Source organism: Thunnus maccoyii, chromosome 16 (assembly GCF_910596095.1).
Source record: "Thunnus maccoyii chromosome 16, fThuMac1.1, whole genome shotgun sequence".
Lineage (NCBI taxonomy): Eukaryota > Metazoa > Chordata > Actinopteri > Scombriformes > Scombridae > Thunnus > Thunnus maccoyii.
This window is the reverse complement of record NC_056548.1, coordinates 17,922,850-18,024,145: the sequence shown is the minus strand read 5'-3', so window position 1 is coordinate 18,024,145 and position 101,296 is coordinate 17,922,850. Positions and strand designations below refer to the sequence as shown.

The 101,296-nt window shown below is 40.9% G+C and overlaps 10 protein-coding genes and 1 pseudogene across 22 annotated transcripts; 8 read left to right on the top strand and 3 right to left on the bottom strand.

The window, feature by feature from the left end:
• Positions 1-15,878: 15,878 nt before the first annotated feature.
• On the bottom strand, positions 15,879-28,291 carry arel1 (apoptosis resistant E3 ubiquitin protein ligase 1). 4 transcript variants are annotated; one of them, XM_042388017.1, is made up of 22 exons: positions 28,210-28,291; positions 27,171-27,398; positions 26,534-26,702; positions 24,701-24,921; positions 24,018-24,089; positions 23,454-23,680; positions 23,016-23,253; positions 22,714-22,883; positions 22,336-22,516; positions 21,848-22,092; positions 21,674-21,751; positions 21,444-21,585; positions 21,215-21,336; positions 21,031-21,106; positions 20,698-20,807; positions 20,406-20,585; positions 19,941-20,066; positions 19,317-19,446; positions 19,153-19,211; positions 18,966-19,055; positions 18,699-18,874; positions 15,879-18,203 (listed from the first exon to the last, which is right to left on the bottom strand). In XM_042388017.1, exons 2-22 carry the CDS (start codon positions 27,316-27,318, stop codon positions 18,101-18,103), a joined length of 3,063 nt encoding a protein of 1,020 aa, XP_042243951.1. In that variant the 5' UTR covers positions 27,319-27,398; positions 28,210-28,291; the 3' UTR covers positions 15,879-18,100. The 4 variants fall into 4 exon arrangements, with proteins under 4 accessions (XP_042243951.1, XP_042243952.1, XP_042243953.1 ...); XM_042388018.1 differs by lacking the exon at positions 28,210-28,291 and adding an exon at positions 27,893-28,190; XM_042388019.1 differs by lacking the exon at positions 27,171-27,398 and having other exon boundaries at positions 28,210-28,283.
• fcf1 (FCF1 rRNA-processing protein) lies at positions 28,256-32,225 on the top strand. The gene is made up of 8 exons (XM_042388027.1): positions 28,256-28,350; positions 28,970-29,034; positions 29,230-29,301; positions 29,388-29,536; positions 29,680-29,752; positions 29,857-29,944; positions 31,699-31,793; positions 31,957-32,225. Exons 1-8 carry the CDS (start codon positions 28,348-28,350, stop codon positions 32,003-32,005), a joined length of 594 nt encoding a protein of 197 aa, XP_042243961.1. The 5' UTR covers positions 28,256-28,347; the 3' UTR covers positions 32,006-32,225.
• Positions 32,226-32,731: 506 nt separating this feature from the next.
• On the top strand, positions 32,732-38,296 carry vash1 (vasohibin 1). 5 transcript variants are annotated; one of them, XM_042388026.1, is made up of 8 exons: positions 32,732-33,008; positions 33,539-33,767; positions 34,286-34,374; positions 34,833-34,889; positions 35,375-35,449; positions 35,701-36,082; positions 36,635-36,744; positions 36,959-38,296. In XM_042388026.1, the coding sequence occupies exons 2-8, from the start codon at positions 33,546-33,548 to the stop codon at positions 37,029-37,031; spliced, it is 1,008 nt and encodes a 335-aa protein (XP_042243960.1). In that variant the 5' UTR covers positions 32,732-33,008; positions 33,539-33,545; the 3' UTR covers positions 37,032-38,296. The 5 variants fall into 5 exon arrangements, with proteins under 5 accessions (XP_042243960.1, XP_042243959.1, XP_042243958.1 ...); XM_042388025.1 differs by having other exon boundaries at positions 33,516-33,767; XM_042388024.1 differs by having other exon boundaries at positions 33,350-33,767.
• Positions 38,297-39,727: 1,431 nt separating this feature from the next.
• angel1 (angel homolog 1 (Drosophila)) lies at positions 39,728-44,617 on the bottom strand. 2 transcript variants are annotated; one of them, XM_042388701.1, is made up of 10 exons: positions 44,529-44,617; positions 42,742-43,962; positions 42,344-42,579; positions 42,175-42,244; positions 41,648-42,090; positions 41,323-41,464; positions 41,078-41,188; positions 40,938-40,971; positions 40,486-40,649; positions 39,728-40,385 (listed from the first exon to the last, which is right to left on the bottom strand). In XM_042388701.1, exons 1-10 carry the CDS (start codon positions 44,593-44,595, stop codon positions 40,225-40,227), a joined length of 2,649 nt encoding a protein of 882 aa, XP_042244635.1. In that variant the 5' UTR covers positions 44,596-44,617; the 3' UTR covers positions 39,728-40,224. The 2 variants fall into 2 exon arrangements, with proteins under 2 accessions (XP_042244635.1, XP_042244634.1); XM_042388700.1 differs by lacking the exon at positions 44,529-44,617 and adding an exon at positions 44,106-44,512.
• Positions 44,618-45,054: 437 nt separating this feature from the next.
• Positions 45,055-49,207, top strand: LOC121881054 (leucine-rich repeat-containing protein 74A). 2 transcript variants are annotated; one of them, XM_042388702.1, is made up of 13 exons: positions 45,055-45,163; positions 45,446-45,621; positions 45,713-45,820; positions 45,939-46,032; positions 46,312-46,361; positions 46,448-46,529; positions 46,627-46,712; positions 46,787-46,981; positions 47,068-47,163; positions 47,353-47,496; positions 47,715-47,819; positions 48,067-48,152; positions 48,504-49,207. In XM_042388702.1, the coding sequence occupies exons 1-13, from the start codon at positions 45,055-45,057 to the stop codon at positions 49,111-49,113; spliced, it is 1,941 nt and encodes a 646-aa protein (XP_042244636.1). In that variant the 3' UTR covers positions 49,114-49,207. The 2 variants fall into 2 exon arrangements, with proteins under 2 accessions (XP_042244636.1, XP_042244637.1); XM_042388703.1 differs by lacking the exons at positions 46,448-46,529; positions 46,627-46,712.
• A 102-nt stretch (positions 49,208-49,309) lies between these two features.
• On the top strand, positions 49,310-51,386 carry LOC121881055 (olfactomedin-4-like). Its single transcript, XM_042388704.1, has 5 exons — positions 49,310-49,639; positions 49,740-49,916; positions 49,993-50,205; positions 50,288-50,435; positions 50,511-51,386. The coding sequence occupies exons 1-5, from the start codon at positions 49,586-49,588 to the stop codon at positions 51,338-51,340; spliced, it is 1,422 nt and encodes a 473-aa protein (XP_042244638.1). The 5' UTR covers positions 49,310-49,585; the 3' UTR covers positions 51,341-51,386.
• A 1,316-nt stretch (positions 51,387-52,702) lies between these two features.
• LOC121881505 (olfactomedin-4-like) lies at positions 52,703-54,460 on the top strand. The gene is made up of 5 exons (XM_042389327.1): positions 52,703-52,759; positions 52,858-53,025; positions 53,129-53,341; positions 53,438-53,579; positions 53,667-54,460. The coding sequence occupies exons 1-5, from the start codon at positions 52,703-52,705 to the stop codon at positions 54,458-54,460; spliced, it is 1,374 nt and encodes a 457-aa protein (XP_042245261.1).
• A 1,425-nt stretch (positions 54,461-55,885) lies between these two features.
• Positions 55,886-58,146, top strand: LOC121913964 (annotated as a pseudogene).
• A 744-nt stretch (positions 58,147-58,890) lies between these two features.
• On the top strand, positions 58,891-65,234 carry rps6kl1 (ribosomal protein S6 kinase-like 1). Of its 3 annotated transcripts, XM_042388444.1 has the most exons (13): positions 58,891-58,987; positions 59,072-59,182; positions 59,736-59,852; positions 60,065-60,238; positions 60,599-60,723; positions 61,041-61,133; positions 61,229-61,276; positions 61,751-61,883; positions 62,059-63,459; positions 63,543-63,632; positions 63,826-63,908; positions 64,016-64,111; positions 64,262-65,234. In XM_042388444.1, exons 4-13 carry the CDS (start codon positions 60,103-60,105, stop codon positions 64,370-64,372), a joined length of 2,316 nt encoding a protein of 771 aa, XP_042244378.1. In that variant the 5' UTR covers positions 58,891-58,987; positions 59,072-59,182; positions 59,736-59,852; positions 60,065-60,102; the 3' UTR covers positions 64,373-65,234. The 3 variants fall into 3 exon arrangements, with proteins under 3 accessions (XP_042244378.1, XP_042244377.1, XP_042244379.1); XM_042388443.1 differs by lacking the exon at positions 59,072-59,182; XM_042388445.1 differs by lacking the exon at positions 59,072-59,182 and having other exon boundaries at positions 58,892-58,994.
• A 95-nt stretch (positions 65,235-65,329) lies between these two features.
• dlst (dihydrolipoamide S-succinyltransferase) lies at positions 65,330-73,092 on the bottom strand. The gene is made up of 15 exons (XM_042388448.1): positions 72,902-73,092; positions 71,952-71,985; positions 71,810-71,849; positions 71,358-71,419; positions 71,188-71,262; positions 71,004-71,059; positions 70,454-70,562; positions 70,168-70,350; positions 69,901-69,986; positions 69,669-69,766; positions 67,748-67,878; positions 67,287-67,360; positions 67,100-67,183; positions 66,824-66,991; positions 65,330-66,020 (listed from the first exon to the last, which is right to left on the bottom strand). The coding sequence occupies exons 1-15, from the start codon at positions 72,962-72,964 to the stop codon at positions 65,886-65,888; spliced, it is 1,398 nt and encodes a 465-aa protein (XP_042244382.1). The 5' UTR covers positions 72,965-73,092; the 3' UTR covers positions 65,330-65,885.
• Positions 73,012-82,922, top strand: prox2 (prospero homeobox 2). 2 transcript variants are annotated; one of them, XM_042388446.1, is made up of 6 exons: positions 73,012-73,088; positions 73,900-73,991; positions 75,418-77,032; positions 78,964-79,071; positions 80,560-80,754; positions 82,054-82,922. In XM_042388446.1, the coding sequence occupies exons 3-6, from the start codon at positions 75,488-75,490 to the stop codon at positions 82,219-82,221; spliced, it is 2,016 nt and encodes a 671-aa protein (XP_042244380.1). In that variant the 5' UTR covers positions 73,012-73,088; positions 73,900-73,991; positions 75,418-75,487; the 3' UTR covers positions 82,222-82,922. The 2 variants fall into 2 exon arrangements, with proteins under 2 accessions (XP_042244380.1, XP_042244381.1); XM_042388447.1 differs by lacking the exon at positions 73,012-73,088 and having other exon boundaries at positions 73,541-73,991.
• Positions 82,923-101,296: the final 18,374 nt, after the last annotated feature.

The window sequence follows — 101,296 nt, the reverse complement described above, 5'->3', positions numbered from 1 at the left end:
CTGCACCGCTCGGTTCATGTGCCCACACGCACTTTCACTGCCAAGTTACATCATATTACTGTGAGTCTTTTTCCTTTGAACAGGACTATTGGAATAATCATGAATGCAGCTGCGTTAATATGTACCTTCAATTTAAATTTAAATGGACAGGCTACTACAATATTATCAAAATTAAGAAACTACTTCCAGATGTTTATCTTAAAGACTCTATACAGCACTGATTGTTGATTATTTAAATCAATAGTACCTTTTATAATGATTTCAATTGAGTATATGCTTATTATTTCATTTAACTACGGCACCACAGCACACTGTGAAGCACTTTCAGTGTGTGAAACACTTTAAATTGAATTTAGTATGCTGCAGTTAAACTTTCATAGTATACAGCATTTAAAACATGCTTCCTGGCACTTGCACAGGAGGCTTACAGATGTGGTATGATCTTCAAACAGTAGAAAAAGATATGGGAAGCTCACAGTTCAAACTCACTCCGACACCTCGGAAAACTGGTCAGGTTATGTAACAGATCCCATTCATCTCCCTCCTCTCATCCATGCTGCATCATCACTTTCCCTCTGCTTGTCTGGAAACAACACATTTCTCTTCTCCCATAAGATCTTAAACAACCCAAAGAGAGTTGGCTCCCTCCTCTCATTCAACCCACAAAGATGCATGCCTGTCTCTCTCATGAGTGGTCCCTGAGCACCATTACCACTCACAGGACTGCCATCCAAAACACACAGCAGCCGAGAGGAAGACTAGTAGTCTTCCCATTCATTCTGTTTCCCACCAGAGCAGATATATACAAACCTCTGAAAAAGTCATGTTTAAAAAAGGCTGCTGTATGAATCAGAAGTGTATTTCCTCCTCTTTTCTGTTGGATCTCCAAGGAAACATATCATGTCTGTGTTGAGTCTAGGGCTGAGCGCCACAGCTGATTACAGCTCATCTTGCAACCCATGATAAATCTAATTAGAGAAGGAGGCTGCATTTGTCTTATGACTGTCCAACAGTCTCACCCCACCCCCAGGCATGTTGCCTACCCCGTGTCTCTGGCCCCTCTGAAACCGATCATGGCCAGTTGACCCCCAGCATCCTCAAGGGGGGCCAGGGCATGCACGGACAAATCTGAGAGGGGCTATCTGCTCTGTAACCATGCAGAGAGAAGTGAGAGGTTGGCTGCAACTCAAGAACTGCTGCACTATAGCCTCAATCTCTGTCTTAATCTATTTCTGTATCATGTTAAAAGCCCCACACTGCATGTGTGGAGAGAATCTGTGGAGCAGCTCTCGATGTTATGAAAGTAGGCCTTAACATGGCCCAATTTGATACAATTTGCAGCATCTGGAGGAGCTCTACAATAAATACCAGGAGGATGTCTCTGGCTATGACCGACACTTCTACACAAAGAGTCCTTTGAAAACTCTGGCATGACAACCAAGCCACTCCTATCATTTTTCAAACGCAGAGCAGAAACATAACTGCATTACACTGCACTGTTTCTTACAAAGCACAGGGTAGTAGTGACAATAACAATATCCAAGTCTTGTAATGACTTTGATGCAAACAAGCTGTATGTATGTGTATGTTTGATGAGGAAAGATCAAGATGGATTGGATTTGTCACCAGAACACTTAGTGGTTTTAATTGTGCCACTTTCTGGGTGGTTTTCAGAGTATGACTGTGGGTTTTGGAACTACTGAACATACATGTGATGCCTTCTAATCAAGTCTATCAGGGGAACTAATGCTTGATGTTTACCTGTCAGTATGACCGTCTCATTTGCATCCATTTAGTTGAGTGTGACTGCCTCGTCACCGCTGAGTGAGCGGAAGGTTAGAGTTCAAGTGTAGCCATTAGAAAGCCAAACAGTATCAGCACACCCAGAATGTGGGGCTTTCATTTTAAGCAAGTATCAAGTATTCTTAGCCTCGCCTCCTGAATTTTAAGTGATCCATGTGAATCAGTCTCTGTGATGACTTTCAATGGAGAGCACCAACAAGGAACGTCAATCTTTTCGTTAGCTACCTTTCGCCATTTGTATCAAAGCTCTCAGCTCTCCTTCCTCTTGCCCAGCAGCTAACATAATACTGACATTGTTCAGACTGGGCAGCATGCAGGACCTGGGGGAAAACGTGGAAAAAGAAGGTTCATTTGGCAGAGAACGACTTCGTAAAAAGCCAAAATTATGTGCTCTATTAATGTAATTTGTTTTTTTTTCATTGGGCATGACAGCTTTTCCTTGAAACAAATATTACAGAAGACCTCCATCATGCTTCGCAACAGATTGAGCAGCGTACATAAAACAGGCATTCACACAACAAGAGGAAACAGTTTAAGATAGAGCAGATAAATGTAATGTGCTTAGGCCAAGGTCTACAGGGTCTTTCCCAGATTGTATGAATGAAGTGCTGTCAGCTGGTTAATAGAAGTGGGTCACATGGGCGTTAAGACAGGCACTTCCAATTTGCCTTTCATGATATTCATACTTTTTTATATGGGTATTGCGAGTGCTGGCTTGAAAAAACTAAGAATTGTATGTATGTTTGTGCTTGAAAGCCATACACGGCCTTGCACAACATTGTTATACATTACTGGATACAAGGGGAAAATCTATCAACTCCATGACAGATTTCAGCAAAAGTCGAGTGATCCAGAAACATGTTGAAGTTAGACAGACTTTAGCGCCATTGGCAATGTTTCTCATGCATGTCATAGCGCTGGCAACACGTCCACCCTGCATTACTTCACGGCTGAATGATCGGCTCATTCATTTATGGGTGTGAGTTGTTAAGTTTACAAAGGCTTTAAGCTCCCTGCTCATGCAGGAGATGTCAGCGCACAAAGAAATCTGCAAGGAAACTCTTACAAAGATCAGATTAAGTACTTCCTTTTTTTTTTTTTTACAAATTACCCTTTGGGCCTCTTTGTGAAAAGCGTCACCAAAAGACAAGCTGTTTTGGCTTTGCTTCAGGAATCATTATACATCATCCAACCTGATGCCAAGTGCATCAGATGAAGTCAAGCCTCATGTCAGAGGTTAGTCTGGAAAAACAAAAGAGACTAAATTCATCTTTCTATATTTTAGGTTTCTGTTGATTTACTGCATGAGTCAGTGATATTATCAGCATGGTTCTGTGAGGTTTACAGCACAGTTGAACAGTTACTTTTCTTCCTGAGTTGATGGGAACTAAATGTTTTATGGGCAGAGCTCAGAAGCTTCCTTTTCTTGTTCCTGATGTTTAGGGTTAGTCAGTGAGTAATCAGAGAACAGATTTGTGTGCTGTTGCTGGTGTAGTAAACCGTGTAGTAGGCTGGGGCAAGGCAACCAACCCCGGTCATCCACTGGCACATGAACCTGCATAGAGCTGGTACCCTGAATAGCTCTGCTCCCTGAATATGTGAGGGAACTCTGGTTCCTGAGATAGGAATTTTAGAAAAAGATAGACAAGCAGATGTTCTCTCCCTGCTTCCATCTAGGGGCTAAATATGCAAAGAGTAAAACATTTTTCTCCTTGGTTTAGTTTCGTCAGGGTTGATTTGCTGACAGAACAATCTCAGCTATTTGAAATGTGATCAGGGAAGCTTCCTTTCACAATCCCCATGACAAGAAATCTGTCCATTTCTCTTCCCTGTTGACTGAAAGAGAAATCTGTTGGACCAAAGGAGTTAGTTCAGACATACATCAAACACACAGAGAAAGGAAGATTCCTTTGGATTTATCACAATTATTTACAGTTCTAGTTTATCACTTTATATAGTTTATACAGTTTATATAAAATTTGTTTTATCGATGTCAGCCTTGGTGGGCTGTTGAAATATGCACTGGCTAATGTTTCACTCTGGTCAGATAGAAAATCAACCGCTCAATTTTGTAGAGATTTTTTAAATTCTCCACTTTAGCCTTGAATTTTGTGGTGTAGTCCTTCTGTCTCTTGAAGTTTGATTTAAAAGTCTCTCCTGTGAACTACTCACAGAATTATGCCACACCAGCGTATGATAAATGCCACTGGAGCTGATTCAAAGGCTAGATCATGCTGGCAGCCAATTATGTCAAATAAGAGCGTGCCATAACTTTGCAGAAAACATACATTTTCCATAGATGTGGGGCCTTCTACTTATTAACCAGATGTAGACTAAAACTTTCTGATTCACATGAAATCGATTGCAGCCTAAATTAATACTGGCAATAAAGTATTAAAGTGAAGTAAGTAAGAGTGGGATAGAGGTTGTGCCATCTCCAACATGCATTCTTGTAAGGTCTGAGTATCTAGTCATCATGTTTTCTCTGGAAGAAATTCACAAAAGAAAGAGTGGAGGGAGGGGTTAATGTGTGTGATAGATCATCCTGGCTTTTCACCCGGAGCTTTCTTCCTACTTCTCCCCATTTTTTTCTTCCCTCCCTTTCAATTTTCCTAGCCCCTCACCCTCAGCTCGGCATGTTCCTCCAGCCTCTGGCTGGGCCTCACGGGCTCCCCTCCTTCTGGTCCTCCGGGCTGTGACCTGGCCACAGGGCCCGCTGGACTGGCTCAGCTGCTATTTGTCCTGAAGGGGTGATAGATTGCTGAGTGCCTCACAGTTCCAGTCCTCGTTCACGTTGTTTCACGGTGTCTCCACCAACCAACCATGGAAAATCAAGGTCAAGCATTTTCCACATTAGCAGCTTTAGCAGGAGGATAGAAATGGACACCGAATCTGCAATTACCCTATATCCCCTCACCCACCACCACAGGAGAAAAATGACTCCACACACTTATCTCCTGACAGCGTATACTAACTGATGGCTCTATTCAACACAGTTTCATATCAGACAACATGAATGATGCACAAGCAATATTAGATGGGATATTTTAGAAACTGGGACAAAGGTGAGACAGGCACCACTGAGTTCATGCCAACTGTCTGGCACCAAACTTCCAATGACTCCAGTAGTTAACCATCTAAATCCAGTGTGTGTTTTCAGACATGCAACTAGAGCAGTAAAGAGCAAAATGATTGACTGAGTATAAATTGTCTCTCTGGTGTCATATTGTAAAACATTATATCCATTTTTTTTTACCAAAGTTGGGAAGCTATTAGATATATTTCCTCTTTTTATATCTAAATTTAATGAATGTCATGCATATAAAAGTGGTTTTATTTTTCAACCAGGACCTGTAAAAATACTGTTCACACTCACACAGGAAGAAGTTATACTCTCCTCACTCAACTCCTCTACAGTAATTGCCTCCAGAGGGTCACATCAACACATTTTCAACCCGGTGATGACAAAATAGCATATCGTGTTGATAATGTTGAAAGCAAAGACTTCAAATGCCCCCGAAATATTTTGCCTCAAAATCTTAGTGTACTGTATATGCAACACTGTCTACTATAAAACACTCTTATGGTGCTTGTTCTGGACCCACAAAATTATTTTCAGGCTTCTAGAGCAAACGGTTGTGGCACAATGGTTACAAAACAGGAACAGCAACTGTGCTCATCTGACACTGAAAAATTGTTTGTTTATTTCACCTCTAGCCCTCCCACTCAACAGTCTGATTGCATGCGGGATAAAGGAAAGATTTACAAAATTGTCAGTTGTTTTGATATTAGACTGCAGCCTGTTGAGTAATACAGGTTAAGGTCTGTTTACCCTTACTGCTGGGGATGGATGATGCATAAACTCCCTTTTTAGTGGTTGACTCACTGATGACACGTGCCTTGCAGCTTCCAACAGCACATCACTTTGGTATGGTGCCGTACTATGGGCCAAACTAATTGCTAGCTGTGTTTTCAAGCAGCGTTCTTCCCATATGTAGTGCTCAGCTTCATGCAATGTTCATGTTTGATGACTGCTGGTCCCGCTGGACGGGCCTCATGCTTGGTTAGCTGTGAGCAGAGAGTCATGTGCTCTCTCTTCAGCAACAGTTAGGTGAATGAAAAATCTTCTTCGCTGCCCCCAATTAACAGTGAAGGTCGAGTGCCAGAAAGTTATGATGCGATTTAACCCCCCACATGAGGTCAATTTGACCTGAATAGCTTCCTATTAAGCATGATAAATTTGTTATTTTTCAAACCATTAAACCTTTTCCCCATAGTCCATTTAGTCAGAACAAACCACTGGCCTGCTATAACCTACGTTCTGTTTACTGCGAGCCGGCTTCGAGGAAAAAGGGGATGACACAACAATTAGCCGAGATAACTTCAAAGTGTTTTCTGCCACAGGCTTTTGCTAATTATCAGTCACTAGTGTTGGGTGGGGATCCCTCCAGCGTGAGGGTCAATAGGGTAACATCAACAGCAGCATATAACAAAGACTAAATTTCAGTCTAGCGTGTACGGCGGCCATCAATGAGACCTTGTTACGGCCATGGGATGCATTGAAGGGGGACCAAGGGGAAGAATAGGCTTGTGAGGCTCAGGGAGGAAGCCTCTCTGACTGCGCTGACCTGTCTGCAAGAGCCCCTCGGGCAGATAGACACCAAGGCCTCCAACAGATGTTTGAAAAAGCTGGCCCATTCATCATGGCACATTTGTGGAATCTCTTTGAACTGCATCAGAAGAATTCAATGAAACAGATAGATAAATAGATAGATAAATAGATAGATAGATAGATAGATAGATAGATAGATAGATAGATAGATAGATAGATAGATAGATAGATCCATGTTCGCTAAATAGCCCTTCGTTCTTGGACGTCTCTGTCATTGCCCAGCTCATAAATCACACTCCTGAGGGAGCTCTTGGGCTGGACATGTTGTTGTGCAATGCTGTCTACAAGCCCACACCACCACCGCCGCCTCAGTTACGTCCAGTGTTTTTATATACACACAAGCACAAACAACAGAGTGTGAAGTCATGGCATGGTTACAGGGTCTCAATGAGCCCATGTGGAACTGCCTTTTCCTCCCAGTCTCCCATACCGCAGCAGCAGGGTTTAAATCATCCACGGCAAAAGATGACAAGATGACAACGACCAATCCATAAACAAAACAGACGCTGAACCCATAAAACCGCTCTCCCCGTCAGCACGCAAAATCTTAGACCAACCACGGAATTTATTTTGTGTATTGCTGAACATTCCAGTTCACTGTAATGTAAAAGTATTCATATGACTCTACCCCAGCCTGCCGGTACAGCTGAGTTTTATACTCAAGCGCTCCATAGGGAGCAGGAAGAGGCCCCGTGCGTCCAGAGCCTCGTCTCCTGAGCAGCACTAAGCACTCAGCAGGCTTCAAGGGCGAATGTTCATTAGGGAGCCAAGTTTTAATAAGCCCGCAGACAGACATGCTGCTAAACAGCCTCAAGTGCCAGAAGAGGTGAGTTTCCTTATCTTGCTGATCCTCATGACTTCACATGGCAACATGAGCAGGGCATTGACATGACCCAACAGTCAACTACTGCACAGAATTTAACATCAGGTCAGGGAATAGGGTAAAGTATGTGAAAAGCTTTTGGACATTGAATTGTGATAGAAAGGTCATATTTCAGCCTTTATTTTTCCAGGGAAAGGTTAATATTATATATTTTCTCATCAGTGGTGGCATGTAAGATCTGTTACTTAATTAAATGTAGCGATACAAGAATTAAAAAAATCTATAAAAATCTTGCATTTAAAATTGTACTTGGGTAAAAGTACGAAAGTATTATCACCAAAATGTATTTGAATTGTCAATAGAAAAAGTAAATATTATATCACTGGATTATTAAGCAGAATTTTAATGTTGTGACTGAGCATAAGGGAGCTAATTTTAACCACTTTATATACAAGTGTACTACTTGTATACTTAGTATACTGTAGGCTATATATAGTATATATTAAAACTTAAAACAATAGTTTGACATTTTAGTAAATGTATTTTATGTTTATTCGCCTTCTTGCTGAGAGTTAGATGGAAGGATCAATACAATTCTATCTGCTCACCTAACACTGCAAGAAGTAAAGAAAGCATATTTCCCAAAATGTCTGACTATTCCTTTAATCTGCAAAGTAACTAGTAGCTACAGCTGTGAGATAAATGTAGAGGAGCAAAAAGTACAATATTACCCCAATAAATAGTGAAGTAGAATTAAGTAGCATAGAATGAAAGTACCGAAGTAGCTGCTTACTGTAAACACTTACAGTAAGTACAGCAGTGCAATTTAAATGTACTGCCAATGTACTCAGTTATATCCCAGGATTATCTCTCATACATTCATACCACATCTGTAACTGTATCATATCTTTCAACCTGCTGCAGGAACAGCTTTTTCATTCTAATGAATTATACCCTACAATTCAAAGATAAGAGCAGGTTTTCCACAGCGGAAGCATTTGTTTTCTATGACAAATGTTAAAATGCAAGACACCCACAGTATATAATGTAATGAAACATGAAAACACAAGAGCATATCAGGGGTTGCACTTTATCACTCTTTCATTATGGATTGATTGTATGATAACTGATCCAATGTTATTTCTTGCAATCTCAAAGTGCTCTCCATGCAGAGTGAGTACCCTGCCTCCTCTCGCTGTGCATAGTCTTGGCACAGTCCTAAACAGTGTTTATCTAAGGAAGAGGTAAATTACTAAAGGCATAAAAACAGGTTGACAGCTGAGTAAAAAAATATATGATGACAGACTCGACAAATATCGAGAGCTGTTAACAAAATGATAAGGTCATAAAATTGTCCTTCAACTGTTTCTACTTAACTGTGTCGGCCTCAAGATAAGATAACCGAAAGGAATCAATCACAGGGCTTGTATATTAAGACTTGCATGACAGACATTGATATCAGTCCATTCTGTGTGGGATGTTTAGATAGACTTCAGAGCAAAATTTGGCTTAAAACATTTTGTTCTGTCCCAGGTCTTGTGTTTGGAAATTGTCAAAGGCTACAGGGGATTTCATAATGGGCAAATGGAGAATGGAATGATATTGTGTAGTTGATATTCACAAACAACCCAGTCTTTGTTTGTTTGTAGATTGATCCAGAATATGTTAAGTCTCCCTCTGAAAATAAACAGATTTTGTGGTGTTCTAGCAAAACAAAAAAGGCAGACACAGTCTGTGATATTATCCGCAAAAGGTCTGGCTGATATTAAGGGATGTGATGCTTGCATTCGTATTAGTTCTACTACTGTTTCCAACCACCTTATTGTTTTCATCTCCCCAGCTGATAGTATGTGATGAGAAGTTTGGTAATCATTGGCTGTGATTGCTCACAGAGGGCCCAACCATCATTTAGCATAAAGAATGATTGCATATTTGCAGCGAGGAGTCTGATCTACTTATTAGATCACTGTGTCATCGCTTATGATGATGGATTTTGTCATGTGGGGTCACTCTTTTATTGGTGAATTGATCAAAACTTTTACTTAGCGTGTGTCTGAGGCCAAACCACATCTGGCAGCAACCTGGGACCCGTTTATCACAAACCTAAACAGAAAATAGCTCAATCTCCTTGTCACAAACACCCAGGAACTACTTTAGTTGCATAACAACGTTTATTATGTCATTTTCATACTTAGCAAAAGGCAGAAAATGGAACGTTTTCATGTTTATGTGGTAATAAATATAGGGTGTCTGTGAACAGCAACTGAAAACTTAAGTGATACTGTATATCTACTTGGAAGTTTATTTCCATGCAAAACCTTGGAGAAGTCTTTCTGGGTGAATTCTTTGCTGATGTAATGTTTATTTTGCCACAAAAATCTTGCTGTTGCATTCTCTAATGACTGCAACAAGATCACAGATCAATTCAGTGGATGGAAAATAAACCGCAGTCCACGGACGATTTTGCGTATCTGACGAAATTTGTGTGTCCTTGTGGAGTAGTTGGCTAGTTACGGCTTTGAAACGATGACAGCTGTCTGGAATGGACGGCTTCAAAAAGTTGGGGGATTCCATCAGTGTCTGTGAAAGATGTTGGCAAATTGGGAGGAATGATGCTGGGAAAGAAACAAAGAGAATGGGAAGTGCAATATCTTAACAGCCAATCTGATTGATTATGATGACAGTGTAATGGCAGAAGATGCAATGAATACCGAGTGTTTTTGTGTGTTCATTCACATGCCTCTCACTCAGATAGAGCGAGGGATTTCACAGTCTGGACAGTGTCACCAGCGTCACCTTCTTCCCTGTTTTCCAGCTTTATCCAGACGAAGAAAACAAATCAGAAGCATGTCAGCATGCCTCTCCTCTATCAGTCCAGCACATTAATATGTATTTTCTTTGACTGACCTCATGCAGGCATTTCAAGGCAACAAGCCTTTTTCCTTTTTGGAGAGTCTGTTGCATTCTGTTCTGTTCATTTTGCTTTGATGTCTCTGCTGAAAACTGTAAAGCATAAATGCATTCTTTGTTTTGTCAGCACCACATGACTCTTATCTTTGAGTAATTGCTCCAAAAGACCCCGGGTATATTTTGCTTGTAGCGTAAAAACACAACTGACTCTTCTCTTTGAAATTACTCAAAGAGAATGAGTCATATTTCCCATCATGTAAACAAATCTGTGAAGTCATGTGTTCAGAAGATGAAGAAAAGCAAAAGGTCTTTAAACTCACATGGTTGAAAGGTATGGTTAAAAATACAGATTTGTTTACATGTTTCTCCCTGATATTCTTGGTGCAGCGGTGTGGTGACCCTTCATGGGAGTTCCTCGTTTCAACCAGTCACCGTAAAAGAAAAATATGCAGGCAGATCTTCGCATAGCACACACCCAGAGCAAAGCAAACACTCTCTGCCATGTCCGTGGCCTCTCTCATGTCCTCACTTGTTTCTGGCTTTTAATGTCCTCCCTAGAGTGTCCTGGATGGTATCCTTATCATCCCATTTGGGTGGCTGACACCCTCAAACAGGAAGGGACTCCTGCCATGACCCACAATGCTAACACAGAAAGCAGAGAGGTACCTGGATGAGTTACATCATATCCTCTTCCACCTGGGCCTAGATGATAATTTTATGAGAAGGGGTGACCTGCAGTAGAAAAGATTTGTGAAAAAATATGTTGTGTAGCTTATACTCCATGACATTACAGAAACTAAATCTAACTGTTACATGCAGTAATGACTGTCTGCAGGAGTCTTGTGAATCTGCTCTTCATGAGAACATAGCTGAGTTGAAATCAGGCTGAATACATGGAGTCTCTTTTTGAAAGGGTTTAGGCAGCAGCATGCCATTATCTAAACTGTGAACTGGGCACGTTTGGAAGCAGCAGCTGATAGGATGCAGTCAATCTTTCTGTCAGTCTGAACAGAGCCTCACCCTGTTCCCCTCTCACATCAGGGTGGTCCCTACTGTGCCGACCATCTCGGTTCAGGATGTCTTGGCAGAGAGCGCCACAGCAGACAGGAACACGCTTCCTTTCAATCAGCAGTTTCCAGCAGGTGTGCCGCACCTCTCTTCTCTTTCATCCACATAACTCATTGGCTCCTGGCAGTTCCACTTGAGTAAATTTAACAGTATGTAGTGTGGTATGTGGTGCCAGCTAGCACTCATCTGCTGGCATCCCTGAGCCAAGCTAAACGTATGCAAATGCAAAATCCTTATTTGGCCTGTTTTTACCTCCTGTCTTTTTAATGGTTCTTCACAAATGTTTTTATCTTTCAACTCCCCTTCTGACAGATTCAACTTCACAGCACAGAGGTGAGGGTGATGTGTGGATCTGGACTGTAAACACATTGTAAGCTGGCCGTTGCTGTTCTGTACACAAAAAGAAATGGCACATGTGCCGGCCAGATGTGGCTACTATTGTTGTGGTTGTACGGTTGTGGTCACTGAAACCCATTTAAAACCTCATCCTCTTACTGGAGAAAGTATGAATGAATGAATTCCCCTCTGAGTTGACAAACTCCATGATGAGTTGTTGCTAAAACGATGACTAAAGCTCTACAACAACCGCAAACCACAGACCAACATGGTGGTTCATTCACAAATACTGAGCCTCAGGTAGTGTGGTGGGATAGTACAGGTCCTGCTAGTTTTGTTAGGATCAGGCACAGTGGGACGGTAATTCATCAGGCCGGATATGACATTCTGTGGGTTTGCTTGGAGACAGAGCCTGGCCTGGTGAGGAGTTACACTGGGATCAACCCAGAGGCCTGGATCGCTTTACTGGCCGCAGTGGCTGTGGTCGGAAAACAGGCCAATGCCAGACTCATTACTGGCCAGTGCCAACCAGGCTTTGGCAGATTTCAAAACCCTCAGGGTGGTAAGCATCCTTTCAAGTCTTGATTGTTTTTCTATCGGGATTAATGACAGTGACTTCGATGTTGACCTTATAAAGCAGAACTATACAGCTTGGTCACACATGGACAGAATATGCTGTAAACCACCAACGTCCCTCTCCATGGTTCAGTAACTGTATGAAGCATTTTACATGCATGTACAGTTAAAAGGACCATTTGACATGGTGAAGTTTATGAGCCGACATGCAGGCAGACACAACAATGTCTACATTTATGCTAGAGGCTCTGGGGGCACGGCTGTCCTTTAAGCTAAATGCTAACATGCTGATGTTAGCAGGTAATGTTTACTATGTTGGATGTTTTAGTTGAGCGTGTTAGCATGCTAACATTTGCCAATTAGCACTAAACACAAAGTACAGCTGGGAATGATGGGAATGTCAACAGTTGTGCATTTGATCATAAACCAAAGTATTGGACAAGCTGTATTTATGACCTGATGATGGTACTGTAGATTAAAAGTTAAGGGATCCTGAGGACAAAAAGAATGTTTACCAAAATGTCCACCAAATTTCTACCAAATTTCACTGCAGTCCATGGAGATATTTCTGTTTGGGCCAAAGTGGTGGACCAACTGACCACAGACTGTCCAAAGGACTGACCAACAGACCAACATTGCCATCCCTACAGCTGTGCTGCTAGCAGGTCTAAAAACATTTGTTCTGCACTGACTGTTGGCTGCACTTACACTGTACACGTACAGACAGACATCAAGATGAACCCCACTTTAGAGTCTGTTCATACCTGCTATGGCTGACAGTAAGGGTGGAGCGGCACGGGGGTGTTTGTCAAACAGTTGGACAGTCTACATTAGAGGCCCTGTCTTTACAGAGGAAATATAAGGACTGAAATGTTTCCCGACACACAGAATATAATACAGCTGCAGATCCCAGCAGGACAACTAAACCCATGAATCAAAAGCTTTGCTCCAACATCATATATAACACAGACAGCCATCAACTGGGGGACACTTAATCTCTGCATGAGCAGTTTTTCAAGACTGCTTGTGGCTGTAAGCTTCTGCTTGTGTCTGACCTCAGCTGTACACACGGACGTTTATATCATTTTCAAAACAAAACATGTGTTGGCGGTCCTGTTTCAGATAGAAAAATGTATTTTAATGAGGCCTTTTCATCTATGTGTGGCCGCCTGTACATGTTGTTCAGTGTGGACTCGCAGCATCTCAGTCGTGTTGAGAGGCAGGTCTCAGCACTTGAATCACTGAGGATTGATAGCAACAACAGAGAATCTGTGAAATATCAAGAGATGGGGGGAAAATTGCTTTAATCAGCAGCAGTATCCCATCCATACATTCCTTTGTTGTACTTAGTTGCCAGACCATTGTCATCACTGGGATGTGCATTTCTTACAGCCATTTTCCCCATAATCCTCAACAACGTCAATTGCAGAACCACACTGTCACCAGTCATAAAGGGAGCCAATTAAGACCCTGATAGGGCAACTGCAGAACACACAGCTGAGACAGAAATTCCAACAAAAAAAGCCAAAAAGTCAAAATCATTTTAGTCATCGGCCATTGCGTAGAGGAAGAGAACTCTCTCTGTACTCTCCTCACTTGGGAGCAAGACTTTGCATGCTCAAACAGAGAGTATTTGCCAGGGTTTTTACTGAGACCTGTGGGACCTTTCACATGTAACATGAAGTCAGCACACTATAGAGTGAAGAGTAAACTTCCTGGGGAGAACCTCTGTCCAGGCCTGCTGCTGCTGGAATGATGCTCTCCTGTCCTTCAACAACCCTGATTAAGATTGGCCTCTAAATCGGTCCAATCATCACAGATGATGAATACCTGCAGCCAATCCAGTTGGCAGTTAATCACTGGCGTCCAATCAGGTAATGAGAACCTGCATGTTGGAATGGGAAGCAGACAACCCCATGGCTGTTTAGCAGGAAGGAGGGAGAGCGGTCATGTTGTAAAGAGACTCAAGGCGTGCCCCACTTGTGTTTTCTGCCCAATGGAGATCACTGTCTGCGGACAATTATCTTTGATCACAGAGACAGCCGAACTGATGGACATCTCCTCAGAGGCAGGGTGTCTGACTCAGAGATGGGAAATGAGGCACTGCATTTTCGATCATGTAAATTCTTTGGTTGAGAAGAACCACCCATAAATTGACTCCCCTAGGAACTTGGCAACCCCGAACCCCAAAACCAAGCTGCAGTCAGGTCTGGACATGTTTATGGAATAGTACATGGAAAATTTGTCAGAGAAACATGTTTTCCCAGGGAATTAGTATCATCAGATGAATTTACAAATATGCACAGTATTGTTGTTGAGCGATCTCCCGCAGGTTCTCTGGGGAAGGAGAACCATTCCAACATGGTACATTACTCTTAGTGAACGCCAGAGGATGACTTTCTGATTTGTGGTCCCTCTTTAGCAAGCATTCCTGGGGGAAATTTGAGAGAGCCCATTATGCAAATCCACAGGTGCATGCCAAGACCAAATAACTGGACTCCTGCCTCCAAGTACTTCAAGATGCCTTTCTGACTGCTCCTGATAGTGTTCAGACCACAGTGTGAGGAGACACGCCAGGAACATGTGGGTGTAGCGTGGAGGGCCATGGGGCCTGCATGTCCACAGCCTTCGAGCAAAGCAATTACAAAATGATTTTTACTTGTGGAGTCCATTATGACACTGTATGACTCAGGAAAATAAACATTCACTCATTCAAGAGTGAGTTCCTATCACATCATGTGCTGATATGGCTGTCAGTTGTGCCACCATCTCCATGTGGTGAAAGAAGAGGGAGCCTTGTTTTCCATTTCACTTCTCAGCAGTTTGGTATGATCACATTCCACACACAGCAGAGCTTTTACAAGATCGATTTCATTAAGTCCTCAGCTGACGTGAAACCAGAAGGTTTGAATGAACTTTGTTTATTTTCCTATGTTCATGAGGTATGTATTGTATGTGTGTGTGGGGAAATGAGAAAAGTCTCTAATGGAGGGGATTCAATTTGGCCTGTTCTCTCTCTACGTCTGTGTTGACGACTTCAAGTGTGGAGGGTCAGCTGAAGACAGGAAAGCCCCTCATCATTTAGTGCTGCTAAACTGTCCCAAGGGATGACAGCAGAGAAGGCATGCATCCCCTGCTTATAGTGAGTTCATGTCCCATGTAGAGCCACTGCCCCCTTGTGTTGAAAATGTGTACTCTGCATGCACTCTGAAACTTCGTCTTCTACTCCTTTCTTGATGAAGCAATAAACAAAAGAATGTGTTAAAAAATGAGAATGTCATTTGAGGTTCTTAGATAACAGAATATTCTGCACTTTGGAGGGAAATGCAGTCAAAAACATCAGTTTCTGCCTACAACAACTACCACACATTCCCAATCTGTCAGACCACAATATATTTTTTTTAATGCTACGGGGCTCCTTTAGATTGAAGACTGTGTCCCATTAGAAAAGATTTTTGTCTGTTTGAATTAAGAAGATAGCAGTACTAGTGCCACAAGTGTTACAAGTCATACATCCTCTTCTGCTCAATCTAATTGAAATTATGTCGGGTACATCATATATGATCAGCACCACAGGCCACATCGCAGTCCAAAATCCAGGTCTTAAAAAAGGTGTGTAATCACTTTGAGCCACAGTGTGTAAAACAATACAAATATGCTGCACATAAACTTGAGATAAAATGCTAAGAATTGAGTCCATCATTTTTTATTCCCATAAACAAAGGACCTGCAGTGCAGAGAATCTTAAAACATTCATCAGCAGAGGCTTGCCATTTTAAAAAAAGAAAAACAAAAGCACCCCAGCTTCAAAGTCATAGGCAAATATTTCACAATATCTACATTGCTAAAAGTTCCAAGTCACACTCAGACCATCTAATCTAGAAACCATCCCCACATAAAACAGAGTAGTAGATGGTCATGAAAAGCAAAACACTAAACAATAGAAGAAGACCATAAAACTAAGAAAGATCCTTCATGTTTGTTTATGATGGCAGTCTCTAATGGGTTTCAACTAACACATATTTTGATTAAACTACCTTTACTTCTGATACATGTGATGTCAGTCATTGGTATTGGTGCTAAATTTTCATAAACACTTATATAACGTTTTCACTCTTTTTACCCTCAGTACATCAGGTTAGAACATTGCACAACCCAGACAAACACAGACCCATAAACCCACCAACAAACCCCTTAACACTTTATAAAGGCCAACTAAAGCACAAGCGAACGTTCATCACGTCCCATTAGCTTTGCTGAGCCAATGCAATAAATCCCAACCTGTGGCAAATAACACCTACATCTTTGCCTTCAACAGGAATAAAGTTCCTCTTTTACTGCCAACTGTGAGAATAACGTGAGGAATGGAACTGCATTCAAAGTGCTCTGTGGGTAAAATGAGCATATATTCAATTTTAAATACTACTGAGAAGATTCATAATCCATTAACGTTTCCTTCTTGCGTCTGCCTTGACATGACTTCTCCTAATGCTCTATAAACAGTAGACAGGCAGCACACACTATTACAAATGGCTAATGAACATGTAAACTCTGGAACAGTAAAGAGACTGCTACACAATTATGAACAGAAAAAAAAAGAAAAAAACCTCTGTTGGCTCAGGATATTGACAACACTAACATTAAAAATAAATAGTTTTACAATTATATAAAGAAACAAACAGGGTATATTCTCAAATGATATAATGCTTTCGTATACAGCAGATGCGAGACAATATGGCTACGGTTGTACAGTCAGAACTGGAAGGAGGCAACTATGAACTGTGTGTGTGTCAGAGGATGCATAGGTGGTTTAGGAGATTCTGAGGTAAACCCATAAAAGGCTGTGAACGAAAAGTAAAAAGTATACAACATATATAACAAAACTGCTTTTGTTATATATGAGCTCTCCTCAACATTTACATCCAACCAACGCACACATCCACAGTTTACCCGCATGTACTGGTGAGTAAAGAAATATTACTATTATCTATTGTTGTCAGCTACACTTCTCTCACCTACGCACCTCTCTGGATACAATCAGAGGCAAAGGGCATGAATAAGGCAGGTTAAAAAAATAATCATAACAAAAACATTTACCGCTCCAGACAAACATATTTCCAATAGTATGGGTCAACACAAATATTTTTTCCAAGACACAATAAGTTAAAAACATGTATAAACAATAGAAATTACTTGGCTTCTTTTAAAACCCATTCATCTCCGACAGAAAAAAAAAAAAGTTTATAGAAATTATATAAACTCTTCACCCAGTAAACGTGCAACAATAAAGAAATCAGATCCCTTCTCCTTAAATGTCAAATCAAAAAAAGGTAATAAGATGAAAACCTATGTATACACACTACTATGTACAAGTACTGAAATAAAAGAGTGATATTATATATTTACATACACACATCAGTCCCTGATCGATTAAGGCCAAAGTGCTGTATATGCACACGTCACCCACATCACATGTAGGCTGCTGTTGCACTTAAGTGTTCCTCAGTTTGCAAAATGCAAAAGAAGCAGTTTATACAGTAATACTCAAGGCCTTTGCTCTAACATCATTTGTCTTTCTAACATATAAAACTAAGCAAACTTCAGCATTAAGAAATAAAATTAGCCAAAACCTCACCTTTTTCAGTAGTTTGTGGTTTCCTTTTTTACAAAAAGCAAGATATTTTATATACATACAGTAGCACAAGAGTTCATATGATGAGTCCTGATTCCAGCACAGCTGTCGGGGACTTCCTGTAACGCCCTCTCATCCTGAGAGAGTATTCAGAGGGAGTCTGGGTATTTCTCTGCCAAGAAGCCCAACGGTTAAATGCAGATGAATGCAGGGAACCAGTGCACCGGAGTGGGCAGTGCTGGTCTGGACTAGTGGAAACACAGTGCCGGTGATGGAAGAGTCAGAGCATGCCGAAACCCTCACTGCCCTCGCTGATGGCCAGCTTCAGCATCTTGTGCAGCTCCTCATAGGAGTCATAGGTAGGGAGGCACAGCTGGTTAAAACTAGATAAGAGAAGAGGACCACAGAGTCAGACACAGGTAAAACATTTATCCAACATTTATACATATTCTGCATAACATTTATGCAGATGTTAATGACAAATGACATGAAACCTGAACAGTGAATTGATCCAACATATGGCGTCCTGCTGCCGTGATACTAAATGTGTATACATTCGCGTCTGAAAATAATCCTCAACAAATGCACTATTTTCTCCTGTTTGAGTATCATTTGTTCAAAACTACAGTGCCCAGCTGTTTTATGAAATATCTGGGCCTTTTTTAAAAAATGAAACTAAATATTTGTGAGCAGTTTTTTCCATTTACAATACAAACCAATGAGCTTGGGGCTGAGAGCCACAGACAGGGTTGGGACGAAGAGACGAACCAACGGTTTGTTGTTTTTGTTGTTTTCATGGGATTTGTCGACAAGAATAAAAATACAGCATGACGTAAGTCTTTTCCTTTACGTATATCTGCCTGTGTTTTCCTTCTCACCAGGTGTGTGCAGTGGGCAAGGTGCTGTGTGTGGGAGCAGCGATGATCTGGAACGAGGGGCAAAGGGTGTTGAAACCCCCGGGGGGGAGCTGGGAGGATCCGGTGGTGAACTGCAGCAGACGAGCCAACTCCTCCTGCGTGAAGCTGGACACCACCGCCCAGAACCACTTCATCACCTGTGGAAACAGAAAATCAACACAGCTCAGACATTTTCACTGGTGTCCCGCTGTTAAAAAACAGTTGAGGCAGAGAATTTCCATGACATACTTTCTCTCTGAAGTGCCACGATCCTCCAACAATCACAGCGTGGGCCTTGAAGTCTTGCACATTTATATCACCAGTGCCACACATCAACAGCTGAAAAGATTAAAAATAAAATTTGAAAAAAAAAAATCATTATCCGACCGAGTTTTAAAGGATTTCAACAAGATTTCATTTTAATCATCACACATACCTCCAACTCGTTCTCATCAAATATGGCCAGCAGGTTTTCTGGAACCAGTTCATTCAAACCTGCAATTGATCAGGAAATTACAATAATTATGAACAGATTACCGGAGATCTCGAATTAGAGGAATTGGCAAATATGGCAGAGTGCAGCTGTGCCGGTTTCCTTACCTTTCAGGAAGTGTTCCACCTCATCTCTCACCTGACTAGCCAGCCTATACTGGGCCAGCAGGTTGAGATAATGCATCTTGTTTTCATTGGTAACAGCGATCTGAGCTCCCCCTGATATCAGCTCCACCACCTGCAGAACAGAACACGTGTCAGGACATAAAATGTCAAAATATATAAAACAACAAAAAAACATAAAACAGACTAGTTGTTTTAAATTCTGTAATTGTGTTTGTCTCAAAGAAATTGTCTGACAAGCATGTGATTGGTTGGCACACACCTTTGAGTCTTATTATAAATACTGGGCAATTAATTTAACAGTAAAAAAAACAAACATCTGTGTGGCGCACAGCATATGTATCCAATTAAAAAGAAGTAGGCTGGAATCTGTTTCATCATGGGGTGTTATACAGCCAGTTATTGTGTGGGATTTTACAATGGAGCAACACAAAAAAAAGGGCCACAGATGCCAGACTCTACTCATCCACCACCACTCCCCCTCTTTAAGAACAACGAAGTGCTTGCCAAACAAGCAATATGGTTTCTTTTGTTTGGTTTATTGCTCCTATCTCTTGTGAAATTACATCAGGGATAAAAGGGGAGGTCCCTTCCAAAATGTTGCCTCACCTTCTCCAGCTGTCCTGACTTGCTGTACTTCTCCTCCGCAAACACCAGGTCCATTTCACTCACGTCATTGTTTAGGATGAAGCAGACTTTAGTTTTGTAGAACTCCTGGTCATCCGTCTCAAAGTACTGCGTGTGGAAAATATAATGAAAACACAGGAAAATGACGTTTTTTAAATAAACATGGCATTTCGTCTTCTCAGTGGAAGGATAAAAAGATGATTGGGGCCACTTTATTTCTGAGCTTTGAAATCATAATGAGTTGGATAAACAGCAAAACACACTGGCTAGTTCTCCATGAAACAAATAATGCCAAAATACAAATCAGGTTTCTTGGCTTTGTGAGGAATGTCAAAGTGATGACACAGACCAGCTGACACCACAAGGTAAACAATGAAAACATGACTTTCCAACTTCCATGGTATACGTCTTTTCTGCGGGAATGTACTGTGTTCCATTGTTCCATACCTTGTAGTTCATCCTGAGGCCAATGATTTGAGCCAAGAAGGAACGCGTAAAGCGAGCTCGCACCAGCTGTTTGTAGGACCCACCCAAAGCAGACTCATATAAGCACTTCCCTACGACGCGGCCCGCAAACTCATACATCTTCAGACGCAGGTGGGGTTGTCGGTCAGCATTTGGGTGTACCTGGAAAGTGAAGAGCGATGTTCTTTGATTTTTATAGAACTGCGTGTTTAAGAGGACACTAAGCATCCCAATGATGATTTGAAAGGGGAGACGGTTGTCGAGACTAACTTACGAGGCCCTGGTTGTTGTCGCTGAAGCGGGTGAACAGCTGGTTGGAGGTGTCAAAGAGGGTTTTGCAAATCAGTTCAAACCACTCCCTGCGGGGCCCTCCCCAGTCCAGAGCTGCAGAGCCATGTAAGAAGGTTACAGAAAGCAGTGTGATCACCTTAATGAATTACTGTGACAGAATGTCTGAAACATTTCATTAGGATGAAGATATTTTGGTCATTGGTACAAAAAAAGGTAAAATGTCTAAAATTTTCAATGTTGACTTAGAACTCATGAATGTGACACACACTGAAGACAGTCTAATGCTCACTCAGTTATACTCTGATGTTTTGCTTACCTTCCTCATCCTGAAACACCACCTCAAAGTTCTTACTCCAGTCTGACACAGAGAAGTTCCTTGTAGCCTTAAGAGACTGAGCAACAGCAGGAGGGACAGACAAAAAGAAGAATGAATTCTCAATGGGGTCACATGATAACTTATCATATGGAAAAGAAGAAAATATGTGACATAAAACACTCACTGAATCTAGAATTGAGTGTCGAGTGATTTTTAGGCAGGTCTTGGTGCGAGGTCTCTTGGAGTGGATGTGCCTGAGTTCACGTTGAAAGAAGTTCACCTTGTCTTGGAACGTTTCAGAGCCACCTGTGGACAATACCGTCACATTACAGTTACTGTCTACACAAAACAAAATCAGTATTCACTAAGCGCAGCTCAAGGCTAAAAAGTAATCACATTAGACTGAAACACACCAATGTTTTTGTGCAGGAAGCGGATGAAGGTGGCAGCCATGATGTTCCTGTCTTTGCAGCTGAGCTCCACAGGAGGCTGTATCCCATCATCCACCACTAGAGTTAGGTATTTGTGAATGGGGTCAGGACCATGATAGGTAAACTGAAAAGAGAGCAATAGAGCCAGTCATTCCCCACGCTACGGTAGATCTGTTCTAAAGGGTTTTTGACAGCTTAGCAATTCTACTTACCTTCGTTCCTGGACACACTCGAAAGGTAAAAAGGCGCCACGGAATAATTTTCAGGTAGAACTCCTTCACGGATAGTTGCTGTTTGACAAAAAAAAGTCCAAGTCAACATCCACTTTTTAGATGAACGCATGTTGCTACTTTCTTAAATCTAACCTTAACATGCTGGCCACTTACCTTTGGCGATATGTAACAGTAGACCTTTTTTGGTTTCTTGACCTTCTCAGGTTGTCCCTCCACAGGAGAGTCATGCTCATCCTCCTCGTCTCCCATGGAGGGCCTCCTCTGAGGAGCCAGTAAAGAGGAGGCTGGTAATTGCCACGAGGAACTGCTGTAGTTCCCATTGCTGTAAAGGTATGCTTCAAAGTAGATGCTGATGCCTGGAGTGGACACATTCTTCTCCACGCAGGTCTTCTCATTCTCTGCGAGCCAGGGAATATGAGAATTAGGCTTTAAAGACATAGGTTAGAAGGAAAACCACTCTAAATTCAGGGATATGAATATCACAGATTGGCAATTTATTACTCTTATAACCAAAGTAAAAACTCAAGATGATGGCCTTACTACTTACTAGAAAAATGTGGATATAAACATTAAATATCTAAATTTTATACCAATCCAATCAAAAGCTAATATATCAACTCTAGCATGTAAAAGCTGCTCACCATTGAGAACAATAATGTCAAATTCCCCATTACTGAGCGGCTGGTCCTTGTAGGAGATGCGGGCCCTGAAACAGCCGGTTTTCCTCAGGGTCAGCCTCAGCAGAACCTGGCACTGCTGCTTGTTGAGTGAAACTGACTTACTGTAACACCCTTCCAGACTGTCATCATCCACTGTGCCCAGCTGGAAAAACGGGAAAACAAAAATGAATCTAAGCTCAGAATTGAAAGATTACTGTTAAGAATCTGTTCTGCTATAAAGCAAAGTGACTGTGCAATTGCTAACAGAAGGGTGAAAATAAATGCTGGCTTTCATTATTTACAATCATAATCAGGAAATAAATCTTCACATTACGGTATAAAGGATAATTGTTCCCTTACAGAGTGCACATGGACGCTGTAGTTTGCCTCATCTGTGAGAGATGTGGAGTTGCTGGTGGGGTTTCCATATTCGTCCCTGGGCTCAATCTGCAAAGTATGCTGTTGGCCATTTGTTAGCACCAGGGTAGAGAAATGGTAGGCTATCTTGGTTTTGGATGGGACAACTGTACCTAAAGTAGGGGGGGGGGGGGGGGGGGGGGAAGAACAGAAAAATACTAATCAGCCAAAGTAAAGATTGACTTTTGTCAGTGGTAAGTGGCTGAAAATTGTAAATCAGCTACAAACTTATGTGTATATTATACCTGGCTGGAAAATCTTGTAGTAAGGGCTGTAGGCCACATTGAGGCCACCCAGCTTGACAGCAACTTCATAGCGTCCGGCTTTCCGCACTGTGAAGGCCACTTTGACTATGTTGGACTCTGGTTCTTGTAAAACTTCCTGTGTAACAGGGATGTCCAGAGCCAATTCAATGTGGGTGATGTTGACCCTCAATCCCACAGGCCGATGGGCTGGGAAAGGCTGCCCATTCTTATAGAACAGCTGAGAAGAGAGAGGTAATGAAGGATTAACACTACAGTATAATTTTATACTGAGGACACACAAGTCAACTTCATATCTCAGAACATTCAAATACTCTTGACATTGCTGCATGCTTAAGACATTTGTAAGCATTGTAACTAGACCAGAGACAAGTATTACATCTTTGGCTATGACACTTTAGAAAAAAAAAAAAATATTACTTGGACTCTGAAGCTCATAGTCTGCCCCACTTCCTGCGGTTCCTTCCAATCCCAAGACACCTTGCAGGAACGTGGGTCCAGGTAGTTGCCCCGGACATAGTCGTAGATGCTGCGGTCACCGCGTCGCCCTGGATCCTCATTCTGTAGGAAGCTGACCACCCTCGCAGCAAGCTCACAGAGGAACTTGATGGTGAAGACAAACGCTATGATGGAAACAGTAATTCCACCTGACGCGAGAAGGGAAGAAGTATAGTATAAAAATATTACTGGAGCATGTGTTTGCAACAAATGTATGCTCTTTATTTGGTTTTGAAATAAGTGGCTTCACTGGTTAGTTGAGAAAAATATTTAAATACAGCAAAGATTCAAGGTTGCAAACAACAGGTTTACAACAAACCCTTGGGCTATACAAATACTATAATGCAATTTGTGAAACCGGTAGTACCATGTCGCTGTTGTACAATATATGCTTGCAGAAAGAGTAAGGCTGAGACACAAAGTTGCACTCCCAGGACAAGCAATATGAGCCCAACCCCCAAGCCAAACAGTTACAACAGGACTCACCAATCACGTAAAACATGAGGTCCCTTATCAAGAAGCACAGTGCCACAGTACAGCCAAATATGAGAGCTCCCGCTGTAAAGACAGGTCATTTAAATTAATGATTGAAATAAAGACAATACACACTTTGTGCAATGAGCCTGCAGGGTACACTGTGATGGTTGAACTGTGATTCTTTTTATTAATTACAAAAAGCCAGAGCTGGACATTGTCACTAGTAAACTGATTTACTACCAAGAAATGGTGTAAATTAACTGGCCAGTTTTGAACATAGGTACACAAGTTGCACATGAAAATCCTTCTCTGTGCAAGAATACCGATCTAACCAGGTTATAGTTGTTTTCTGTGAATACTGTAATTTAACAACATTTATATATTATTCCACATTTATCCTAATTGTGAGGGTATGCTGTGTTTTTATCAGAGAGAAAAGACAGAAAAACAAACAGATGTTGGGTTATACAAAGAGATGATGCAACACTGAACTTCTCCATTACAACACTTTTAAGCTATTTTCAAATGATCTGTGACTCTTGTAGTAAAAAGATTTATAGAAACACATAATACCACTTAGCATCAGTAAAATCCACCTGAAGTCACACATTTTACATTTATATGAACCTTGACACTATGCAGCTGTGGTAAACAACCCAAGCTGAAACCCTTTCAGCGCAGAAATATCTTACCAATTGACCACTTCTCATTCAGACGCCTTTCAGCAAGGCTGTGCACCAGCCGGATCTCGTAGTCCTGGTCACGACTCCCTCTGGACGTCTGGAGGATCTTGATGCCTGTAGACAACTTTATGTAGTCTTCGTAATAATATCCCCAGGCAGCTAGAGAGAGCTGCAGTTGATAGTCAAACTGTGATAGGTCATCCAGATTCATACAACCCAAAGTCTTCAGTCTGCAGTGGAAAACAAAAGTGAAAGTATATGAAGTAGTTGATTGACGAGAACTGCCTACTTACTTCACAATTATAGTCTTTGGTCATACAACACTACCGTCACTACTATGTGTTACTTCTCGTCTATTGAGCAAGACTGACGCTTTAACTCCAGACAACAGACTTTCCCACACACAAAACAAACAATAGTTTTTGCTCAACTCTTTACAAGAGTGCCCTCGATCTTATCAGCTAAATTCCTTAGTTTCATCAACAAGGAGCAGAGAGAGGTGTGGCATGTTGCATTTGGCCATATCATAAAGATTTAAGATAAAAGTGGTGTTCATGAGGAAGATTTAATTACATGGATGAGTCTAGATGAGCATAGTAGAGAAAAAACTGCTTACTTGATAAATGGTAACCATTAAAACTACTTCCTTAACAGATGCAATTAAATTATTGTAGCACACAAAATTATCTCAATAATTACTGAAATAAGAGGAAAATCTTCTAGCAGTATTATCACTTATTTCAGTGACTAAAAATAACACTTTTTTTTAACATTTTCATTTTATCATGCATTTTAAATCCAACACTTAAAAATCTTAACTTTTTACATAAAAATAAATGTGTGATTTTTTCCATGGACACTGTCTCTGGCAACAAAGCTAAAGTATCTACCATCACTTTTTCCATCTTACGCTATGTTAAATGTGGATTTACTAGCATGCTGCTGAGTCCAGTTCACACTGTGCACTGTGGGATATTATCTACCTTGTATTTGCTGATGATTATTGTGATAATGATGGTAATTGAAAAATAAACTTCATCCTCATTTTATTTGGGTATATATATATATCTAAAGTCATGAGAGGCTTAGATGAGTCTGCAATTTTAACTTCCACATTTACAGTACAATATCTTGAGCCAGTTAATGAGTGCAAAAATCATCTTCAGTTACAACACAGTTAGTTGCTGAATTAAATACTCAACCATAGTTATGTGAGTAATTAGAATTTAAAGTCCAGTCAATCAAAATAGCAATCGAGGCAGTGATAGCATGCACCATGACCTTCAGAAATGTGAGACTGTATCACTTTAGAAACGTTGAACAATCTTCCATAAAAACAAGATACTATGTTTTTGTGACACATGAGTGACCTTTAGAAACATAACAATTGACTTTGTTCATATGGAGGTAGAGCACACAGGCAGAATTTTGATGAAGTGATAACTACTTGTCATAGCTGGTTCTGATTGCATCAATAGAGAGCATGTAACACACACGCACAAACATCTGCAGTGCAGCAGGGTCTCACACTAACAGTCTCTAAAGAATACTTTTTACTGCAGTGACTCTGAAACACTGCAGCCTCCACATCTCAGTGTCAGCAAACTCAGCTAGTCGTGAATGGAGAGGCTGCCCTCAAGTGGACATAAATAAACATGGTCTGTGTTAGCCAGCATTAAGCATGACAATAACCACTTAACTAATGTGAGGCATTAAAAAACTATGCCAGGCAAAATCTACATTTATGACATGCCAGCAAGTAATTGTTTCTGAAAAGAAAAGCTGCTCACGATTGCATGTGAGATTAATGTAAATGTAAAGTTAAGACCTGCCATTGCTTACGTATGGTAATAGTGCTCCAGGTTCTGGGAACAAAGCCACTCCTGGAAGGCAAAGTCTCGGAGCAGCTGGATGTGGGCCTCAGCAATTTCCCTCCAGCGCTGCTGTTCCTTTACCACCTCTTCGAGACGAGTCAGTACACTCAGACTCAGTTCCTCCAGTGTGTGTACATCTGGATGACACATGAACAGCGCATAAAAATCCCCATGCATAAACTAGCCAGCAAATCAGTAATGCCTCAGCACATGCTTAAATTGTCATTATAGTCTATTATAACGAGAATTTAAGTCTGTGCTGATTGTTCATGCATGCCACATGTATCTCATGAGTCTGAGTATTCTGTATTCAAAACCAAAATGATATGGGTCAGAGCAATAAGAAATACAATCTCACTGCATTAAACATAGCTAAAACCGAGTTAAACATGACTCTTATCCCTGGTATTTCTGCAGAAACTCTGTCAGGTGCTGGTTAAGCCATCTTAACCAGTAAATGTGTTTTTTTCCAGCAATAATAACCTGTCCAGCAGAAGTGTCCTTGTGCAGGTCACTGAGACTACACCTGCTTACTTCATCCTGGAGATGATCATCAACCAAGTTGTATTGGTAATGTAAATCTCAACTGAAGACAACCCACTGACCTTCAAATAAGTGTCTGTATTGAGAAAGGCTATGTCCTTGGAGCCATTCCTCAATCTGACTTTCTTTGCCTTTCTTCCAGCGCACTTCCCAGAAGAAGATCCACGACACAGAACAGAAGAGGAAGGTCAGGAAGAAGCGGCGGTCCATCAGACCATCTTTCAGCCTTCACTCAGACCCCTCTGTGCTCACAGGAAAACTGCCACTCACAAGGGGGCAAGTCAAATCTCCTACGGTGGAAGAAAAAAAACTGCTTCAGGCTCCACAGAAGGAAACAGCTAGACACAAGTATTGATTATTCTAGAGAGGAACACTAGTCAAAGAGATGGAAAACAACTAAAACCCTTTTTGGGAGCTTCAGCTGCTCTGCCAACTCAACAAAGCATCAATATTTAAGTATCATCTCGCAGAAGTGTTGGCTGATGGAAGAATAACATTATCAGTAATCCACAACACTGAAATATGCATGAACAACTTGGCTAAAGAATGTCTCACCAGCCTATGTTAACAGTTAACCCCGGAGACAATCTACCATCACAGAAAACCACGATACATTAACATTCAAATCCCAACAACAATGGTCTAGAGGATGCTGATAATTATGAGCTAGACGTGCTAACCACAGTCATAAACAACCACACAGCCAACTAACTAACCTATCCAAACAGTCAGCTTTAGTAATGTTCGCCGTGCTTGAATAACATTTCAAAACACCAGAGAATACCGTCAAGATGCGTAACTGCAATATCATCAATCCTCGCTTGTCTGTTTACACCTGGACCTGCTGTTAACAACCGTTAGCATCGTATATGACAAACTGCTACTAGCGAACGGAAGCACAACAGCTAACAGCTAGCAAAGTTAGCCAACAATGTCAGCGGGATTTCAGAAAAGCTCGTCGCTAAAACTCGGGCAGTTATCAAGATTCACGTCACAACATATTCACAAGACACGACTTGTAATAATACAGCCACACAGAGCAACACTCTGTTATTGCAAAAAAACACCCTTTAATCCCGTGATATTAAACACTGTATCTACCTTCGTCTCTAGGCATTAGCTTAGCAACCGGAACATGCGCAGAAAACGTGTCGATTTTTTGATGACGTCACGAGCAATCGACACACACGAGGGGAAAGCAAAGCGGCTAACGAGCTCTGTCTTCTTAACATTTAAAGCATGGTATGTAATTTCTAACTGTGTCATATCTACAGTAGGGTTGTCTTGATAATTGCTGTCCTTTAAAGTTTGATATTTTGTATATTATTAACGAGGCATTGAAGCTTTTTGGCAGTCAAGCCACCGAGCTAAGTTAGCTAGCAGTAAGTAAGCTGAATACCAGAGCACGTATACATACAAGCATCGGCAGCTAAACATGAGTGGTTATCTAAATATATTTTAGAGTCATCAGTCTAAATATCCTGGTCAGAATATTTGCTGTAGCACTTTCAGATTCACTACGAATGAAAAGTGCAATACAAATGAAATGCATTATTGATATTGATATATTGTTATTTTAAATAAATTAGTCAAATGTTGGCAATAGAACAACTTCAGTAAGTGCCAATTGATTAGATTAAAGCTACTTTTGTTTTTCTATATTCTATATTTCTATATCTTCTATTTTGTCTCGTCATCAATAAAGTGCTTGTGACAGCATTGTGTTGTGAGCTGGATTCTCCCTCTCACTATCCACTCACATAATTTGTAATTTATTCTCCTGCTATTGAACAACACAGTATAAACTGTTGGTTGTTATCTTTGTGTACCAAGCAATTTCTTTGTTATTTTGTCACTGTAGGGGAAGCAGAAAACCAAGAAGTTTGCTGCCATGAAGAGGATGATCAATTTGAAAGATAATAGACTGTGAGTTATAGTTTTTTTTCATTGTTTTGTTTTCCAGCTAAAGTCACTTACTGTTTAACCATCTTACTTCTTCTGTCCAACCTTTTGTCCCTGCTAATTCTCACATATAAATTCAACAGAACAAACTAGCATTTATTAGCTATGTTTTCATCTTAAAGATCTGTGCAAGAACTAACTCCTTGTTTGTTTTTGTAGCAAAGAGAAAGACCGCGCTAAAGCAAAAGAGAAAAGGAAGAAAGATCCCTCAGAGCTTAAGGAGAGAGAAGTGTAAGTTGGCCACACAAAAGCTTTAATTTTATCATGAATAGTGATTGATGGCTCTTTGACTTGATTTCTTTTAACTCTTTGTGCAGGCCAAAGTACCCGTCATGTCTGTTCTTCCAGTACAATACTCAGCTTGGTCCACCATACCACGTTCTAGTTGATACCAATTTCATCAACTTCTCTATCAAGGCCAAACTGGACATTGTTCAGTCTATGATGGATTGCCTGTATGCCAAATGTAAGCACCAATAAGCTGTCGTCCAATAATAAATATTAATGACAAATTTCAACATCATTATAATACATTACAATACAGTGATTCAGTACGATGATTTCATAATAACATAATTTCCAAATTTGTTTGTATTTTGTCCAATCCAGGTATCCCATATATAACAGACTGTGTGATGGCTGAAATTGAAAAACTTGGAATGAAATACAGAGTTGCACTCAGGTACAAGCAGCTTGGATTTCATGTTAGCTGTTCATTGTGAGCATGAACCTCTTTTTATTGCCTCTAGGTTCATCTTAAATTGACATTTTCCCTTGTTTTTGCAGGATAGCCAAGGATCCAAGGTTTGAGCGCCTGCCATGCACACACAAGGGAACATATGCTGATGACTGTTTGGTCCAAAGGGTAACGCAGGTAATATACTTAAATGTTTAGTTGTAGCTGTGTGGAATGTGTGATATTAAGTACAAAATACTTATATTTTGTATGGAAAAGTAGACAGATGACAGTGAAAGCTATTCATTATCAGAGAGGGCATAAGTAAATGTGTACAGGCCTGCATTGTAAAAACTGTCCATCTAATCAATATTATTAGAATTCATCTTACTCATAAATATCTTGTAAACAAGACATAGAAGTTTTCATACTTATATTATTATTATTTTTAGATCGTATGTGATGACCAAATGGCTGTACCACATTCAATTCAATTCATTTCATTTCACTACAACTTTATTTAGCCCTGTAAAGGCAATTGTATGCAGCAGCTCTCCATCCCAGATCAACAGATACACACTGACAGTTCATGAGAAAGAAAGAAAAAATAATGTTAATTACGAATCTACAAACAATGAAAGGCTATGAACTCAAAAAACAAAGATACAACAATGCACATGTTAATATGTGTTTACAGATTTAAGTCATCTGGGGTCATACTTGCAAAGTGTGTCCAGAAACATGTCTAAAATTGTATATGCAGAGAATGCACTACATGTCCAAACTGACACATTAGTCCAAGAGCATAATGCACAGACTGACCCTGGAGCACAGGTGGTCTGTATCACATCTTTTAAAATTTATCACATTGTCTTCTGTCACTAGTGAGCTAAACACACACTCAAAAAAGGTTGAAGACAGCAGTTGGTCTTTATAGTTTTTACTTAAAGCAACTGTGAAAACAGTATTGGACAATAAATTAAATGATGGTGCTCACAAATTAGAGAAAGATACTATAAACAAGAGTTACAAGGAAACTGGATTCATTAGACTTGCTGTAAAATTGGTCACAATGTCCCTCATGACAGTAAGAAACAAAAATACTGCCAGAGAAAGTTCCTATATAAAGTAATAATTCAGTAAACATGCTAATAGTCCACAAGAGTAAAAGCAAAAATACTCAATGCCTAGCTGTATTTTATTTATAATATTATTTATTTGGATCCCTGTTAGCCACTACCAAGGTAGCAACTACTCTTCTTAGGGTCCACACAAGTAAACATTACATCATAACGCAAAACAATAATGTGATCAAATCCAAGGCAAAGGGGAACAACAACAAAAAACAAACAAATTAACAGTTAGCTTTACTTAAAAAGCAACACATTAGCCTCCAACAGCTAACACTAGCTTAGTAATGCCAGCTATAAAGGCTAGCATGGTTAGCAGTAATTCAACTGATCCCATAATTATACAACAAGGACATTTAGGGGCAAGATAAAAGAAGCTTTTCAGTATTTGCTTGGTCTGGTTTGACAGAAGTCTGGATGTAACAATGTCAGTTAAACTGCTATGGAACTGTATAATAGACACTAAATAGTTCACTCAATAGTAATAATAACCATAGTTGCGTCATCACCATCAGCTTTAGAGTCGCAGACAGTTATTTTCACATCTTTTAAAATGTGGAGCTTTGCATTGTGGGATTGTTAGTAGAAAGTAGTATACATGCCATGGACACTACTTTTTTTCATTCCATTGTGGACTTTTTGAGGGCACTATATAGTGGTAATATTTACACAATCAGCATTCGGGCACTCAAATAAAATGGCAGAGGGTTAATATAGTGCACTATATAGTAAACGGAGAGGGACTTTGGACATAGCCGCTGTGATATTTTGGCACTGAGAGGGAGATGCACATTAAAAGAACATTAAAAAATATTTTCACAGCACAAGTGTTACATCCTGGCTACTGTGGACAGAGATCTAAAGAGGAGGGTCAGGAAGATCCCTGGAGTGCCCATCATGTACATCTCAAACCACAGGTAACAATATCCCAAACTGTGTTTTAAATATATATATTGTGTGTGTGTGTGTGTGTGTGTGTGTGTGTGTGTGCTTTTTTTGTATAAAATGTGAAATTTTACTCCTGAATCACCAAAAACTGTGTTATACTGACTGTTTCTTTTCTTCCTTTTTATAATAAAGGTACAATATTGAACGGATGCCTGATGACTATGGTGCTCCAAGATTTTAATTTTTCTCCCAACTGAGCTGGACCTGTAAATAGACTGAAGTTTCCTGTTAAATATTATTTTTTCTTTTTATGTATATTGAAGATACTGGGCGGTTTTGAAGTTTGATTTGGAGAGAAGGGGGGATTTCTGATATAACTGCTAATTACTTTAAGTTTTGTTCTTATAAAAATGTTGTAACCTTTGGTTATTGGAAGTGAATAAATGAATTGTTGCAGAGCACATTGTCTTCAGTTTCATTGTTTTTTTTTCAGCACCTCAAATGAGTAGAGGCATATCAGCAAAGGTGCTATTTTTCTATGGGAAAAGATAACCTAGGGTTATGTTAGTATTTTAACAGTTGTGTAGCGTTTACAAGCGTCTGTCTTTTTAAATATCCTATTTTTAGGTTCATTGTTCATATTACCGTGGAAGGGTGTTTTAGTGCTCAACAAAGTGGAAATGGGAGGGAAGAGGTTTATAAAGAGCTACACAACAGTCTAATGTGACGTTGAGATTAGAGCAACAATGAATATAAACTGATGGTAAGAATGTTTCTGCAAATTTAGGTTTTTTAATTTATTTGTTATTTTTTAAATAAAGATCTGAAGTGTTTTTTTCTTCATTCTCTCTGCACGTTATAAAACACTATACCGCTGCAATAGTAAATAAAAACAAAGACAAAAATGTGTATTTTGGCACAGTTTCTAACCTACAGTATTTCAACATATGATAAGCGTATTTGTAACGGAAAGCACCTGAATGCAGCATTTGTCACAGCTGAGATCATCCCTTAAGTAGAGAGCATGCGCAGTCGACGGAGGTCTGGGAGTGTCTGTCTGAGCGGCTCGTTGGACGTGAATCCAAGCCGCAGTCACTGAAGCCAAGAGCATCTTCCCGAACAATGAACCGGCTGACATGGAAGGAAATCATTTACTGAAACGGAGATGAACTGGACGTCTAAGGAGTGTCGGGAGATGCGATTGTACAGCAACACTGATTTGCTGGATTGAATGACCTCTAACGGTACTGGGAGTTAGTAATTTCTAATACTTTGTTGTCTGCAGAGTCAATCCTCTTATAGACTGCAATAGCAGTGATAGCGTTATATTAACGGGCTTGTGTTTGCTTGTTGAACACTAACAATATCGCCACTATAAGAGGCTACACATCCTATGGATATTTCACCTTATATATTTATTTTCCTGAATATGTGATTATTGAATGGCCTGTAGTCAAATAGATTCATCCCAAAGTGTTGAGGAGTTATATTGCAAAGTCATTGGATATTCGAAAAAAACAGTTAAAAATTAACTTGAAATCATTTCACCTGCTTCAACTATAGAGGCTCGTTTTATTCACAGCAGATCACCTTTACAGTAAAGACACCACCTTTGAAGCCTTTTTGAGACACTGGTGCCATAAGCTGCTGGATGTCATGAGTTGGCCATCTGTTGTGGGAACCTACTTAAACCTGCAAGCAGATTAACCAGTGAAAGGTCCAAGGCATCAGTCAGGACATTTCTGTGCCAGGAATCTGTCGACTTCCTTTGCAGAGGAGGGATGCTGAGGGCCACTGAGGGCTCAACGGAGGAGAGAGATGAGGAGCAGGAGGATGAAGGCGAAGAAGAGATGAGGGATGGAGGGGTGCCTTTCTATGTTAACAGAGGAGGCCTTCCGGTGGATGAGGAGACTTGGGAGAGGATGTGGCGCCATGTGGGTCGAATCCACCCTGATGGTGAAGCTTTGGGGAAGGGGATCCGGGGCGCCACTGACCTACCCAAGGTAAAGTTCTGAATATGTAGTTGCCGCTGATTTACATGTGACAGGAGTATCTGCTTCTGTACTGTGCACTTCACACTATCCACCTGCAGCTTACACATAGTTGAGAAACAATTTACACCCATGTGCTGTGGGGAAATATTGAGTTACAGTGCTACTATGCTGTCCCACATGACAAACATACTAAAAGCCACATGCCTCTAAATCCACTATAAATGATTACTATTGCTGATTTGTTTTTTTCCTCCAGTGTCATTCCAGTAGTAAAACACAATGCATGTTTTGTCCAGTCTGTCATGCAAAGTATGTTTGCACTCTACAGATGTTTAAATGAAGAAAAATGGTACCTTTTATTCTATTTTCATGAGCGTGGCTGAAGAGCAATTAGGATAATTTTGCCTTTAGTTGCACTGAATGGAGAAGAGCGCAGAGGTCAAGAAAAGAAAGAGTACTTTTCCAGCTGGAGTGAATATAGAGATTGTATAATGGTTAAGCAGTTGTTTGGATGCTCTGTCCCACAGATTCCAGTACCGAGTGTGCCTACATACCAACCTACCACCACTATCCCACAGCGCCTGGAAGCCATACAGAAATACATCAGGGAATTACAGTATCCTTTGGCTAAGTTGGTGAAAAAGTGGCCAATATTGAGTATATTTGAATGTTTGTTTTATAATTTACACCTTGTAGATTAGTGTGTCATTCACTAAAACATTCCGTATTGCCTTAAACTACTTTGATGATTCATGGAGTCAATAGTAGTACTAGAAAATAATGGAAGTATAATACTAACAGATTGCCTTTTCTCTCATCCCATTGACCCATTGTTTTGGCACAGTTTGACAAATATGGGCCATGCATTAGAAAGTAGGCAGCAGTAGATACTATATTCTATATTAAGCAAATGCATGATTTTCATCCATAATTAACCAACCAGCTATGAATATTATAAAGAACTCTACGTCGTTTTTTCACCTCTTCACTGCATGCAGCAGAGTCTTCTCCCAAGGCAGTTTCACATTACTTCATGTTGCTCTGTTATGCTATGACCTTAACTCTATCCTGCAGGTACAATCACACCGGGACACAGTTTTTTGAAATTAAGAAGAGCCGGCCTCTTACTGCGTGAGCAACCTTTATTTTTAACGAAGGACTGATTGTTTGTGCTTGGCTTGTGGTTTTATTTTACTGTTTCAAGATCTGAATGTCCAACAATGAGATGTTAGACTCGCAAAGCCTTATGGCAGTAGTCACAGGATGTCAGGAACAATGTTCGTTGATTTCTTATGGTTTAGCCTGATGCCTGATGCATGTGGATCCGCTGTATTCCTGCTTTACTTCAGGGCTTTGTGAGTAGGAACAGACGATAAAAAGCTAGACAAGATCTGCGTTGCCAGCGGAGGCCTGGAACGTACTGTACTTTTCCTGACCTCACTTTATTAGATTTAGTAGCACATAATTTATCTCCCTGGCTCATGGAAACTGTTTTTCATTTGACTAAGTGATCAATAACAGTGTGTTCATGTCATTTGTAGTGCATTCAGCGGTGTGCTTTTTTGTCACAGAAACAGAGTAACAGTGGTACGCTCTTGTTCAAATTTTCCGCACAGGTTGATGGACATCGCTAAGGAGATGACACGTGAAGCTCTGCCAATCAAATGCCTGGAGGCGGTGATCCTGGGGATGTATCTTTACAGCAGCATATTATGTTGCATGACATTTTAGGTGCTATGATGTCTTCATATTGAATTGTTGTAGGTTTGCATGATCATAAAACCTACAACAACGGCTATGTAGAGGCAGCTTTTTTTTAACATGTGCACCAAACAGAAGTGGTGATGAGAAATGTGTTCTTTTCGGCAGATTTACCACACATTGTATTCCCCAAATTTGCTCACGATTTTCTCTATTTGCTCCTTGACCGAGCTTGGTACAGTTACCTCACCAACAACATGCCAGGTGTGGAGCGCTTCCCCCTCAGCTTTAAGTCTCATTTCTCAGGAAACTTCTTCCACCACATCGTGCTGGGAGTTCACAGCGGGGGACGCTTCGGCGCGCTGGGCATGAGCCGGAGGGAGGATCTCATGTTCAAGCCCCTGGAGTTCCGTACACTGATGGACTTGGTGCAGGAATATGAAGGAGCCTACAAGGGTTACTGGCACACCCTGCGAAAGGTCAAGATCGGCCAGTACGTGTCCCACGACCCTCATAGCGTGGAGCAGATAGAATGGAAACACTCGATACTAGATGTGGACAAACTGACAAAGGAGGAGCTGCGGAAGGAGCTGGAGAGACACACTCGAGACATGAGGCTGAAGGTACAGTGCAGGGGTAGTTCGGACAAATAGTATTTAAGTATCTGAAGTCTCACTTAGCTGCTGACACCAGTACAAGCCAATGAATCTCTTGCAGGATGAAAAACAATCGCAAGAAATATAATTAGTCCTCAGCAGATGGACTACCCTTCCTGACTGCGTATTAGATTTCCTTTGACGTGCTGTTTCTTCAAGCATGGTGACACTGAGTTGACCTGCTATCTGAGGAGCTATTTCTCTCAAACGATCTCTCTCATCACCTCTCATGCTAACATAATGAAAGCAGCCTTGATGTCGAGCTCTGTGTGTAATAAAACTAATGTGATGGCTCGACTCTGCTCTGTCGTGCTTCATGCATGGCCGGCTCAATCCATCAATAGCCGATCGTTTACATTGAGTGCTCTGCGCAATCACATAGAAGACACAGACAAATTTTAGCCACTGACACCATACAGTGACGACATAAGCATAGTTCAGCTCACTCGTGTGATGTTTTAAAGTGATTGAAATCCTGATTAAGATTGTCTTTTTTGTGTTTTTTTTTTTTTTTTGCAGATAGGAAAACCTGCACCTCCCTCTCCCACCAAAGACAGGAGGAACAGCATGGGTTCACCCCTCAGAGGACCGAGCAGCCCCTTGCGCAGGATCAGCCGTGTTGAGAGACGGTATGATTCATCATGTGCTCTACATGATTTTGTTTTTCACCAAAAATACAGGCACCATAGCTGTTGATGGGAAATCTTTGTTGTCAGTGGAAAATATTTGGCCTACAGCTGTCTTGTGATCTAAGGCAAAGCAGAAGTAGTTTATGAATTAGTCACAGTTTCCTTCTTATGTGAATAAAACTGTTGTCTCGTATTTTTGTTTCTTTGGTTTCAGCCCCTCCGGAGAGAAGAAGGCTTTGGAACAGAAAGCATCTGGAGACATGAACGGTTATCAGATTCGAGTCTGAAAAAGAATTTTTAGATTGTGAAGTTACAACAAGGTACCACTCATGCTTTTCACAAGGCCACCACTGGCCTATTCACAGGATGCAATGTTGAATAGGTCACCAGCAACTTTTCGTCCCAAAACAAACGTTTGCATTCAGACTCCCACCGTCTGTGTTGTCAGAGGCTTTTTCTGGAGCAGTTACTGTGCGTAGTAATTGGTGCTGGCAATGTTCCCAAATGATAAAAAAAAGAGGGTCAAATGTGCAGTAATTTGTAAACATTTTTAACAACTCTACTCAACTTCCCCAAAAGCTGGGAAAGACTACCACTCAGTGTAAATGTGCTACAGGACATATCATAGATTTTTGTGGTGTTATTATGTTTAACAGAAGCTCTTAAGGCTCGTCAGCAATCTGTATCGTTATACTGTAAGTGTGCAAATACATGTAATGTAATTTTAAATCCACTTAGGCTCTTGCTGGGCAGCAATTGCTTGTGTAGTGACTAGTTTGCAAACTACCGTTGTGCCTTGTATGAAAACTCAAAGAAAAGAAAACACTTTTTTTATATCCAATCTATTATAGTCATTGCCTAACTGAACACAAAGCAGTGTAATCTCTGCTCTTCTTTAATTACTATGAAATAAACAGTTTGAGACGTCAATACTCAGAGGCGAGCATGTTTAGCATGCTGTTGACTGTGATAAGTTATCTGAATATGGGATTGAATAGACAATATAGCTAAGTGTAAGAATATGAAAGCATCTGTTGAGTGATAATATGAGGAACAGGAGTTATTCTGGCTGCTGAATATAAAAATAATTATCAACATGACTGATGACAACGCAGCTGACTGACCTCATCTGCATTTAATGTAGACGCAAAGTACTGAGTCAGTTTAATTGTACTGTATAACTGCTTTATATATACATTGTTTCTAACTTTTATTTGTAGCAACTTTATCCAATATTTCACTTGCCTTAAGTGGTATCCAAGCAACTGACTTCCATTTGAGCTAAGGTGTAAAGAAGTTTGTTTACAGCACTTTTATCTTTTTGTATTTTTTTTCTTTTTTATTGGGATTTGTGTCATTTTATACTTCGTCAATGTTGGTGATCACCAGTAGAGCACTTAATATTCAAAACACGCTGTTCTGAATACTTTGCCACAGCCAACATTTTTAAGTGTACAGTAGGTGTATGTTTTCATTCCAATATTCTGTAACACAAGTTGTTTCGTACCATAAGTTGATTTACAGGATCACAATAAAGGTTCACTATGATTGTGGCAACACAGTCTTGTTTTCTTGTTTCAAAAACCTTATTTGAGTATTGGTCATCCCAAGAAATATACAATTTAAGTATTAAACAGTTGGTAATGTGTAATCAGTTGTTTTGGGGTAAAGTGCCAGTTTTCTGTCAAACAAATGTTCAAACTGGGCACAGGGCGTCCAAAACTGAAGGGCAGTTTTTGACTGACACCGAGGTAAACGATAACGAGAGCAGAGTAAGGAGATCACCAAAAACTACCCAAGTTTACAAAAAGGAAACTTGACACCAACAACACTATAAAAGGGAAGCATAACCGTCTGAGTGCAGCTGAGACTTACAGCACAAGTCAGACCAAGTGGGACAGATTTAATATCCACCACGTTTCATTTAAAATTTGAATGTTGAAGCGTTACCAGGATTTGCCACAGCCATGTAAATAAAAGCGATAGTGTGCTGCTCTCATGATCAGTTTACTGTTTAATGGATTAAAGTCCACCAAAGTCCACTTCATCAGCAGCAATCAGCTAATAAAGCTTAATGGCTGCTGCATTCAATGATACCAGTCAGCAATGAGCCGAAGGTCACATATGGGCTGTATGTCAGGTACAGTAAGAATACTGTGATCTTAGTACTGCAATACAGCAGTTGAAGGAGATAGTGGTGTCATTTGTGCAAGTGAGCTCCTTAGAATAAGTGTTTGTTAATGTTATGGCAGTTACCTTGGTGAATTATGAAGATAGAAGAGTCATGAGAAAGATAAACAAACTCCCTATCCTCCCTTCCAGTGGATTCCAGATGTCAAACACTTTGTCTACTAGTGTTTGTAAGATAGAAACAGAAGGCATGTCCTATTTGGAGAGAAACCTACTGACCCACTTCCTTTACTTGCATACATTCGATGCCACAGGGGGAATAAATGCACACAACCTGATTCCTTGATATATTAAAAGTTTATAACTTGCATCTGACTGTATTATATTGAAAACACATTAAAACAACTCACTGAAGGGCCCACTGACAATGGGTGACAGACATCCTACTGTTGGGAATCACCTTCGCAGACATTCTATAGCCCACACATAACACAAAGCTCTCTTACTAAGCCCATCATGCATGAACACTCAACTATCTAAATGAATTATTCATTCATGCATCAACCAGACACACGCACACACCCACACGCACGCAGAGACATCTTCTCCCTGACTGAGTGCCTAAGTGCAGTGGGATGGGAGGGGCAGAGAGCCAACATTCAGGTCACAATCTCAGCACAGGAGCAGGCGGGATACACGCAGGGAACCAGACACAAACTGCAGGCTTTAATGCTAACAGATGCACTTAACTTGCTACATCATGAATCCAGGAAAGAACTATAAATTACTTTTCAAAGCCCAGAGATATGATTTGTTCTTTCTGTAAGTAGCAAAATCACAACAGAGTCACAAATTAATGCAAAATATTTATTCAGTATATTTTTGAAAAAATAGAACTGACTCATAATCGGAGAAATGCAATTCTCATTTCAAAATTAGGTTTAAAATAAAATTAAAATGTGACAGAAGCTGTCAACAGCAAAATAAACAAGTGAGTGCATTATCGCACCACTAAGAGTCAATCCTCGACTTTAATACCATTACATCATCAATTATAAGATTTGTCATATCGTAGTCATAGTTCTGCACCATTTATCCGATGCAAACCATGTGGAACAGGGTTGAACATTGGCGCTTGTTATTTTCCTGGCTCTTTTGAACAAAAATGTGAACGTCCCATTTAGTTAGAAAACTATTATCCTCTGTTGCCAGGATTGAACCGCAAATAATGGTATCCATACTAACCAAAACAAAAACCAAATGTGTACAGAGCAAGAACCGAATCATTTGAACAGAAACATGCTTATCCTCTCACGTCCATCTCGTTCAGTTCACCCGCAGTCTTTTCTCTCATGCAGCGTTCAGGTCCAGCTGGAATTTGGCCAGAAGACTGAGATGGTCAGATGGGAATATGTGGTTGGGAAGGCCTTTCATTGACCATAAGACATCCTCTGATAGGAGGGAGAGACAACTAATCAACTTCAGACCTTTATTCACTAAGTCGCCACCAGCTAAGGAAAAGAAAGAGAAAAATCCCCACATTAGTTATTTACAGAAGCAAATGATTAATTCAGAGCTGTAAAATGTTAAACATACTGTCCCGTTTTTTACCTCTTTGATCAGAGGGTGAGATGCGTTTTGGGGAATAGAAGATGTAGTCGACAGTAGCTCCTACTTCAGAGTGCAGAGTCGTGACTTCTGAGTTACCAGAGCCTGGGAGAGTGTGTTTATAGACCGACTCCAGGTCTAACCGGTGACTGATGGTGTGTCCGAACCTGTGACACACAAACTCAATCACTGCTATCACATCTGATTTCCACTAACCTGCTTTTTTTCTCCACCTTTCTATATGCATTCCTGTATTGTACATAATAAGGTGACATGAATGATTAGACTGAGATAATAAAGAATTCCTATTTGTTAATTATAGTGTCTTTAACATGTATTGTTTATGGTCTCTCAGTTTGCTGCTGTGACACTGAATTACCATCGGATTCTATTCATCTGTGCATGCAATGTCTGACAATAAGAAGCAGAAACCTTCAAATGACATATCAACTGACCTTCTAACAAAAGGCTGGTTTCTCATTGAAGCATCTGCACACAATAACAAAGAAAATTCAGAGATTCCAACCATTTCTGTGTAGAAATCTGGTTCCATAAATAGGAGAAAAGCTGATGACTGTGTTGTGCTTTCTGCTACCTGGTGTGTTGTCAGTCACGCCTGGGATCTGCTGCAAGTCAGGCGGACGGACATATGCATCTGGACAGTAGCGCAGCCACAGCATGAAGTCATGGCTGTACTGACGAGTCCCTACACGAGACGAACAAATATTAAGACAGGAAGTGTGAGAGAGGAACTGAAACACAAATCTGAAATTTACACCTTGGATCAAGATTACAAAAATGACAGTATGTACAAAACATGCTCCAACTTCAAACACTGACCTAATACCTGACTCTGACTCTCATTCATCTCCTCGACTGTAGTGTACTGGCAGTTGTCACTGATTCCCAGACAGCTGGGCCACAGAGGAGCAAACAGTCTGTGGCAATTGGCCTTGTATGACAAATCCTCTTGACCTGATATCTGTTGGATATTGATAAATACATACATGGTTACAGAGGTCACTGCATCATTGCAGAAATCCTGAGCCAAATGTATCTATTTCAAACAAGTCCACACACAATCATGTGGGAGCAGCTAGATATTTTCCAGCTAACATGCCAGGTATTGATTATAGTCAGTTATCCTTTGTAGTGTCAGTCTCACCATCCATGCTGGTAGACCCTGGTAGTAGAGCTCACCGGTGGTGATGAACTGGTACAGAGGCATGTGGGGGACAGAGTTAAAGTCCCCACACAGTATAACATTACAATGTTCGCCTTTAGCCTTGCAGGACTTGACCACACGGTGGACTTCTGCCAGCATCATAGCTAACTGAGCCAGCTTTACATCACCCCTCCTGGGGTTGAAGAGCAGGTGCGTGTTGGCCACACAGAGAAGTGGACCCGTCACCTTGACCTGTGACCCCTGGGGGACCACTGGCCGAAGCAGCAAAACAATGCCCACATTGTGTCGGTTCAGGAGCTCCACGTCAGGCCTGAAGAACTCCAGCGGGATGACTGATACCTCAGAAAAGAGACTGCTTCGATAGCAAGTAGCACAGCCATCTGTCTTGGTGCCTGTACGCCGCTTGTACACACAGGTGTAGCCTGGGGCAACAACAGGAAGACAATTTATTTGATGTCTTTGTCATAACATCCTCCAACAGGACTGTTTTGTCTCAGATGACCTACCCATCTGAGTCAGGACTGGATACAGTTGTTCATGATAGTGGTTTTCCTGAACCTCTTGGAGACACAGAATCTACACAAAGCACACAAACAACTCATTAGTGGAATCCTAAAGATTAGAATTAATTTCTACATTTATAGTTTACTTTGAATCAGTCGTCATTTGACTCACATCTGGTGCCCATCTCTCAATTTCCTTTAAGAGAAGGCTGCAGCGGTAGCTCCAGTCCAGCACCTCCAGGGGGCAGTGTGTGTACAGATCCTGGTTGGCCTCCAGCAGGTCTTGAGCCAGGATGTTGTAGGACATGACAGTGAAGTCCATCGAGGCCTTTGTGGATGGGAAGGGTATCAGGGCAGGCCTTGCTTCAGTGGCACTCTCATCCATCTCCTCCCATACTCTCCACATTACTGGTTGGAAGACAAGCACACACAAACAAGTCTGTGCAAATTAACCACTGGATACTAAGCTACTGAAGAGTGTGGACGAATCTAACTACAGCAGAATTACTACAGTTGAGAAAAACAAAAATGAGCATGTAATGAAAGTAAAGGGAGATATCAGACTCTCACCTTCAAAGGGCATTGTCAGCTCAGCTGGAGGATAATAGCTCACGGCAGGAAATTGCCACAGCGGGCACTGCACTTCGTCTGCTAGGCCTGGTCCTGCAGGAAAGTGCCAGCCAGTTTGTGTATCGTGTTGCCCGCTAAATGTAAGGTTTTCAGTGTTTGCAAGAAGGGAGGTAAACACCAGGTCAGAACTAGGTGCCCCATCATTGTCAGCTAAATATTCATCCCAGCATTCAGTTACTTTGACTACAGTTTCAGCTTCAGGCACAAACTCTTCAGCCCCTGGTATCTGTATTTGTTCCTGTACTAAAGGGGTTGTTTCTTGTACACTGGGCTCAGCTGGGGTTACTGATTCTTCCAAGCTTTGTATCTGTATTTGTTCCTCCACTGGATAGATGGTGTACTGAACACTCTCCTCAGCTGGAGTTACTGGATAGGTGGCATATTGAACACTCTCCACAACTGGAGTTACTGGATAGGTGATGTATTGAACACTGTCCACAGTTGGACTTACTGGATAGGTGGTGTACTGAACGCTCTCCTCAGCTGGAGTTACTGGATAGGTGGTGTATTGAACACTCTCCTCAACTGAAGTTACTGGATAGGTGATGTATTGAACACTCTCTTCAGCTGGAGTTACTGGATAGGTGATGTATTGAACACTCTCCTCAGCTGGAGTTACTGACTCTTCAGTGCTTTGTATCTCTGTTTTTTCCTGCACTGGACAAGTTGTTGCCTGTATGCTGTCTTCTGTTTGCAGGGACTCTAATTGTGCCCCAAGTGCTAGCTCTGGACTAATGTCCTCACTTGCAACATTAGTTCCATCCTCTGTGTTTTGCTTATTATAGAACCTATCATGGTCTATTTCTGTGTCCTCTTTCTTAAGAGTTTCCACTTTGTCCTGTCGCTGTGCCTCTTGTATCTCTGTTTCTTCCAACTTCACTGCAGATTGCACCTGACTCATCTTTGCCTCATTCTTTGTTTCTCCCTGCAGGACAGCCATCAACTGTTCTTTGTCTGTGTCAGGCCTCGTATCGTCTTGCTTTACTGGACTTTGCTCTTTCATCCTTTCTTTCGTTTCTCCCTTCGACCCACTGCTTGGGCCGAGCTGCTGGCCCAGTGGGGTAGTCTGAGACTGGGTGAACCTCCTGCTTGTGACAGCACCAGCATCCCACACTGCCGTGCCATTAACCACTGCAGGAGGGAGACCCTTCTTTGAGGCATCTGCAAGACAAGCTTAGTGTAAGAGAACAGCAATGCATTTGTTGAAGGTTCAAACATACAGAGCTTTGTAGTTTCTGTCATTAACATTGCCAAAATAATGACAATAAGTGTGTGAATGCCACATATAAAAATATCTGACTGACTTGAACTGCACAGCAAAACATTCACACATGGTGACGTTCTGACGTCACGGGGGGGGCGTCCGCTCAATAACAGGTGCAAGCCAACCGACACTGCCATGAGCTGTAACTAGCAAAACAGCTGAACAAAACATAATTTGCTCTGCGCTCCCGTTTTCACCACAGAGAAAATAGCAGAAGCTCATACCGGAAAACGTGTCACATTGAGCTTGTGATGGAAAAACAAGTTGAAGTCACCAACATATCGCTGGCGCCAACACGTTATTACAAACTGCTCAGTCAGCGGCAAACTAAACGTCACGTTAGCAACCATTAGCTCCGGACAGCCGCCCAGTCAGGGGAGATGCACACATAGTTTTTATTCAACGAAGCCGGCAACGATACTTTCAAATACGGACACCTTTGCAATGTTGCTGGAAGATTTACCTGAGGGTCGACTGGACAGATACCGTGATAATGGGTAGAGCCCATAAAACAACAGGATGCCAATCATGCTGCCCTACTCAGATAAGCGCATGCGCGTTCTGAAGTTGGTGGTGTTTTTTTGGACGGTCAGGGGACACTACTAAAGTGTCTCTGGTGTTGTCTCCTTTGTGCATGTGTTTTGGCTTTTGAATATGACAATACTAAAAAAATCAAGTTCTAAGAAATAAGAAAAATATTAAATGTACAGTACTTGCTTTCCTGGCATGGTGCAGGGAACCTGTACTCCAAATGTTACCATTTATCAATTCTATATAATATGCTTGGATGTACTAAACACTAGAATGTAACCACACTAATGAATAAATTATCCCCAGCACTACACATGACATGCTACCTGAAAGGTAGAATTACCTGCTGGGCAGTAGAGGCATTTCATTTCACAGCACTAAGCTCACACAAACCAGACGCTGAATGAACAAACTAAAGACGTTTTCAAACAGAACATAGGCTCTAACAGCAGACAGCCATGTCGACACTGTCTTTTGAGTCCCTCTGTTTAAAAGATGATGATTGTCCATCTCTGACACTGTATCGAGGCTCTGAGGATGAGTTTGACACAGACTTGGAGTTGGATGGTAAGTAAATGAAATCATTCTTGGATTAATTCCTGCAGTTCTCAGGTTAAAAAAACAATATAATAAGTCATTTTTTAAATCTGATTGTAAAGCTGTAATTCATGTACACATACATACATATACATACTGTTAATTCATGATATTGATATAAAACCTTTCCCAGTTTCCAAAAGCAATGCAATTAAATGGCTTGTTTTGAGTGTTCCTATAAAAAATATGTTCATTACTTTATCTACAGGTAAGGGCTGATATAGTAGGACTCACATTCTTACTCATTTCCAGAAAAAGACGAGAGCAACAAGGAAATGTCTATAGCTGAAGTGTACCTGCAAGCCTGCAAGTTGGTGGGTGTGGTGCCAATCTCCTACTTCATACGAAACCTTGACTCTCCCACCATGACACTCAGCCACCATGGGCTGGGACCTTTGGGGTGCAAGGCACTAGCTATTGCTTTGGTGGTGAGTTTTGAAATGCAAGTATGTTATTGAATGTGACTTTTTAAAATAGAACATTTCGGATGAGCTCTTTGTGTGTTTGTATTGTGTTTAGAGTGATATGCATATCAACACACTGGAACTGGCAGACAATTACATTCAAGCTGAGGGAGCCAAATACCTTGTGGAGATGTTGAGGGCTAATTTCACCATTCAGCATCTGGTATGTAGCACTGCTAATTTACCACTAGAGGTAGCAAAAGTGCTTTTTAGGAGACAGTTTACTTGACTTTTACTGTGGAGGATTCTGCATACCTGCATTTCTCTGTTTTTTCTTTCAGGACTTGTCCAACAACCACCTGCAGTCTGCAGGAGCTGAGCATGTTGCTAAAATGTTGCTTGACAGCATTTCAGTAAAATCTATGAAACTTTCAGGTAATGTGCATATATATATTACAAAGCTGTACTGGCTGTAAGGTGATGTACTGATACCGAGGTAGACGGATACAGTTTCAAGAACCCACAGTCCATAATCAAAACAGCGAATCTCATGGCTCACGGTGCTTTTCCTGTGCTCTGACAAGGGGGAGGGGGAAAGACAAAAAAGACAGATTTTTCAACAATCAGTAAATTTAACAGCAGCAATAATAGGATTGCTATTATTTATTATCAAGCTTATTTTGTATATTCAAACAAGTACTATTTCTCCAACAGGAAATGGATTTACTGATGATGATGCTAAATATTTTGCAGATGCTTTATCGGTAAGTTATTGTTATGTTTTATATAATTATGTAATGGTTATTTGGTTATTTTTGCTATTTTTTGTTGCTAATATTTTTACATTTAGACCAATTCCAGAATAAAACAACTAGACCTGAGCCATAATGAGTTTTGTGGAAGAGGAGGAGAGCATTTGGGACAGCTGTTGGGTACGGTAAAAGTGTGGTGCCATACTAAGAAAAATGGCCACAGTAGTGGACACAAGATCCATTTCTTTTTCACTAATTTTACCTTCCATTTGTACAGCCAACAATGAAGGTCTAGAGGTACTGGATCTTAGTTGGAATCATCTTAGAATGAAAGGGGCTGTTGCTTTTTGTGCTGGATTAAAGGTATGGCTGATCATTGATCAATGACTTGCTAAACAACATTTGATCACCATGATCAACATCTTCTCCATATTTAGGTGAATATGATGTTAAAGCACCTTGACTTATCATGGAATGGTTTTGGGAATGAGGGTGCTCTGGCTATGGGAGAGGCCCTAAAATTCAACAACTCTCTGGTGCACCTCAACCTCAACAACAACCGCGTGACCAACGAGGGCATCGGCATGCTGTGCAAGGGTCTTGAGGCCAATGACACTCTCCGAGTTCTACTGGTGGGTAAATGAGGTTGCATTCAGCCAACAACAGACACATTGTGAGGTGATGTGTGAAGTAATGTTTGTGTCATACGTGCCTGTAGCTTGCTTACAACTCTTTAACGGTAGAGGGAGCACTGGCCCTGGTTAATGTGGTGAAGAACACACCTAAAACTGCCCTTGAGGAGATCAACATATGTGTGAGTGTAACACCATCATCGTCATGCCATTTGATCACAGTTGAAACCACTCATATTAGCTGTTAATAATTTCAACTTTGTGTTCATATTGATCAAGAAAAGATAGTATTATTTCATTTTTCATCATATCTTAACTATGAAATGAAGAAGACTGAATGTATCATTTTTTTTACCTTTTTATCTGAACAGAATGTGCTTGTAAATGAAAACTTTGTGCATCTGCTGGAGGTGACATGTCTGGAGCATCCCAGTCTGGATGTACAGTATGGAGGGGTGGGAGGATTTATCGCTAAGAAGCCACCAAAACGCATTGATCCGATGAAAGTCATCCAGGTCTGTTTGGTCACCTAATAAAAATAAATAGTCCTAAAAATTTGTAATGAACAGTTACATTCCACCACTTTACAGTTAATGAAAAATATAATCTCATATTCATGTGTAATGTTTAACAAGTATTTTCCTCACATTTAAATCAAATTACTGTGCAATTTATAATCATTCATAGTCTGGTTCTGTATTTATTTCACTATTGTCTCACAATGTTTTTGAAGGATTATCTGGATCAACGTAAACTACGCCTGTGGGATTTCTTTCGAAACATTGACAAAGATGGCACCATGCGAGTCCCTGTTGCTGACTTCAGGAAGGCAGTGCAGGTTTCCTGATGAATGAATGTTGATTCATTGAAGTGTCAGTGACATTTATAGGAAGCACAGCACTTATAAATTTCAGTGACAGAACACTATGAAATCACCCACAATGAGCTCTCTTTGAGTTGAATACTGAATCATTTAAAGCAAACTGTAAGAGACCAGAGATTCAATGATGCATTACATGCAAATTAGAAACGTTGTAATCTGACTCTGGCTGTTTCCTTCCTTTTGTTGTGTGAAAACTTGACAGCAATCAAGCATTCCTTTGGATCGATACCACATTGAGGAGCTGATTCAGAGACTTGATCGCGACAGGACAGGAATGGTAGACTACAGGTGAGCATGTGTCATACTGTATTTGATTATACTCACAGATGGGTGCTTCACAACGTGAGCTTGTGATGTGTTTTTTGTTGGGAAACATTTAGTAATGACGTTACTGTGCACTTTACAATTGTGGCTTCATGGCCGTTTGACTGATGACCATTGGAGTTGAACCAAGTGTGTTTTAGCTGTGAATTTGTCCAGCTTCTCACCTTGAATGATGCTTTCAAAAACAACGTCGTAAAATAGTGATGTTTATGTTTGGCACAGAGAGAGGCGTGTAATAAATTGGATGCAGTCTTACATTTTGGCTCCATAAAGCAGTCTAAGAGGTTCATAGGGTTATCTGATGTTTCTGTGCAGGGGACTGGCAGATACGAGGAAACAGATGATGAGGGATCACCGCCGCCAACTGCGGAAGGTTGAGTCCCGACAGAAGAAAGAAAAGCAAAAGAGTGACCGTATCCTCAAGACTTTCCAGAGCGCTGTGGAGGCAGTCACACCACGCAGCTCTATGGTCATATCTCCAGGAGGTGCCAAAGAGGACTCAAGTGGCCCACAGCACTTCTCTGCCACCCCTCTCAGTTCTTGGCATCACATCGTCATGTCCAACAGCAGTCGCTATTCTGTCTCTAACCTGAGCAATGAGCATGTCCACCTGCCCATGATAGGAGGCACCACGCCTTACCGTCCCACCAGTTCCCCAGCTATGCGCTCCTACTCCCAACCCAACCTGCTGGATGACTCCCCTCGCTCGGCCCCAGGCAAGTCCATCTCTGCACAGGGTGTACGCTCTGATCCAGAGATGGGCCATAGCAAGCTCAGCCCCACTGCTAACCACCTGACCAGGTCCAGGCCTGCACTTAATGCCAAGCAGCCAGAGGTTAAAGCCAAAACCAAGAAAGTGAAGAAAAAGAAAACTAAGAAACGTGTGGCGAAAGACTCAAAGACTCCTACACAAACTGTCAAGTGAACTGAATAATGTTATATAATATTTATGATTCTTTTGGTCGTTTGGACACCTTTAGCTACTTTGTTACACAGTTAATAAATAATGATTGAAGAGAGACAGTATCATTTGTATTATCTTGTTTCTAATTTTAAATAACTGTGCACATTATATTCAGAAATTCATTAATTCAGCAGGACATTCGTCTTTCAGTCAGTCATCGTTCATTCAGTGATTATCCACAGAGAAAAAACATTTTATAACACTTGGGAACTCTGTCAGATGGTAGATCCACCCATCATTTATTCTTTGAATTTTGGTGCACACCCAAACACTAGAGTTGTAACTTCTGTTTGCTGAAGATAACAGTAACTGTTATTTCTTGACATGTGCCTTGGCTATCAAGGACAGGTGGAACATCCTGCAAGATGTTGAAACAGGCTATATAAGCCCTGAAGGTCCAGCTATCAATCATAACCAATCTGACTGCACCAGAATGATCAGTGCTCTGTATTTCTTAGCACTGCTGAGCTCCACAGTGGCCTGGGGGGTATGTATGGCATGACTTAGATCATCTTATTCATCTTTATTCTTGAGGCTTTACCTACATTAGAGGTAAGCTGATCTCTCTTCATGTCATCCTTTCTCAGCGTGTAGGCCTGTGGAGTGAAAGGAGCGTGAGGAATGGGACAGGAGGTGGAAGTGGGGGGGGCAGGTGTACCTGTGATGCCTTCCTGCCCAGTTCTACCTTTCCTATAAAAGATCTGGTGGTGGTAGAGCAGACAGCTGGGGAGATCTCCCACAAACTGGAGCTGGAGATGGGCAAGGTATTCATGTGATGTTAAGTTACTTCAGACAAACCAAAAAGAATGTAAACTGATTTTTTTCTGTACTTGATTTCAGCTGGAAGCTTATGAGACAAAGCTGACATCATATGCAGAAAAGATTATAAAATTGACAGTGGAAATTGAAAAAATGGAGAATAACACCAATGCCTACAATGACGCCGACATAAACGATATGAAGGTAGAGATTAAACAAGTGGAGGCCTTGATTAAAGAGCTGCAGCTTTCAATTGAAGGCTCTACCACTATCTTCGAGTCTCTACGTGTACAGGTAAGTCCTGCAGAACTGCAGACTTGATGGCTTGTTGACTTGTGTTGATCAATTGGCAAACCGTGTCTATGTTTACTTTCAGATCACAGCCATGGTGGGGACCCTGACCGAGCTGGAGAAGACCTATGACAAGAACAAGGTTCTGGTGACGCGCCGGGAGTACATCAAGGTGCAGCTGCAACTGGAGGAGTGCGAGAGGCGCCACCAGGAGCTCTTCAACCCCAACATCGGTAAGCTAATCCACACTAAGTTAGTTCTACACCGTCTTTGGACTCATTTAACTAATTTTTCCTCTCTTTCTGCAGGGTCTTGTGCACACACAGGTATCATCAAGGTCAGCAAGCCCATTGTGAGTCAACTAAATGCCCATCTGAATTCTGACTACAAATATGGAGGCTGGGGGAAAGATTCAAAGCCTATTCCTGACAGAGAGTCCATGTACTGGTACTCTGGGTATACTAGTGGCTCCATTGTTGACATTAGGTTTTACACTAACTACAAGAATCTAATTTTGAGAAACCACTTCCAGCATCACAACTTACATAGCAGTTGGAGGGGCACAGGGAACAATTTCATCATCCGTGACAACATTCTGTATTATCAGATCAACAATCCGTTTGGGTTGGCCAAATTGAATTTCACCAGCATGAATTATGAGTCCAGGGTGATTCCTAGGGCTAGCGCCAGATTCTCCTACAGTAACTCCCCGAATCAGAACTTTGACTTTTCTGCTGATGAATCCGGTCTATGGGTGACCTATGCTACAGATGAGTCCAGTGGCCGGATGGTCATAGCTAAAATAAATGAGCAGGCTTTTGGGGTTGAGGAGGAGTGGCAGACTAGTATCTATAAACCAGGAGTGAGCAATGCCTTCATGGTGTGTGGTGTTCTGTATGCAGTCAAGACAGTTGATATCCTAACTGAAGAAATATTTTACAAGTTTGACACCAAAACCAAACAAGAGAGCTACGTCAGTATTCCCTTTGAGAGGTTCCAGGATAAGTATTCCAACCTGGACTACAATCCTACTGATCAGAAGCTCTACATGTACAATGATGGCTACTATGTTAATTACCATCTGTGGTTTAATCACACAACTAAAGCTACCGTGACACCATCATTTCTTCTGTCCTAATTTGATCTGTGATTTACTAAAGTTTCACATGTTATGAATGAAGCAATGATTGTGCCTCACTGTAGGCAAAACATGTATCTTTGTTCTGCTTGATTTGCTAATAAATGATCTCATGCATTTAAAAAATCTCAGGTGTCGTCTTGTGCAAATTCTCATGAATAGAGTGTATTATTTTTTAATTATTGCAAATGAGAGTATTGACTCAGCTGTAGATTTAGAGGGAGATACAGGTGCAATATTTGGACAAAGTCAAAGACCACCTACAAAACACTAATTTTCACTACCTTTTGGTCACATAGAAATCAAATTCTTTTCATTTAAAGGAAACCATGGCAGGGTTTTTATTCTATGTTCAGTTTTTTACATATTTCAATAGTTTCCATATCAATAGTTCAGTTTAACATTTCTTTGTTTATAACTGCCACACTTGAAAACTTTTCTCTTAACATTTTTATCTTCTCATTCATTGCTGCTGCTGAGGTGAAATCAAAAATAGAGAGACATACACTGCTCACCCGTTATCAGACTAAGCAAAGGTGCTGGAGCTAAAAATATCACACTGAATGAAAAGAACATCCCCACTCTCAGACCTGTGTAAGAATCTTTTCAATTAGCGAGCTTTCAGTCAGAAACCTCCTTCAAGATGTGGTGCATGAACCAATGACCGAAAGCTTGCTAATTAAAAAGATTCTTGCACAGATTTGAGTGTGCAGATGCTTTATTCATTCAATTTGCTGCTGAAGTGAAAAAGTGGTCCTGCATAATGTGATTCCCTTGGTGTTGAGTCAGCATTTGATTTTAAAAGTTGTTCCCTTGTGGCCCAATATGTCCTCCTTATGAACCGCACTGTTAAAAAGCACTGGCACATGCACAAGCTTACACAATGAACCCTGTGCATCAGGAAGCAATATGAAGATGCAATTTGATTCCTTCACTCAAAACACAATGACTACACAAATAAGTATACTCTATTACGACTGATTAATAATAATTAAAATTGGTTTGTTTGACTGAAATGAAAAGAATGTCATACAATGTGCCTGCCAGATTGTCTTCCTCCTGTCATAAAACACTTGCTAGACTGAGTGAACAGGCCATAAACATAACAAGGTGGTGTCAGAAATCACCACATATGTCATTTTTCTCATCCACACCCTATGTTCAGATCAAACCTGACGTCGCGGTAGAGTCCTGTTTGTGAGCAAACAAGGACTACTTGTGAATGAACATCTGTTCTTGTGTTGAGCTCAGATAAAAACTTTGGGAAGAGAGAGGGTGTCTATGATGATCTGATAATACTTGTCTTTAAAACACCTCTGACTGAGCCATCTAGGAGACACTTGAGAGTTAAACTGAGACACGATGGTGCAGATTCTGCTGCTTCTCCTACCAGCCCTCAGTCCTGCTTTGGCCTGGATGGTAGGTGACTCTTAATTTCTATTATTAAAAACATGGAGACGGATTGCTCATTATCACAATCCCTTTATGGTAGTAAATATTTTTGAAACATTTTTCAGCCAGTGGACGACTGGGAATCTGGCAGTGTGACTGCATCAATGGATGAGTCAGGTCAGTGTGTTTGTCATGTGTACCTGCCTGACACCACCTTCCCTGCCGACCGGGTAGAGCACATGCAACAAGTGAGCAAGGATCTGATCCTGGAAGTGGAAATTCAAATGAACAAGGTACAATAAGACCTATCAAGACTAAACCGTTCCACGGCATTCATACACTGTGATAGAAGATCGTCACATTGATCTGTGTATTTGTTTCACCCAACTCTTGTAGATGGTGAGCTATGAGGCTAAGTTGGATGTGTATTTGGAAGAACTGAAGAAGCTGACTTTCAGAGTGGCCATGCTGGAGAGTAGTCCTGACAGTTACATCAAACTGGACTTTGAGCTGCTCAGGATTGAGCTCAGAGAGTTTGAGGTTCTGGTGTCTCAGCTCAAAGACTCCCTCAACTCCTCCTCGCCCATGTTTGACAGTCTGTACACTGAGGTGAAAGAGACATTTTCCAAAAGTACTCGCATATAGCACGGTTTCCCTCATTGTCAGAACATTACATCTCAATTTAATTTATGTTTTTGATCCTAGATCCGCAACATGACCCTCATTGTGAACCAACTGGAGACTTATGACAAGAGCAACCTGGAAGTGATCCGCATTGAATTTGCCAAACTGCAGAAGAAGCTGAAGGAGTGCCAGAAGGAACAAGAGTTCATCAAGCCAGATATTGGTAAGTCAACTTGGCAGAGGACTGTGGATAAAAGTTTAAAAATCAGAGATTGCCAACCAATGTGGAACATTTTTCCTTTCTTTCCAGGCAACTGCAATCACACAGGAATCATGAGCATCAGCAAACCCATGGTTGTCCAACTGAACGCTCATTTGAATGCAGGTTTTCAGTATGGGGGCTGGGGAAAAGACTCCAAACCTGTTCGAGGCTATGAATCAATGTACTTCTATGGTGCATACAGCAGCCCCTCAGTGCATAACTTCTATTTGTACTCTAACTATGAAAACCTGATTCAAAGGTCTGCATTCAAACAGCATGACATACCAGGAGGGTGGAGAGGTACTGGTAACAATTACATTGTTCATGGTAACACCATTTATTACCAGATCAACACACCTTTCAGTATGACCAAACTCAATCTGACCAGCTCCAAGTATGACTACAGAGTGATCCCGGCCGCAAGCCAAAAGTTCTCATACAGTTACTCAGACAATCAGAACTTGGACTTTGCAGCTGATGAAACTGGATTGTGGGTAATATATGCCTCAGAGGAGAGCAAGGGTAAAATTGTCCTTGCTAAGATAGATGAGAAATCTTTCGGCATTGAGGATGAGTGGAACACCGGTGCATATAAGCAGTTGGCTGGGAATGCTTTCATGGCCTGTGGAGTCATGTACCTCACCAGGTCCGTGGATGTGAACACAGAGGAGATCTACTATGCGTTCAACACCAAGACCAGGGAGGAGAAGCATCTCAGCATCCACTTTCAGAAGTTCCAGGATAAATACTCCAACCTGGACTACAATCCCACAGATCAGAAGCTCTACATGTACAACAATGGCTACTATGTGTCCTATAATGTGAGGTTTAACAAAGAATGATGCGTTCTCTTTGTGATCTACTGTATTGCAATTGATACGATTGATCTGTATTTACTTTCTTTGTCAGTGCAGCTCTATAAAGCAAAGTACTGTACTTTTCCTCAATAAAATCAAACTGAAGCATGAAGCTGGCCTTGACTTCTTATGTATAAGAATACAACCACAACAATACTGGTGCATACTGAGTGAAAAAATGTTTAGAAATCAGCTCCAGATAATAAAGGTATAAACTACTAAAAGTAAGATCCAGTATGTGTTAAAATTCAATATGGCAAGTTGTTACTATAAGAAATATGTAACTAAATAAATACAGAATTCAGCACTAGTCATTCTCTATTTCAAATTACTCTAAAGCAGCAATGTGCTATGAAAGTTTAGATAAATAGCATGATTAATTGTTGTATCTGCAGCCTTTAATAGTGAAAACAGACTAACATTTCTGCACTTCTGTTTCTTCATCGAAATAAAAAATGGACAAAGACATAAGGAAAATACACATATAGACTTTTACATCTATTGAATAATGGATCCAAGTATGTGAATTTCCACCATGGATGTATTAAAGTTGATAATTTTCACAGCCAGTGGCCACATCTATATACTATACACACGACAAAGGCAGACAGATATACTGTATGTTAAAGATACATTACATCAATTTTCTAAGGTGGAAGTACTGCACCAAAGCAGCATAATCAGTCCCTGAATCTTTCACTGATAACACAAGTGACAATCAATATGAACTCACTTTAAAGGTATTGCAGTCTGCTGCTTGTACTGCAGAGTTAAAAGGAAACTTGGACAGAAGAGGAAATTACTCATATTAATGTGTACAATTCTAATACTGAAGGACAGGATGATTTCAAAATAGGTTGCCCTCTTACAAATCATATTACATTTTCAGTCTTTCTCCACAGTGTAATGAAAGCTTAAGATTAATATTGAACCAGTTAGCCAATAGTCCAAGCTAACTGAAATTAAAAAAAAAAAATCGAGCCTGGAGAAAGTTGCTGGCACATCTGTATTTTTCTCTTGAGTTGATGTATGTTCATTTAGGAAACTCATAAAGTTTGGTTGTATTGTGTTCGGTCACTGTCAATAGTTTTTAAGATTGAAGTCATCTCAGGCCACATTTTGGCACTCAGCATAATAAAAGTGGGTGAGGCCCTCCTCCTAATGTTGTGCTGCATGAGAACTGTATATGAGATAAAGTAGGAGTACTTCTAGGAGAGAAAAACACAAGCATAAATCATGAAATTGCAATAATGCCAGAATAGTGTGTACAATATGCACACCTGCATTGATCTCAAGGATGCTAATAAAAATGCTACGACTTGGAGTGATGTAACATGCTAGATTGATACATGGTGTGAAACCCTGCAGACAAGAGTAGCAATCATATCAGACAAACTATTGGCAGACACAATGCCCTTGGCTGTACTGCTGCTCTTTAATATACTGAGCCCTGCATTGGCATGGCTTGTAAGTCTGAAAGATATTCATTATCTCTTATTGAAGTTAATCCTGTGTAATATCGAAATAAAATAACTGAGTTTGCTTACAGCCGATGGAGGACTGGGAGTCAGGAAATGTGACCACATCTGGTGGAGGACTGGAGTGTATTTGCAGTGTGTTCCTGCCCGACAGCACATTCCCTGCTGACCGAGTGCAACACATGCAGACCTGAGGCTGGAGGTGGAGATCCAGATAAACAAAGTAAATATGAAACACAGAATCCTCTATGGTTTGATTTTGTTTGGAATTTTGGAATAAGTGATGTAAAGCCACATTTAGAGGACAAGCTTCTAGTCATCAGAAAATAATCTACACACAGTACCAGTACCACTGGTTACCTTAATGAGGGGTTTATAAAAATGTATATATATATATATAGTTATACTATATTATCATATATATATATCATATGTATAACATAAGAACAACTTTTAGGTTGCCAAGTTTGTGAAATATTCTGCTGATTGATTAGATCATATGGCCATTTTTCTTGTAGGAGGGAGGATCTTGACCAACATATTTACAAGTAGGATATTTATGGATTACTAACATTTATAACTGCATCAACACCAGCCAAAATCCAAAATTTTCACAATCTGGCAACCTAAAACTTGTTCTTATTAATGGCTTGTGACTGATATATAAAGCATTAGTTCATGATTTATTAACCATTAATGAAGCCATTAGTAAAAACTTGTCTTATAAAATGTTACAAAAAAGTGAGCAGTAACTAGAGAGCCAGTAATAATGACTTAAGTAATAATTAATGAAATTATGTTATCTGTGCAATATTTATTTCAGCATCATTTTCACTGCCATGCTCTCCTGTATATACAACTAAAAATTGTACCTATATATAAATACTGTATATATATATTTGGCCAACAAAGTTACTCTGATTCTGTTTTATTATTTCCTGTTAAGCCAAATAATTATTAATTGTGTACTACTGTATACACCATGTAATTTATTGCTGTGGCCAGTTCTGTTCAAAGGAGTTTCAAAACATGCCTAAGAACCATTCACTACCACAGATCAAGAATACACTTGTGTTAATCTCGTTCTGTGGTTATGTTGTCAACGATAAGATAAATTGTTAAAATGCAACTGTGTGGTAATAATTGCCTCAAAGTATGTAAATTGATGAGTCTGTGTCTTGCAGCTTGTCCACTACGGAGGGAAACTGGATATTTTCCTGGGAGAACTGAAGGATCTGACTTTCAGAGTGGTCATGCTGGAGAGCAGTCCTGACAATTACATCAAACTGGACTTTGAGCTGCTCAGGATTGAGCTCAGAGAGTTTGAAGTTCTGGTGTCTCAGCTCAAAGATTCACTCAACTCATCCAAATCAGAGATTGACAGCCAATGTCAACATTTTTATTTTCTTCCAGTCAACTGCAACCACACAGGAATCATGAGCATCAGCAAGCCAAATGCTCATTTGAATCCAGCATACCCATATGGGGGTCGGGGAAAAGACTCCAAACCTACACGAGGCTCTGAATTATTGTACTGGTATGGTGCATACAGCAGCCCCTCAGTGTATGAATTCTTCCTGTACTCTAATTATGACAAGCTTATTCAGAGGTCCTCCTTCACACACCGTGCTCTACCACAGAGGGTATGAAGGCACTGGTAATAATTAAGTTGTTCATGGAAACGCCATATATTACCAGTCTGCAAACCCATTCAGAATGTCCAAAATGAATCTGACCTCCTCTGTTTAAAGTCACAGACAACTTGCAAAAGCTAGCGAAAGATTCACCTACACTTATTCACCAAACCAGTTCCTGGACTTTTCCACTGATGAGAAAGGATTGTGGGTAATGTATGCCACAGAGGAGGCCATGGGTAAAATCGCCATTGCTAAGATAGATGAGAAATCATTTGGTACTGAGGATGAATGGACCACTATTGCGTTCAAGCCTCTAGTAGGAAATGCTTTCATGGTGTGTGGAGTTATGTATGCGACCAGGCCAGCAGATGTGAACACAGAGGAGATCCACTACTCATATAACACTAAGACCTGGGAGGAGAAACACTTGAGTATTCCTCTTCAGAAATTCCAGGAAAACTTTGTGAACTTGCACTACAATCCCACTGATCAGAGACTGTACATGTACAACAATGGTTACTATGTGTCCTACAATGTGAGGTTTAACAAAGAATGACGCCTCTTGTTCTTGATCTGCTGTGTTGTGATTGATACAAAGGATCTTTACTTTCTTCACTCATTTATCTGACAGTCTGAAATCTATGCGTGGCATAGAAACACTAGAATACACTTTGAGAACATTTGAGAATGGGCATATATACAGTAATCCTGTGACTTGTGCATTTCTGTGATACATCAGACCCCCTCCATTTGGCTTTTTGGATAAGGTTGCAACATCTGATACATCTTAGCCCCCCCCCCCCTCTTTTCCTCTCTTGCTCTCCATGGACCAAGCTGGAGCTTGCACCCCCCTCTGTAAACTGGCCCTCCCTTGGGGGGGAGTGACTCTCCTTTGTGCTGTGGTAGGAGCCTGGCTCCATCTGGTACTGAGCAACCAGACCCAGCAGATTATGTATTCTGGGCAGGGTGATCCCTGCATTCATAGTGGATTGCAGTCATCAAAGAAATACAATCAATAGAGTAATTATACAAACACATGGGATTTGTCATACGCTTCATACAGTTAAAGCTAAAAGCACAAACACAATCCAATTTAGAAGTAAAAGTCAGGGTTGAAAATGGCTCTCAGTCTGCGCACAAAAACAGCACTGTCTCTTTAAATCAGCCAGCATCTGTTAGGCGTGGGGGGGTGGGGGGTGGGGGGGCTGTGTACAAATTGTGAAATGGTACCCTAAAGTGACATCACGTTCAGCCAATCGGCAGCCTCGCCTGAGCTCTCTCCTCCTCCGCTACTCTTGGGATGAGTGTGTCCAAGCTGCTGGAGACACGGGTTGCTGCTGCTGCTGATGCTGCTGCTGCTGGGGCGGAGGGTCCTGGAGATGCTCGCCTCACATCAGGTACAATGTGTGTGCACGTACGCCTGTTTTCTCTGCTGTGCATTTATTTTTCTATGGTGTCGTTAATCCATGTGGCTATGGCAGGGCGCACACTCGAGGAGATGAGGGATGATAATGGAGGAGACTGAAGATGGCTTTGTGTGTTTCATAACACTCCTTAGATGATGTCGCCTCCATGACTGTAACCAGGATGGGGTGTGTATGTGTGTGATGATTGTGTTTCAGTCTTTGGCTGAATTTGGAGAAAAAGATAACTATGTTTTACATGAATTGGAGGTTTCAGGTCAGCATTAGCATTCACTATTTGATTGATAATTAGTTTGCATAATGTCACAGCTTTATCGCATAATTCCAGTGATTTTAAATATTGACAGCAAATTTATTTATTTGACCCTTCATCCAATCCTTGTCATGTGATTTGTGTAAGTGTGTGGCAGGATGTCTGTGTGTACTGTAGGCTCGTGTAGCAAACATAGACACATGTTTTTGTAGTATAGATTATTGGAGTAATACAGTATGATTTGGGTCTACACCTTTCCCAGTGACATGATAGCTTTGCGTCATGCTGTATGCATAAATCATATAATTAAACAGAGACAATATGACGTCTCATTGCTCTGAGTCATCTCTATGTCATCTTAGACGTTTGCAGCTATGCTTCTTTCCATTCATCAGAAATAGTATGCAAGAGCTTGTACTCACTTCCTGTGCTGGTCTAAAGGTTAACTCTTTGTTTCCATTGGCTCAGACCATCATGTTCTTCCATAAAGACCTGAGCCTTGGAGTCACTGGGGGCAGACACACACCGAGCCCAGTGACAACACACAGAGATGTATACTGCTGTTGATAAGAAAAGGGAGCAAAGGTGAGTCCCAAGCTAAACAGCAACACTATATGGTTATGAACAGCCTTTTATAACGTAGAGCTGAACAGAAACAGAAACATTCACATAACAGTTTAAGATTTAGTTTCTGTTTCTAATTTAATGAAACAGGTTGTTCATACCGACTATCTGCCATGTCTGAATGTAGAAGTGCTGGATCAGCGTTCATTTCTAATTTTCTTATGCTGTATAAGGCCCATCTGGACCTTGACAGGTCCGAAACAAGGCAGCGATGGCAAAGAGAGATTACCTGGTGGAGGCAGCCAAGCAGATCCGTATGGCACTGGACAGTGAGGTCAATGAGGACTATGAGGCAGCTTTCAGTTACTACAAGAATGGGGTGGATTTACTGCTGAATGGGGTTCAGTGTAAGTAGACAACATTTGGTCTTGCATGTCATTATAGTATAAAACCAGGGTTATATGATACAGTGAACGGAGAGTTATTTAAAGAAGTGTGTCAGCAGCACACACGGCAAGACATGTGATAGGAACATGTGGAACAAAACAAAAAGAGGAAGTCACAAACCAAGAGTTAAACAGATTTCCTTGCTGGTCAGGCATTTCCTCCACTGTGTAAATAGTCAGTTGTGTTACCAATCTTTATCATAGATTAAAGGCCAGCAGGCTTAGTCAGGACTTTTAGATTTATTCTATTCACACAGCTATAGTGGTTACGAGTATTATCCTTTCTTTACTGGTATCTGAGAGAGTTTAACTGTCTGACAGTGGACCCAAACAAGGATCGCCGGGAGGCTGTGAAGAGGAAGACAACCCAGTATCTGAAGAGAGCTGAAGAAATCTTCATAACACATCTCCAGGACAACCTAGGGAAGGGGAGCTCTCACTTAGGGGTAAGACCACAATCCTTTAACACTTAGAAAAAGCTCATCTCATTGACTACTTTAAAGGGTCTCTCATTTGCTCTAAATGTATGGCAAGAATAATTGAAGTCAAGGGTTGAGGCATTTTTAGAGTCAGTGGGTGAGTCACAATAAAATTTCTGCATTCCTGCACAAAAAGCACTTTCTGCATTATTTCCCCTAGATTAAACATTTAGTTTATGTCCGTGGTGTGACATGTTTCTACTGGACAAGTCTTGTTCATCTCAAATACTGTTTGGAAAAAAGGCTTTGTTGTAGCTAATATCTTCTTTGGCTTTTATCACCAGGGTTACAGCAGTCTGAGATTCCGTCCAATCAGACACTTGAGTTCACCCGTAGAAGATCTTGAGATGTGTAAGGTGATGGGAGTGACTGATAAGGTAAGACAGACTTTTTCGCACACTAACACTTGTGTTTTAACATCAGGGTTGATTTTGTGTTTTGGCACTGAAAATGTTATTTTTTTATTCTATAGGTCCTGATTGTCCAAAGTATGGTCAATAAGGAGACATTTGTTGTAAAGGTGAGTATTTAGTAGTACTGGCTCACAGAGGGTACAAAATGGATGGGCTTTGCTCTATATATATATAACAGATAGAAACAAATACAGATTCACTGGCCAATATCCATCCAGTGCGTGGAGATGTTTTGGGGGCAGTCGTCTGGCAGCAAGCCAGTCCTTGTATTGTGTGGCAGGCCAGTCGATGGGGGCTCCCTCCATCCTGTCTCCCTGAGTATCACTCAGCATTGATCTGCCTGATAGCTTTCACCCTTTTAGCCAGTGTGACTGCACCTCAAATTTCAGTGATGAGTGAGAAATGGTAACGGAGAGGAACAAATCTCTAAATAGGCAATCCAAGCAATAGTTCATCACTTTTTTTTTTAACCAACCATGTCCGTATTAATACATTTTTGTATCAATTAATGCATTTTGCTCTTTCTTAAAACAAATTGCATGTTTCCCCCTCTAAAAATATCAATCATTATGTGTTTGCAGAGTCTGGTCAAGTCCAGCTGGGAGAGCAGAGATCAGCCAACTATCATTCCTCAGGGGGTGCCATACATGGTGAAGCTGCTTAGGTATTATGTCAGCGAGGATACTGTGTACCTGCATCTTGAGCATGTCAAAGGTGAGCTGTTAACAACTGCTCTCAATACTGCAAGGACAATATTGGAAGGATTTTGAAGCTTGTAGAGCATCTTGAGATCTTTGTAGATAGTTGTATTGCTGCACTGTAGCATTAAGAACTTTAATGCATTATTCCTCCTATTCCTGATCTAGTTTTTCTACCCCACTTGTCCTAGGTGGGAGGCTCTTCTCCAAGCTGCACAAGCTGAGGAACGAGAAGGCCAAGGAACACCCAGAGTGCTTCACTTCTGGCCAGCACAGCATCAAGCTGAAGACCAGCTACACCTCACCCACAATCAGCACAGACTACCAGCACAATAGAGGGGGCACAGGAATCATTCCAGAGAAATTAAGCGATGAGAGCCCAGATACAGACTTTACAACCTCATGGGATGAAACTCAGCAGCGGCTGGAGAGCTGTGGGACTCACTCCTATATCGAGGAGACAGGCTGTCTGCAGAACACACGCTCCGCAGCATCATTTTATACCAAGCTTGATCGACTAACTCTGCTTTCTGGCCAGACGAGGACACAGATCAGCACTCGCATCCATCCACCAGCTCCTAGTTTATGTTTGCACACCACCGAAACTCAGGAAAAGCCTGCTCTTCCTCTCTCTTGTGCTCGTGTCAGTCAAGCTCTTGATGTCATGTCAGAACTCCATGAACAGAAAGCTGGAATGGGCCTGATAGAGTGCAGCTCTGATTTCGAGGTGGCCTGGAAAGCTGCGGATTCAGCACACAACTGTGAGAGAGTAAACCCCTATGCAGTGACTGACAGTGATTTACATGGCACATTAGGACAAACTGCAACTGCACCTCATACAAGTCAGACCTCATTTAAAAAAGCAGGGTCACCAAACAGTGAAAATAATGGGTTGAGTTCCTCCCCTGCCATTTTGCATCTTCCTCTCCATTGCCAAACCCAGATCCGTGGCAGGGCATCATGGGATGTCAATGGTTCTCACCAAGGATCTGTTTTAAGTGGAAACTCTGCAGATGTGGTTACAGACAGCAAAGAAGCAAAGCAGGACAGCAGCAGCCCTACCACAGAGGAAAGAAATGGAATGGTGGTCATCAGGAGCACAGACAGAGCAGTATTTTCTGACCATACAGACACAAAGATCACCTCAGAAAGTCCCTGGCTGTCAGCGGTGAAATACAAAGGGGAAACGCACTGTAGTGAGGCAAGAGAGGGTGTAAAGGAAGCCTGTGAATTGCTGAGTCCCGGAGAGAAGGTGGCACCCGCAAAAGAGGGATCACTTCCTAGCTGGTACTCCTCTGGTTCTCTTGGAGCCCCACCCCACAGTAGGAGAGAGGATGCTTTCCTAAAATCAGAGGGACTGGAGGGGCAGGAGGAAGACCAGATCATCGAGGTGGATGGCTGGTGCCACCTACCTAAGATCCCTGTCAAATCCTCCACACCCACAGATAAGACAATGCAGACATGCTGGGGGCTTCCTGAAGCAGAGGTGCGTGTCTGGGGGGCACAGATCCTGCTGGCCCTGGAGAGTCTGCATCAGCAGGGCATCCTGTGTCGAGATCTCAACCCCAGAAACATTCTGCTCACCAGCAATGGTGAGTTTAACAGATAACTGCAAAACAATGCATGAGGAAAAATGCAAAACTTTTGATTTTGAACCATCATGATTTTTTCACAGGAAAGGTGTGTTTGACATTTTTCGGGCAGTGGAGTGAGGTTCAGTCAGAGATTTGCTCCAAAGCCATGGACCAGATGTACTGTGCTCCAGGTAAAACTATCTAGCAAGCTGACCCCAGTGGTTGTTCCCTGGTGTAAACTGCCACCTAGTGGCAAGATGCAGTTTGTCCACTTTATTCTACATTAGAGTAATGAAATGGAAATGTAAAAGACATTTATAATAACAACAAATATTGCAGAAATGTTTTGCATTAATACAAATTAATTTCATTGTCTGTCAACAGAAATCGGAGGTGTGTGTAGGATCACAGAAGCTTGTGATTGGTGGAGTCTTGGGGCTTTGCTGTTTGAACTTCTAACAGGAATGGTAAGTGAACACTCTACAAGCATGTTCAGTCTTACAGTCTGCACCCTTCCTGCAAACTGTGCTATTGGGTTATGGCTTCTCATACACTCTGCTCACTGTGCCTCCAGCCTCTGTGGCAGCTCCACCCAGCAGGAATCCACTCCCACACCCAGCTGCTCATCCCCGACCACCTGAGCACTGCAGCTGCATCCCTGCTCACTGAGGTCAGGTTTAAGGCTCGAAACACATACAAAGCTTCTTTTCCAGATATTATGCTCATTGACCAAAAAACTGCTTAACAAACACAGTGACACAAGATATGATTTATCTATCATCTATCTTTCTAAACTCTCATCAATCATTCTACTCCACAGCTGCTTCAGTTTGATGCTGGCTATCGTCTGGGCTCTGGAGGTGGAGGTGTGAGTGACATCAAATGTCATCCCTTCTTCAGCAGTGTTTCCTGGAAAGCGCTGAGCTGTTAGCAGGTGTAGCTGTTACACCTTTGATCCCGTCATGCTGCACTGGAATTGAAGATGTGCAATCTCCTGAATCCAAGCATCCTAAGTGTGGCCAAAATGGATGCAGCACCAGAACCCCGTTTCCTTTGCATTTTGTGCTTCCCAAAGAAAAATGACAATAAAAACTGAAACAAGAACAAAACTGATGAGCCATGTCCCTTCCAAAACATGAGACACATGGAGTTGTTACTTTAATGTCAACATATCAGGAGACTCTTGACTCCTGATATGGGAACTTAAGGTACATTTGATGCAATTTTGGTAGCTACATTTTAATACTTTATATCCATGCATATAAACTGACGCCACCTAAAGTCTGACAGTGTTTTGGACTGTCTGCTTTCAAATGAAGGCAATAAATGAATCCCTCTGTATATCCCTGACATTTTACTCACTTGTTTCAGCCAGGGTCATGATAATTGATCAATAGGCCAGTGTGTATGTTCCCAAAGAGGACTAGTGACTCAAAGACAATTCTAATTTTATTGCTGTAGACGTGAGACATAACCTTATACCTCAAATGAGTCACAATCTTGGGCAGGCAGCACCGAGCAAATATTATAAAGAGTATTGCACTAATAGAGAAATTAGTTTGTGGTGATATGATACACATTTTCTGGCCACTAACTTTTTGGTCAGTTGTTTCAAAATGTTTTGAAAGGCTTGATCCAGTTCATTTTGACTAGTTTAGTCTTGGCTTTCTATCTATATCTTAAGGAGATAAACATGACATGAAATGTTATGTAGCAGTACAACCTTTTCATCTTCAATTTATATTCCATAAAACACTTATATACAGACATATGATCTGTGGATTGTTATTGGATGAATGGCCTGTTAAACAATCTGTCCTGTGTCTATTCTTGACCATTTAGCTACCCAGACTGTTGATACAAAAGCACAAAAGACCCAAACAAAAACTACAGTTGAGTAATGCAGCTTTTATTGTTTAAAACTTTCTCTTTTTTCTTAAATAGTCTTTCTTACACAGCATAGAGATTTATCCTCATTTTTTGTGAAACAGATGGCATAAATTCTCAGATTTCTTAACTTTGGACACTTCAGTTTCTTGGTTTCTAGCCCAGTATGTGATCATTGTTCTTCTCTCACCCACAATAATGAAATGATACTACCTTTCAATTTCATCTATGTTTGTCATTCATCTTATAATAAGTTGAAAATGTTTCAGTTGTATGTAGAAAATTACATATGGTGCACATGAATTATAGGATATCCTTTTTGATCTAGAGACCAGCACCACTGAAACCCCAGACCCCGACATCCCCCACAACAGCACCAAACCTTCTATCACTGCCCGCCTTACATATGTCCATTTCACAACCCAACTGTTCAAAAATCATTTTTTCTAGTTAACCAATACAACAATAAACTGCAGTTATGGTAATGTTCATCGGGTGAGTACAGCCACTGTTTGTGAAGGGTAGTTTGTTTGGTTGGGCCTGGAGTTCACAAGGGTTTACATATCAAGGAGCAGCACCCTGGGGTCCTCTACCACTGACTTGATCTTGCGCAGGAAAGTGACGGCCTCTCTTCCATCAATCAGACGATGATCGTACGTCAGGGCAACATACATCATGGGACGGATCTCCACCTTAAGAAGAGAAAATCATTGAGATTAAATTCTAACACACCAACAAATGGTGAAACAAACACAGTGGAGGTATAATTTAATTTATGTATATTCTTTGATACTAATATATTATATTATTATATATATATATAGCAAAGTCTGAATATTTAGCCAACTAAGTACATGCATCAATCAAAATTAAGAAAACTGCTGAGGCGTCGAGTAGCTCAACGCATATCACATGACAGCAATGTCGACGTTTCAATTCCAGCCGCCAGTCTTTGTATCATGTCATCCCCCTCTCTCACTTTTTGTCTGTATCTCTACTGACACTATTAAATTAAAGGTAACAAAAAAAGTATCTTAAAAGGTGCAATATTTAAGAATTATGTATGAACTTTAGTTTAAAACATTCAAAAATTTACTAAAATTATCAACAGAAGAATAATAATAAAATAGACCTTCCCCGACTTTCTCGGTTGTCTACAACAGCCTTAAGACCGACTTCTATGTAAAGGAGATTGGACGATTTTGCTGGGAAAAACCAAAGGATGACGTTTATGCACTCCCGAGTGCCTGGCCTCACTTAACGGCCACCAGAGTCATTAATGAAAAGGAATTTATGATTATTATGTATTGCACCTTAAAAACAAAAATAATTGAAAACTACTTTTTTTAAAAAACACGTTTAGTCTTGGATAAACTTTTTTATAATTTAATCTCTGCAAGTTCCATCCTTCAGTTTCCATGTGTGACCAGTCTATTGCTTAATGCTCATTTACGTACACTATTATTTTTCTGCATGTTGAAAATGAGAAACAAACCTTGCCACCGACTGCAACAGGCCTGTCGAAGATGCCATGCATGCCTAAAATAGCAGACTGTGGTGGGTTAATTATAGGCGTGCCGAACATGGACCCAAACACGCCACCATTGCTGATGGTAAAGGTTCCTCCATCCATGTCCTCAACAGCCAGCTCATTCTTACGGGCCTACAAAGATACATCAACAATTACTATCATCATCATTAATCTGAACAACAAATATGACAAATAATTGTTTTATGCCATTAAAATGTTTCATGATATGTAAAATATTACCTTTTCACCCAACAAATTGATGGTCTTCTCAATGTCAGCAAAATTCATTCCCTCTACGTTTCGGATTACCGGAACAACCAGACCCTGAGAGAGAAGTCACATGACTGAATTTTCTACTCTTCACATTAGAGACAAGTGTGCTATCAAGCACTTTCACTCAGCATTACATATAATCCACTTGTCCTACCTTTGGTGTGGCCACAGCCACACTGATGTCCACGTAGTCCCTGTACACAATCTCTTTGGTTGTGTCGTCAATTACTGGAAAGACAAATATTGTACACAGATCAAACTTTTTAATAATCACTACACTTGCCATAAAGATTAATTTCCTTTTCACATGAAGCCTTTTCTGTTACATGCAAATAAAAAGCTGAGGAAGGTGAAAACCACAGAGTATTTTAGAAATTAAAAACACAGCAATACAGACCACCCCTGCTTCATTGTGGTCTATCTAAATAGGTCAGGGTAGTGTAAGGGCAGTAAATAAGTTAGTGGTGGTTTTGAGGTTTAGAACTGAAAGATACCGAAACTTTAATCTTTTTCTTCTCCGCACACACTTCCAGATACTTGATACAAATCGTGCAAAGACATAGTCAAATTGACACCACAAAATGGCTTCTCAGTATTTTAAGGTTAAAGTTATACCGGCATTGACAGCAGGTTGGTCAGACAGAGCATAGGCTGCAGCTTTTACGAACGCCGACATGAAGCCCAACTTGATGTTATGCTTTTTCAGGAAGGCATCTTTGTAGGCCTTCCTCATCTCTGAGATGTTGCTGCAGGGAAATGGGGAAAAAAGGGAAAAAATAACATAGGTATTCATTCATTGGCAACTTGGCATTGAGGTAAAACAAGTAGGGTGCTGGCTTCTGGATTTGATGGAAGTCGTGAAAATACGGGAGGATGTTCAGCAGGACTAAGAGATTAGCAAGATCTGGAGATTTCATTACACAATCATGCAAAACATGGAAAGTACAGCAGTGCTTATATAGAGTCATTACTTAAAAGTGACTGTTGCTTTTAAAAATGGCATTTTATCACACAAAAAAAAACTAGCAAGACCATATAATGTTCAAGATGTCAGTCATACCTGTGACTGGGCTGATAATAGATGCAAACAGATTAACTGTTTTTCTTCAGGAGATTTTTTTTTAAATGTGCTTGACAGTTTTTAAGTATCTAAACTCTAACATATACTACATTACTAAGGTATAAAAAATATTTTTTCTAATACTATAACCATTTATGATGAGATACAGGTCACAGATATGATAATTATTATTGCTATAAAAGAATGCTGATATAAATTATGGTAAATTAAAGCTATTGAAATTGGCCTGCTAATCATTTCACCATTGCTCATTTTTCTCTTGTATCTCTCTTTTTAATTGTTTGTTTTCCTGTCTCTAACCCTGTTGAAGCTCTAGGGTTTCTCCGCTAACATAATTAGCCCCTCCCAAGACACAGACTCTCCGAGAAAGGAGAGAAGAAGCGATAAAAATCTTCACTTTCTAGAGCCTGTAAATCTTATTGGGCTGTCATAAAAGCCCATATCGGTTGAGGCAGCTCTTCCACTCAGAGCGCAGGTCTCTGTGGGCCCCCACAGATGCTTCAGCCTCCTGTTCTGACTAGCTCCTTCGGCTCCAGATGAGCCCTAGCCTGGGAAGTCTTCCTCCAGACCGTCAATGTCAATCTAATTAGGATACATAGAAAACCCTGAATAGCCGAAAGCTGACACCACACATTTGCGGGGAAAAGAAACCCTCAAAGTGTCCTCTTCAGCACAGGGGGCAAGTGCAGACAATAACATTTCCTTGTAAATTAATAAAACCTGTTTTAACAATTCTTATCTTCGTTTTAGATGGCATTACGACCAAATATTTACATTCCATTGTTTAAGAGGATATCGCGTTTCAAAAAGCTTTTCTATTGGGCAGATTCCAATCTATAACCATTTGTGTGAGTGTTGTTTTGGCTTTTAACACAGATACACATACAAAGGGCTGCAACTAATGATTATTTTCATTATTGATTAATCTGTTGATTATTTTCACGATTAATCAATTAGTTGTTTGGTCATAAAATATCAGAAAATGGTGAAAAATGTTAATCACTGTTTTCCAAAGTCGCTCAAATGTCTTGTTTTGTCTTTACCACAACCAAAAGATATTCAGTTTACTATCATAGACGACTTACAAAACCAGAAAATATTCACATTTAAGAAGCTGGAATCAGAGAATTTGGACAAGTTTCTCAAAAAACAATTAGTCAATTATCAAAATAGTTGACAATTAATTTAATAGTTGGCAACTAATCAATTAATCGTTGCAGCTCTACGCATACAGTATGCATACTGTAAATGTATTGCACACGAATGCATCCTTACAAACAAAATTATAAAGATTACAATAGATTTGGACCTCTACAATCTATTAAGTCTTATTTTTTCCTCAGTGGCTTCTATTTATACGTGATCTGTTAATGTAGCAGAGAACATTTCTCATTTATGATCTAAAATAGCGTTGAGGGCTTAATGATGTAGGTCAACCAATTTAGAATTTCCTACCTCATGTCGACCTCATTAAACGTAGTCAACATTGCGCAGGTGTTTTGGGCTTCCTTCAGTCTCTGGGCAATTCTCAGTCTCATGCGGTTCATCTTAACCTAAAATTGGAAAACACAAAAAAAAGAGTTATCAGTCTCAGTAAATAGTTACCGATTCTTATTCTACTAGACCATTTAACACAAGTTATCAGATACCCCTAAATATTTTAAGTGTTGTGATTTTTGCACTTTACCCTGCTCTCTGTCCTGGCTGCTTTGGCCCCTCCTTCTGCTGGGGCCGCTGGTGCAGCTGGAGCAGCAGTGGGCTTGATGGCCGCAACTATGAAAAAGATATCAAGAAGCATTTAATATCTCTATAGACATCAGTGGAGCTGTACTAGTGAACGCTCGGGCCTACAGAAAACCAAAGTGTGATTAATCATGTATGCTAGAGGTCAAGAGCACAGATGTCAAGCAAAACAGTTCTCACATGACAGACCGTCTGTCTCATGACAACTAACCTGGTTTGGTGTCCATAGCATGTGCTGGCACAGGTGGCACAGGGGGCATAGTGGTGGGAATGGGGCCCACGGCTGAGGGAGGAGGAGGTGGAGGGGAGGGTGGAGCAGCAGACGGTGGTGGTGGTGTGGCTGCAGCGGCTGGGGCCTCGGCTTTTGGAACTTCTGCAGCTTTGGGAGCACCCGCTAAAGGTACAGAGGTGAATAGTTAGTATAATACAGATTTATTAGCTACCATTGTTATGTTAATATTGTAATTTTTCTTGGTTAAAAATCGAGTACTAAAGACCTCCTTTTCGAAGTTTGAAGAGAGGAGTTCCTCCTTCGACTTTCCCTCCATCAGGGACCAAAAGCTCCTCAATCACCCCAGCAGCAGGAGAGGGAACCTGCACTGATGTCTGATGACAAGAAACAGAATAAAAGTATTCAAAAAGTAAATTTTTGTATATTTGGCAAATAGCAAACTAATAAATACATGCATTTATTTAAATATAAACTCAACTGTCATCAGAAGCTTAATGTTTTTTATACACAATTATTCAGAAAAAAATCATTTTTTTCAGTAATGTGTATATGCTAAATTTGAGCAAACATTTTCAGTGCACCAATACAGTCAGGAGAAAAGGATACAGTTTAGTAATGACCTGCTCTTTTTCTACTACTTTCACACCACTCAGCACCCAACAAAGATTACTTTTAGAGGGTAAACTGGAATGTTAATTTAGGAAAAAGCAACATTTCTTAATTCTTTCATAAATATTGTGAACATACTCTGGAGGGGCTTACACTTTCCTTGGCAAAACCCAACAATTACCAGCAATCACAAACATTAGTTTTACCTTATCAGTCTCAATTTCACACACCACCTCATCCTCCGAGACAGTGTCTCCAACAGCTGTAAGGAGAGAACGTTGTTTTAACATCTGAGAACAAACTGATAATCTTTTGTTTAGTTTGGTTGTGATTTGGCTGGTGTCTAAATCAGACGCAGCTAATACGAGTATTAAGGATATTTGGAGTTACCTTTTTCCCACCTCACATCCCCCTCTGTGACAGATTCTGCAAACGCAGGGGTCTTAACTGTGACAAGTTCATCTCCTGAAGGATAAAGACATGTTAGAAAATTCTTTTCTCACTCCGCACATCAGACACTATGTTTCATATTCAAAGCAGTGTAAAAAGGAAAGACATACTGTAGGCTACAGATGTCCTGAAGTACTGGATTTGGAAGACACTGGACCGGGGATCAGGTTTTCTGGAGAGAGACAAGTAATAAAAATTGGGGGAAAAAATTATAATCCAAGTATGCTACAATTAAGTTGATTTCGATTCGTCTTTGATGTGGCATGATATTGTAAGTCTGAGGTTTTTCTGTGTATAGAATGAAACATGTCCTATTTCTCCAGCTTGGTTAATTATTAAAGTTGGAAACAACTGCTGGCTGTGGGAAAGAAAAACTGATAATAGGAAAATAGGTTTATGACGTCACTGTTACGCTTGGACTGAAGGGCTGACGACTGTGAATGTCACAAAATTAACACCTCATTCATACAATCTGTAGTGTGAATGTCGTGCTTTAATTCTTGAAGTGGTTAAAGTTCCTTGATTCTACAAATAGTGCTTTTTAGTTTGTGCGTGTACTTACACAGTGTTGTTGATAGTGATAGAGTGGCTAGCTGATATAGCTGTTGGAAGAAGGACAAGAAGAAGCAGCATGTAAATAACTTCTTGCAGCAGGATTATTCAAAAGCAAAGACTGAGATTTGCTCGAACAGAAGCACACATACCTGCCGTGGCCCGACGGGCTAACACATTATTCCCCTATGAAGAGACATAGTCAGGCGTTAGTCTTTTACTAACTTTTTAAATATGAAGCTTTGTGCAGAACAAAAACTATTCAGTATTTCACAATCATAACATGTCTTAAAAAAACATGCACTCATGAGTTGGTTCACATCGATCAGGTTAAATAGCAAAGCCTACTAGTGATAATAGTTAACAGTTAGGGTTGTAAACAAATGGACAGAGAGAGACTTCGGTCAAAGGTCACTTCTACGACCTCTGACTTAATCAATGAAACTATCTGCCAAACAGGTGGCTTGTATAGTTTTGAATGACAACTCAGCCAGCGAATGCATGAATGAGCAGCTAATAATTTAATAGCTGCATTAAAGCTTATCGATCTTCTTATCTCACTAACAAGCTGATAATTGGACACCGGGACTTTATTGACATTTGACTTCCTCTCTATCTTCTAGTGCAGCTACAAAAATTACACTCCAAATAAACGAAAATAAACTTGACTATATATCCTATCTAGGTTAACTAAATATACGTCAAGTTAGCTAAAATGGGCGTTGTTTCATCTCAAAAACCACACTATGACCTCAGCATGACAGCTATCCTACCCATACATTTAGCATATCCATGCTAGCTACCTAAAATGTGTGAAGTTTGAGTTAACTTTATATGAACCGGCACTTTCTAGTTAGGTCAAACACCCTTAACATTCATGTTAAAGCAAGAGAGCAGAGAGCACTGCTTTTAACTTTAATACACACTGCACAAAAGACTTGTGGAGGAAAGTGTCAGACTGTCCTTGGCACACAATGTTACGGCCTGTCCGCGGCCTGCAGCAGCGAGCTAACTGATGCTAACGCTGATGCTAATGCTGATGCTAGCCTGGAGTCCTGTCGCTAGTGGCAACCGTAACGTTTTATTCGTGCTCGTTTCCTACCTGGCGGATAGCAGACAGGGAGCGACCAAAATTCCTGGTGAGACACCGGGAATGGGACAGCATAATGGCTGTGTGACCGCAGCCTGTCAACGGAAGGGAAGCTCCGGTCACACCGACAAGCGAGGAAAGAAGCAGGAACCGAGGAAGCGGTGTGGGATGAACCAAGTGCAGCGACCGGAGAGGGGGGGTGAGGAGACGGTGGGGGGGAGTCCTCACTGTGGGCCCCTCCACACTTTTACTGCAAATCTGCAAACACATGCTATTCAGAAATAATATTAAAAAATAAAAACAAAGTAGTAGCCTAAGTAAACAAAACTAAAAACAGGTTTAATTACAAATAGCTTACAACAACCTATATCAAACACATAGAATAGAATAGAAAGTAATAGGCTACAGTAAGATATGATAATGCCTTCATGTAACTATATTTTAAAAAGTATACAATAGAGAAAAGAAAATAGAAAATAGAGATAACTTTTTAAACTGGTAAAGCTAATTTTGGGGGGGTTTTTTTTAGAGTGGGCAAATATGCTGAAGGAAAATAGAAAATAGGATTTTTTTAAATTTCAAGTTTGTTATATATTTTATCCATAAATTAAATTATTTATATTTTAACCTGCTTTAACTTTTGCACTTTTGATTTTCACTCCTTTCTACTTTGTTTATATATGATGTGTCTATGTGCTTTCTAGTTTCTATTAGAGACAATAAAATGAGGAAGAAAAGCAACATGTGCATCTTGTATGCATGCTCACCGACTTCTTGTTTCCCAGTTATAGATGCAAAAATGTTAATTGATGCATGCACTTATGATGCATATTTCCAAATTTCCCGTTGCGTCATGACTTTTTGTAATTCAGATGCGGGCTTCAAATCTACCATTCAACTACTGTCAGTAAGCTGCCCCTACAACACCTTACCAATACTTTCCCCCTGTTGACATTATGTGGGTGATGTGTTCATGGCCACCTCATTGCTTTTGCGTGGCCACGCCCCAGCCTGGTTGGATGCATCGACTCTCCTGCACTGATACTGTTCAACTCACAGTGTACGCAGGCCACCAGCTCGGCAACACGTCCCAGCGCAACAGGTAAGGTCCCGCCACTGCCGCTCAGCCTGTGTCTGTTCACCGTGGTTAACCTGCAGCAGAGAGTGTGACAAAGTGCATGCCTGCAGATCACTTCGTTTCAAATCTCATCTGTTCAGTGCAGTGGTTTTTTCATGAGTGAGTTTGTACCCGTGGGTGTTTCTGAAGCTGTCACGTATGCTTTGACAATACAACTGACAACTATTATCACATGTTTGGTGAGTTTTTAGTTGAAGTTCTTCAGTGTTAAATGGCTGTTTCAGTTTTTTTAAACTTCAAAACATTTATTTTGCTCGTTGTGATGATATTGTTTTTTTAGGATAAATAATCACATCACTAGTGCCTCATTTTTAAAATAAAATGTACTTTTTTCTATTCTTCAAGCATAGGGCATCAGATAATTTACTATTTAGATGTAAAAGGAATATAGCCTATCTTGCAGGAGATTTAAAAACTGAATGGTGTAGCAGAATAAACTTTGATGTTAAATTATCCAAAACTTCCCTAAGTGAGTCTAATTGTTTTATTCTCATACAGTAGTCTGGTCCTCCTGATTTAATGTTTATTTATAGTAAAACTAGAAAAAAAATCATATTGTGCAAATTACTGGCATAAAATCCACTGTCTAATGTAGAAATAGAAAGTAGAGTCTGTTCTTTTCAAATTCATCTATTCTACTTGTATGTACAGTATTTTAATAAGTTCAACATTGCATTTGCAGCCCAGTGTGTGAGTTAATTTTCTGTAAGAGCACAAAAATATTTAAAAATACGCACTTAAATGGTATAAAAACCAGTGACCACAGAATCAGGCAATTTAGCTTTTTTTCTCTTTTTTTTTTTACCCCTGAAGATCATTTCGGTCATTCTTTAAGGTAGTAGTAGGTTTTCTTGATGTATTTTCTCCTCTAAATAATGTATACACAGTGCCGTTTCTTTTGCATGGTTCATGGCTTTCATGGCTATATCACAATTGTTCTTTTTATGCTTTGTGTTAACCATTATTGCAACCCCCAAGATGAAAGGATACAAAAGAAGGCACTCCCTTATTGCTTAAGATCAAGGATTTATTTATTTATTTTTACCAAGGATCTTGCAAATAACACAGAGTTCTTTGATTTCCTATCATATGTAATAGTAATTTTGCTTGTTAAAGCAGTAATTTAAAAAATCACAAATCTAATTTCAAGTTTTATAGACAAAACATTACCTGTGAAGGCTATATCTATTAAGTTCTGATTATCTTTGCACATACATTAACCATTAAGAGACACTACATTCTATTATCATAACTGTACACAGCAAATAATAAAACCATATTTGGAAATGTATGAATGAAGAATAAGGCTTCACATTTTTATCTTATTTTTTAAATGTTGGTTTTTCCATAATTTATTTTCTCAACTGTGTTTGTTTTTCTATCTTTTCAGATTCTTTCGTTTCACATAACTGATTTTGAAACGTGTGTAGCCGAAGCCTTTACCAGTCTTCTCAGTGAGCATGAACCTCAGTCTTCCCGACCAGAACATGCACAGCTCCAGCGAAGGCTGCCTAGAGGATGACAAACCTGATGTCATGTTGCCATGCTTCCGCAGAAACATGTATGATGAGCCTCTGGCCTCGTACTCAAATGGATCCATCATCTCTCAACTTCTCCGCAAGACCATCCACAACAAGAGGGCACTAGATGAAAGCCATTTCTTCCTTTCCAGCTCCACTGCCGCTGACTCTGGCCAGGAGGACCAGAGCAGTGTCTCCTCAAAGGACAGCACAGCAGAAGCTTCCTCCCCCGGCGGCCATGTCTCTACAGGGTGCAGCCCAGAGGGGGAACATCCCATCACAGACCACCTGCAGGCAAAGAGGGCCAGAGTGGAGAACATCATCAGGGTCATGGCAGGCTCCCCCAACAGCAGGCAGCACGGTGACAATGAGAGGTCTGACACCGAAGCCAGGGAGGCCAGAGAAGCGTACAGGGAGAACAAACGCAAACAGCGGTTGCCTCAGCATCAAGAACACAGTGTTGGAGGACCGGCAAGCAGAAGACCTGGAAGCAGCAATAGTGATAACTGCAACACCAAGGATGAGGAGTGTCACAAGCTGAAAGAGCAGCTCCACAGCATGCAAAGGCTGCTGCGTCAGCTCCAGGAAAAGTTCCTTCAAGTTTATAACCAGGAAGATCCTGAACACGACGACCGAGACGAGACAGCTGCAGCCATTGAGTGTGACACCCTGGGGGAAAGCGCAGAGTCACACTACATCAGCACTGAAGATGATTTTGAGAGGAAGAATAGTAGAGTGACCTCAGAGTGTAAGGAACGAATGAAAGTAGTTGGTTATCTGGTGCACCAAAGAGAAAGTCAAAACCTGCAGGAAACCTTGAAGCATGAGCTCTCCAGAGCTGTGAATGATTGTGTGGACAGGGTGTTCAAGAAGGTTTCGTCACCAGGACTGGATCTGTCCCCTCAGCAGCGCATGTGCTCATCTCCAGAGATGCAGATCAGCATGGGTGCGGACAGGAAGAGCCAGCAGTCTGGCTCCATCCAGGAACAGCCCCAGGCTGAGGAGGCTGCAGTCAAACCCCACTCTTTGGAGTATTATGAAAGCTCTGAGGCCCAAAGCTCACAGGACCAGACAGAGGCGCTGTCACTGGTGGTCCGCAAACCGACAGTGACCCCTCTGGGTTCAGTCACCCCAACTGTGAAGAGGCCCTATCCTGTGCACCAGACACCATTTCAGTTCAGCTACAGCACCCCTCTGCACGATAGCCAGATCCTGGAGCACCTTCTCAAGTACGGGCCCCATTCTAACTTTGGGGGTCTCCCTTGCATGCCCCCATCAATGGACAGAACCTCCCCAGACTCAGTGGACCTGCCCTGGGACACCATTGCGATGAGGTCCAAAGTGACATCCAGCCACCTCGGCCACCACCCTCGTCCCTCCGCCCTGGGGCCAGTGACGGTTGACAATCTGTGTCTCCCTCATGTGAAGATCGAGTGTGGTGAACTGCAGAGCATGGCTGAACGAAACCCCTACATGTCTCTCAACATATCCTTTCACTTAAATTAACAGTTAAACCAGAGTGGCTTTGCTTTTTTTCTTTTTCCTGATGCAGGGTTTACCCACACATAGCTGTTGCTGTGGTTAAAATGAAGAACTATCCCAGAAAATGCTCTTAGATAAAACTGTTTTTTGGGGGTTTTTTTTACATAGGTCCAAAACAGTGATGTAGAAATCCTGTGACTTACCTGTGTAATTATTTCATTAAACTGTGTATATCTCAAGAAAGAAAATCTACCTGCACAAATGCTGGAGTGAAAACCCTGAGGACAAATCATACTATTTTGTACTATTCTGATTTAATTCAGTATGTTTATTACTATCTTATATATGCTGTATTTACCTTTTTATTATATACAGACTCCCTATATTTCAGCTCTTCCATTTGAACAATGACTGGTTGAGCTTCATTGCAGCATGGGCAGTTCCAGTAACAAACTTCAAGGAGAATTTTTTCTTTGATCTTGCTAACCCCATAGAAAATTATAGCGTCTTCTTTAATCTGAGCAGAGTAATGACTTTAAGTCTAGAAAAAGACAAATAAAAAGGAATACTAGGCTTTGATAAGAATTGCCAGGAACAAAAGCCAATTTTTCAAAGGCAGAGAAAGCATCGGTTTCTGTTTCAGGAAGCATCGTTTTTTCAGACTTGAAAAGGTGCAGGATCTATTTCTCCATCATCAGAGTGATAGGGGTGCATCTAAAAGGTCACATCTGAGTGCTGGCGGAAACCACAAGTGCCTCCCTACCATAACACTTGAGCTCTTGTCTTGAGCATTTGTTGTTGGATACCTTTGTCAGAATGTACATGATTGAAATAGAGTACAAGATAACAGTATTTTGCCTCATACGAGCTCAGAAAGAAAATCACTCTGCGACAAGTTGATCAATTCAAATACATTTTCTATCAATTGCTTGGAAAGTTAAATAACATTTTATTAATTCTCAATTCAAAAAAATGTTGTCAATACGATCATAATATCTACATTTTATCATACTCTGCTGAAATAAGTTAAATTGAATTATTTACTTTTCTATCACTCGTCTCAGAGAAAATTATCCCAAACACATGATCTTAAAATAGTCCCAGAAGTGTTGTTTTGTTGATCATCCGTCGCAAGGCATTAGAGAGGAATAATATATGGTGCCTCTCAGGGTTCGCTTTATCTTTACAGTGCAAAGAGCTCTGCTTCTCTTTGAACAATACCACATAAATCTTTCATCCCAACTTCCTTATTTCAAAGGTAGAGTTCCCTAATAAATGTATGGTGTGGTGACCTGATAAGGAAATATTATGACCTAAGGCATGGTGGTGGACTACAGAGGAAACGCATCCTGAGCATCTTCATTGCCACAGGGGGAAAACTTGAGAAGGAATTGCATTTGTTAATACTTGTGGCAATAGAAAATATATGTTGTAATATACGTACGTTGACCAAATAATAACATTAGGCTCCTTTAAACCATTTAAATTAATTTTAATATTGTAAATGAACCTGAGAGACTATTTAAAATATGTATTATCTGTAACATAATTTTACAGAATTTCCCATTTTTGCAGGATTTGTCCAAGGAAAAATACAAAGCGACATATGTTGTCTTTAAATCTGTGTAACTATATCTGAAAATCAGCTCCTTTTTTCAAAACATTTCAAAACAAGCTGTCTTAACTGCCAGGCATGAAGTGCTTTGCTCTCTAATTAAAAATCCCTAATCTAATTCGTAATTCTGTTTTGCCAATAAGCACATGTTAGAGTCATTATTGACTCCCCGGTTAATGCCGAGCTGTTCTTTAGCGAAATTCGATTTAGCTGAAGATCGAGGCAACACAATACTCTGGTCTACTATCACTTAGCGCAGGATTGTATGCGTTGTGTTACATTTAATTGTCAGCTTTTCTGCCTTAACGTAAACGTGAACATCCAGGAGGGTCTCACCCCGAGCCATCTGAAGAAGGCAAAACTCATGTTCTTCTACACCCGCTACCCCAGCTCCAATGTACTGAAAACCTTCTTCCCTGACGTCAAGGTAACTTTAAATTACATATAAAGAAATTTCACTTTTTAATTGCACACATCAAAACAACCTGCGGAATTGTTTGTCCTGCTTTTTAACGCCCCGGTATCTACTTGTCAGTGTGTGTTTGGGACAGAAAAATCAGCAGTGTGTCGGAGGAGAGAAACAAAAACGCAGAGGGTTTAAATAACAAAGCCACTGAGCTGCTAGTATGTCCTGGGGGCAGAGGGAGATACAGGGGCATTCTCTCTTTAAAAAAGCCACTCCAGTCAGCAAATGGAGTGACAAAGGACTCTGTAGGCAAGGCATTGCTATTGAGTGTCAACAGAGAGTTGGTATTAGAGACTTGCAACCAGGCAGTGAGCTGTGAGTGCTGGCCCTAAACACAACATCCTGTGTATTTTGGCCTTGGTCTCGTGTCATGCCTCCTCTTCTATCTCCTCTTTTATGCAATCTCTCCTGTCTCCTTATCTGTGTCCTGTTGTTAGCTCGCTTCATTCATCCGTTTTATCTCTGTGCTGTTCTTTTTACTCCTCTATAGGAACATTATATACTTCCTGCTCGTAGCACATAACCTACTCTCCTGCCTCCCTTGCAATTTTCTCCAAACACCTCTCTTCTCTCGATTACCTCCCTACTTTCTCTTCCATCTCCTCTCCTATCTTGTCTCCTTCCACTGTGGCCCTGGATCCCTTGCGCCAGCGTGGGCCCCTGCTTCTCAATCTGCTCTGACCCCCGGGGTCAGGGGGGAGGATGCTGTCGCTGCAGCCTGCGAACGTCTCCTCCTTGCTTACAATCCCGTGGTGGGAAGTGGCACTGAACAAAAGAGCATCTAATCCCAGTGTCTGATTCCATCCTATCAGCCCGAGTCAATGAGAGGGAAGCTTCCTTCTGTCCTTATGCTGCCGCTTTCTCACCCACCACACCAGAGGGAAGAAGCGTCTTTGATGCCTGCCCAGCCCTTAGGCATTTTTTTCGGTCTTTCTGGATGACGAGATAGAATAACAAGACTAATGTCAAGACTGAGTTTAGAAATACAGAGCCCTGACAGATGTTTTTTCACCCCGGACATTGGTGGGAAAAGATCAGAGCAATTAATGGGACAGAGTGACAGACCATTTAGGTGGAATTTTGCCCCACAGGTATTAAATGTGAGTTTCAGTCAATTATGGAAAGGGTTTCTAATGCCTCAGCCTCAGAAGGCCATTTGATTTTTTAATTGAAAAGCATGGAGATAAATATTTTTTTTAATTTCTGTATGCTCTCATTGAAGTCTAAAATTGAAATCTCAAATTACCCCTTTGTTTTCATTTGCCTTCTTTGCATGGAGGTCAAAGGTCAGAACAACATTTTTTCTTAGGGATTCATTGTCAGGACACTTCAGCTGGATAGATTCTTATCAATACAGGGGCTGCATTTGCAGGACTGTCCTTTTAATCCACTGCTGTAAATGTATGAATATGATATTAAAGTCTGGTACTTTTTTCTCTCCATTTCCAGTTCAATCGCTGCATCACCTCACAACTGATCAAGTGGTTCAGTAACTTCAGAGAGTTCTACTACATCCAGATGGAAAAGTTTGCCCGCCAGGCCATCGTGGACGGCATCAGTGATGTCAAAGATATTACAGTCAGCAGGGACTCAGAGCTGTTCCGGGCATTGAACATGCACTACAATAAAGCCAATGACTTCCATGTAAGTGTCACTCATTAGTCATTCCTGCTTTGTGCCACAGTTTATATTGTTTGTATTATTCAAGTGGTTTTTATTCATGTGATAGGTCTGCTAAAATTGGAAGAACATATTTTCATTTCTACTCTCTATCCTTGCTCCACGAGGTAATGCACCTTGATAATGAATAATTTTTTTTATCTCTACATAATTCGAGAAAAAACATTAGTCAGACTCCATATCTTGCAGCTGAAACATTCATCCGCAGGAGTTACTAACCTGCTATGTCAGACCTACTGCATGTGTCTGCGGTCACGTATGTCCTCGTGCTGACCTGTGTGTCACACTGCACCTGTGGCTGGCCAGCCTTTACTGCCATTATCTAAACTCCAGAGTGATGCTTTATCAAACTGTGGGAAGAGGAAGCCGCAAAATCCCACTAAAACAACTCAGGATTAGAGGACCAGTACGCCTGAGCGAGGCCGAGATTGCTACTGATGCGGAATGCTGAGAAAGACGCTGTGGATTCCGAGGGAGAAGGCCGCTTGGTGGGAAAGGGACGGGACCGTTTTCTTTACCTTGGGACCAAGACATTCCTTTCCCAGGGATGCTTTGTGTCAGGAGATGAGGGGAAAGAAAAATAACTTATGCCAACAACTGTTGTGCGAACTGGCCAGTGGATGGGAAACAAGGGCTGCGGGGCGGTTTTCTCCCAGCATCCCTTGCATCTAGACCTCATTTGTTGATGTGTTTTTATCGATCCTGCTGTAGTTACAGGCAGAAATAGAAGTCACGCACAGTTTCATACCTCAACTTTAACTACACCAAACTCTTATCTCACCCAAACTGTCTCTAATATTAACATTTTCAACTTTATACCAGAATTTAACCCTCGCAAGTCTAAAACCCAGAGATAATCATTTTAATCTTCAGCTTTTGCTCACAATCCCGGCAGGCTCCATAATCATGTTTTGTTTACTGGAAGTGCTGGGTAGAATTGCTGGGAAGACAGCTCACTCTTCTCCAATTGTTAGTTAAGGTTCAAGAAAACAAAACTAGCTAATCAAAGAGGCCTCTAATTGAAAGTTAATGATTGCAGCGTTGCATTTATTGTCTGTGTGCAGAGAACAAAGAGATGAGCTCCCTTTCATCAGTTTGAGTGTTTGAAGAATTGCACTACAGGTCTTCATTTCATAAATCTTTGACTTTGAATAAACTGAAGACAGAATGCTTCAGTATGTCTGTAAAACAGCATTACAGCAAGTACTTTTTCACCGTTGACTTCACTTATGAGTCTCCACATTTTTCCCTTTTTTTTTCCAGGTGCCAGACAGATTCCTGGAGGTGGCTGAAATTACCTTGCATGAGTTTTACAATGCCATCTCTGCAACCAAAGATTCAGACCCCTCCTGGAAAAAGGCCATATACAAGGTGATCTGTAAACTGGACAGCGACGTCCCAGAAGAGTTCAAGACATCTTCCTATTTATAGGCTGAGGTGGAAAAATACGACATAAAGGTGGATGAATTGGTGATATCTGAAGTTAGTCACTCAACAGTATTATTTCATCATTTCTTGTAGTGCATTTGAGGTGAAATGTAGATGTTGGATTATGAACTATTTTGTAAATCTGTAAAAACGCACACACCATTTTAAAAGTTAAGAAACAATCTACAGTCTGATATACTCTGTGTTCTACTTTTACCAAGAAGAAAATATTGATGAATATTAAGGCTCTTGTGGTTTATTCTATTGTTTAGTGTTTACTTATATAATCTGCCTCAACGCATTTAGAGAATTACTGAGTTTGTAGGTGTGTAAAATGTTTACAAAGATGTACTCATTCTTTTCAGTACTATTAATCCATAGTGTAGCCTGATTTAGATTGTTGAACTGGAAGAGTTTTCTTTTTTTTGGCAATTACCGTCAGTATTAGTTTGCAAAGTTTTTACATTTCATTTCATAGCTGTGTGTTGTGTAAATGTACATGCGCCGCTGTTGTATGTCACATTATGTTCTATAATTATGTTGTAAACTATTAGCTTGACAGAATGTGCATGTGAAAATAATGCAAGTGACTGTCATGGGTTTTATTATCATGTATAAAAGTAAGGCCTTCGCTCATGTAAAGTACAATCATTTTCAGATATTTCAGTCGCAGACACTGTACTGGATGATTATTGAAATTAAAGATGCACTAAATTATAATATAAAACTGGTGTGTTATGTGTTTATTTGGCAAAAATCCTTACATTTAACATGTTTTAGTTTTTATGAAAAACAAGACACACCAGGTAAATGCTTTATTTTTGGTTGTAAACGTTGAACTCTCCTGTGAAAATACTGTGTCCCAGTGCCGAGCCCCTAAGGTGCCTCTAATCCACGTCCAGCAGCCAGCTGTTAAATGTCCCCCAAACTATGCTGTTCACATTGTTCACCGAAGCCAATTCAAGTCAACTTTCTAAGGCCTGCATTCATTGTGCGGCCGCTGCGGATGCGGACAACTGCCATGTCTTAAAAACAGCCACAATGCATTCCCTCCTAATGACTAATGCCCGAGGTGACCTCATATCACAGTTGTGCCACCAAAGCAAAATTCCACAAACCCGTTGACTCTTTCTTCCAGGCACCCACTCAAAGCTCACTGATCGCAAACACACGCACACACACACACACACACACACACACACACACACACAAGTTCAGTGACATCACAAAAATCACAGATGGACAACTTTTGATGCCTTGGGCTTAATATAGACCAGTCAATCACAGCAGCAAATTAAATGTGATAAATTAAACTCACTGTTTCACTGAGGCTAAAAGGTACCTTTAGAATAAAGACAGGAATGCACTGTGCACAATAACATAGACCACTTTTATAAAAGTACACAGTTTCTTGTCACTGTGTGAGATTACAATGTCAGTGCCCAAAACCAAACATTTAATTGGAAAACCTGTTAGGCACCCAAGCACCAATTACATCAGAAATGATAACATTAAGGAAATTAAAACATTAGTTGGATTGGTTGATGACAAAGACTGGAGACAATAAACCTCACTAATCTTTTAATAGACATTTCTTTTCAATTAGATCTGTCTTCTTCAGTAAATTGATTTACATTCTCAACTCAATTAAAATGCCTCTGGTTGAACCAAAGTGCTTTGCTCAAATTAATTTGTACGTGACATTTTCTGAACAAGACTTGGTAACCTCTGATATAATGAAAGAAAACAAAGAAAATACCTTCAGTTGTTTAACTGCCTCTGGCTGACAAGGCTTCAACTTAAACAGTACAATATAAAATTATTTTCTGTATTAGATAGTCTTGTATATAACAGAGCGTGCTTTGTAATGAAGATGGAAAAGGCAGCAGAACAAGATAAATTTAAAACAAAAACACTGCGTTGAACAACAATTTATAAATGTACATTTATATGAAATGCCGATGTTAATGAAGCTGTAGCTCTCACACTGGGAGAGACAAAGAAAGAATCCTGCTGACTGAGAAAAGTACAGACAGTTGAGAAATACGAGCAAAAACTATGACTAGAAATGCCAAATCCAATTATTATAAAGAATCTCTTGCTCATGACTTTAAAAATCCTAAACAATTTTGGAATGAAAGCAAAGCTATAATTAATGCATCTGTTAAAACTTCACTTAATCAAATAAGAGTTAACAATGTTATATTGCATGATCCACTTTTAGTTGTTGAAGTATTTAATCAGCATTTCTCCTTGGTCTGTTCTGCCATAATGCCTTATCATTCTGTTGGTGATGACTTTAACAATATGCTTTCTAGTGACAGCTCCTTTACTTTCAGGAGAATAACACCTGTCGAGGTCAAGAATGCCATTAATGAACTAAAAGTGAGTGGTGGTCCTGGGTTAGATGGCCTTGAAACCAAATTTATCAAATTATCGTCTCACGTTCACATGTACCCTCTGTGTGATGTCTTTATCTGCTTGTGAAATACCTCACACATCACTCCCTTGCACAAAGGGGGCAATGTACTTGAAGTCAACAACTATAGACCAATTTCAATCAGTTGTTCTACTGCAAAAGTATTTGAAAAACTAATTTATGTTCAACATATTATCTCATTAAGTACAATATCTTTATCACCTTTCCAATCTGGCTTTTGATCAAATCATTCTAGAACTACTGCATTGTTCAAACTTACGAATGATATTTTCTCTGCATCTAATGATAGTAAATTAATAAGTGCAATTTTCATTGAGTTGACCAAAGCTTTTGATCTGGTCGACCACTACCTTCTTTTAGATACTCTGTTGGTCTGTCACATAATGTTTTACTTTGGTTAAATTTCTATCCTCATAACAGAAAACAATGTGTTGTCATACAAGGAAGCAAATCTGATACATCAGTACAACGACGAGGTGTGCCTCAAGGTTCAACTCTTGGTCCACTTCTCTTTTCCATTTTTATTAATGACGTCCCCTCGATTTGCTCTGAACATTGTGTTCAGCTTTATGTGGATGACACAGTAATATACACTTCTAAAATTGATGTATTACAGATTGAATCAGTTTTGCAGTATGATTTTAATATCCTACAACACTGGCTCACAGCTAATAAATTACTACTCAATAAAACTAAATTTCACACTATGATTTTCGGTACTCACCAAAGCATTAAATCCAAATCTAAAGCTTATTCATGTGTTATTGCCTATCCTGATGGTACACCACTGCAAAGAGTTGAACACACCAAACACCTGGGCCTATGACTCGACTCTGAACTTTTATTTAAATGTCATATTAATCATATTGTGAAGAAAATGAACTTCAGTATTAGTCCAGATCCAGAAATTGTTTTTCTTTTACCGTTAGAAAGATGTTTGTGTCACAACTCATTTTACCAACAATGGATTATGATGATGTTGTATATCAGGCTGCATCCAAAACTAATCTTCTTCCTCTCAATACAGTTTATAATAGACTATGCAGATTTGCTCTCAGTTGTCCTTTCATAACTCATCATTGTACAATGTATGAAACTTTTAATTGGCCCTCTCCCATCATAAGAAGACAGTGACATTGTCTGCAGTTTATTTTTAAATGTATACATTTCAATTACCCTCACTATTTAAAACAGTTCATGGTACCTTTCTGCTCCAATTATAAATTGAGACACTCTAGCTATTTTTTTTCTGTTCCATAGTTTCTAAGTCTTTAGCTAAGAAAGCCTTTATGCTTAAAGCTCCATCTGATTGGAATAATCTACGTGTAAATATTCGATCCACATCATCTTTCCACTTGTTCAAAAATGCCCTATCTTCTTATCATGGGATCAGTTGTACATGTCTATAATAACACCTTTATAATTATATTTTATAACTTTATTACTTAATGCTATCCCTGACATTAATACTTTTTTGTGAATTAAAAATCTGTTTGCTCTACTTGAAGTATGACCTCCTGATTTTGTATTTTGTCTTATCATTTGATATGTACTGTTGTTTTTTTTCTGTCCCATTTGGTATCGTTTAATTATCTTGTAATTATTTTTGTTTTCTGTTAAATGGTTTGTGTAATTGTGCTTATTTTGTATTATTGTCATTTAGAACCCCCTCAAAAACGAGATGGTACATCTCAATGGGTTATTCCTAATAAAACATTTCCAAAAAATTGACATCATTGCTGTTTACTTACTGAGTAAAGATATGCAACAGTTCCTGTAGATGGATGCATCTGATCACAGAAAAGAGTAACAGCATCATCTAGTGAATCTCTGCTGTAATACACACAGCTCAGCATGCCTCAAAGTCAGATGACTCATCTAACAGTGGAGTATAATATTCTTTAGTGTATACTGAAGACTAAAATGCATGTAAAAATGACTTGCATTTCAGCCAATACAACATTCTTTTAAAGTGAAATCCACAGTCTAAATCTGTGTTTTTGTCCATTGAATATGCAGCATCAGATTCTGTTGTGTACAAAAATGACCACACAGGGGTGCACTTGTCAGCCTAAAGAAACTGAACTGCTGCAAAGAGAATTGTTTTTCCTTGCAGCACAAACTCCAGGAACATGGACACTGTGAAATCTTTTGTAAAACATTTTATCATCACACTATCTTAACAAAATTTCAAAATTATGTTTTATATATTTGTGGGTAAGAAAAGCATGGCTGATTGCCTGATTGTGTCTCTTCATGTATGGTGTAATATTAAGGGAAAAATGAGCCAGTGTCTCCTTATCAGGGTCCTGGAAAGACAAAGGCAAGATCAAACACCCCTGACTGGAGACAAAATGAGCTGGTGGACTGGGAGCACTGGGACAGTCTTCCTGTTTAATCTCCATTCTCATGCTCATAGATATAAGGCTTTTTGGCACAGGAGGGTGCAGGGAGCACAGGGAGTGCAACTTGAGAATGGAGGACGCTGACTTTAGGCTGCCCTTCAGACAACCACTTCTTGGTGTAGTTTGGTGTGATCACCAGTAAATCTTTATTAATTTTAATTGGAGCCCCCATTTAAAAGAGCAATTAAAGCGGATTAATCGAGCCCATCCCGTATAATGTCTTCTGTTAATTAGTTTGTCAGCACTGTTTTAATATCGCTTAATGACTTCATATTTCAGGGATGACATTAAAGGGATGCTGAAGGAAAAGAAATGGCCTTATCACAATGCGCTGCTTTAATGGGAGATGTCCCCCGCCAGCGGGCAAGGTCAGGCCTGGGGCCGCTGGGGAGGAAGAGGCTTCAGGGTGGCACCAAGCAGCCACCTCCAGGGATACACTGCCTCACACACATTGCCACACAGTCAGCGTCATTTACGCAATCTTTCTCATGCAGTCAGTCTACAAATCTCTTTGGAAAAGGAACAAACTGAGCACTGTGGATCATGTTATATTCTGCTTACCATGAGCTTCTGATGATGATGTTTGATGACAGTGGATTAGAGTTGCAACGATTAGTCAATTTATCCATTAGTGGATCAACTGAAAATTAATTGACAACTATTTTTATAATCAATTAATTGTTTTGAGGCAGTTTTTTAAGAAAAAAATGACAACATTACCTCATTCCAGCTTCTTAAATGTGAATCTTTTTTGGCTTCTTTAGTCCTTTATGAAAGTAAACGGAATATATTTGGGCTGTGAACTGTTAATCAGCATGAAACAAGATATTTTGGTTGTATCTTGGGCTTTGGGAAATAGTGGTCAACATTTTTCACCATTTTATAGATCAAACAACAAATCGATTTATCAAGAAAATAATTAACAGATTAACCGATAATGGCAATAATTCCTTTATATTATTTTTTGGCCCTTTTACCATAACGCTCTATCATGAAAAGAGACAGGAAAGTTTCGGAGAAAGAGAAGAAGGTGATGTAACACAGGCAAACAAGCCAGGGATGCTGCATGGAAATCATAACAGTTACTTTCACATCAACACTGACTGACAAGTACAGCTGTGGCACCCTGGTGCTCCTTAGGGACCGGCCAAAAGTGCCAAAATTATTTCCATTTCTTCATATTAAGGATTGTGGTTACTTTTGGGACATAAATATCCATATACGACTTCACATTCATTGCTGTTCCCAATGTCATATCTGTATGAGTTGGTTTTGTCATCTTTGTCAGAGTTGCTCTCTCTTTTAGATATCTCCCTTTTTATTCATTGTGTATTTTAAGTTCAATATTTATCTACACATTCTAGGACAGCAGCACAGTATAAAACTGTTGATTTTTTCTAATTGAAGGAGAACAGGCCTATATTGTTTCACTTATTGATGTTAGTTCATATATGCTGCATATTTTTCATCAGTGTTATTTGGGGGTGGGCATGACAGGGTGCCATGGGGAAAAAAATCACTATGAAGGGGTTCCATAGTTTGAAAAAGCGTGGGTGTCACTAGAAAACAAACCAAGGTAAACATCCACAGAGAACTCTAATATATCTGCTGTTTAAAGGACCTTGGTCATTCTAATGCACCACTTTTATAGTTTAGTGGTGTGCAGGATATTCCTTTTGTTTGTGAAATGCCAGATGTTTAACAGAAGCATTGAGAATCTGAAAAATACTCCTCTGGTGGATGTTAACACAAAGTTCAGCTTCTTTTTAAACAGAAATTTGATGTACTGTAACAGTGCCTGAAATAATGCCTGCGCATTAGCCTGTGATGCTCCCATCACAGTCACACCGAGCCAAAGGTGGCAGCAAGAAGTTGATAAAAACCAACAGCACATCCTCCTTATTGCAGCCCTGGCTGGTGTGCATCCCTGCTAATTTGAGTGTGCCCTCGCACCTCCACTCTCCTCAGCAGATTCATAAATCTCATTCCCATTATCCCGCTAATTAGCCGGGATTACAGGAGCATGTAATGCCCCCGCTTCCCAATAGATTGATTGGAGGACGGTCTCTTTGTTTTGAAATCACTTCCTGATTGATGTACAGAGCCCTAGTTTGCAATTGTAATGGCCCAGATGTTAACAATCAAATGCGTTTCCGCTCCAGGAAGTAACAGTCTGTCATGGAAGAGGAGCCAGCCAAGCGTGTAACGACACATCACAGGAGTGTGGGGAAGGAGGGACTGCGGAGGAGGGGATGGAGGGATGAAGAGATGAAGGGGGGGTTATGTACCAGTGGAGCCCTGGCTTGAATTGCTATAGAGAGAGGGCATAATGTTCATGCCCATGCTTCCATCTGAGCTGAACCTCTGCTGTATCTATGCTGTGTTTTTGGCCTTTCTGGTGCTTCGTTCTGAATTAAGATTTGTTTCTTTATTAATAAAATTACTCTGTCAATTCTCTTCAAGTCCATCTTTTGGTTTAGTTATTTTGATTAAAAATGCACAGATTTAAAGGTGTAGATGAACTGATTTTGGGTTAGAAGATACACAGAACCTTTTTCCAAAACTTCATCAGCACATCAGTATTGAAGATGTTATCAGTGCCAGTTTCCACAGTGGCCCCTCTCTGAAAGCCATCCACATTGCAAACAGTAGAGGGCACTATTGTCTAACCAAACCGACCCCTTCGCTTTCCCCCTCATTCCTTTTTTCTTACCCTTCACCAATAAATCACTTTCCTGGATAGTTAATGGATATAGAAGCAGATCATGAGTGAGCTATCTGTGGGGCGATAATTTAAGTGAAGATCCCCACACTGATTGCAGTGAAAGGTTATTTATTTCAACAATAATGCAGGACACAAAGAGGGGAATCTGGGCAAGATTACCAGCTAGGGTATGCTAGAGTGCTCATCTCCAATGGAGCAGCGTGTAAATTGGGTTCACTTTCCCCAATGAAAATACAGACTGCAGTTTATTTCAACTTTATGCACATGGAAGGCTGTTCTTCCCTCTCAAGGGTGACTGGGGAGTTAGAGATGGCTGTGCATAAGAGGAGAGGGTGGGTTTAGACCTTGAAAAATGCCCCTTTTGTCCCTGAGTCTCTGGAAGGCTGAACTATTGAGGTATGGTCCCCTATCTACCAGTTCCCAGTCTCGTCTAATTAAAAAGCATGATGACAATAAGGAAATGGTCTAAAGCATGTTGGCCTGAATAACGGACAGAATAAGCACAGACTTCTAAATGGGACTGAGGTAAACTGTCTTTGTGTATACATGTGTGTTGTGTACACAGTGGTGCAGGACACTATTGATTGGCTACGTTGGTGGAGAACCGCAGGGCACAGGAGCCAGCTCGGCACAGATACTCCACTTCTCCCCTCATGCAGAGAAATGCATGATTAAGGCCCAACTGACATGTCTAAAAAGTCCTGGAGAGAGAAGAGGAAATAACTCCATATGCTGCCCCATGTGGTCACAGCATCCTGAAAGTATGGCACCGCTGACTGTCTGGTTCTGCATCACGTCCAATAGCCTCTAATCACTGGGGACTACAAACAATGTGACTGGTAAACACATCTCACAGCAGAGTGTAGGAACTTAAAAGCCACAGTGGACAATCTTCAGCACACTTGGGTATGCAATGTATACTTTTACATGTCTGTCATGCTCCAGGCTCTCAACTATGCTGTCAGCCAAGATATGCATCAGACATGGATCCAATGCTGTGTGAGATATAACCATTGGGAAAGGGATGAGAGCCCTTGAGCTGCATGATAAGCACTGTCACAGAGACATAACATATGTATCTATGCTATGCTTTGCTTAACGCTCCAGCAGGCTTTGGTTGACTTTACCTGGGGTGGCAGGTGAAGTCCCTTTGCTCGGTGCCAAAGCTCAGGAGTGAGAGGATCAAAGCGGCAATGTCTGAAGCAGTGCAGAGAATGAACAGGCACCAAAAGAGGTACAGTGCAGGGGTGTCTTTAGGACTCCAAGGTTTGGACTCTACAGGGGGGATCTCTATCCCCAGATGGGCCTTCTGATCATCAGACTCCTTCCTCAGGGTGAAGGAAGCTAAGCAGCCCTCTCAAGGAGGCCTTCCATCCAGATGGGTGGATCACAGGTCAAATCGTCCCAGACAACTGACTGGGGACATTTGGGAGGCTGGTCCCAGGGGGACAGCATGGGACAAGAGGAAACCTGCCTGAGATTGGCAGCTGCAGCACTCCCTCCTGGCCTAACACACCCGAGGGTGTACCTGCTGCTCAGCTTGTGCCCCAGTGGCATGTGACAAATGGTGACATGCTTCTGCTCCCCTGCTTTGTTAGATCGGTTGCCCTGATTGAAAGCAAAGCAGCAGGCATCTTTCAGATCCATATGTCTGCAGAGAGACGGAGAGAATGGAATGAGAGAGGGGGCAAACTCATCTGCAGCTTTAGTGAAAGCTCAGACAAATGAAAATAAAGTGATATCATTCTAGTGCATAAACGTATGCAATTTTCTGCAATAATGGGGTAGTGAGGATGAGCATATGCACTGCCATCATTTTATTTACATATGGATGAGTCAATTTTTGTTTTTTATGCACACTACTCTCTTCATTAAAATGTACAGCTCAAGTCATTCAAAGACGGATCATATTTCATAGAGGAACAAGGAGAGTTCCAAAGGATTTTGAAGAAATAAAACAAGAAAGAAGACAACTGAGCCAGGCCTTCCGCTGAAGTTCCAGCAGCCTTTATTAAAAGTGTGGCATGATTGATAACCTGTCAGTCATCAGAATAATCACGACCAATCCCGTCTCTCGCAGCCAGCTCTGCTTCCCGCCCTCATCCTTTATGCCCCTATCACCCCCAACACATCCACTTGCCATTGAAAACCTGTAATTGAATGAGTTTTTGTCATTATTGTGATTAATCATATTAATTTGAACTAATTAAGAGATGGTTCGAAGTTATGACAATTAGATTAATGAAATTAGTTTTAACTTTTTTTCACCCAACCTAATAAAAAAGGGAAAATCAGACCAGGACTGTTATGAAACAGTTGGCAATCTGGATTTTGGGACTAATTGAATGTCTGATTTTATTAATGATGAAATTTATAAAAGTCCTTGAGGGGGAAATTAACGCAGATTCAGCTGCTAAGAGTGGAAAATTAATTAAAATTCCTGGAGATATTCCTGTCATTAAAGGCACAGGCCCTGTTAACCCTGGTCCTACTGTGAATGGCTAGTGTGTACACACAGGGGCACCTCCGCAGTGACTGCAAGGAGATATGTGGGGTTTTAAAGGATGACAAATAAGCTTTAATAATCCTTGACGCAACTGAGGTTATTAGAGGTTCAGTGCTGGAACTTGATTGTTATTGTTCAGGTTTTCTTTCCCTGAATTCTTTACACTACTGTAGCTCCTCATTAGAATCAAATTCAAGATTATTATGATCACTTTTAGATCTCTGCATGGTCAGGCACCTGTCTACATTGGGAAACTACTACAGCCTTCACCTTACCAGTAAGTCTTTGAGGTCTTTGATCAGGACATGTTGGTTTTTCCTTGCTCCAGGCTTAAAATGAATTTGGATTTTGCCTCTAAAGTAGTGGCTCCCTACTATTGGTACTGGTATTTGGCTCCTTTATTGTTAAGATCTGAATACTGTGACACATTTAAAATAGCAGCTCAAAACCTGTTTAAATTTGCTATTGTTTAGTTTTATGATTTTTTAGCTATATTAGTAGCAGTGCTATGGATAGTAACGTCAGTACGTTGGTCTGTCAATCGACTACTTTGGTCCTGAGTGCTTCATCAACTGTTGCATGGATTCATGGATTCATGGATATATTGATTGAAATTTTGTACGGACATTCATGTGTTACGGCAGATGAGGCCTAATGACTTTGGTGACCCCCTGACTTTTTCTCTAGCACCACCATGAGGTTCTATGTGAAATGTCTCTACGACATACTGAATGGATTATCATGACATTTGGTACAGACATTCTTGTCCTCCTCAGGATGACTTTGATGACTGCGTAACTTTTAACTCAGCATCACCATCAAGTCAAATCTTTAATTTTTCCAATACTTTGCTTTATGAATAAATAGGTAACTGCAAAACTAAAGACATTCCCATCAGCCTCAGTTGTACTTAATGTTTAATACTAATTAACAAATGTTAGCAAGCTAACATGCTGGCAATGGAATGACTCTGCCTCACTCTGCCTCTGATTGGCTAGTACTCATTGCCTTTGTTGGTTACGTTAGTTAGGTTTAGGTATGAGGAGTGAGATGGTTAGGGTTACAGTAAGAATATCAGGGTCAGCCAATCAGAGGCACAGTAGGGGCGGGTCTCCACAGAAAATGCTGTCGCCATCCTAACCTAGTATACAGCTGTGCATTTCTCGCATTCACAAAATCCACATACTATGCAGTTGTAACACACTACATGCTCAATTTGACGTCATTCTTAGTATGAATAGTACGTTAGAGGCATTTAGCGGAGAGGTTGCAGATTGCAACCGACTGAATATCCTTCACCCTCCCCTTCCAAGCATGAAGGAGAACCTATGGTGGCCACGAAACTTGTGATAAACGAGAAAGGCCCTCTCTAGAGTCAGTGTTTGGTTTGTCCGTTCTGGGCTACTGTAGAAACATGGTGGTGCAACATGGCGGGCTCCATGAAAGAGGACCCACTCCCTATGGCAATATAAAGGGCTCATTCTGAGGTAACGATACCAGAACAATTCTTATTTTCATGGAATATTATATTCTAAGACTGTTTCGCTAGATGCCACTAAATCTTACACACTGCTCCTTTAAGTCAAGTCAAATAAGTCAAGTTTATTTGTAGAGCACAGTATCATACAGGAGTAATTCAAAGTGCTTTACAGAGAGATAAATCAATAAAACAATAAAAATGTAAACTCAAGTACAGCCTCACAGAGCCGCTAGTCTTCTTACTCTACTTTTGACACTCATATTCTTTTTTGCTTTTGTCTTTTATTATAAAGCATTTTGTAACGTCTGCTCAAGAAAGATGCTATTTAAATAAACTTGACTTACTTTCTTCTGTAATGATCTCGGCTTCCAAATCATGTTGATCTACAATGGGAACTGCAGGAGTTGCATTTGGTGCTCAGACAATGATTAGCTAGCGTAGACAGGTTATTGGCAGGTTATCACATCAACTAGCCATCGTAAGTTACACCAAAAACCATAAAACAAAAATAACACTGGACATTGTGCAGAGATCGGATGATTCCCATTTTGACTTGTAATAAACCCTTGAGCTTTTTTTTTTTAATACACTAATATCATTATTATATTATATTATCATATATTATAATATGTCTGGCGTAAGAGGTGATACTTAACATTCTTGCAATACCATCAAATAAAATAGTTAATTTCCTTGTGAGTCAAACTGCAGTTTTTTGGGTCCATTCCAAGCAATCCCTGTCCTGTTGCTTGGCCAGTGCTAGTGATTGACACCCAGGTCAACCCCTGCCACTCTGGGTGCAGTAGGGGTCTGACACTTGTGTTGCATGGGCTCTGCGCACTCCTTCAGCTCTGCATATTCACCAACCTGTCTCCCTCTCTGCAGGCCAATTCATAATTAACAGCTGTTGGCTTGTCAAGAGTGGCCCTGGCCGTGGCACACACACACATATATTTATATTCACTGTGAAGACCCCCATGCCATGGATGGATTTCAGAGGCCATGAACCCATCCTCTTTCCCTGAATGATGGACACTCACCTGAAAGCTCAAATACATACTCAGTCAACCTGCTCTCACCATCACACCACCTTCCCCTTCTCTCCCTCTCCATCTCTCTCGTGCTTTCTCACCCATTCAGTTTCTCTCCCTCTCTCTTTTTTGCTCCCTCCTGCTCAGCACCTTCTGCCACCATGTCAGGAACTTTTGCATTAAGTCCAGTCCGTCTGGCCCGCGAGGAGGGAGTATGAAAATGAAGTGTGGCCGTGGCTGGCCCTTTGCTATGTGTTTTTGTCATGCCTGTTTAGCTGAAGTTGAAATGTAAATATAGACCACGGGAGATCTCGGCTGCGATAGGCTGCTTGAAATTCTAATAAACAAGTAGCTGTCCACCTGTAATAAATGATACCCATAAAAGGGGGTGATTCCTTGAGCAGATAAAGATGAAAAGTAATTGTTTGTGCTCACACAAAATTAATCAGATCAAAACAGGGGCAATCATTTTAAAGAGACACCAGACCCATAAAAAAGGCAAAGCTGTGATAAAGTATTGGCTATCAGGCATGCAGTCTGGAGGTTAGCATTACAATAATATGGAGGGCCAGTATTCATGTGGCTGGAGATAGGATTATTGCATATATTCAAAGAGGGAAGAATGTTTATGGTACATACAAGCCGGTTCACAAAGACATTCATGGTACAAGGTCATAAGCAATGGAGAGTTTTACAGGGTGAATATTATAATTTAATTCAAACTGATGTCACTATGCAAAATTATTTCAAATGTTTAAACACTTTGCAAGAATAATATTGTAATCCCGTCAAGGAGTGATTATAAATGACAATGACAATACATAATTAATATGTTACCAATGAAAAATGATCTGGGAATTGCAGAAACTTTTCAATAATTAATAGAAATACTAATTTATCAGGTCAATTACTGTATCAATCATTTCTAAATGAATAAAAGACAAGGACATCTATGCTCTGCACTGTACCTGATGGCATTTGTCTATCACCATTTTTACATTTGTGTAAAAAAAAAAAAAGCCCAATATAAATGAGGTTTGTGTCTTGTTTGCTTTGCCATGGCTGCCATCACTCGTACTGAAATGAACACACTTGCGGTGCCAGCCAGGGGTGTTCCCCTTACCCAGATGCCACAGTGATCAACACACACAGTGCGTGCCATCCGGTCTGAGGGCCCAGATATGATAGACCACCTGGAAAGAGAAGAGGCAACGCAAACATGGTTATTTTCACAGCTTTGATATGCTAAACACACAAAACCCACTCCAGAAAAAGGGCCAATTTCTGTTGCTCGGTGTTTAGCCATACGCATGGTGAGGACATAGAAGAGCTCTGTTCAGGTCTTATGCACTGGCTGTGGTCCTATGCAATGTGTTTACCAGAGAAGTGGAGAGAGACCCTGATGCACACAAACAACAGTGGAGCTCAGTGCCCACTGGCCACCTTGGAGGCCATCCATACTCTATTTCTACTGCTCATTTTGTACATTAATGTCCATTTTCATACTTTCACAAATCTTCCCTTTTCCTTTTCCAAGCCCATTGTAACAACTAAATCTTCTCTCATTTGCATCTTATGTCAGTGATCTCTTCTTATAGTATTTGATATGGTAAGAGATCAGTGCTGGAGGGTCAACTTGACATTTCCTGAGAGCTTAGATTAAGCTCAAAATGAATCACAGTTCACAAGAACAAGTCAGTCCTGTCAACTGACAATGACCTGCTTTTCTATTTGAGTACAGCGCTGCCAAACTGAAGTACAATGAACTCTGAGGGTGTCAAATAGAAGAGATCAACAATCCATTTAGCAGCTGTCCTAATTGAGTGGGTGATGAGGCTAAGGCTTTTCTGGAGGGTATTGTATGCTTTGGCAAGTGTCTCATCTAGTTACAGGCAAAAGATTGCATTTGAAAGTGAGGGAGAGCCAGCAGCCGAAGGCAGCACTTGTGTGAAACTCTTAACACCAACCAAATTCCCTGCTCTCTTTATTCTTGTCTGGCAGGTTGTAATGGAGTTAATTGTACAATAAAAGCTATTCTCTAAATCATTTCCTCTCTGTCCATACAAGATTGATCACGGAACCAATCCTTTCTACTGCTGTAATTTTCATATTTAATGAGCGTGACTCCAAAACTATTACACTAATTAGTCAAATCTCACATATCGGTAATGATGCTCGCAGTAATTAATATTGTATTTAATTAAAAAATGACCCATTTCAATGGCTTGCATGCAGGCGTTGCTGGTTGGTTTGCCTGCGGGTAGGAGGGGATGTTGGAGAGTGGGTGTGTGTGGGGGGAGGATGGGGGTTGGGCTGTTGGACAGCACAGTGGAGATGGATAGAGAGCTAGAAGAGATGGGGAGAAGTGGGGTAGGGGAGTAGACAGGTGTAGGTGCTGTGAGTGGCTCTCTCTCTAGCTGTGCCACTGCAGATTTCCAGTTTCCTGCAGCATATGTCTGTGTGGTTAGCATGTGCTCGAAACCCCCTCTTTCTTTCACTGGAGGCAGCCAGCCTGTGTGATTTATGTGGGGCCCCTGTTCCACTGTGCATACACTGGAAAATCTCCAGTTTACACAAGAATTGCCTGAAAAATGAGATCTGTGACTACATTCTTTTCATTAGCGGCTTACGCTAGCGTGGAGCCTGGGAGCCTCTGAGCTCCTAATGATGCGCACGCAGGCCCGTAGCCTCCCAGCTGCTCTCAGGCTCTCATTACCTGCAACATTCATGTCACAAACACTCTTATTTAATTTCCACAACAATTAAAAAGGAAAACAGTTGCTAAACTTGTGCTGCTTGAGGCAGCTGAGTGCTGTGTGTTCAGTGGCTTAAACAAAATGTTTGTGCAACAAATACACACACACTTAAACAGGCATTTTGATGTTCAGGTATAAAGAGAAGCTATAAACAACAGCTATATTTTGATATTATATTCCATGCAATACACAGCCAAAGAGCTCCAAGATAGGAAACGGCATTAGAATGGATATACTACAATGAAATTTTATTACCAAGGGACTCAGTTTACAAATACACACTTAGAAAACAAAAACCATTCCTGTCTATCTGTATAGTGACAGATATTCTTTGCATGTGGTCTGTACGCCTGCGCTCTCACAAACACAAACCACACAAACCTCTCCACCTCTCCAGCCATCAGTAACAAACAATGATGCTTTCGTCCCGGGCAGCAGTTCAGTTCTCTTATCTAAATAAGATTTAGCCTTCATTTAAACGGGGCCTCCATCAGTTTAGAGAGATGGCAGAGGAACAGTCAGCGGGATAGAAGACCTAGGGCACCTCATTTTATCTTTATTTATGTCTCTCTGCCTCGCTCTTTTCCCAGCAGCAGGACTGGGTGTGCACATGCCACCGCCGAGACGCACTCAACAATGTAATTGGGGTGATGAAAAATTATCGTGATTGGGGGCATTGCTTCTCTCCCTCTCAAACCCCCACCACCCCTACCACCCCTCCCACCCCACCGCCCTGTGCTCCCCAGCCCACACCCGCTCCTCCCGACACCCTCTCCCTCCCTGCCTCCCCCGACCAGTAATAACATCTCCGGGCCCATCTGTCACCATCTAATGTGACAAAGTTTTTATCGCATGTATTAAGGCGGCCAGATTAAAAAGTAAATACGGCAATCTCACCAGGCCCCTGCGCTGGCAGGTTATGGCGCATTTCACGGTGGCCTGAGCACCTCATCAGTGTTCCGCCGCCTGTGCCCCTGGCAGGGAAACAAACAGGCCCCCAGGGAGCAGATCCTGAGGGGGTGGAGGTAGAGGGGACCGTGGTGGGGTTGTGAGTGGGTTGCGGTTGGCTGCAGGGGGAAAAGAAGGGGATGGGAGGTGTTCGGCAAGCAAGGGGGATTGGGGTTAAGGAGATGTTAACGGATACCATTAATGTTATATGTCTTCTTCCCCAAGAGGTAGACGGCAGCCTATATTGCCCCTTTGTTCCCTCCACGTTTTCTCCCCTTGCTCTTTGTGGGTCAAGAGTGTGGAAGAAACCAGGAAACTGCATGGAAGGAGAAGAGGCAGAGGGCCAACATACCCTTCTCAATAAGGATGTCACATAAACTAAACAACTAAAGCAATGAATTGGATGTTGATTCACCCAAACTTCATGCCCTCACCGGGTGATTCATCCGTGGTGTGACCATGCTTCCAGTCGTCCTCTGCTTCCCTGCATCTCTCTGCATCCGTGGTCAGTGACTTGCTTCTAAAGTAGGGTGTTTTCCATCTGGCCCATCCATCCCGGCTCTGCACTCAGGAGGAACACACTGTGGCTCTCAGCACCGCGGCTGGCAGATGGGGAACTGAATGCAGTGTGCCTGTCAGATTAGCTCCTGTAATGGCTCATTTGGGCTCCTATGAGGAGATATTAGCACATGTGTTCCATACGTCTGTGCTGAGCTCCATTACACCACCAGGAGAACCCTTCATAAACACAAAACGCACACCTCAGGAGTCATCTTAACAAGAGACACCAAGTGGAACAGGGTAGTGAGTATTCTCTGGAAATTTAACAGCAAGAGTACAAGATGACTGAACAACATCGACTCTGGAAGACTTTGGACAGCAATTTTAAGCATTAAAAGTGCTGTTTATTTGTGTCCTGCACACTCTTAGGTGTGTTCATAATGAAGTGGCCGAGTCCTCTTTGAATAAAGCCTTAATGAATCTTAGCGGCAGCAGGCTTGGCAGAGCAGCCGACAGAACAGGGTGTGGAGATTGTCAGCCGAGCACCTGGGATAGCTGGGCTGCGTGCTGGGCTGCATGGCTGACAGGCTGGCTGCTGACAGCTTTGTGACAGGTCAGTGTCTGTGCCGGAGCGCTATCTGTAGCCTCCTCCAGAGGGAGAGCCAGCGAACATGTGTAGCTGTCTCTCTGCCTGTCATTAGGGGCTGCTTAGCGAGAGGGCCCCAACGCGCCACTCCAGTTCACAATTAACTTTGCAGGGCGCCGGGTGTGACAGACAGTGGATAGTGCAGGATGGTGTCGGGCCAACAGCGAGGACAGGGCGGCCGCTGTGCTGCTCCCGTCTGCAACAGATGCTAGTTCAGATGCCCAGGACCTCTGTGTCACTGACCAGTCTCATTGCCACCACACTCCATGGACCTGAGATGGCATTTGGACAAAGACCAGGAAATTCAATGGCAGCAAATACTCTATACACGTGTCTCACTCTGCATAATCTCTTCTTGTAGTGGAATGGATCACTGACAGGGTAGTAGAACTATATCTACAGTACAGTTTAATAGACTACACACATGGTGTAGGTCAACAAAGTAAAATGTCATATGCTGCTCTTATGCAACATCTTGTTTTCCATCTGCCTAGACTGCAAGTCTGAACAAAATGCAGCTGCATGCATTGTTGCAGCCTTAGATGGACACACTGTCCTGCACTGAGGCCTCCTCTGTCATGTCTCAGCAGTTCAGTGCACATTTCCGCGTGTGTTTGTGCACGAGAGCGAGTGCATTTGCATTTGTACGGGTGGACGTGATGTGCTGACAGGCTGCTGATGTCTGCCAGCCAGGCCACACTGCAGATGGAGGACACCCATGGTGCTGAAAAGGCCAGGGCCAAACACTTAGGAGTCAATTCACCAGAAAGGAGCCCACCAAGAAAGGTCAAGTGGACACATTACGGCATTCAGTGAGGAAGACATGGGCTTTATAGGGCGGAAGAAATCAATTCATAATCTCCTAACAGAAGGTTTTTCTGTGTGCGCGTGTGTGAGTGTGTGTGGACCGATACCTGCTATATCTCCTTCTTCCTAGATGTGTGTATCACGATGCTGTATTATTGAATGACCTATTGTATATCAAGACTTAACACACACAAACACACGATTTCAGTCACAACACTCACCTTATCCAACTCTAGAGTGTTGCACTGAGAATCTAAATAGCACGGTTCGGCTACTTGACTTACAGGCATTGACGATAATACCACAGGAATGAAAAGAAGCAATCTGTGAGCCTTAAAAGGGTTGGAAAGAGATATTTTACACACAGTAATGCAACACACTCAGGTACACAGTACAGAGGGGGAATATCTAATAAAGCCTTAACAGATTCAGTTGGTTTTTTTTTCAGCACCTCAGTATTTCTGCCAAGTGGCCATCTATCATTGATTCCTGTAGCCATTGTGATCAGATATGTGAATGACCTCTCATTAAGTCAAATGCAGCAGATTAATCAGGGCCAATGGGTCCTGTTCAGGAGCAGGATGGGAGAAGGGGGAGAGACATAATGACTGGGGTATGAAATGAGATTGAGAGGAGGAGGAAAGGAACGTAAAGACAGAGGAGAGAAATGGATCATCCTTCTGAGGCAGAGAAAGGCGAGAGCAGAGCCGTGAATGAGTATGCAAACTGGCCGACGGATGTTACTGAATTACTCTCTTCACTCATTCAGCGTGTTACTGGAAACATATTACCTCTTTGTATTTATTCATTTCTCCGAGAGGCACTTTGTTTGC

Coding starts and splice junctions, on each gene's coding strand:
- arel1 (XM_042388017.1), bottom strand. CDS start 27,318: ATGGACCGCCGCTTCTTCCTGACCTTCCTCTTCTGTTCTGTGTCGTGG. Junction 22,884..23,015: donor CTACAAGATTTTCCAGCCAG/GTATAATATACA, acceptor CCCCTACTTTAG/GTACAGTTGTCCCATCCAAA. Junction 21,752..21,847: donor ACTGTTACATATCGCCAAAG/GTAAGTGGCCAG, acceptor TTTGTCAAACAG/CAACTATCCGTGAAGGAGTT.
- fcf1 (XM_042388027.1), top strand. Junction 29,537..29,679: donor GGATTGCCTGTATGCCAAAT/GTAAGCACCAAT, acceptor TGTCCAATCCAG/GTATCCCATATATAACAGAC. Junction 29,945..31,698: donor TGGTCCAAAGGGTAACGCAG/GTAATATACTTA, acceptor ATATTTTCACAG/CACAAGTGTTACATCCTGGC.
- vash1 (XM_042388026.1), top strand. CDS start 33,546: ATGCTGAGGGCCACTGAGGGCTCAACGGAGGAGAGAGATGAGGAGCAG. Junction 33,768..34,285: donor GCGCCACTGACCTACCCAAG/GTAAAGTTCTGA, acceptor TCTGTCCCACAG/ATTCCAGTACCGAGTGTGCC. Junction 36,083..36,634: donor CTCGAGACATGAGGCTGAAG/GTACAGTGCAGG, acceptor TTTTTTTTGCAG/ATAGGAAAACCTGCACCTCC.
- angel1 (XM_042388700.1), bottom strand. CDS start 44,202: ATGGCAGTGTCGGTTGGCTTGCACCTGTTATTGAGCGGACGCCCCCCC. Junction 42,580..42,741: donor GCTGACAATGCCCTTTGAAG/GTGAGAGTCTGA, acceptor TCTTCCAACCAG/TAATGTGGAGAGTATGGGAG. Junction 40,386..40,485: donor CTCACCCTCTGATCAAAGAG/GTAAAAAACGGG, acceptor TCTTTTCCTTAG/CTGGTGGCGACTTAGTGAAT.
- LOC121881054 (XM_042388702.1), top strand. CDS start 45,055: ATGTCGACACTGTCTTTTGAGTCCCTCTGTTTAAAAGATGATGATTGT. Junction 45,164..45,445: donor CACAGACTTGGAGTTGGATG/GTAAGTAAATGA, acceptor ACTCATTTCCAG/AAAAAGACGAGAGCAACAAG. Junction 48,153..48,503: donor ACAGGAATGGTAGACTACAG/GTGAGCATGTGT, acceptor GTTTCTGTGCAG/GGGACTGGCAGATACGAGGA.
- LOC121881055 (XM_042388704.1), top strand. CDS start 49,586: ATGATCAGTGCTCTGTATTTCTTAGCACTGCTGAGCTCCACAGTGGCC. Junction 49,917..49,992: donor TGGAGCTGGAGATGGGCAAG/GTATTCATGTGA, acceptor ACTTGATTTCAG/CTGGAAGCTTATGAGACAAA. Junction 50,436..50,510: donor GCTCTTCAACCCCAACATCG/GTAAGCTAATCC, acceptor CTCTTTCTGCAG/GGTCTTGTGCACACACAGGT.
- LOC121881505 (XM_042389327.1), top strand. CDS start 52,703: ATGGTGCAGATTCTGCTGCTTCTCCTACCAGCCCTCAGTCCTGCTTTG. Junction 52,760..52,857: donor GTCCTGCTTTGGCCTGGATG/GTAGGTGACTCT, acceptor AACATTTTTCAG/CCAGTGGACGACTGGGAATC. Junction 53,026..53,128: donor TGGAAATTCAAATGAACAAG/GTACAATAAGAC, acceptor CAACTCTTGTAG/ATGGTGAGCTATGAGGCTAA.
- rps6kl1 (XM_042388443.1), top strand. CDS start 60,103: ATGGCAAAGAGAGATTACCTGGTGGAGGCAGCCAAGCAGATCCGTATG. Junction 60,239..60,598: donor ACTGCTGAATGGGGTTCAGT/GTAAGTAGACAA, acceptor ACTGTCTGACAG/TGGACCCAAACAAGGATCGC. Junction 64,112..64,261: donor CTGCATCCCTGCTCACTGAG/GTCAGGTTTAAG, acceptor TCTACTCCACAG/CTGCTTCAGTTTGATGCTGG.
- dlst (XM_042388448.1), bottom strand. CDS start 72,964: ATGCTGTCCCATTCCCGGTGTCTCACCAGGAATTTTGGTCGCTCCCTG. Junction 71,850..71,951: donor AGCCCGTCGGGCCACGGCAG/GTATGTGTGCTT, acceptor TTCTTCCAACAG/CTATATCAGCTAGCCACTCT. Junction 67,879..69,668: donor TTTAATGAGGTCGACATGAG/GTAGGAAATTCT, acceptor ATTTCCCTGCAG/CAACATCTCAGAGATGAGGA.
- prox2 (XM_042388446.1), top strand. CDS start 75,488: ATGAACCTCAGTCTTCCCGACCAGAACATGCACAGCTCCAGCGAAGGC. Junction 77,033..78,963: donor ACCCCTACATGTCTCTCAAC/ATATCCTTTCAC, acceptor GTAAACGTGAAC/ATCCAGGAGGGTCTCACCCC. Junction 80,755..82,053: donor ATAAAGCCAATGACTTCCAT/GTAAGTGTCACT, acceptor TTTTTTTTCCAG/GTGCCAGACAGATTCCTGGA.